The 104,098-nt window shown below is 48.3% G+C and overlaps 1 protein-coding gene across 1 annotated transcript; it reads left to right on the top strand.

Moving 5' to 3' along the window:
- Positions 1 to 8,321: 8,321 nt before the first annotated feature.
- Positions 8,322 to 98,035, top strand: KCNN3 (potassium calcium-activated channel subfamily N member 3). Its single transcript, XM_083167193.1, has 11 exons — positions 8,322 to 9,601; positions 48,324 to 48,419; positions 68,867 to 69,285; positions 80,501 to 80,642; positions 86,322 to 86,432; positions 89,979 to 90,106; positions 92,950 to 93,004; positions 93,416 to 93,605; positions 94,143 to 94,285; positions 96,516 to 97,428; positions 97,874 to 98,035. The coding sequence occupies exons 1-11, from the start codon at positions 8,849 to 8,851 to the stop codon at positions 97,879 to 97,881; spliced, it is 2,958 nt and encodes a 985-aa protein (XP_083023319.1). The 5' UTR covers positions 8,322 to 8,848; the 3' UTR covers positions 97,882 to 98,035.
- Positions 98,036 to 104,098: the final 6,063 nt, after the last annotated feature.

Raw genomic sequence — 104,098 nt, 5'->3', positions numbered from 1 at the left:
GCGCTGTACAGAGAATATTATTACCAGTTATTATATAGCGCACACATATTCCGCAGCACTGTACAGAGAATGTTACCAGTTATTATATAGCGCACACATATTCCGCAGCGCTGTACAGAGAATATTATTACCAGTTATTATATAGCGCACACATATTCCACAGCGCTGCACAGAGAATATTATTACCAGTTATTATATAGCGCACATATTCCCCAGTGCTGTACAGAGAATGATATCACCAGTTATTATATAGCGCACACATATTCCACAGTGCTGTACAGAGAATATTATTACCAGTTATTATATAGCGCACACATATTCCGCAGCGCTGTACAGAGACTATTATTACCAGTTATTATATAGCGCACACATATTCCGCAGCGCTGTACAGAGAATATTATTACCAGTTATTATATAGCGCACACATATTCCGCAGCGCTGTACAGAGAATATTATTACCAGTTATTATATAGCGCACACATATTCCGCAGCGCTGTACAGAGAATATTATTACCAGTTATTATATAGCGCACACATATTCCGCAGCGCTGTACAGAGAATATTATTACCAGTTATTATATAGCGCACACATATTCCGCAGCGCTGTACAGAGAATATTATTACCAGTTATTATATAGCGCACACTTATTCCGCAGCGCTGTACAGAGAATATTATTACCAGTTATTATATAGCGCACACTTATTCCGCAGCGCTGTACAGAGAATATTATTACCAGTTATTATATAGCGCGCACATATTCCACAGCACTGTACAGAGACTATTATTACCAGTTATTATATAGCGCACACATATTCTGCAGCGCTGTACAGAGAATATTATTACCAGTTATTATATAGCGCACACATATTCCGCAGTGCTGCACAGAGACTATTATTACCAGTTATTATATAGCGCACACATATTCTGCAGCGCTGTACAGAGAATATTATTACCAGTTATTATATAGCGCACACATATTCCGCAGCGCTGTACAGAGACTATTATTACCAGTTATTTATATAGCGCACACATATTCCGCAGCGCTGTACAGAGACTATTATTACCAGTTATTATATAGCGCACACATATTCCGCAGCGCTGTACAGAGAATATTACCAGTTATTTATATAGCGCACACATATTCTGCAGCGCTGTACAGAGACTATTATTACCAGTTATTATACAGCGCACACATATTCCGCAGCGCTGTACAGAGACTATTATTACCAGTTATTTATATAGCGCACACATATTCCGCAGCGCTGTACAGAGACTATTATTACCAGTTATTATATAGTGCACACATATTCCGCAGCGCTGTACAGAGAATATTATTACCAGTTATTATATAGCGCACACATATTCCGCAGCGCTGTACAGAGAGTATTATTACCAGTTATTATATAGCGCACACATATTCCGCAGCGCTGTACAGAGACTATTATTACCAGTTATTATATAGCGCACACATATTCCGCAGCGCTGTACAGAGACTATTATTACCAGTTATTATATAGTGCACACATATTCTGCAGCGCTGTACAGAGACTATTATTACCAGTTATTATATAGCGTACACATATTCCGCAGCGCTGTACAGAGACTATTATTACCAGTTATTATATAGCGCACACATATTCCACAGCACTGTACAGAGAATATTATTACCAGTTATTTATATAGCGCACACATATTCCACAGCGCTGTACATAGAATATTATTACCAGTTATTATATAGCGCACACATATTCCGCAGCGCTGTACAGAGACTATAATTACCAGTTATTATATAGCGCACACATATTCTGCAGCGCTGTACAGAGACTATTATTACCAGTTATTATATAGCGTACACATATTCCGCAGCGCTGTACAGAGACTATTATTACCAGTTATTATATAGCGCACACATATTCCGCAGCGCTGTACAGAGAATATTATTACCAGTTATTTATATAGCGCACACATATTCCGCAGCGCTGTACAGAGATTATTATTACCAGTTATTATATAGCACACACATATTCCGCAGCGCTGTACAGAGAATATTATTACCAGTTATTATATAGCGCACACATATTCCGCAGCGCTGTACAGAGAATATTATTACCAGTTATTATATAGCGCACACACATTCCGCAGCGCTGTACAGAGACTATTATTACCAGTTATTATATAGCGCACACATATTCCACAGCGCTGTACAGAGACTATTATTACCAGTTATTATATAGCACACACATATTCCGCAGCGCTGTACAGAGATTATTATTACCAGTTATTATATAGCGCACACATATTCCACAGCTCTGTACAGAGACTATTATTACCAGTTATTATATAGCACACACATATTCCGCAGCGCTGTACAGAGATTATTATTACCAGTTATTATATAGCGCACACATATTCCGCAGCTCTGTACAGAGACTATTATTACCAGTTATTATATAGCACACACATATTCCGCAGCGCTGTACAGAGATTATTATTACCAGTTATTATATAGCGCACACATATTCCGCAGCGCTGTACAGAGAATATTATTACCAGTTATTATATAGCGCACACATATTCTGCAGCGCTGTACAGAGAATATTATTACCAGTTATTTATATAGCACACACATATTGCGCAGCGCTGTACAGAGACTATTATTACCAGTTATTTATATAGCGCACACATATTCCACAGCACTGTACAGAGAATATTATTACCAGTTATTATATAGCGCACACATATTCTGCAGCGCTGTACAGAGACTATTATTACCAGTTATTATAAAGCGCACACATATTCTGCAGCGCTGTACAGAGACTATTATTACCAGTTATTTATATAGCGCACACATATTCCACAGCGCTGTACAGAGAATATTATTACCAGTTATTATATAGCGCACACATATTCCACAGCGCTGTACAGAGAATATTATTACCAGTTATTATATAGCGCACACATATTCTGCAGCGCTGTACAGAGACTATTATTACCAGTTATTATATAGCGCACACATATTCCGCAGCGCTGTACAGAGAATATTATTACCAGTTATTATATAGCGCACACCTATTCCGCAGAGCTATACAGAGAATATTATTACCAGTTATTTATATAGCGCACACATATTCCACAGCGCTGTACAGAGACTATTAATACCAGTTATTACTGTATATAGTGCACACATATTCCACAGCGCTGTACAGAGACTATTATTACCAGTTATTTATATAGCGCACACATATTCCACAGTGCTGTACAGAGACTATTATTACCAGTTATTATATAGCGCACACATATTCCGCAGCGCTGTACAGAGACTATTATTACCAGTTATTATATAGCGCACACATATTCTGCAGCACTGTACAGAGACTATTATTACCAGTTATTATATAGCACACACATATTCTGCAGCGCTTTACAGAGAATATTATTACCAGTTATTTATATAGCGCACACATATTCCACAGCGCTGTACAGAGACTATTATTACCAGTTATTTATATAGCGCACACATATTCCACAGTGCTGTACAGAGACTATTATTACCAGTTATTATATAGCGCACAAACATTCCACAGCGCTGTACAGAGACTATTATTACCAGTTATTATATAGCGCACACATATTCCGCAGAGCTGTACAGAGACTATTATTACCAGTTATTATATAGCGCACACATATTCCGCAGAGATGTAAAGAGCCTATTATTACCAGTTATTATATAGCGCACACATATTCCGCAGCGCTGTACAGAGACTATTATTACCAGTTATTATATAGCGCACAAACATTCCACAGCGCTGTACAGAGACTATTATTACCAGTTATTATATAGCGCACACATATTCCGCAGAGCTGTACAGAGACTATTATTACCAGTTATTATATAGCACACACATATTCCGCAGTACTGTACAGAGACTATTATTACCAGTTATTATATAGCGCACACATATTCCGCAGCGCTTTACAGACTATTATTACCAGTTATATATATAGCGCACACATATACTGCAGCGCTGTACAGAGAATATTATTACCCGTTATTATATAGTGCACACATATTCTGCAGCACTGTACAGAGAATATTATTACCAGTTATTATATAGCGCACACATATTCCGCAGCACTGTACAGAGATTATTATTACCAGTTATTATATAGCGCACACATATTACGCAGCACTGTACAGAGAATATTATTACCAGTTATTATGTAGTGCACACATATTCCGCAGCGCTGTACCGAGATTATTATTACCAGTTATTATATAGCGCACACATATTCCACAGCGCTGTACAGAGAATATTATTACCAGTTATTTATATAGCGCACACATATTCCACAGCGCTGTACAGAGACTATTATTAGCAGTTATTATATAGCGCACACATATTCTGCAGCGCTTTACAGAGAATATTATTACCAGTTATAATATAGAGCACACATATTCCACAGCGCTGTACAGAGACTATTATTACCAGTTATTATATAGCACACACATATTCTGCAGCGCTTTACAGAGAATATTATTACCAGTTATTTATATAGCGCACACATATTCCACAGCGCTGTACAGAGACTATTAATACCAGTTATTACTGTATATAGTGCACACATATTCCACAGCGCTGTACAGAGACTCTTATTACCAGTTATTATATAGCGCACACATATTCCGCAGCGCTGTACAGAGATTATTACCAATTATTATATAGCGCACACATATTCCGCAGCGCTGTACAGAGACTATTATTACCAGTTATTATATAGCGCACACATATTCCGCAGCGCTGTACAGAGAATATTATTACCAGTTATTATATAGCGCACACATATTCCGCAGCACTGTACAGAGAATATTATTACCAGTTATTTATGTCGACCCAATTGTTGTAGACGAAACGATCCACACCCATTCCCTACCACATGTACACGCACACACAGACATTCTAGGGATCATTTTTGTTGGAAGCCAATTAACCTACCAGTATATGTTTTGGATTGTGGAAGGAAACCCACGCAGGCACGGGGAGAATATACAAACTCCGCACAGTTAGGGCCATGGTGGGGATAGAACCCATGACCTCAGGGCTGGGAGACAGTAATTTAACCATTACACCGTCCGTACTGCCCCGTATATATAACACATGGTGGGGATAGAACCCATGACCTCAGGGCTGGGAGACAGTAATGTAACCATTACACCGTCCGTACTGCCCCGTATATATATAACACATGGTGGGGATAGAACCCATGACCTCAGTGCTGTGCGGCAGTAACACATGGTGGGGATAGCACCCATGACCTCAGTGCTGTGAGGCAGTAATACTAACCATTACACCGTCCGTACTGCCCCGTATATATATAACACATTGTGGGGATAGAACCCATGACCTCAGCGCTGTGAGGCAGCAATGCTAACCATTACACCATCCGTACTGCCCCATATATATAACACATGGTGGGGATAGAACCCATGACCTCAGTGCTGTAGGCAGTAATATAACCATTACACCATCCGTACTGCCCCGTATATATAACACATGGTGGGGATAGAACCCATGACCTCAGCGCTGTGAGGCAGTAATGCTATAACCATTACACCATCCATACTGCTCCATATATATAACACATGGTGGGGATAGAACCCATGACCTCAGTGCTGTGAGGCAGTAATGTAACCATTACACCATCTGTACTGCCCCGTATATATAACACATGGTGGGGATAGAACCCATGACCTCAGCACTATGAGGCAGTAATGTAACCATTACACCGTCCGTACTGCCCCGTATATATAACACATGGTGGGAATAGAACCCATGACCTCAGTGCTGTGAGGCAGTAATGCTAACCATTACACCATCCGTACTGCCCCGTATATATAACACATGGTGGGGATAGAACCCATGACCTCAGTGCTGTGAGGCAGTAATACTAAGCATTACGCCATCTGTATTGCCCTGTATATATAACACATGGTGGGGATAGAACCCATGACCTCAGTGCTGTGAGGCAGTAATGTAACCATTACACCGTCCGTACTGCCCCGTATATATAACACATGGTGCGGATAGAACCCATGACCTCAGGGCTGGGAGACAGTAATGCTAACCATTTCACCATCCGTACTGCCCTGTATATATAACACATGGTGGGGATAGAACCCATGACCTCAGTGCTGTGAAGCAGTAATGCTAACCATTACACCGTCCGTACTGCCCCGTATATATATAACACATGGTGGGGATAGAACCCATGACCTCAGTGCTTTGAGGCAGTAATACTAACCATTACACCGTCCGTACTGCCCCGTATATATAACTCATGGTGGGGATAGAACCCATGACCTCAGCACTGTGAGGCAGTAATGTAACCATTACACCGTCCGTACTGCCCCGTATATATAACACATGGTGGGTATAGACCCATGACCTCAGCACTGTGAGGCAGTAATGTAACCATTACACCGTCCGTACTGCCCCGTATATATAACACATGGTGGGTATAGACCCATGACCTCAGCGCTGTGAGGCAGTAATGCTAACCATTACACCGTCCGTACTGCCCCGTATATATAACACATGGTGGGGATAGAACCCATGACCTCAGTGCTGTGAGGCAGTAATGCTAACCATTACACCGTCCGTACTGCCCCGTATATATAACACATGGTGGGAATAGAACCCATGACCTTAGTGCTGTGAGGCAGTAATGTAACCATTACACCATCCGTACTGACCCGTATATATAACACATGGTGGGGATAGAACCCATGACCTCAGTGATGTGAGGCAGTAATGTAACCATTACACCATCCGTACTGCCCCGTATATATAACACATGGTGGGGATAGAACCCATGACCTCAGCGCTGTGAGGCAGTAATGTAACCATTACACCATCCGTACTGCCCCGTATATATAACACATGGTGGGAATAGAACCCATGACCTCAGCACTGTGAGGCAGTAATGTAACCATTACACCGTCCGTACTGCCCCGTATATATAACACATGTGGGGATAGAACCCATGACCTCAGTGATGTGAGGCAGTAATGTAACCATTACACCATCCGTACTGCCCCGTATATATAACACATGGTGGGAATAGAACCCATGACCTCAGTGCTGTGAGGCAGTAATGTAACCATTACACCGTCCGTACTGCCCCGTATATATAACACATGGTGGGGATAGACCCATGACCTCAGCGCTGTGAGGCAGTAATGCTAACCATTACACCGTCCGTACTGCCCCGTATATATAACACATGGTGGGGATAGAACCCATGACCTCAGTGCTGTGAGGCAGTAATACTAACCATTACACCATCCGTACTGCCCCGTATATATAACACATGGTGGGGATAGAACCCATGACCTCATTGCTGTGAGGCAGTAATGCTAACCATTACACCGTCCGTACTGCCATGTATATATAACACATGGTGGGGATAGAAGCCATGACCTCAGTGATGTGAGGCAGTAATGTAACCATTACACCGTCCGTGCTGCCCCGTATATATAACACATGGTGGGTATAGAACCCATGACCTCAGTGCTGTGAGGCAGTAATGCTATAACCATTACACCCTCCGTACTGCCCCGTATATATAACACATGGTGGGGATAGAACCCATGACCTCAGCGCTGTGAGGCAGTAATGCTAACCATTACACCGTCCGTACTGCCCTGTATATATAACACAAGGTAGGGATAGAACCCATGACCTCAGCACTGTGAGGCAGTAATGCTAACCATTACACCGTCCGTACTTCCCCGTATATATAACACATGGTGGGGATAGAACCCATGACCTCAGCACTGTGAGGCAGTAATGTTACCATTACACCATCCTTACTGCCCCGTATATATAACACATGGTTGGAATAGAACCCATGACCTCAGTGCTGTGAAGCAGTAATATAACCATTACACCATCCGACTGCCCCGTATATATAACACATGGTGGGAATAGAACCCATGACCTCAGGGCTGGGAGACAGTAATGTAACCATTACACCGTCCGTGATGACACCATTGTTATTGTTTTACACAGTGGGGAGCAGGACATCTCAGTGACCAACAACCGAGGAGAGGAGCTTACACTCTAGATAAGGACATGCACAGGGCAGCTTGTGTTCCTTCCCAGCATGACCCCCTCCTCCCCGCAGGGAAGATGTAAGCCCCCTTATTAGGATGGCTCAGTGACGATGAATGTGAAGTGCTGATGTGTGTGTGTGTGTGTGTGTGAGTGAGCGAGAGACAGGTTCTCATCCTCCTGCAGTCGTTCACAGGACCCCCTGGATGTTGTCGGCGGTGGCAGGAGGATCGGGAATAGCAGCTGGCAGGTGCAAATCCTTGTCAGGATAAATGAGAGGCTTCCCGGTACCGCCGGCCTGCAGCCACACAGTCCCTGCTTTCCTGCTTCACCTGTGGACGTCTTTTAGCTCCGGAGAGGTTAAAGCGACGATGTAGGGCTGGATCTGCTTGTCACAGCTGCCAGGCGAGCCAATGAGGGGGAGAGCTGCCAGAGAGGTGGGCTTGGCTTGGTAACTGGAGGGATAGAGCGAGCGATTGAGAGACGAGCCAGGCAAGCACACAGCTCCAAGCCACTAGCACCTCGCCACACAATGACACCTAGGAGCTGGCGACGGTCTGAAACGGGCTGAGGGTTCCAGCAGCACGGCACACCTGGGGGGGAGAAGCTGCTGCAACACCTACTGGGTTCCTTTATTATCCAACAACACCCCCCCCCCCCCATACTCTCTTTTAGGATATATACATAACAGAGAGTCAGAATTGGGGGGCTGAAGGTAACGCAACCTATCCAGACCATGGACACATCTGGTCACTTCCACGATTCAGGGGTTGGAGACATGGACGAGGAACCCAAGTGCCAATGCCCCTTATCTGGGGACTCCACGAACCAGCTGCAGAGCCAGAGCTTCCAGCACAGCCTGTTGCACTCCTCTCCGACAGCTTTCAGGGTACCTCCTTCCACCAACTCCACCGCTCTCCACCCTTCCTCCAGGCAGGGCAGCCAGCTCAATCTGAGTGACCACTTGGTTGGACACTCTCCAACTTCAGCGTCTACAAGCGGGGCTGGCGGAGGATGCAACAAGCACAGACAAGCCAGTCCTCTCGTCCACAGGAGGGACAGCAACCCGTTCACCGAAATAGCCATGAGCTCTTGTAAATACACAGGAGGGGTCATGAAGCCCCTCAGCCGACTAAGTGCCTCCAGAAGGAACCTGATCGAATCGGAGCCCGAGAGCCAACCGCTTCAGGTCTTCAACTCCACCAACGCGCCCGAGATAGTCATCTCGTCCAAGGATGAGCATCGCTCCAACCAGACGTTGCACCACCACCCCAACGCCACCCACAACCACCAACACTCAGGCAATAACAGCACCAACTACCCGAAAGCCACCAAGCGGAAGCATCAGAACATCGGGTACAAGCTGGGGCACAGGAGGGCGCTTTTCGAGAAGCGGAAGAGGCTGAGTGACTACGCTCTGATTTTCGGGATGTTTGGAATAGTTGTGATGGTCATTGAGACTGAACTGTCATGGGGTTTGTACGAAAAGGTAGGGATTGGCGCCTGTTCCCCCTCTCCCTGCGCACAGACGGAGGCAGCGATGTGGTGAGAAAAAGTGTGTGAGGAGGATACGGGAGTCTTCTGGCAGCGTATAAACAAATATGGCTCCTTCCTCCTGCCTGCTAGCCCAGAGAGGTTGGCGAGACCAGGGAGTCGTCCGCAGGGTCTGCCTGGCCGGCCCACGGCACCCAGGCATCCTTCACTCAGTGCCAGCTCACCCTGGTCCTGAAAGGGTTAACTGTCATGAATCACACACACACACATTATATATATACATATATATATATATATATATATCTATCAGAAAATGCATAATCCAGATATTTCCCAGAAGTGCCATAAATCACAACACCAGCGAAGAGAGATCAGGATGCAATCTGCAGACACACACACACATGTATATGTATTCATAATGCATACAGCATACATTGGGATTTGCTGGGTGCCTGGTGGATGCTGGGAGAAAAATGGCTACAGGTGTCAAGGAGCTAGAGAGGAATAGGTATCCTGTGCATGTGTCATTACTTGCAATCTCTGTTCTGTATGTCTCCAGTGCAGGGACGTGTCTTGCTAGCTGTGTTGGGTACATGCACACTGTGTGAGGAGGAGGAGGAGGGTGGGGGACAGATAAGTGGTCCCTCTGTATCATCCCCTACTTGCTGATGTTAGAAGCACTTGCCTTTCCCTGCAGCAGCCCCGGGTAACTGGTGGAATGTACAATGAGCTCTGCCTGGTTCTGCAGTCAGGAGATGCACCCTCCTTACCATTCAGTGCCGCCTGTCAGCAGTCCGGCTGCCCAGAGCTTCAGCCGCCTACAGAATATTCACAGTTCCACTTCCATCTTTATAAGAACGGTCAGGGAGAAGTTGCTGCAGAGAACAGGGAAAATGAGATTCCTCCTCATAGGTTTTGTGCTCCGTGAGTGCCATGTCTGCTAAATGCTGCTGTGCCAAGGCCTAATGGCTCGCCCCTGACTGTGACATGCTGCTGTGCAGTCAGGGCTGGTACCCTGGTGCTATAATGGTGGGTGGGTGGTTATACAAGCACCTAAAAATACAAGCTTTTCATTAATGGCGATAAGAGAATGTCACAGTAACATCTATGTATGTATGTGACTTTGGCAGGGCAGGGTGTAGGGGCACCAGGCCGGCAGCATCTGCAGCCAGGGTAGACTGACAGTCACCATGCAGGGACGGCACCGGTTGCACTGTAAGACAGCGAGAAGTGGCCTCCGTTGGACTGAATGACAGGCTGGTGCACAGAACTGGCAGGATGGGGGGGTGACAATTCAGCTGTTAAACGCTCGTACATGCATCTAATTTGAGACATCTGCAGCTGTCACACACCAGTGTGAAATGCAGACAGGGAAGAGATTCATATGGCTGGGAGGGACGAATAACACTACACACAGTGGGATCGCTCAGCAAAGGCGTACCGCTGACTGAGGACTCAGGTAGATCTCACATCTTCAGATTGTTATATATTCCTGGCCACCTCCGCTGTACGGCAGCCCTGTATTGAGGTAGTGAGCACCACAGGGGTACCAAGAGGCCTCGTCCCTGTAGGGAGGCGGCTGTGGACCCCCCTCACCCACCCCTGAGTGGATGTTAAAATCTTCATCCGTTTCAGAAGGAAAATCAATGATTTCCATTCTGTGAGTTTTGCAGCTCATTAAAAAGTTGACTCCCTGAAAAATGAGTTAATTCCCCCAACGTCTTATTACTCCCTGTGAGCCGGCAGCACAGAGGTACTCATAGAGTTACAGAAGATTAACCCCTACACTGCTGGATTCTCAATCATATACAGTGAGCATTACACAGAGCAGAGTACCAGTACTACAGTACTATGTACATAAATAGGAGTAATGAGTATTACACAGAGCAGAGTACAGGTACTACAGTACTATGTCCATAAATAGGACTAATGAGTATTACACAGAGCAGAGTACCAGGTACTACAGTACTATGTACATAAATAGGAGCAATGAGTATTACACAGAGCAGAGTAACAGGTACTACAGTATTATGTCCATAAATAGAAGTAATGAGTATTAAACAGAGCAGAGTACCAGTACTACAGTACTATGTACATAATAAGGAGACATGAGTATTACACAGAGCAGAGTACCAGTACTACAGTACTATGTCCATAAATAGGAGTAATGAGTATTACACAGAGCAGAGTACCAGTACTACAGTACTATGTCCATAAATAGGAGTAATGAGTATTACACAGAGCAGAGTACCAGTACAACAGTACTATGTACATAAATAGGAGTAATGAGTATTACACAGAGCAGAGTACCAGTACTACAGTACTATGTCCATAAATAGGACTAATGAGTATTACACAGAGCAGAGTACCAGGTACTACAGTACTATGTACATAAATAGGAGCAATGAGTATTACACAGAGCAGAGTAACAGGTACTACAGTATTATGTCCATAAATAGAAGTAATGAGTATTAAACAGAGCAGAGTACCAGTACTACAGTACTATGTACATAATAAGGAGACATGAGTATTACACAGAGCAGAGTACCAGTACTACAGTACTATGTCCATAAATAGGAGTAATGAGTATTACACAGAGCAGAGTACCAGTACTACAGTACTATGTCCATAAATAGGAGTAATGAGTATTACACAGAGCAGAGTACCAGTACAACAGTACTATGTACATAAATAGGAGTAATGAGTATTACACAGAGCAGAGTACCAGTACTACAGTACTATGTCCATAAATAGGAGTAATGAGTATTACACAGAGAAGAGTACCAGTACAACAGTACTATGTACATAAATAGGAGTAATGAGTATTACACAGAGCAGAGTAACAGGTACTACAGTACTATGTCCATAAATAGGAGTAATGAGTATTACACAGAGCAGAGTACCAGTACAACAGTACTATGTACATAAATAGGAGTAATGAGTATTACACAGAGCAGAGTACCAGTATTACAGTACTATGTACATAAATAGGAGTAATGAGTATTACACAGAGCAGAGTACCAGTACAACAGTACTATGTACATAAATAGGAGTAATGAGTATTACACAGAGCAGAGTACCAGTACTACAGTACTATGTACATAAATAGGAGTAATGAGTATTACACAGAGCAGAGTACCAGTACAACAGTACTATGTACATAAATAGGAGTAATGAGTATTACACAGAGCAGAGTACCAGATTACAGTACTATGTACATAAATAGGAGTAATGAGTATTACACAGAGCAGAGTAACAGGTACTACAGTACTATGTCCATAAATAGGAGTAATGAGTATTACACAGAGCAGAGTACAGGTACTACAGTACTATGTCCATAAATAGGAGTAATGAGTATTACACAGAGCAGAGTACCAGGTACTACAGTACTATGTACATAAATAGGAGTAATGAGTATTACACAGAGCAGAGTACCAGGTACTACATTACTATGTCCATAAATAGGAGCAATGAGTATTACACAGCGCAGCGTACCAGGTACTACATTACTATGTACATAAATAGGAGTAATGAACATTACACACAGCAGAGTACAGGTATTACAGTACAATGTGCATAAATATGAGTAATGAGTATTACACAGAGCAGAGTACAGGTACTACAGTACTATGTCCATAAATAGGAGTAATGAGTATTATACAGAGCAGAGTACCAGGTATTACAGTACTATGTACTGTACATAAATAGGAGTAATGAGTATTACACAGAGCAGAGTACCAGTACTACAGTACTATGTCCATAAATAGGAGTAATGAGTATTACACAGAGCAGAGTACCCGTAAAACAGTACTATGTACATAAATAGGAGTAATAAGTATTACACAGAGCAGAGTAACAGGTACTACAGTACTATGTCCATAAATAGGAGTAATGAGTATTACACAGAGCAGAGTACCAGTACAATAGTACTATGTACATAAATAGGAGTAATGAGTATTACACAGAGCAGAGTACCCATACAACAGTACTATGTACATAAATAGGAGTAATGAGTATTACACAGAGAAGAGTAACAGGTACTACAGTACTATGTCCATAAATAGGAGTAATGAGTATTACACAGAGCAGAGTACCAGTACAACAGTACTATGTACATAAATAGGAGTAATGAGTATTACACAGATCAGAGTACCAGTACTACAGTACTATGTACATAATAAGGAGACATGAGTATTACACAGAGCAGAGTACAGGTATTACACTACTATGTACATAAATAGGAGTAATGAGTATTGTACAGAGCAGAGTAACAGGTACTACAGTACTATGTACATAAATAGAAGTAATGAGTATTACACAGAGCAGAGTACCAGTACTACAGTATTATGACCATAAATAGGAGTAATGAGTATTACACAGAGCAGAGTACAGGTATTACAGTACTATGTACATAAATAGGAGTAATGAGTATTACACAGAGCAGAGTACCAGTACTACAGTACTATGTCCATAAATAGGAGTAATGAGTATTACACAGAGCAGAGTACCCGTACAACAGTACTATGTACATAAATAGGAGTAATGAGTATTACACAGAGCAGAGTAACAGGTACTACAGTACTATGTCCATAAATAGGAGTAAGGAGTATTACACAGAGCAAAGTACCAGTACAACAGTACTATGTACATAAATAGGAGTAATGAGTATTACACAGAGCAGAGAGTACAGGTACTACAAAACTATGTACATAAATAGGAGCAATGAGTATTACACAGAGCAGAGTAACAGGTATTACAGTACTATGTACATAAATAGGAGTAATGAGTATTACACAGAGCAGAGAGTACGGGATGCAGTTACAATCCCGGCGGTCGGGATCCCGGCGTTCAGAATCCCGACCGCCGAAATGCCGACACATTCTCCCTCCGTGGGTGTCCACGACACCCCTGGAGGGAGAATAAATTAGTGTGCCGAGCGTAGCGAGGCACCGGGCCCGCTGTGTGGCGAGCACAGCGAGCCCGCAAGGGGGGGCGATCCACGTCCCCCCATTGTCAGCATTTCGGCTGTCGGGATTCTGAACGCCGGGATCCCGACCGCCGGGATTCAATACTGAATCCATAGCACAGGTATTACAGTACTATGTACATAAATAGGAGCAATGAGTATTACACAGAGCAGAGTAGACGTACTACAGTACTATGTCCATAAATAGGAGTAATGAGTATTACACAGAGCAGAGTACCAGGTATTACAGTACTATGTACATAAATAGGAGTAATGAGTATTACACAGAGCAGAGTAACAGGTACTACAGTACTATGTCCATAAATAGGAGTAATGAGTATTACTCAATTATGTACTATGTACATTAATATGAGTAATGAGTATTACACAGAGCAGAGTACAGGTACTACAGTACTATGTCCATAAATAGGAGTAATGAGTATTATACAGAGCAGAGTACCAGGTATTACAGTACTATGTACATAAATAGGAGCAATGAGTATTACACAGAGCAGAGTACCCATACAACAGTACTATGTACATAAATAGGAGTAATGAGTATTACACAGAGCAGAGTAACAGGTACTACGGTACTATGTCCATAAATAGGAGTAATGAGTATTACACAGAGCAGAGTACCAGTACAACAGTACTATGTACATAAATAGGAGTAATGAGTATTACACAGAGCGGAGTACCAGGTATTACAGTACTATGTACATAAATAGGAGTAATGAGTATTACACAAAGCAGAGTACCAGTACTACAGTACTATGTACATAATAAGGAGACGTGAGTATTACACAGAGCAGAGTACAGGTATTACAGTACTATGTACATAAATAGGAGTAATGAGTATTACACAGAGCAGAGTACCAGTACTACAGTACTATGTCCATAAATAGGAGTAATGAGTATTACACAGAGCAGAGTACCCGTACAACAGTACTATGTACATAAATAGGAGTAATGAGTATTACACAGAGCAGAGTAACAGGTACTACAGTAATATGTCCATAAATAGGAGTAATGAGCATTACACAGAGCAGAGTACAGGTATTACAGTACTATGTACATAAATAGGAGTAATGAGTATTACGCAGAGCAGAGTACAGGTATTACAGTACTATGTACATAAATAGGAGTAATGAGTATTACACAGAGCAACAGTACCAGGTATTACAGTACTATGTACATAAATAGGAGCAGTGAGTATTACACAGAGCAGAGTACCAGGTATTACAGTACTATGTACATAAATAGGAGTAATGAGTATTACACAGAGCAGAGTACAGGTATTACAGTACTATGTACATAAATAGGAGTAATGAGTATTACACAGAGCAACAGTACCAGGTATTACAGTACTATGTACATAAATAGGAGCAATGAGTATTACACAGAGCAGAGTACCAGGTATTACAGTACTATGTACATAAATAGGAGTAATGAGTATTACACAGAGCAGAGTACAGGTATTACAGTACTATGTCCATAAATAGGAGCAATGAGTATTACACAGAGCAGAGTACAAGTATTACAGTACTATGTCCATAAATAGGAGCAATGAGTATTACACAGAGCAGAGTACCAGGTATTACAGTACTATGTCCATAAATAGGAGCAATGAGTATTACACAGAGCAGAGTACCAGGTATTACAGTACTATGTACATAAATAGGAGTAATGAGTATTACACAGAGCAGAGTACCAGTATTACAGTACTATGTACATAAATAGGAGTAATGAGTATTACACAGAGCAGAGTACAGGTATTACAGTACTATGTACATAAATAGGAGTAATGAGTATTACACAGAGCAGAGTACCAGATTACAGTACTATGTACATAAATAGGAGTAATGAGTATTACACAGAGCAGAGTACAGGTATTACAGTACTATGTACATAAATAGGAGTAATGAGTATTACACAGAGCAGAGTACCAGATTACAGTACTATGTACATAAATAGGAGTAATGAGTATTACACAGAGCAGAGTACCAGGTACTACAGTACTATGTACATAAATAGGAGTAATGAACATTACACAGAGCAGAGTACAGGTATTACAGTACTATGTACATAAATAGCAGTAATGAGTATTACACAGAGCAGAGTACCAGTATTACAGTACTATGTCCATAAATAGGAGTAATGAGTATTACACAGAGCAGAGTACCAGTACAACAGTACTATGTACATAAATAGGAGTAATGAGTATTACACAGAGCAGAGTACCAGATTACAGTACTATGTCCATAAATAGCAGTAATGAGTATTACACAGAGCAGAGTACAGGTATTTCAGTACTATGTCCATAAATAGGAGTAATGAGTATTACACAGAGCAGAGTACAGGTACTACAGTACTATGTACATAAATAGGAGTAATGAGTATTACACAGAGCAGAGTACCAGGTATTACAGTACTAAGTACATAAATAGGAGTAATGAGTATTACACAGAGCAGAGTACAGGTATTACAGTACTATGTACATAAATAGGAGTAATGAGTATTACACAGAGCAGAGTACCAGATTACAGTACTATGTACATAAATAGGAGTAATGAGTATTACACAGAGCAGAGTACCAGGTACTACAGTACTATGTACATAAATAGGAGTAATGAGTATTACACAGAGCAGAGTACCAGGTACTACAGTACTATGTACATAAATAGGAGTAATGAACATTACACAGAGCAGAGTACCAGTATTACAGTACTATGTCCATAAATAGGAGTAATGAGTATTACACAGAGCAGAGTACCAGTACAACAGTACTATGTACATAAATAGGAGTAATGAGTATTACACAGAGCAGAGTACCCGTACAACAGTACTATGTACATAAATAGGAGTAATGAGTATTACACAGAGCAGAGTACCAGTACAACAGTACTATGTACATAAATAGGAGTAATGAGTATTACACAGAGCAGAGTACCAGGTATTTCAGTACTATGTACATAAATAGGAGTAATGAGTATTACACAGAGCAGAGTACCAGGTATTTCAGTACTATGTACATAAATAGGAGTAATGAGTATTACACAGAGCAGAGTACCAGGTATTACAGTACTATGTACTAAATAGGAGTAATGAGTATTACACAGAACAACAGTACCAGTACTACAGTACTATGTACATAAGAGTTGGGATATTCGGTCTACAGTGACTAGGTCAACAAGCATTGGGTCAACACCACTAGGTGAACATGCAGCAAGGTCGACATGGGTCTAGGTCAACACAAACATTATGTTATTACCTGAATGTCGACACTGTCGACATGGACACAGTTTGAGGTGCACCGCATCCACTCGCATCACTCAGGATGCTTCGGGCACGGTGCCTAGCTGCGCTCGGCACACTGTTTTATTCTCCCACCCTAGTGGATGGTAGGACATGAAATACCACCTGTCGGCACATGTTGGCTCAAAAGACAGTGAAAAACCACGTCGACATTTTGATTGTCGATCTTGACCATGTCGACCTAATGACCGGTCGACCTACACCCATGTCGACCTAGACCTGTGTCGACCTTGACCCATGTCGACCCAATGCTTGTTGAACTAGTTGCTGTAGACCCAATGACTGTATCCCGTACATAAATAGGAGACATGAGTATTACAAAGAGCAGAGAGTACCAGGTATTACAGTACTATGTACATAAATAGGAGTAATTACCAGTAGTATGCACAGCTGCAGCACACAGTATCACTGATTACCAGCAGTATGCACAGCTGCAGCACACACTACCACTGATTACCAGCAGTATGCACAGCTGCAGCACACAGTATCACTGATTATTACCAGAGATGTGCACACCTGCAGCACACAGTATCACTGATTATTACCAGAGATGTGCACAGCTGCAGCACACAGTATCACTGATTACCAGCAGTATGCACAGCTGCAGCAGACAGTATCACTGATTACCAGCAGTATGCACAGCTGCAGCACACAGTACCACTGATTAACCTATCGCGCCGCTATAACAGTTCCTGCTTCGCCTCATTAGCGAGGCGAAGCAGGAGGGGACACCGACAAGATCTATTAAGATCTAACTCCCCCCTCCGGCGATGTCCCTCCTGGAGACAGCGCATCAGTTAATACTGATGCGCCGTCTCCTTTCCCCCCGGCCGGCTGGACTGCGATGCTGACCGTTCATAAATCTGGCAGGAGGCAGGGGCGCAGTGCAAAATATCGCCCCTGCGCTATGCCTCCTGCCCCACACCAGTAAACGCTCGGCGGGTGTGATAGATCAGGGGAAGCGCTATCCCCTGCTATAACGCACGGGGATAGCGCAGATTCCCCTGATCGTCTATTAATAAATCTACCCCAGTATCACTGATTACCAGCAGTATGCACAGCTGCAGCACACAGTATCACTGATTAACAGAGCCAAGCCCAGCTGTAGCACACAGTATCACTGATTATTACCAGAGCTATACACAGCTGTAGTGCAGTAGTACTATGTATTACCTGAGCCATGCAGTAGTACTATGTATTACCTGAGCCATGCAGTAGTACTATGTATTACCTGAGCCAAGCACAGCTGTAGTGCAGTAGTACTATGGTCCTTATTCTGGTTGGTGCGGTAATATCCGCGTGCGTTCGTGCCGCGGATGTTTTGTGTCTGCGCATGTGCAGAGGCGTCTCTGCGCATGTGCGAGCGGGACGCACGGCCACATTCCGCATGAAATGTGTACACTACGAACAGGGGGTGGAGAGGGGTGTGAAGGGCTGTTTGGGCTCATTACCATATGTTTACACCCCGCGTTTCATGGGCGTTCCCATGCAAACGCTGGGCGTACGTATGGTAATGCGGCTGTGACGCACGTGTAGGGGGCGGACATATGACATTGCCGTATGTCAGCTGCCCGCCCAGATCTCTGCTTTTGCACGGAGAAATGCCCATGTGGTCTGAGGTTGCGGGAGCTGGCTGGCCGCTCGTCCTGCGACCATCGAATGGTGGGGGAGGTTCCCTGAGATGGAGGAGGTGTATTCATGAGAAATACACGTGCGGTCCATTCGGCCAGCTTCTTACCGTGTACGGACGGAGTTGGCGATCCGTATGGAAGGCGGGGTTTAGGACGCACGGTGCTGGCCGCATAATCGGCTCCGGCCGCACCGATCAGAATAAGGGCCCATGTGTTACCTGAGCCATGCACAGCTGAAGTGCAGTAGTACTATGTGTTACCTGAGCCATGCACATCTGTAGTGCAGTAGTACTATGCGTTACCTGAGCCATGCACAGCTGTAGTGCAGTAGTACTATGCGTTACCTGAGCCATGCACAGCTGTAGTGCAGTAGTACTATGCATTACCTGAGCCATGCACAGCTGTAGTGCAGTAGTACTATGCGTTACCTGAGCCATGCACAGCTGTAGTGCAGTAGTACTATGTATTACCTGCCATGCACAGCTGTAGTGCAGTAGTACTATGTATTACCTGAGCCATGCACAGCTGTAGTGCAGTAGTACTATGCATTACCTGAGCCATGCACAGCTGTAGTGCAGTAGTACTATGTATTACCTGAGCCATGCACAGCTGTAGTGCAGTAGTACTATGTATTACCTGCCATGCACAGCTGTAGTGCAGTAGTACTATGCATTACCTGAGCCATGCACAGCTGTAGTGCAGTAGTACTATGTATTACCTGAGCCATGCACAGCTGTAGTGCAGTAGTACTATGTATTACCTGAGCCATGCACAGCTGTAGTGCAGTAGTACTATGTATTACCTGCCATGCACAGCTGTAGTGCAGTAGTACTATGCATTACCTGAGCCATGCACAGCTGTAGTGCAGTAGTACTATGTATTACCTGAGCCATGCACAGCTGTAGTGCAGTAGTACTATGTATTACCTGCCATGCACAGCTGTAGTGCAGTAGTACTATGCATTACCTGAGCCATGCACAGCTGTAGTGCAGTAGTACTATGTATTACCTGAGCCATGCACAGCTGTAGTGCAGTAGTACTATGTATTACCTGAGCCATGCACAGCTGTAGTGCAGTAGTACTATGTATTACCTGCCATGCACAGCTGTAGTGCAGTAGTACTATGCATTACCTGAGCCATGCACAGCTGTAGTGCAGTAGTACTATGTATTACCTGAGCCATGCACAGCTGTAGTGCAGTAGTACTATGTATTACCTGAGCCATGCACAGCTGTAGTGCAGTAGTACTATGCATTACCTGATCCATGCACAGCTGTAGTGCAGTAGTACTATGCATTACCTGAGCCATGCACAGCTGTAGTGCAGTAGTACTATGTATTACCTGCCATGCACAGCTGTAGTGCAGTAGTACTATGTATTACCTGCCATGCACAGCTGTAGTGCAGTAGTACTATGCATTACCTGAGCCATGCACAATTGCAGCACACATTTGAACTGGTAATTACCAGAGCTATGCACAACAAGACATTCAAAAGAATTGAGTATAACCAAAGCTGTGCACAACTGCAGTACGTAGTACTAAGCGTTGCCTGTACATATAAACTCACTACTGTACAGTGTTACCAATGCCTTATTCAACTGGAGCATAGAGTACTACAGAGCGTTACTTGTACATATAATGTTATCATTGTATGGAGTGTTGACTACACAGTGCAGAGGAAAAAACGGGGGTTGGGTCAATCGCACAAGATAAGAATTGAAATTAATCGGACCCCTGGAATGTACAATCTACGACTTGGTTGAAAGACAGGGGGGTGCTACCTAGGGACATGGGCATAGGAACAAGTATAAGGAATACTGTAAAACCTTATACTTGTTCCTACACAGTGCAGATCAAGGATCCATTTAGAGCAGTAAACATAACTTGCCCAAAGTTTGATGGCCAGATGAGTGCTATTACTTTGACTCAACCTATGGAAGGGGTCATTACTGCGTGGCACAGTTTGTATAAGAGGCACTACTGTGCGGCATATGGTGTATAATAGGAACTACTTTGGCATTATGTGAATAAGGGGCACAGCTGTGAGAATAACACGAATAAGGGGTACTACTGTGTGGTGCAATGTGAATATATTGCTGTGCATCATAGAGCAAATAAGGAGCACTACTTTGTGCTGTTACTGTATGTGAATAAGGAATACTACTGTGTGCTCTACCCTGTATAAGGGGCACTTATGTGACGTGTAAGATGAATAAGAGGCACTAGCATGTGGTGTAATGTGAATAATGGGCACTATTGTGTGGTCTAATGTAAATAAGGGAAACTTTTATAATGTGTAAAGTGAATAAGAGAAACTACTGTGTAGTATAATGTGAATAAGGGGGCCTATTATGCGTAAAGTGTATCAGGGACACTACTGTTTGGTATAATGTGAATAAGGGACCTGTTTTAAAGAATTGCATATGCAATGCATCCTGGGTCATACATATAGCAACCAGAATCATACTGCAACATATAATTATAATTGTGGGATGTTTTAAAGAGAACCCTCAGGGACAGAGCCTATGAAAGTACCCCATCCCTGTTATGTGCTCTAAGTGCTGCCAGGAATACTGTCGCATTTGCAGTGCAGCTGGCCACACATGCATGCTTGCCACTGGCAGTGATGGTCCTAGGGATCCATCCGCGACTAAGTATAGCCTTAGGCTACAACAGGTTACCACCACCTTTTGATGGCTGTAGCTGCGGAGGCTAATCTCCGGATTACTTCACATTTTGGAATTTGGCAAACCTGACAGCATCACATCGCCCATAGAAACCTATGGGGGTGCAGCTCGGGAATGGAGGGAAATATCTGCTGTGGTCCCTCAGTGATACATTGAGGGATACTAATGTTTGTCTTTATCCCTTGAAAATGCAATGATAAATGGGTGAACAAGGGGCAGCATGGTGCAGCAGCAGGATACACTGGCACGGCGCAGCGGAGGGATACAGCGGGACGGACAGCAGCAGGATAGAGCGGCACAGTGCAGTAAGGATAATGCAATAGGATCAGTGGATAGAGCTAAGCAGAAATCCCCACCCCTTCCCCCCGTGGCGCTGCGCTGATATCTCTTCTTTCACCTATATCGGGGTGAAGGTCGGGCGAAGCTGTGAAGTGGCTCCAGGGATTCTCTTTGTGTTTGAAGACTTGAGAAAGCGAAAATTGCTTCTATGGGGCCATTAATAGTCAGCAGTGTAAACAGCTCAGCAAGGACAATGAGAGGATTCCGGCTGCTGTGCCAGAGCGGGAGGCTGGCAAGGCTCATTACTAGGCCTGTTTACACTCTGGGTCCTTTGTACCCATTACCTGCGGGCACCTCGGAGAATAATGGGCACTGGGTGCTGTAATTCCCAGATCTGCACCTGTCACTTCATGCAAATGCCGCCACAGACGTGCGGGAATGTGCGACAACTGTCAGCGCCTGTATGCACAGTAATATCCATCAGTCGCACCACTTGCAGCAGCGGAGGTGTGCCTGGAAGCACAGCCACTGCCATTGGTGCAAGAGTGCCCCCTTCCTGTGGCCTGTGGGTGGGACTGTGGGATAGTCCGGTATGCACACCTGCCACCTATTAGGCTGGGTAGTGCCAATATGAGGACACAGGCTAGAAATCATTGATGGTTTATGGCCGATGTTGAAAAGTTTTGATGCGGGAGAACCAGGGGGCCGGAACACAGAGCATAGCTCCGCCCCTGAAGCCCTATTGCATAGTAATACACTATCGACAGCACTTGGCCCGTGTGGATAGATAACTGGTGCCGCTTTTAATGCTGTTCGCTCCAGATACAGGGTGTGCATGGCAATGAATGGGACGTTTCTAGGGATGGGTGTGAGTGCCTGTAAGAAATAAGCAGGTGGAGTGGAGGGAGGGGGGGGGGGGGGGGGGGTATTGAATGTCCTGGCAGGAGCCTGGGAAAAGTCCTGTGACATCATCAAATGCCAGGCAACCAATCAGATTCTACTTCAATTACCTTCTAGAAGAGAATAGATAGCATCCCATCTTAATAAATTGCACACGTCTGGTTGTGAGCGGACTACTTAGTGCTACAGCTGGATCAGCCAGCAGGTAAACTAGGCTCCTGCCTAGGGCCCAATGGAAAATAAGGGGTTAAGGGAACAACTGGCAGAGAGGGAGGACCAAGTCCAATATAGTTACTACCCCATTGTAGTTGGGGTAGTATGGTCAGGGACTATCCAGGGCAGGACATCGCATTACGTTTCCCAACCATCAATGTTTTTGAATCGGTGGCAGTGTTTTTACCAATTGATGACGGCATTCCGATGTTTGCCACCATCGAATGGAAAGATTTTATGGCGGAAGCCCAACCATCATTTGATGGTGGGCTTCCGATGTCCCTCCCTAGGAATACCTCCTGAGTCCCAACATTAACCCTGCAAACCCCACTCTCCATAGAAGCCCTGCCCATTTCTAAAGAGCTCCACCCCTTTCAAGTTCCCCAGATTGTGACTGGTCAGCCGAGTTTAGGGGGGTATGGCCAGGGATACGCTGTTCTCACTCATATCAGCAATGTTCCTGACAATGAGGACTACCTTCCCCGACCTTGTGGCCACCCATCAGATGTGACATCCTGCATTTACATTACGGAACAGTCAGTAACGAGATGTCATATTTTTATCTGACTCCCATGAATTGCTGAATAAACAGCAGATGCCAGAGATTTATAAATAATATTCAGGGAAGCGTTACTGCTGAGTAAGCGCATCTCAGACCGCGCCGTGGTCATCTGCTGGTTACAGAGCACATACCCTAATGCCCTGTATGAAATCCCAGCTTACAGGGAGCGTGGGACACTACTGTGCATAATAAACAGTAATATATATATTGCAGCCATACAATTACTACTCTTCCCCATGGATTACTGGCAGAATCTGTCCCACCATCCCAAACTACAGTCGATTAATACAGTATTGGTCCCATCTACATTTGATTTGGTGCCTCCCACGTAGGGCCACTTCTAGAGACTTTTCTAGTGCCACAATCCACCATGCTTCGCAAAACACCAATCCTGGTGGGTCCTAGTGGGTGCAGCCATGTCGGAGGTGCTGTGGGAAACTGTGAATTGCTGCTTTCTACATATAGAGTATGACGTAATACGAATCTGAACCCCCCCCCCAATTATTCCATGAGCTTTGGCCAGTACGAGACTTTACCTGCTCCCCAAGCCTGTGAGTCATAAGGGCTGCTTCTCATTTCCAGGCCTTAGCTGGAGGCTGTGGCATCCTGGATGTAAAACATTCATCCACATCTCCCGTGTCCCTATGTGACTATCCCATTGTGCGCCTGTCTGCAGCGACACCAGCCCTATCACACATTCATCAGCGCTGGTAAGTTGTTTATATGTAATTAATAGAACAAACCCTGAGGGCTTATCCAATGGAGGAGGAAAACGTGTCTGCATCAGTGCAGGACAAAGATAACGAATCAGAGGAGAAATCGATTCCAAACAATCAGTTCTTTTGCCGGGAAGAACCGAGGGGAATTTATCCAAGAGGACGGGCGGATGGAGGGAGGAGGGGTGCTAGGACCATGTCCCCACTTGTGGGACTGCCAGATGCCATCCAGCTTCTTCATATGGTCCATGTTTAGACCAGCCCTTTACCCTAATATAATAAACCTACAATCTGCCGGAGCCAGACAATGCACAGCCCTGTGGGAAATGATGCAAATGGCCATATTGCATACAGGCAGCTAAACAAAGCGAAAGGCAATTTACCGCTTATCTTAGAAAAGATGACATTTCTGTGGGCTTGGAATGGAACTAGTCCCCTGTGTCTATATCATTCCACGTACTGTATCCAGCCAGGCCCTGTCCTATCTAGGTGACCTCGCTGGGCCAGGTATAGCAGCAGCTGAGCCTTCTACAGAGTGCTGATTGGGAGGGGGTGGGGGGGCGGCGAGTTTGAAGGGATGTAAGGGCGGAAAGGACGCCAAAATAAAAATGTGCGGATCATTGTTACCCCATTACTAGAGAATGCGCCAAACACTGAACGCCCCTACTGTGTAGCAGATCATTATAATTTATCACAGCTATTTGTGGAACCATGGGTTGGAGAGGATAGACATCTTGGTGGGGGCTAAGGGGGCTTGGTGTGTGGTTAGACCACGCTCCACTCACACAGGTCCATAAGACCAAACACCTCCATGCAGCAGAGTAGCCACACCCCCTCCAATGGCCTATCCCCATGCAGCGGAGTAGCCACACCCCCTCCAATGGCCTATCCCCATACAGCTGAGTAGCTTCATCCCTGCCAATGGCCCATCCCAAGGGCTGTGCAAAGTGTACGGCGTCAGCACTGTGCAATGTGTGCGGCCAAAGCTGTGCAAAGTGTGTGGCGTCAGCACTGTGCAAAGTGTGCGGCCAGGGCTGTGCAAAGTGTGCAGCCAAAGCTGTGCAAAGTGTGCGGCCAGGGCTGTGCAAAGTGTGCGGCGTCAGCACTGTGCAAAGTGTGCGGCCAAAGCTGTGCAAAGTGTGTGGCGTCAGCACTGTGCAAAGTGTGCGGCCAGGGCTGTGCAAAGTGTGCAGCCAAAGCTGTGCAAAGTGTGCGGCCAGGGCTGTGCAAAGTGTACGGCGTCAGCACTGTGCAATGTGTGCGGCCAAAGCTGTGCAAAGTGTGTGGCGTCAGCACTGTGCAAAGTGTGCGGCCAGGGCTGTGCAAAGTGTGCAGCCAAAGCTGTGCAAAGTGTGCGGCCAGGGCTGTGCAAAGTGTGCGGCGTCAGCACTGTGCAAAGTGTGCGGCCAAAGCTGTGCAAAGTGTGTGGCGTCAGCACTGTGCAAAGTGTGCGGCCAGGGCTGTGCAAAGTGTGCGGCCAGAGTTGTGCAAAGTGTGCGGCGTCAGCACTGTGCAAAGTGTGCGGCCAGGGCTGTGCAAAGTGTGTGGCGTCAGCACTGTGCAAAGTGTGCGGCCAGGGCTGTGCAAAGTGTGCGGCGTCAGCACTGTGCAAAGTGTGCGGCCAGGGCTGTGCAAAGTGTGCGCCCAGAGTTGTGCAAAGTGTGCGGCCTCTGCTTATCTGCTTACTACATCTGCCTATAAGGTTTGCCCGCTTCTTCACATTATGCTGGAGAATCGGGACTCGATATTCGCCAAATGTTATAGGCAGATTAATACATCTGCCCCAATATGACAATGGTCAACATATCATGTGGCTGAGTTTTTTTTTTTAAGCTTTTACCATCCATGTAGACCACATTTGGAAAAGTTTACCTGCTAGAAGCAAGTCTACCTTTTCATGTGTCAACCATTTTCATGTTGACATTTTGCTTCTGCCGACATTTTTCCTTCATGTTGACCTTTTGGGGCTGAGCTAGACATTGTCAACCTAATGAACCAAACCCACAGAAAGAGGATAGGAACATACAGAACGCTTTCCCCGGCAGCTCCTGTATATGATGTTGGGTTGTGCAATCATTATTTTTAATACAGTCACCTATAGCCAAGCACAGCAATGTCACAGTAGCTGAAGATTGCACACAGGTAGCGGAGTCACAGTACCTAAAGATTGAACAATGGTAGCGGTGTCACAGTAGCTAAAGATTGCACACAGGTAGCGGAGTCACAGTAGCTGAAGATTGCACACTGGTAGCGGTGTCACAGTAGCTGAAGATTGCACACAGGTAGCGGTGTCACAGTAGCTAAAGATTGAACAATGGTAGCGGTGTCACAGTAGCTAAAGATTGCACACTGGTAGCTGAGTCACAGTAGCTGAAGATTGCACACTGGTAGCTGAGTCACAGTAGCTGAAGATTGCACACAGGTAGCGGAGTCACAGTAGCTAAAGATTGAACAATGGTAGCGGTGTCACAGTAGCTAAAGATTGCACACAGGTAGCTGAGTCACAGTAGCTGAAGATTGCACACTGGTAGCGGTGTCACAGTAGCTAAAGATTGCACACAGGTAGCGGAGTCACAGTAGCTGAAGATTGCACACTGGTAGCGGTGTCACAGTAGCTGAAGATTGCACACAGGTAGCTGAGTCACAGTAGCTGAAGATTGCACACTGGTAGCGGTGACACAGTAGCTAAAGATTGCACACAGGTAGCTGAGTCACAGTAGCTGAAGATTGCACACTGGTAGCGGTGTCACAGTAGCTAAAGATTGCACACAGGTAGCGGAGTCACAGTAGCTGAAGATTGCACACTGGTAGCGGTGTCACAGTAGCTGTAGATTGCACACAGGTAGCGGAGTCACAGTAGCTAAAGATTGAACAATGGTAGCGGTGTCACAGTAGCTAAAGATTGCACACAGGTAGCTGAGTCACAGTAGCTGAAGATTGCACACTGGTAGCAGTGTCACAGTAGCTAAAGATTGCACACAGGTAGCGGAGTCACAGTAGCTGAAGATTGCACACTGGTAGCAGTGTCACAGTAGCTGAAGATTACACACAGGTAGCGGAGTCACAGTAGATGAAGATTGCACACAGGTAGCAGTGTCACAGTAGCTGAAGATTGCACACAGGTAGCGGAGTCACAGTAGCTAAAAATTTCACACAGGTAGCGGAGTCACAGTAGCTGAAGATTGCACACTGGTAGCGGTGTCACAGTAGATAGTATTGTACACTGGTAGCAGCGTCACAGTAGCTGAAGATTGCACACTGGTAGCGGTGTCACAGTAGATAGTATTGTACACTGGTAGCAGCGTCACAGTAGCTGAAGATTGCACACTGGTAGCGGTGTCACAGTAGATAGTATTGTACACTGGTAGCAGTGTCACAGTAGATGAAGATTGCACACTGGTAGCAGCGTCACAGTAGATAGTATTGCACACTGGTAGCGGTGTCACAGTAGCTGAAGATTGCACACTGGTAGCGGTGTCACAGTAGATAGTATTGTACACTGGTAGCAGTGTCACAGTAGCTGAAGATTGCACACTGGTAGCAGCGTCACAGTAGATAGTATTGCACACTGGTAGCGGTGTCACAGTAGCTGAAGATTGCACACTGGTAGCGGTGTCACAGTAGATAGTATTGTACACTGGTAGCAGTGTCACAGTAGCTGAAGATTGCACACTGGTAGCGGCGTCACAGTAGATAGTATTGCACACTGGTAGCAGCGTCACAGTAGCTGAAGATTGCACACTGGTAGCGGTGTCACAGTAGATAGTATTGTACACTGGTAGCAGCGTCACAGTAGCTGAAGATTGCACACTGGTAGCGGTGTCACAGTAGATAGTATTGTACACTGGTAGCAGCGTCACAGTAGCTGAAGATTGCACACTGGTAGCGGTGTCACAGTAGATAGTATTGTACACTGGTAGCAGCGTCACAGTAGCTGAAGATTGCACACTGGTAGCGGTGTCACAGTAGATAGTATTGTACACTGGTAGCAGTGTCACAGTAGATGAAGATTGCACACTGGTAGCGGTGTCACAGTAGATAGTATTGCACACTGGTAGCGGTGTCACAGTAGCTGAAGATTGCACACTGGTAGCGGTGTCACAGTAGATAGTATTGTACACTGGTAGCAGCGTCACAGTAGCTGAAGATTGCACACTGGTAGCGGTGTCACAGTAGATAGTATTGTACACTGGTAGCAGCGTCACAGTAGCTGAAGATTGCACACTGGTAGCGGTTTCACAGTAGATAGTATTGTACACTGGTAGCAGCGTCACAGTAGCTGAAGATTGCACACTGGTAGCGGTGTCACAGTAGATAGTATTGTACACTGGTAGCAGCGTCACAGTAGCTGAAGATTGCACACTGGTAGCGGTGTCACAGTAGATAGTATTGTACACTGGTAGCGGTGTCACAGTAGATAGTATTGCACACTGGTAGCGGTGTCACAGTAGATAGTATTGTACACTGGTAGCAGCGTCACAGTAGCTGAAGATTGCACACTGGTAGCGGTGTCACAGTAGATAGTATTGTACACTGGTAGCAGCGTCACAGTAGCTGAAGATTGCACACTGGTAGCGGTGTCACAGTAGATAGTATTGTACACTGGTAGCAGTGTCACAGTAGATGAAGATTGCACACTGGTAGCGGTGTCACAGTAGATAGTATTGCACACTGGTAGCGGTGTCACAGTAGCTGAAGATTGCACACTGGTAGCGGTGTCACAGTAGATAGTATTGTACACTGGTAGCAGCGTCACAGTAGCTGAAGATTGCACACTGGTAGCGGTGTCACAGTAGATAGTATTGTACACTGGTAGCGGTGTCACAGTAGATAGTATTGCACACTGGTAGCGGTGCCACAGTAGATAGTATTGTACACTGGTAGCAGCGTCACAGTAGCTGAAGATTGCACACTGGTAGCGGTGTCACAGTAGATAGTATTGTACACTGGTAGCAGCGTCACAGTAGCTGAAGATTGCACACTGGTAGCGGTTTCACAGTAGATAGTATTGTACACTGGTAGCAGCGTCACAGTAGCTGAAGATTGCACACTGGTAGCGGTGTCACAGTAGATAGTATTGTACACTGGTAGCGGTGTCACAGTAGATAGTATTGCACACTGGTAGCGGTGTCACAGTAGATAGTATTGTACACTGGTAGCAGCGTCACAGTAGCTGAAGATTGCACACTGGTAGCGGTGTCACAGTAGATAGTATTGTACACTGGTAGCGGTGTCACAGTAGATAGTATTGCACACTGGTAGCAGTGTCACAGTAGCTGAAGATTGCACACTGGTAGCGGTGTCACAGTAGATAGTATTGTACACTGGTAGCGGTGTCACAGTAGATAGTATTGTACACTGGTAGCGGTGTCACAGTAGATAGTATTGTACACTGGTAGCGGTGTCACAGTAGATAGTATTGCACACTGGTAGCGGTGTCACAGTAGCTGAAGATTGCACACTGGTAGCGGTTTCACAGTAGATAGTATTGTACACTGGTAGCGGTTTCACAGTAGATAGTATTGTACACTGGTAGCGGTGTCACAGTAGATAGTATTGTACACTGGTAGCGGTTTCACAGTAGATAGTATTGCACACTGGTAGCGGTGTCACAGTAGATAGTATTGTACACTGGTAGCGGTGTCACAGTAGATAGTATTGCACACTGATAATGTCAGAGTAGATATTATACTGTAGCTGAGAGTTGCACACAGGTTGCAGTGTTCCGATCAGTGTACCGTAATTACAGAAAACTGCTGCTGTGAGACTGTACAAGCACACAGGTAATAGGGCTGCCGGATAACACAGGGTATTCCATTAGCAACGGGATTGCAAGTACAGAAACTCAGAACTGCAGCCCTTATGAAGAATGAGTGTAATAGCTGCTCTGACTCAAGTCAAATGTTGGAAAATAATCTGGTTTAAGTAATAATGCTAGAAAAATGTTATTTCCTCCTATCATTAGTGAATGGAGAGTTATTGCATTGTGTGTAAACAGTTCTATCATGTAACTTGCTGTATCCGTCTGCAGCAGAGTACAGATGTCCGTCTACAGCAGTGGTTCTCAACCTCAGACCCCCACATTTTTCAGGTCACCCGGCAGCTGCACAGGTGCACTCATTATTCACTGACACATTTTAAAAGATCAACAGGTGGAGCTTCTTATTTCCCTTGTGATTCTGTGTGGTATCATATCGTACACTTTCCATCACCCCTTTAGTTTGTTTAGTATATATGTAGCACCCTCCACATTTATTATTACCTCTTACCTAGGTAAGTCCTATATTTAGTGTGCACCTGCAAACTCCTCCTCCTGCTTGCTGCACTACAGGGCTCAGCAGGTAGTACCTCATATGTCCAGGGTGTGCAGTTTAGGGACCCTCCCCCTAGATTCTCTGTGGAGGCCTGGAAAACATGCACTGTGTGGGGTCCTGAGGACCGAGGTTGAGAATCACTGATCTACAGTATAACTGCTCAATGTCTTGGGAATTGTCAGTTCTTATGTGACCATCTGTACTGCATTCAAGGCTAGCAAGATTAGTTACAGTTGGGAGTCTTTCAGGCTGAAGAGGTAATGGAGCCTACACACGTGGTGGATCTCAATAGATCGCTTATTATATTAATCGGTCAGGTCTCACCGGAGAACACTGACCCTGACAAATCGCTCAGCACATTCTACCTTCACTCAGAACATGGGAAACTGTCATTGGGTCATCAGCATGTAGTAGTAGTTCGTTTATTTATAATATAGTATATAATATATTTGTATATTTATTTATAAGGCGCCACAAAGTGTCCGCAGCGCCGTACATACCAAACAAAAAACAAATGACAAGGTAACGTACAGGGTGTGTTGATAAAATACAGCATAAATAGCGGTATAGCTGGTAGAACTAAAATCAGCATCAGTTCTGAAGTAGGTGTCGAAATTGTTGAGCATGTTGGTCAACAGTCGACATGAGTCTAGGTCAACATGGGTTAGGCAAAAGGTTGACATGGGGTTTTTTACTTTTTTTGTTTGAGCCAACATGTGCCGACAGGGGTATTTCATGCCCTACCATGCACTAGGATGTGGTGGGAGAATAGAATAGTGTGTCTGAAGCATGGCGTGGGGATGCAGTGCTACGTTTCAGTGTCCATGTTGACTGTGTCGACATTCGGGACAAAAAACCCCATGTCGACATTTTGACTGTTGACCTACCCCCAAGTCGACCTAATGACCCTGTCGACCTAGACTCATGTCGACCTAATGGTGTTGACCTAATGACTGTTGACCTAATGATCCATACCCCAGAACATCTCCATGTGTCTAGGCCCCTTTACACCTGGTTTGCACACTGGTAACAAAGTGCAACAGATGTTTGGGATTGTACACTGATACTGAGAGTCCTAGGTGCTGAGGATCACTCACTGGCAGCAGTCCCAGGTGCTGAGGATCACTCACTGGCAGCAGTCCCAGGTGCTGAGGATCACTCACTGGCAGCAGTCCTAGGTGCTGAGGATCACTCACTGGCAGCAGTCCTAGGTGCTGAGGATCACTCACTGGCAGCTGTCCTAGGTGCCGAGGATCACTCACTGGCAGCAAAGAGTCCCAGGTACTGAGGATCACTCACTGGCAGCTGTCCTAGGTGCTGAGGATCACTCACTGGCAGCAGTCCTAGGTGCTGAGGATCACTCACTGGCAGCTGTCCTAGGTGCCGAGGATCACTCACTGGCAGCAAAGAGTCCCAGGTACTGAGGATCACTCACTGGCAGCTGTCCTAGGTGCTGATGATCACTCACTGGCAGCTGTCCTAGGTGCCGAGGATCACTCACTGGCAGCTGTCCTAGGTGCCGAGGATCACTCACTGGCAGCAAAGAGTCCCAGGTACTGAGGATCACTCACTGGCAGCTGTCCTAGGTGCTGATGATCACTCACTGGCAGCTGTCCTAGGTTCCTAGGTGCCAAGGATCACTCACTGGCAGCAAAGAGTTCTAGGTGCTGAGGATCACTTACTGGCAGCAGTCCTAGGTGCTGAGGATCACTCACTGGCAGCTGTCCTAGGTGCCGAGGATCACTCACTGGCAGCAAAGAGTCCCAGGTACTGAGGATCACTCACTGGCAGCTGTCCTAGGTGCTGATGATCACTCACTGGCAGCAAAGAGTCCCAGGTGCTGAGGATCACTCACTGGCAGCTGTCCTAGGTGCTGAGGATCACTCACTGGCAGCAGCCCTAGGTGCCGAGGATCACTCACTGGCAGCTGTCCTAGGTGCCGAGGATCACTCACTGGCAGCAGTCCTAGGTGCCGAGGATCACTCACTGGCAGCATTCCTAGGTGCTGAGAATCACTCACTGGCAGGATCCCTAGGTGCGGAGGCTAGCACAGTGTTATCAGACATTTATAGGAAGCTGAATGTTGCCCTTAGGACAGTAGTTCAGTCATGATAGATGGAATTTGTATACAGGTATCACAGAAAGATGAACATGGGTCATAGGGGACGCTGTGACCTCAGTTCTTCACAAGCATCCTCTTCCTTGTGTCTATTCTGCATGGTCTATTATGTCTCTTGCCTGCAGCATTTCCCCTGACTGGACTTACTGCCCATTGGTTGTGAACCACAGTAATATAGGGTATAATAACACCTGTACTCTGAGGGTAGCTCCCCGGTGCTCAGTTCACCAGGATGGGCATTTCTTGGAGATCAAACCCCAGCAGAACAGTAGATGGTGGCAGAAGGATACAGGTGGGTTAGTGGCACATCCCTTCTCCTAGCCCTCTACATATCTGGTACCAGGTGGCCCCCTGGGCAGCTATTTGCCCTTCGGCCTGATTCAGACAGACCTTTGCAAGCCTTCTCTTTCCTTAGCTACATGATCTGTCCATCTATGACTAGGCACCAGCTGGGCAGAGCAGGGCATACGGCTGTACCTTTGTATACTGCACAGCAGTATAGCCGCCATTCCAGCTTGAATTGAACTTGAGTCATGCAACCAGGATCCAATGGCTCTCTGCATCAGGAGACCTTGTACAGAAAGACATGTGACACCATGTAAAGTGGTGCAAACTCTGAGGAGCTTCAGAAGTATGTCTTTACTACCTGCAGTCATGCTGAACAATAGCCTTAGCAGTACTTCCTGTGTTATAAACACTTTTTGTATGACATGGGAACAGCACTGATCCAATCCACATACAGCATACATCTACACACCCGATTTGACCCGTGCCAATATTGGTGATCTCCTGCACCCCCCCCCCCCCCCCACACTTCATGATTACTGCTGCTTTAAGACCTGCTGTTTGTAGATTGCTGGGGACGATTCTGAGGCAAAGTGGCTGCTACGATGCCACGGAAGCCAGATTTACGGCCTTATGCTGATGCCAGTTCCCATTGAGCTCATGTGGAGATCTGTGCGGCTTCAAACTGTGTTTTTTTCTTTCCGTGTACAGCCGCAACCGCTATTGGTATGGGCACTTACACCAGCCACATGCTGGGCATAAGAGACTCGGCACACGGAGGCACAGATATCTAGCTAGTATACTTACCGGACCCCTGACGGGAGTCCATCTACGGGGATGCCGGTGTCGTTATTCTGACCGTCGGCATCCTGTCCACCAGTCACCCAACGTTTGCAATTGCTGGATGTAAGCATCAATATGAGTCTGAGCAGCTGGAATGTATTTCCATGTAACTCCGCATGTCTCTGTGCAATCACTGACGGCTGAAGCTATGATTAATCTCTTGTGCATTGTGTACGGCACAGCGGGTGAGTCACGACAGGTCACGGCCGCGGGAGACTGTGCCACGTCTCCTAAGCGGCTGCCGCACAATCAGGCAGACAGCACCCGTCTCAGCGCTAGATCACACTGTGTACTCCTGTGGCTCACCGGCCTGTCCTCATCATTATTCACATAGGGCCGGTTCTACATCGGCACTACACCCTTGGGTTCTACTTGTTGATCAGAACATAGACAATATCGGGGTACATGATTAGACATACTGCGCTATAGAGGTGAGCGACTCGCCCCAATCCGTGCGCTTGTTACCCATCACTGTCACACATTGGCACTATCCCTGCGGAAGTCAGAAGTAGTTACCCTGTGCCCATCTCCGCACAGCCGCGCTACTGACGTTATACACGTTAGCATATGCCACATTAAATATCTATGGGCCTTATTCTGGTTTACTTGCAAAGGCAAATTCCTTCTCAAATGGACAAAACCATGTGCACTGCAGGTGGGGCAGATGTAACTTGTGCAGAGAGAACTAGTTTTGTGTGGGGTTTTATTCAAAGTGAGATCTATATTGCAGTGTAAAAATAAAGCAGACAATATTTTCCCTGCACAGAAACAAAATACCTCGCTCAAATCTAACTCTCTCTGCACATGTTACATCTGCCCCCCCCCCCCCCCCCCTACAGTGCACATGGTTTTGTCCATTTGAGAACGAATTTGTCTTTGCGATTGAACCGGAATAAGACCATATAATCCCCTATCATTGCCACTATTCTTTTCCAGCCAAAGATGATCATCAAAGCTTTAGATGTAACTCTTTCCTGCCAGTACGGTGAGTACAGATGGGAATAAGAACCATACGTGCAACATAGACCATGTATAAATCACACATATGAGCTTTGCCTCCGACTGTCCCAACTGGCAGGGAAATAGCAACCATGCCGTGGTACATTGCGTCCTATTCCGTGGTATGTTGTATCGTATACCAGGAGGAAAGGGTGCGCGGGCTGCCAGGAGGAAAGGGTGCAGTGGCTGCCGGGAGGAAATGGTGCAGTGGCTGCTGGGAGGAAAGGGTGCGCGGTCTGCCAGGAAGAAAGGGTGCACAGGCTGCCAGGAGGAAAGGGTGCGCGGGCTGCCAGGAGGAAAGGGTGCAGTGGCTGCCGGGAGGAAATGGTGCAGTGGCTGCTGGGAGGAAAGGGTGCGCGGTCTGCCAGGAAGAAAGGGTGCACGGGCTGCCAGGAGGAAAGGGTGCGCGGGCTGCCGGAAGGAAAGGGAGCGCGGGCTGCCGGAGGACAGGGAGCGCGGTCTGCCAGGATGAAAGGGTGCGCGGGCTGCCAGGAGGAAAGGGTGCGCGGGCTGCCAGGAGGAAAGGGTGCAGTGGCTGCCGGGAGGAAATGGTGCAGTGGCTGCCGGGAGGAAAGGGTGCGCGGTCTGCCAGGAAGAAAGGGTGCGCGGTCTGCCAGGAAGAAAGGGTGCGCGGGCTGCCAGGAGGAAAGGGTGCGCGGGCTGCCGGAAGGAAAGGGAGCGCGGGCTGCCGGAGGACAGGGAGCGCGGTCTGCCAGGAAGAAAGGGTGCGCGGGCTGCCGGGAGGAAAGGGTGCGCGGGCTGCCGGGAGGAAAGGGTGCGCGGGCTGCCAGGAGGAAAGGGTGCGTGGGTTTGCCAGGAGGAAAGGGTGCACTGGCTGCCAGGAGGAAAGGGTGCGCCAGCTGCCGGGAGAAAAGGGTGCGTTGCGGTGGCTGCCGGGAGGAAAGGGTGTGTCGGCTGCCGGGAAGAAAGGGTGTGTGGGCTGCCGGGAGGAAAGGGTGCGCGGGCTGCTGGGAGGAAAGGGTGCGCCGGCTGCCGAGAGGAAAGGGTGCGTGGGCTGCCAGGAGGAAATGGTGCACTGGCTGCCAGGAGGAAAGGGTGCGCCGGCTGCCGAGAGGAAAGGGTGCGCTGCGGTGGCTGCCGGGAGGAAAGGGTGCAGTGGCTGTTGGGAGGAAAGAATTCACGGGCTGCCGGGAGGAAAGGGTGCGCTGGCTGCCGGGAGGAAAGGGTGCGTGGGCTGCCGGGAGGAAAGGGTGTGCGGGAGTGGGCTGATAGGAGAGCTGTACAGGGAAGGACGCAGTGCTCAATCTACTGTCCAGTACCTCAGCCTGCTGTGTACCATCTGCCTGCCCAGTACCTCAGCCTGCTGTGTACCATCTGCCTGCCCAGTACCTCAGCCTGCTCTGTACCATCTGCCTGCCCAGTACCTCAGCCTGCTGTGTACCATCTGCCTGCCCAGTACCTCAGCCTGCTGTGTACCATCTGCCTGCCCGGTACCTCAGTCTGCTGTATATCATCTGCCTGCCCGGTACATCAGCCTGCTGTGTACCATCTGCCTGCCCGGTACCTCAGTCTGCTGTATATCATCTGCCTGCCCGGTACATCAGCCTGCTGTGTACCATCTGCCTGCCCAGTACCTCAGCCTGCTGTGTACCATCTGCCTGCCCAGTATCTCAGTCTGCTGTGTATCATCTGTGCACCCGGTATCTCAGTCTGCTGTGTATCATCTGTGCACCCGGTATCTCAGCCTGCTGTGTACCATCTGCCTGCCCGGTACCTCAGCCTGCTGTGTACCATCTGCCTGCCCGGTACCTCAGCCTGCTGTGTATAATCTGTGCACCCGGTATATCAGTCTGCTGTGTATAATCTGCGCGCCCGGTACCTCAGCCTGCTGTGTACCATCTGCCTGCTGTGTACCATCTGCCTGCCCGGTACCTCAGTCTGCTGTATATCATCTGCCTGCCCGGTACCTCAGCCTGCTGTGTATCATCTGTGCACCCGGTACCTCAGCCTGCTGTGTATCATCTGTGCACCCGGTACATCAGCCTCCTGTGTATAATCTGCGTGCCCGGTACCTCAGCCTCCTGTGTATAATCTGCCTGCCCGGTACCTCAGCATGCTGTGTATAATCTGCGCACTCGGTACATCAGCCTCCTGTGTATAATCTGCGCGCCCGGTACCTCAGACAGCTGTGTATAATCTGTGCGCCCGGTACCTCAGTCTGCTGTGTATAATCTGTGCGCCCGGTACCACAGCCTCCTGTGTATAATCTGTGCGCCCGGTACCTCAGCCTGCTGTGTATAATCTGTGCGCCCGGTACCTCAGCATGCTGTGTATAATCTGCGGGCCCGGTACCTCAGCCAGCGGTGTATAATCTGTGCGCCCGGTACCTCAGTCTGCTGTGTATAATCTGTGCGCCCGGTACCTCAGTCTGCTGTGTATAATCTGCGCGCCCGGTAACTCAGCCTCCTGTGTATAATCTGTGCGCCCGGTACCTCAGACAGCTGTGTATAATCTGCGCGCCCGGTACCTCAGCATGCTGTGTATAATCTGCGCACCCGGTAACTCAGCCTCCTGTGTATAATCTGTGCGCCCGGTACCTCAGCCAGCTGTGTATAATCTGCGCACCCGGTAACTCAGCCTCCTGTGTATAATCTGTGCGCCCGGTACCTCAGACAGCTGTGTATAATCTGCGCGCCCGGTACCTCAGTCTGCTGTGTATAATCTGCGCGCCCGGTAACTCAGCCTCCTGTGTATAATCTGTGCGCCCGGTACCTCAGCCTGCTGTGTATAATCTGTGCGCCCGGTACCTCAGTCTGCTGTGTATAATCTGCGGGCCCGGTACCTCCGCCAGCGGTGTATAATCTGTGCGCCCGGTACCTCAGTCTGCTGTGTATAATCTGCGGGCCCGGTACCTCAGCCAGCGGTGTATAATCTGTGCGCCCGGTACCTCAGTCTGCTGTGTATAATCTGTGCGCCCGGTACCTCAGTCTGCTGTGTATAATCTGCGGGCCCGGTACCTCAGCCAGCGGTGTATAATCTGTGCGCCCGGTACCTCAGTCTGCTGTGTATAATCTGTGCGCCCGGTACCTCAGTCTGCTGTGTATAATCTGTGCGCCCGGTACCTCAGTCTGCTGTGTATAATCTGTGCGCCCGGTACCTTAGTCTGCTGTGTATAATCTGTGCGCCCGGTACCTCAGTCTGCTGTGTATAATCTGTGCGCCCGGTACCTCAGTCTGCTGTGTATAATCTGTGCGCCCGGTACCTCAGTCTGCTGTGTATAATCTGTGCGCCCGGTACCTCAGTCTGCTGTGTATAATCTGCGGGCCCGGTACCTCAGCCAGCGGTGTATAATCTGTGCGCCCGGTACCTCAGTCTGCTGTGTATAATCTGTGCGCCCGGTACCTCAGTCTGCTGTGTATAATCTGTGCGCCCGGTACCTCAGTCTGCTGTGTATAATCTGTGCGCCCGGTACCTCAACCAGCGGTGTATAATCTGTGCGCCCGGTACCTCAGCATGCTGTGTATAATCTGTGCGCCCGGTTCCTCAGCCAGCTGTGTATAATCTGTGCGCCCGGTACCTCAGCCAGCGGTGTATAATCTGTGCGCCCGGTACCTCAGTCTGCTGTGTATAATCTGTGCGCCCGGTATAAATCTCATGTTATAGATACTGCAGGTTTTAATTTATCATAAATTACTGGCCCCAATAATTCTGGTTACAAGCCCATTAGTGGCCGTCACATCCTCCTGGAGCATGTTGCTTAACTCACCAGGGATTCAGTATGAAATCCCGGCGGTCGGGATCCCGGCGTTCAAAATCCCGACTGCCGAAATCCCGACAAGGGGGGGACATGGATCGCCCCCCCTTGCGGGCTCGCTGCGCTCACCATGCAGCGGGCCCGGTGCCTCGCTACGCTCGGCACGCTAATTTATACTCCCTCCAGGGGTGTCGTGGACACCCACGGAGGGAGAAAGTGTCTGCATTTCGGCGGTCTGGATTCCGGCGTCGGGATTCTGAACGCCGGGATCCCGACCGCCGGGATTTTAACTGCATCCCCTCACCAGTGCCCATGTGGTAGTAAACCTCAGTTATAGCATACATCCCAACATCCAGCTACTGTGTGACTGCAGCCATCTGTGCAGACACATCCTTCAGATCAATTCACTAGGTGTGCAAAGGTGTCAGCAATCAGAGTAAGAGGGAAGCCCAGGAGCAGAGCACAGCATCTGCACAGGTGTCAGCAGTCATGCAGAGGGAAGTCCAGGAGCAGAGCACAGTCTGCACAGGTGTCAGCAGTCAGAGTAAGAGGGAAGCCCAGGAGCAGGGCACAGAGTCTGCACAGGAGTCAGCAATCATACAGAGGGAAGCCCAGTAGCAGAGCACAGAGTCTGCACAGGTGTCAGCAATCATACAGAGGGAAGCCCAGGAGCAGAGCACAGAGTCTGCACAGGTGTCAGCAATCATACAGAGGGAAGCCCAGGAGCAGAGCACAGAGTCTGCACAGGTGTCAGCAATCATACAGAGGGAAGCCCAGTAGCAGAGCACAGAGTCTGCACAGGTGTCAGCAATCATACAGAGGGAAGCCCAGGAGCAGAGCACAGAGTCTGCACATGTGTCAGCAATCATACAGAGGGAAGCCCAGGAGCAGAGCACAGAGTCTGCACAGGTGTCAGCAATCATACAGAGGGAAGCCCAGTAGCAGAGCACAGAGTCTGCACAGGTGTCAGCAATCATACAGAGGGAAGCCCAGGAGCAGAGCACAGAGTCTGCACAGGTGTCAGCAATCATACAGAGGGAAGCCCAGGAGCAGTGCACAGAGTCTGCACAGGTGTCAGAAATGATACAGAGGGAAGCCCAGGAGCAGAGCACAGAATCTGCACAGGTGTCATAAATGATACAGAGAGAAGCCCAGGAGCAGAGCACAGAATCTGCACAGGTGTCATAAATGATACAGAGAGAAGCCCAGGAGCAGAGCACAGAGTTGCTCCTGGAAGGGGTCATGTTGGGAGTTGTGAGTACATGCATATGTACCTAACCAGCCCCAGAGCCCTCACATGTCTCTTACATGAGTGAATCATATGAATTGACGTCTCTTACATGGGAAGGGCTATGTATATGTATACATATATCTAGGGTGACCAACTCCTCCCTTTAATCCAGGACACATATTAATTACACAGGTTCTGTGGCAGTTTAAAACCAGGTGAAAGCCAGCCACAGAACCTGTGTAATTAATATGTGTCCTGGATTAAAGGGATGAGTTGGTCACCCTAGATATATATATCTTACACAGGGTTGCCTACCTGACCCTCTCCATGAGGGAGAAAATGCTCTGCTCCTCGTCTGCCCTGGTAATGTAGGATTGCCAGCACCTGTGGTGACACCTTTCTTATCCATTACCTAGTTCCCCACAGGTGCTGGCAATCATACATTACCAGGAAAGCCCAGGAACAGAGCATTGTGTCCTCCTGGAGAGGGGCATGCTGGGAGGTTTGGATAATGTATGATTGCCAGCACCTGTGGTGATCTAGGTAACTGATAAGAAAGGTGTCACCACAGGTGCTGGCAATCCTACATTACCAGGGAAGCCCAGGAGCAGAGCATTGTGTCCTCCTGGAGAGGGGCATGCTGGGAGGTTTGGATAATGTATGATTGCCAGCACCTGTGGTGATCTAGGTAACTGATAAGAAAGGTGTCACCACAGGTGCTGGCAATCATACAGTACCAGGGAAGCCCAGGAACAGAGCATTTTCTCCCTGAAGGAGAGGGTCAGGTAGGCAAGCATGATCTTACGTGAAGTCACCCAATCAGCCAAGTGAGCACAAAGGTGTGTACTAAGCTTTAGGCTGTAAGTTTGCACAAGCAGGGCCTTCCATCCCCCTGTGCTTTTCTTTACCTCACTTATACCATCATGTCATACTTGCCTACCTGACCCTCTTCATGAGGGAGTGAATGCTCTGTTGCTGGACTTCACTGGTAGTGGTGACACCTTTCTTATTAATTACCTAGTTCCCCACAGGTGATGGCAATCATACATTACCAGGGAAGCCCAGGAGCAGAGCATTTTCTCCCTGAAGGAGAGGGGCAGGTAGGCAAGTATGCATCAGAGCCGGCCTAAAGCTGCCCATGCACGCTGCTATGAGTGCTGACCCGATGTGTGCTTTGAGGTGCACGCTCCCGCGGCACCTCATCGCACAGTACAAAAAGTATGTGCTGCACATACTTAGGTTTCATCACATTGCATGCACAACGGGACAGAGACAATGCAATGCAATGTGATCCGTGCTAGTACAGCACGGAAAGCACGCCCACAAAGCAGCGTGTATGGGCAGCTTTAGGCATAGGTAAACTAGGCAATTGCCTAGGGCAGTGGTTCCCAACCCTGGTCCTCAAGCCCCCCCAACAGTGCATGTTTTCCAGGTCACCCGGCAGGTGCACTCATTATTCAGGCGCATTTGAAAGGATCCACAGGTGGAGCTAATTGTAGCACTTGTGATTCTGTGTGGAGACCTGGAAAACGTGCATTGTTGGGGGTACTGAGGACCAGGGTTGGGAACCACTGCCCTAGGGCATTCTGTGTGTGAGTGAGGCTGTATCTGCATATGAACTAGTGTATTCATGGAAATCACTGTAACATAGCATTCTGTATGCAGGTACAGCCACAGTCACACACAGAATATAGGCATGCCACGGATTCGGTATGAAATCCCGACGGTCAAAATCCCGACAAGGACAAAATCCCGACATATAGAATGTACAGGTGAAACAGTCTACATGACTTTCCGTCGAAAGGTGCGAGGTCGACATGGGTTTTTTCACTGTTTTTTTCTTACCCGAATGTCGACACAGTCGACATGGACACTGCTAGAAGTGAACCGCAGCCCCTCGCTGCGCTCGGCACACTGTTTTATTCTCCCACCACGCCCTAGTGCATGGTAGGGCATGAAATACTGCTTGTTGGCACATGTCGGTTCAAAAAACAGTGGAAAAACCCATGTCGACCTCGCACCTGTCGACTGAAAGTCATGTAGACTGTTTCACCTGTACATTCTATATGTCGGGATTTTGACCCTGTCAGGATTTTAAATGTCGGGATATTGACCGTCGGGATTTTGACTGCATCCCCATGCCACATATCATTTTAATTTTGTTGTGTGTCCTGGTCACATAACAATGCAAATAAGATTAATTTTCCGCAAAAAAAGCACCCAACGTTAGCAGAACTGGCCAGGAGCTGTATGGCCTATTGAGGCAAGATGTATGAGGAAACATCTGTATCCAAGCAGAGGCAGAGGTCACAGTGTTAGCGGCTGTGCGAGTGCGGTCTGCGCGTGGGTTGGCTGTGCAATAGTGTTCGGCATATGTGTAAGGGGCATTATGTGTGTCATGTATAAATGCATTAATAATGTGCGACATATGTGTAATGGGCATTATGTGTGTCATGTGTATAAGGGCATTAATAATGTGCAATATATGTGTAATGGGCATTATGTGTGTCATGTGTAGAAGGGCATTACTAATGTGCAACATATGTGTAAGGGGCATTATTGTGTGTCATTATGTGTATGAAGGGCATTAATAAAGGTTGGCATAATGTGTAAGGGGCATTATGTTTATAAGGACATTAATAATGTGTGTCGTGTAAGGGGCATTACTGTGTGGTATTATCAGGGGTGCCGAGAGAAAGGGGTAGGGGGTACAAAGTCTGATGGAAGGGCCCCTGGCCCCCTCCCCTTAAGTGACAGCAGCAGCTGCAGCTGTTCTCCTCTGCCCAGCACACACTGCTTTGTGCTGGGTTGCAGTGTGGCCATGGAGGTGCTTAAAATACAATATTTTCTCAGGATTTTTTTCTAAGGGTATAATGTGAATAATGTGAGGCGTAATGTACATAAGGTAAAGTGGTACTACTGTGTGATGTACAGTAACGTGAATAAGGGACACCATCGCATGATATAATGTGAATAACGTGGCACTACTGTGTGGCATTATTTGAATTGGGGGTACTATTGTGTGGCCATGCCCCTTCCCAGCAAGAACACACCCTGTTTGGGCTGCGCACCGAATGTGTGCACTGTTTCTATTTAAAATATTGCGGGTAGGAGCACCAAAATGATGACTGCTATGATGAGGGTTGATGGTGCTGGGAAAGGGGAGCAGGGTCAGCGGCGGAACTAGTGGCGGTGCTAGGGGGCACCAGCCAAAATCTTGCCTAGGGCGTCATTTAGGCTAGGGCCGGCTCTGTATACATCATGTCATCATGTGGATGATGCATGATACAGTGCAAAGAAAACGTTCAGTCATGAGCGGCAGGGATGGGGAACCTTCGGCCCTCCGGCTGTTGATCTACACATCCCAGCATGCCCTGCAACAGTTTAAGCATGGCCAAATAGCAAAATTGTAGCAGGGCATGCTGGAGGGTCGAAGGATCCCCATCCCAGCCATACGAAGTGATGTAACTGGGCCACAATGCTGAGTATTGGGTACAGCAGAGTTTCTACACCTTGTCCATGTCCTGCAATGCTCTGTGCTGTAAGTCACTTTTCTCGGTTGCCGCACACATCGTCTCTTCAAAAGGCGCTGCAGACCCCTTGTGGCGCCATATAAAGGAAAATGTCTTCCATGTGGTGTCTCAGATACGTATGGATGTCTCTTACATGGAGTGTCTCATATATGTATGAATGTCTCTTACATGGAGTGTCTCAGATACGTATGGATGTCTCTTACATGGAGTGTCTCAGATACGTATGGATGTCTCTTACATGGAGTGTCTCAGATACGTATGGATGTCTCTTACATGGGGTGTCTCAGATACGTATGGCTGTCTCTTACATGGGGTGTCTCAGATACGTATGGATGTCTCTTACATGGGGTGTCTCAGATACGTATGGATGTCTCTTACATGGAGTGTCTCAGATACGTATGGATGTCTCTTACATGGAGTGTCTCAGATACGTATGGATGTCTCTTACATGGAGTGTCTCAGATACGTATGGATGTCTCTTACATGGAGTGTCTCAGATACGTATGGATGTCTCTTACATGGAGTGTCTCAGATACGTATGGATGTCTCTTACATGGAGTGTCTCAGATACGTATGGATGTCTCTTACATGGAGTGTCTCAGATACGTATGGATGTCTCTTACATGGAGTGTCTCAGATACGTATGGATGTCTCTTACATGGGGTGTCTCAGATACGTATGGATGTCTCTTACATGGGGTGTCTCAGATACGTATGGATGTCTCTTACATGGGGTGTCTCAGATACGTATGGATGTCTCTTACATGGGGTGTCTCAGATACGTATGGATGTCTCTTACATGGGGTGTCTCAGATACGTATGGATGTCTCTTACATGGAGTGTCTCAGATACGTATGGATGTCTCTTACATGGAGTGTCTCAGATACGTATGGATGTCTCTTACATGGAGTGTCTCAGATACGTATGGATGTCTCTTACATGGAGTGTCTCAGATACGTATGGATGTCTCTTACATGGAGTGTCTCAGATACGTATGGATGTCTCTTACATGGAGTGTCTCCGATACGTATGGATGTCTCTTACATGGAGTGTCTCCGATACGTATGGATGTCTCTTACATGGAGTGTCTCAGATACGTATGGATGTCTCTTACATGGAGTGTCTCAGATACGTATGGATGTCTCTTACATGGAGTGTCTCAGATACGTATGGATGTCTCTTACATGGAGTGTCTCAGATACGTATGGATGTCTCTTACATGGAGTGTCTCAGATACGTATGGATGTCTCTTACATGGAGTGTCTCAGATACGTATGGATGTCTCTTACATGGAGTGTCTCAGATACGTATGGATGTCTCTTACATGGAGTGTCTCAGATACGTATGGATGTCTCTTACATGGAGTGTCTCAGATACGTATGGATGTCTCTTACATGGAGTGTCTCAGATACGTATGGATGTCTCTTACATGGAGTGTCTCAGATACGTATGGATGTCTCTTACATGGAGTGTCTCAGATACGTATGGATGTCTCTTACATGGAGTGTCTCAGATACGTATGGATGTCTCTTACATGGAGTGTCTCAGATACGTATGGATGTCTCTTACATGGAGTGTCTCAGATACGTATGGATGTCTCTTACATGGAGTGTCTCAGATACGTATGGATGTCTCTTACATGGAGTGTCTCAGATACGTATGGATGTCTCTTACATGGAGTGTCTCAGATACGTATGGATGTCTCTTACATGGAGTGTCTCAGATACGTATGGATGTCTCTTACATGGAGTGTCTCAGATACGTATGGATGTCTCTTACATGGAGTGTCTCAGATACGTATGGATGTCTCTTACATGGAGTGTCTCAGATACGTATGGATGTCTCTTACATGGAGTGTCTCAGATACGTATGGATGTCTCTTACATGGAGTGTCTCAGATACGTATGGGTGTCTCTTACATGGAGTGTCTCAGATACGTATGGGTGTCTCTTACATGGAGTGTCTCAGATACGTATGGATGTCTCTTACATGGAGTGTCTCAGATACGTATGGATGTCTCTTACATGGAGTGTCTCAGATACGTATGGATGTCTCTTACATGGAGTGTCTCAGATACGTATGGATGTCTCTTACATGGAGTGTCTCAGATACGTATGGATGTCTCTTACATGGAGTGTCTCAGATACGTATGGATGTCTCTTACATGGAGTGTCTCAGATACGTATGGCTGTCTCTTACATGGAGTGTCTCAGATACGTATGGCTGTCTCTTACATGGAGTGTCTCAGATACGTATGGCTGTCTCTTACATGGAGTGTCTCAGATACGTATGGCTGTCTCTTACATGGAGTGTCTCAGATACGTATGGCTGTCTCTTACATGGGGTGTCTCAGATACGTATGGATGTCTCTTACATGGGGTGTCTCAGATACGTATGGATGTCTCTTACATGGGGTGTCTCAGATACGTATGGATGTCTCTTACATGGGGTGTCTCAGATACGTATGGATGTCTCTTACATGGGGTGTCTCAGATACGTATGGATGTCTCTTACATGGAGTGTCTCAGATACGTATGGATGTCTCTTACATGGAGTGTCTCAGATACGTATGGATGTCTCTTACATGGAGTGTCTCAGATACGTATGGATGTCTCTTACATGGAGTGTCTCAGATACGTATGGATGTCTCTTACATGGAGTGTCTCAGATACGTATGGATGTCTCTTACATGGAGTGTCTCAGATACGTATGGATGTCTCTTACATGGAGTGTCTCAGATACGTATGGATGTCTCTTACATGGAGTGTCTCAGATACGTATGGATGTCTCTTACATGGAGTGTCTCAGATACGTATGGATGTCTCTTACATGGAGTGTCTCAGATACGTATGGATGTCTCTTACATGGAGTGTCTCAGATACGTATGGATGTCTCTTACATGGAGTGTCTCAGATACGTATGGATGTCTCTTACATGGAGTGTCTCAGATACGTATGGATGTCTCTTACATGGAGTGTCTCAGATACGTATGGATGTCTCTTACATGGAGTGTCTCAGATACGTATGGATGTCTCTTACATGGAGTGTCTCAGATACGTATGGATGTCTCTTACATGGAGTGTCTCAGATACGTATGGCTGTCTCTTACATGGAGTGTCTCAGATACGTATGGATGTCTCTTACATGGAGTGTCTCAGATACGTATGGATGTCTCTTACATGGAGTGTCTCAGATACGTATGGATGTCTCTTACATGGAGTGTCTCAGATACGTATGGATGTCTCTTACATGGAGTGTCTCAGATACGTATGGATGTCTCTTACATGGAGTGTCTCAGATACGTATGGCTGTCTCTTACATGGAGTGTCTCAGATACTTTTGGATGTCTCTTACATGGAGTGTCTCAGATACGTATGGATGTCTCTTACATGGAGTGTCTCAGATACGTATGGATGTCTCTTACATGGAGTGTCTCAGATACGTATGGCTGTCTCTTACATGGAGTGTCTCAGATACGTATGGATGTCTCTTACATGGAGTGTCTCATATGGGGTTGGGATCGTTTGGTCTACAGCTTCTTGGTCAACAAGTATTAGGTTTACACCACTAGGTCGACATGGGGAAAGGTCGTCAGTCAAATAGCCGACATTGGGTTTTTCACTGTTTTTACCCGAATGTTGACACAGTCGACATGGACACCGTTTCCAGTGCACCGCATCCCCTCGCTGTGCTCGGCACACTGTTATATTCTCCCACCATGCCTTAGTGCAGTGATTTTCAACCATTTTTCCTTGCAGCACACTAAATAACATTTTATAATTCCAAGGCACACCATGAGATCCCCACAGGGCAAAACACATTGGCCCCCACAGGAAAAAAACAAACCTATTGGCCCCCACAAGCACACTGATCCCCACAGGTAACAATTGTCCCTTTACATGAGAAGAAGAGACCAGTAAATACCAGGTGAACTGCTGCTGGCTGGTAACTGGTTTGGGCATCTCCAGATCTGGGGGCACACATGAGAACAGCTCAAGGCACACTAGTGCCCTAGTGGATGGCAGGGCAGGAAATAACGCCTGTCAGCACATGTTGGCTCAAAAAACTGTGGAAAACCCCAATGTCGACCTTTTGACTGTCGACCTAATGACCTGTCGGCATACACTGTAGACCAAATGACTGTATCCCTTCATATGTATGGATGTCTCTTACAGGGCCCCAGGCCCAGAGCAGAATAATAAGAGCGGCAGTAGGGACACGGTGTCCTATCCCTAAATATAATATACAGTCAGCACAAAGCAATAACTGGGGCTCCCCCACCCCTGAGGTGCTGTAATTGGGGTGGGGGTTGCTAGAACGCCTCATCTCAGGAGGGGGGGAGGGGGGGGGGCGGGGGCGGGGGGGTCCATCATGTTACATGTATCCTCACTGTGCTTTTCCCTTTACAGGACTCAATGTTTTCTCTGGCCCTGAAATGCCTTATAAGCCTATCATCCATCATTCTGCTGGGACTGATCATCGCATATCACGCGCGGGAGGTGCAGGTAGGTGACACTATGTATACCCCAATATCACAATCAGCTTTATTGGCCAGGTATACTTGTGTATACTAGGAATGCCATTTGGATTGCTGTGCCTGTGTCCCCATCCTGCAGTCCCTGCTCCTCACTGTCCTGTAGTCCCCCCCGTCCTGTACCCATCCTGTAGTCCTCCCTGCTCCTTACTGTCCTGTAGTCCCCGCTGTCTTCTACCCATCCTGTAGTCCTCCCTGCTCCTTACTGTCCTGTAGTCCCCGCTGTCTTCTACCCATCCTGTAGTCCTTGCGTGTCCGTCCTGTTCCCGTCCTGTAGTCCCCCCTGTCCTGTACTCCCCCCTGTCCTGTACCCATCCTGTAGTCCCCCTGTCCTGTACCCATCCTGTAGTCCTCCCTATCCTGTACCCATCCTGTAGTCCCCCTGTCCTGTACCCATCCTGTAGTCCTCCCTATCCTGTACCCATCCTGTAGTCCCCCCTATCCTGTACCCATCCTGTACTCCCCCCTGTCCTGTACTCCCACTGTCCTGTACCCATCCTGTAGTCCCCCCTGTCCTGTACCCATCCTGTAGTCCTCCCTATCCTGTACCCATCCTGCATCCTGTAGTCCCCCTGTCCTGTACCCATCCTGTAGTCCCCCCTGTCCTGTACCCATCCTGTACTCCCCCCTGTCCTGTACTCCCACTGTCCTGTACCCATCCTGTAGTCCCCCCTGTCCTGTACCTATCCTGTAGTCCCCCCTATCCTGAACCCATCCTGTACCCATCATGTAGTCCCTGCTCCTCACTGTCCTGTACCCATCCTGTAGTCCTTGCGTGTCTGTCCTGTATCCGCCCGTAGTCCTCCCTATCCTGTACCCATCCTGTAGTCCCCCCCCCTGTCCTGTACTTATCCTGTAGTCCCCCCTATCCTGTACCCATCCTGTAGTCCCCCCTATCCTGTACCCATCCTGTAGTCCCCCCTGTCCTGTACCCATCCTGTAGTCCCCCCCCGTCCTGTACCCATCCTGTAGTCCCCCCCGTCCTGTACCCATCCTGTAGTCCCCCCTATCCTGTACCCATCCTGTAGTCCCCCGTAGTCCCCCCTGTCCTGTACCCATCCTGTAGTTCCCCCCCTGTCCTGTACCCATCCTGTAGTTCCCCCCCTGTCCTGTACCCGTCCTGTAGTCCCCCCTGTCCTGTACTTATCCTGTAGTCCTCCCTATCCTGTACCCATCCTGTAGTCCCCCCTGTCCTGTACCCATCCTGTAGTCCCCCAGTCCTGTACTCATCCTGTAGTCCCCCCTGTCCTGTACCCGTCCTGTAGTCGTCGTCCCCGTCCTGTAACCATCCTGTAGTCCCCCCTGTCCTGTACTTATCCTGTAGTCCCCCCTGTCCTGTACCCATCCTGTAGTCCCCCCTGTCCTGTACCCCCGTCCTGTACCCGTTCTGTAGTCCCCCCTGTCCTGCACTTATCCTGTAGTCCCCCCTGTCCTGCACTTATCCTGTAGTCCCCCCTGTCCTGTACTTATCCTGTAGTCCCCCCTGTCCTGTACCCATCCTGTAGTCCCCCCTGCCCTGTACCCATCCTGTAGTCCCCCCTATCCTGTACCCGTCCTGTAGTCCCCCCTGTCCTGTACCCATCCTGTAGTCCCCTCTGTCCTGTACCCGTCCTGTAAACCCCCCTGTCCTGTACTCATCCTGTAGTCCCCCCTGTCCTGTACCGTCCTGTAGTCCCCCCTGTCCTGTACCTGTCCTGTAGTCCCCCCTGTCCTGTACCCATCCTGTAGTCCCCCCTGTCCTGTACCCATCCTGTAGTCCCCCCAGTCCTGTACTCATCCTGTAGTCCCCCCTGTCCTGTACCCGTCCTGTAGTCGTCCCCCCCATCCTGTAACCATCCTGTAGTCCCCCCTGTCCTGTACTTATCCTGTAGTCCCCCCTGTCCTGTACCCATCCTGTAGTCCCCCCTGTCCTGTACCCGTTCTGTAGTCCCCCCTGTCCTGCACTTATCCTGTAGTCCCCCCTGTCCTGCACTTATCCTGTAGTCCCCCCTGTCCTGTACTTATCCTGTAGTCCCCCCTGTCCTGTACCCATCCTGTAGTCCCCCCTGCCCTGTACCCGTCCTGTAGTCCCCCCTATCCTGTACCCGTCCTGTAGTCCCCCCTGTCCTGTACCCATCCTGTAGTCCCCCCTGTCCTGTACCCATCCTGTAGTCCCCTCTGTCCTGTACCCGTCCTGTAAACCCCCCTGTCCTGTACTCATCCTGTAGTCCCCCCTGTCCTGTACCGTCCTGTAGTCCCCCCTGTCCTGTACCTGTCCTGTCCTGTAGTCCCCGCTCCTCACTGTACTGTGGTCCCCCGGTCCTGTACCCATCCTGTATTCCCCCCACCCCATCCTGTAGTCCCCCCTGTCCTGTACTTATCATGTAGTCCCCCCTGTCCTGTAGCTCCCCTTGTCCCGTACTTATCCTGTAATCCCCCTGTCCTGTAGTCCCCCCCATCCTGTAGTCCCCGCTGTCCTACAACTGCCGGTGATATACCATCAGCACTGAGTATTCCAGCTGCACATCCCCGCTGGTTAGATCAATGCTCACAGGAGGGTTGGGATTCCTGTCAGGGCAGCCCAGAGACCAGGCACCAGCAGCAGAGAGCTTGGAGAAGCCCTGGCGCTGTCAGTGTGAGGCTGGTTTCCCCAGGGCAGGGGGCCAGCAATGTATGGAATGCAGCCACGTGTGTGGTGTTATCACAGGAGGACCCTGCACTGGGGGTTTCCCTGCTATAATGTAACCGGCCTCGTCATAGTGCTGGTGGCACAGGGAATACCATGCGGTACCCCAACGTTTCTGCAGTCACCCCTGCAATGTATACACAGGCCATGGCATCCTTCCTCACAGCGTCACTAAGGGCCAGATGTGTCAAGATTCAAAAAGTGATCAAATGGAGAGTGATAACCAGCCAATCAGCTCCTAGCTGTCGTAACAGGCTGGGTTTGAAAAATGACAGGTAGGAGCTGATTGGCCGGTTGTTTATCACTCTCCACTTTATCACTTTTTGAAGCTTGACACATCTGGTCCTCAGTCTATCGCTCAGAGTATATCCCCAATTTCTCCGCCACCGGCCCTGCATGACCCGGACCCCTGAAGTATTCCCGTCCAGTTATTCCTATCCTGACTCTCCGTAGAAATCCCGAGCAGTGTTGCCTCTAAGCTGTGCGCGCGCACACAACCTGCCGAGCGTGCGCACAGACATTACAAATGAGCGCACAAAGCAGCAGTGGTCCCTTTTTGCAGTTGTGGACTCAATTAATGTGTTACACCAATTAACTACATTGTGTGTTGTGTTTCAAATGTTTAATATCATTTTAAAGTAAAGTTAACACAAATGCTGAACGTCATTTTCCAGTTATATATCTAAGTGACGCACAAAAAATTTAATTTCCTTCCAAAGTTGCACAGCCAATATCTTTTGCCGCAAACAGCCTTCGTAAAATTAGAGGGAACATTGATCCCGAGCCCTCAGCGAGACCCCCCACCCCCCCAGGGACACCACAGCCTCAGCATGTTCTCCATGCCCGGACAGGTGCCGGACACGTGACGTATGAGCACATAGCTCCGACCTATGACTAATCACACACAGCTGGCACTGATATATATAGCCAATTGTCTGCTGCCAGCCTGCTATCTCGCCCCCACCAGCCCCAGAGTACAGGGGCGGGCAGCTTCCCCTAATGCTGCCTGCCTCTGGTTACCGCTGATGGGGTTCCCCTAACGTCCCACGTGCTCTCCTGCTGGTTGTGCACAACCTTTATATAAAACAGTCCTCCCGCAGCAAGGGATGGGGCCGGTGCGCTGATCTGGGGTAAGGATCTGGGGTACCCGTCTGTGATATGCCCAGCATGGCTGTTGGCAAGATGAGAACTTTAGTAAATCCGACCTGGTGACTCTGGGGCTGATTCGTATACAAGTCGCTACGCACACAGATCTTGCAGATAGGAATCAGGTGTCCACACAGGGACGCAGATAGCTAGTGCCTGTATATCAATCTATACATCAGCTGCCCACACTAGCGGTGACACCGTGTGGGCACACAGATCTGTTTGGGACTCATTCGCAGCACTCAGCTATAAGGCCTGGTACCATTCTGTGGCCCCCAGCTGTAAGGCCTGGTACCAGCCTGTGGCCCCCAGCTGTAAGGCCTGGTACCAGCCTGTGGCACCCCAGCTGTAAGGCCTGGTACCAGCCTGTGGCCCCTAGCTGTAAGGCCTGGCACCAGCCTGTGGCCCCCAGCTGTAAGGCCTGGCACCAGCCTGTGGCCCCCAGCTGTAAGGCCTGGCACCAGCCTGTGGCCCCCAGCTGTAAGGCCTGGCACCAGCCTGTGGCCCCCAGCTGTAAGGCCTGGCACCAGCCTGTGGCCCCCAGCTGTAAGGCCTGGTACCAGTGTGCGGCCCCCAGCTGTAAGGCCTGTTACCAGTCTGTGTCCCCCAGCTGTAAGGCCTGGCACCAGCCTGTGGCCCCCAGCTGTAAGGCCTGCCACCAGCCTGTGGCCCCCAGCTGTAAGGCCTGGTACCAGTGTGCGGCCCCCAGCTGTAAGGCCTGGTACCAGTCTGTGGCCCCCAGCTGTAAGGCCTGGTACCAGCCTGTGGCACCCCAGCTGTAAGGCCTGGTACCAGCCTGTGGCACCCCAGCTGTAAGGCCTGGTACCAGCCTGTGGCCCCCAGCTGTAAGGCCTGGCACCAGCCTGTGGCCCCCAGCTGTAAGGCCTGGTACCAGCCTGTGGCCCCAGCTGTAAGGCCTGGCACCAGCCTGTGGCCCCCAGCTGTAAGGCCTGGTACCAGTGTGTGGCCCCCAGCTGTAAGGCCTGGTACCAGCCTGTGGCACCCCAGCTGTAAGGCCTGGTACCAGCCTGTGGCCCCCAGCTGTAAGGCCTGGCACCAGCCTGTGGCCCCCAGCTGTAAGGCCTGGTACCAGCCTGTGGCCCCAGCTGTAAGGCCTGGCACCAGCCTGTGGCACCCAGTTGTAAGGCCTGGTACCAGTGTGCGGCCCCCAGCTGTAAGGCCTGGTACCAGTCTGTGGCCCCCAGCTGTAAGGCCTGGTACCAGCCTGTGGCCCCCAGCTGTAAGGCCTGGTACCAGCCTGTGGCCCCCAGCTGTAAGGCCTGGCACCAGCCTGTGGCCCCCAGCTGTAAGGCCTGGTACCAGCCTGTGGCCCCAGCTGTAAGGCCTGGCACCAGCCTGTGGCCCCCAGCTGTAAGGCCTGGTACCAGTGTGCGGCCCCCAGCTGTAAGGCCTGTTACCAGTCTGTGTCCCCCAGCTGTAAGGCCTGGTACCAGTGTGCGGCCCCCAGCTGTAAGGCCTGGCACCAGCCTGTGGCCCCCAGCTGTAAGGCCTGCCACCAGCCTGTGGCCCCCAGTTGTAAGGCCTAGAACTGGTCTATACCAGCCATGGTGGAGCCGGTGTAAGTCCTCATACCGATGATATGGCTACAGCTGCCAATGTAAGAATGCCGATGGTTGTCACTATACAAAGGCAGATTCCCACATTACCATAATGTAGTATGCAGGCTGCCTCCACCAGGTGCAGAATCAGCCCCTCTGGGTGTGGGATGGACTTTCCTAAAAACATGGCATGATGCAGTGAACCAGGAATATTCTGCACATATAATGCTGTCCTGACACATCTATATTATCCCAACTGGAAATGAATCAAGGACCAATCAGCTACTCTCTGTCCTGTATCAACCACAGCCTGCAATATGGAAGTAAGAAGCTGATTGGGTGGCACTTTATCTCTCCCCTGTGATGCATCTTCCCCAAATGAGAAGATCTTATCCCCTCCATATGCTGCATGTTCGGTAACACCACGCACACGGTTACGGTCATGGGAAAACAAAGGCAGGTTGTTATAAGTGTTATAAATAGATCTGGTTTTAATAATCCCAGGTTGGAGCCAAGAACATCCATCAGATGAAGCTGCAGTGGTACAGGGCCTCTGGCAGAGTACGGAGAACACAGAGAACTGGCACACGCCTCCCCTGTAAATCAATATCCCCCTTATGAGCTGCTGGGGGGTCATATAAGCAGGGATGAGGCCTGGCCGAGAGGCTAGAGCGGTCTCCCCGCTGACCTGGGAATGAGGGTTCAGAGTGAGTAGTTAGAAAGAGAATCTGCTGCTCAGTGCAACCCTACACATTGGATATTAGCTCACAACGGGGCAGATGTATTAAGCCTGGCGAAGAGATAAACTGGAGATACAGTAGAAGGAGATAAAGCACCAGCCAATCAACTTTCAACTGTCATATTTCAAACACAGCTGATTGGCTGGTGCGTTATCTCCTTCCACTTCATCTCCAGTTTATCTCTTCACCAGGTTTACTACATCTGCCCCAATGAGCCTGATTCTGATTCACTCGCAAAAGGCAAACTCCTTCTTTAATGGACAAAAGCATGCTGCACTGCAGGTGGGGCAGATGTAATGGGATACGGTCATATGGTCGACAGTCATTAGGTTGACACCATTAGGTCGACATACTGAAAGGTCGACAGGGGTCTAAGCTGAAATGGAACAAGGTCGCCAGGTCATTAGGTCGACACAAGCATTAGATTGACATGGGTTTAAGGTCGACAGTCAAAAGGTCGACATGGGGTTTTTCACTGTTTTTTGAGCCGACATGTGACGACAGGCGGTATTTCATGCCCTAGGCCGCGGAGGGAGAATAAAATGGTGTGCCGGGCACAGCGAGGTACCGTGCCCGAAGCATGGCGAGCACCGCGAGGCACCATGCCCGAAACATGGCGAGCACCGCGCCCGAAGCATGGCGAGCACAGCGAGGCACCGCGCCCGAAGCATGGCGAGCACAGCGAGGCACCGCGCCCGAAGCACGCGAGGGTGCCGCGGTGCATTTGAACCAGTGTCGACCCCTGTTGACCTTTCAGTATGTCGACCTAGTGGTGTCGACCATCTTTAGGTCGACCATATGATCCATACAAGATGTACAGTGTGCAGAAAGAATTATATTTGGGTGGGGGGTGTACTTCAAACTGATATCTATATTGCAGTGTAAAAAATAATAAAGCAGCCAGTATTTACCCTGCATGGAAACAAAATAACCCACACAAATCTAACTCTCTCTGCAGTGCACATGGTTTTGCCCATTAAAGAAGGAGTTTGACTTTGCGAGTGAACCAGAATCAGGCCCAATGTCAGTTTCAGTTAGGTTCTGCTGGACTGAGCTGTGAGCTTCATTGTTCAAGAACTTAAAAAATGTGTGTGTGTGTCTGTGTGTGTGTGTGTCTGTGTGTGATGTAAGTGCCAGCAAGAGGCAAGCATCAGCGTGATTCCCAGGAATTTCCAGGGTTCTTTTAAAGCAGCAACAGTTGAACAAGCAAAAAAACAATAGTATGGGGAAGTTTTAACCAGCAAGAGCCCTATTGTCGCACTGTGGGAGATACCCATCACCCCCTTAATAGGACAATAAGAATCCTTATTGCCAAGGGGGAATAATGCCAGTGACTGCATTCACCGTGCGTAAAGATATAATAGGGCCGCTATACTTTGCTGGCCCTACAGAGATGGGCGATAGTACGACAGTGCAGGACTAAAAAACCTGTATAGCCCTGTATCGTGTTCTCTGTGCGGATCCAGCTGTTCCTCCAGCAAGCCCATTCTGCGGGCTAGAGGTGTTTGCAAATCTGTGTCCTTTCATCTGTACACAACAGAGCAGGCGTAGGCCCCAACCGGCTGCGCTCACCCACCACCCCGTACCATGCTGCCACTATAGAAAAGAATTTCTGTCTAATTCTAGTATTAGATTGTTCTGACACAGCTCCGAGCATAAAGCCATCCCGCCGAGACCAGATTCCTAATACCGTACAACTGGGGAACAGGATTTCCTTCTGTGCCGCACTATACCCTACATATTGTAGCGTAGGTGTGCAGCACTAAAAGGCAAATTATCCACTCGATCTGCCGATGCCGGCTTCTCTCCACTCCAACTGCAAACCTGGAGATTGCGGAGAGCACGGCAACCTGCGTAGGTGCTGGGAGACTGCAGGCCACACAGTCGGTTTACCAATAGCGAGCAGTGAATCGCGCACAATGGCGCGGCGGCCTGTGAAGGTCAGATTTATACTTAAAGTGACTTCCCATCCTTAGATCTGATCGGCAGGAGACAGAGCTGCTCATTGAGATAATCATTTGTAAGTTGCACACTGCATGTTGCCATACTTGTTCTAAAGATTAGCCATGAATCATGCATAGTATGTGAAAAGAGACCGAATACAGGGAAATGCCCTTCCAGAGGACAAGCAGACAGAGAAGTCCTGTGTGGATATAATAAGCTTGTTCTAATTAATTATTAACCTCTCATGGTGGTTTGCACCAATACCCAACCTCCAATCCTTCAAGGGAGAGTGGAGGCGACGTTTTAGAAGGTCCACAGATGCCACCTGCATTGAGTACAACAAGGTCTTCCTCGTAGACATCCTTCGTTCTGTGACAGGCAGACTTGGAGATGGCCATCCCTAGGCAGACTCTGTGGCGTCCCCCAGATCCCAGTGCCCTAGGCAGGTTCCTGATGGGAGAACCGGCCCTGACACATTATTGGTTCCTCCCTTTACCTCATGCGCCGCACTCCCCTCCCCGGTGTATAGATTTGGGATCACGGTCATCCCTGGAGAGACACATCCGGGTGCTGGGGAGCGTGACAGGCGGCTGAGGGAATCAGATCTTATTGCACTTAGAGAAGAAGACGACTCCATTGCCCGCTGTGCTCGACTATTTGGAAATGGTAAAGTTCTTGCTTTTTTTGCCAATTTTCTTTTAAATCCATTGTGCAGGGTTGCACTGAACGTGAGATTGTCACCAACAGCTTCTGCAGCCCAGGAGAGAGAGGCACTTGCCACAAGGCTCAGTAAAATGCTCTCTCTGGTAGCCGGTCATGTTCCCGCTGAACCCTGCTGTTATCTGTGCTGCTTCCCACGCAGAGCTCCACACTGCCAGCCATCACCAGGATGTAATTACAGTGCCCATGTACCCACTATGGTGATCATGCTGTGCCAATCTCTGCTGACTCAAACCAGCGCTGGCATACTTTCTGCGGACGCCCCTCTTAGCGTTGTAGTGTGTGTGAAAGGTGCATTATATGTGCTGCTCTCTCACACGCAGCAGTGCCCCGAATAGCCCACCGGACAAGCCTATTTATATGCCGGAGCCAGAACAAGGGGATCATCTGCAGAATGTGACTGTGCCTCTATACATGCCCGCGATGGAATGCTGACCAGGACACAGAGGGGCCTCCCAAAGTCACAAGCTGACCGCCGCCTGTACCGCTGGAGTCCAAAGTGCCGCCTGTCATTCACGTGTCAGGCTTGTGGATTCCCCTATGGCCTGCACAACAAGGGACGGACAATGCACCTGTTATAGGAGTCCCCCCGCCTCAGACGGGTCTGTGATTTACGCTCAGCCTGTGATTTATTAGGACAAACATAAGTACTTGGTGATTATGGAGTAGGTGTGGAAGGGATAGGAGTTAGGACTCTGGCGGTTTAAATAACATGGAGTAGACGGTATCATCACGGACCGCTATCTGTCACGTAAGGCGTCAGCGTTGAAGAAATGGTACTTGTTTCCTAGAACGGCCACAATCGTGAGTGATCGTGGCTCTTAATTAAGGGACACGATCCTCACGATGTGGCCGATTTTTTAAAATTTTTTCACTTTGATTGACAGAAATCGGGTCAATCGGTCGGTCGCGACCAATTAAAATCGGCCGCGATGCGACCGACCGATTGACCCGATTTTTCCATAGACTTCAATGTTAAAAAATCTTTTAACATTGAAATCGGTTGGTCTTGTGCCATTATAATGGCACAAGATGAGATGGACTTGATTAAGTCCATCTCACATAGGGAAAAATGATAAAAAAGGTGAAATGGGCCAATATGACCCATTTCACATTTTTTATGTGCCCGCCATGACCCCACGATAGACGTGAACCCGAAGCGTGGCGAGCGCAGCGAGCCCGCGAGGGGCGGCGGTGCGCGTCCTCCGACCTTTTCATTCCCCTACTATCCACTAGGGCGTGGAGTGAGAATATAATAGTGTGGCGAGCGCAGCGAGCCACCGAGCCCGAAGCGTGGCGAGCGCAGCGAGCCCCGCGAGGGGACGCGTATACCTGTGAAGTGAGACGCGTCCGCTCGCCACGCTTCGGGCTCGGTGGCTCGCTGCGCTCGCCACACTATTATATTCTCACTCCACGCCCTAGTGGATAGTAGGGGAATGAAAAGGTCGGAGGACGCGCACCGCCGCCCCTCGCGGGCTCGCTGCGCTCGCCACGCTTCGGGTTCACGTCTATCGTGGGGTCTAGCACACTTATTAACATTTGGGGGGGCAATTTAAACAAATCTGGTGTAAAAAAAAAAAAAATCGGGTGAAAAATCGGCAGATCGGATCGGTCGCATCGTATGCGACCAAATCGCATGCGATGCGACCGATCCGATTTTTTATCTTACGACCACAACGATCTAAATCGTTGTGGCCGTTCTAGGAAACAAGTACCGCAGAAATTCAAAAAGGCGGGTGGCATGTGCTTGTCGTACAGCACTGGCTGTGGATGGCCCCACAGTGACCATAATGCTGTATAATAACTATAGGAATCTGAGGACTGTCTGAGGACAGGGGTTATGCATCTGGAATCTGACTGCTCGCTGAGAGCTCGAGCAGTAGGTTACACCCGTTTCTGCCCACCTGTACAGGGCCACATGCAGGATAGCCAGTGGAGTCACCCGTCGCCGGGTCTCCCCTGCTGGCATATAAAAGTACCTCTGCGGTTAATGAACAGCGGCCAGGCCTCATTAATATCTTCTGAGTGCTATCATTCATCCGGAGAGCAGCTGCATATTTTATCTTCTGCAGAGTTATTTCCTTTGCAGGGCATTTCTAGAAGGATGCTTCCCTCACCCGCACTGGCTCGTCCTAGTCTCTATCCTACCGGGACAAGTGCAGAGCCGTTAGTAAACTAGATACATGCCCAAACTGGGATTTGCGGAGCAAGATGGCGGCGTTTGCGCAGTGGGAGAAATGTGCACAGGCCGTGGAAGGGAGATGTTGGGCACAGTATGGAGCGGGACACTTATGTGCCGGGATAATATGACCAATGGTTGTTTCAGGCATAGAAGACGACGTGAGGGAGGCTGAGATAAATGCGCAAGTGCACTTACTGAGACATTAGGCCGGAAATATTACCGGCCATCTGTGGGAGGAAATGTGCAGCCAACGTCTAGAAGTTCATTTGTACAGCTCTGCATCCTCCTGCTGCCATTCATCTAGATCTCATCTCTGCCTTTTGAAGGCATCCCCCAGGTTTTAAGACCACATCTCCATAACACTATCCCTATCTTCAGCGGAGGTGCCCAACATTAATCCCCCCCCCCCCCCCCCCCACCGCTGCACCAGCAAAAAAAAGTTAATCCATTTGATTCTTTTATTTACCGTAATCCAGGTACATTTGTTTTATGTTGTTCTGGCACAAATGTTGATTAGGTCGGGAAAAAAGTTGTAAATATTCATCGTCAGAGACACGGCTGGATAAGAGTAATTTCTTAAATGGATTCCTAAGTGCTGTGAGAGGAGATGAACACTGCTGCCCGTAGGGGCCGCCGCCAAGGGTGGAACCGCGCAGGGATCCTGCAGCAAAGGCACAATCTGGAGTGTGATACTACTGTGACAAGAGGGATTAAATCGTGTTGGAAAGCATGTATCAGAGAGGGGGGGGGGTATAGACGCTTGCCATGTTACACTGCGCTGTTACGCACAGAGGGACAGATTGTTACAGGCCTGTGTCAAGTGCTGCGCTCCAAGCTGCAGAAATGAGCTACTCTGCCTGATGATACAAAGACGTGGCTGAGAAGCATGCACACACTCACACACACTCACACACACACACACACACTCACACACTTGAAAAAGAAAAGGGGCGCATGATTGAGCAGCGGTCCCTTTCACATTAGTGTCGGTGGTCCCTGCCATTTGGCTGCATTGTCCGTGAACGGATGCTGTGTCCTAGGTCCTCGGGGGGATCCTAATTAGACAAGTGTTGGACTTTAAGGTAGTTCCCATGGTAACCCTGTTCGGCTGGATCTGTTGAATGAACTTTCTCTCTCTCTCAAGGAAGAATTTCAACAGCTACTTAGGTCTTAAAGGGACAATGAAGCCACAATACAGGCTCATTACTACCCTGTAATACCTGCAGATCTATATGTCCTGAAGGTGTTACCTGGTAATATCTGCAGCCTGTACATCCCCAGGGTGCTCCCTGCAGCCTGTACATCCTGAGGGTGCTGCCTGCAGCCTGTACATCCCGAGGGTGCTCCCTGCACCCTGTACATCCCGAGGGTGCTCCCTGCACCCTGTACATCCCGAGGGTGCTCCCTGCAGCCTGTACATCCCGAGGGTGCTCCCTGCACCCTGTACATCCCGAGGGTGCTCCCTGCAGCCTGTACATCCCGAGGGTGCTCCCTGCACCCTGTACATCCCGAGGGTGCTCCCTGCAGTCTGTACATCCCGAGGGTGCTCCCTGCAGCCTGTACATCCCCAGGGTGCTCCCTGCAGCCTCTACATCCCGAGGGTGCTCCCTGCAGCCTGTACATCCAGAGGGTGCACCCTGCAGCCTGTACATCCCGAGGGTGCACCCTGCAGCCTGTACATCCCGAGGGTGCTCCCTGCAGCCTGTACATCCCGAGGGTGCTCCCTGCAGCCTGTACATCCCGAGGGTGCTCCCTGCAGCTTGTACATCCAGAGGGTGCTCCCTGCAGCCTGTACATCCCGAGGGTGCTCCCTGCAGTCTGTACATCCCGAGGGTGCTCCCTGCAGCCTGTACATCCCCAGGGTGCTCCCTGCAGCCTCTACATCCCGAGGGTGCTCCCTGCAGCCTGTACATCCCGAGGGTGCTCCCTGCAGCCTGTACATCCCGAGGGTGCTCCCTGCAGCCTGTACATCCCGAGGGTGCTCCCTGCAGCCTGTACATCCCGAGGGTGCTCCCTGCAGCTTGTACATCCCGAGGGTGCTCCCTGCAGCCTGTACATCCCGAGGGTGCTCCCTGCAGCTTGTACATCCCGAGGGTGCACCCTGCAGCCTGTACATCCCGAGGGTGCTCCCTGCAGCTTGTACATCCCGAGGGTGCACCCTGCAGCCTGTACATCCCGAGGGTGCTCCCTGCAGCTTGTACATCCCCAGGGTGCTCCCTGCAGCCTGTACATCCCGAGGGTGCTCCCTGCAGCCTGTACATCCCCAGGGTGCTCCCTGCAGCCTGTACATCCCGAGGGTGCTCCCTGCAGCCTGTACATCCCGAGGGTGCTCCCTGCAGCCTGTACATCCCGAGGGTGCTCCCTGCAGCTTGTACATCCCGAGGGTGCTCCCTGCAGCCTGTACATCCCGAGGCTGCGGATTGTATATAGTGAGGGTGCCCCTGGCACACACCCTGCAGCTTGTATATAGTGAGGGCGCCCCTGGCACACACCCTGCAGCTTGTATATAGTGAGGGCGCCCCTGGCACACACCCTGCAGCTTGTATATAGTGAGTGTGCCCCTGGCACACACCCTGCAGCTTGTATATAGTGAGGGCGCCCCTGGCACACACCCTGCAGCTTGTATATAGTGAGGGTGCCCCTGGCACACACCCTGCAGCTTGTATATAGTGAGGGCGCCCCTGGCACACACCCTGCAGCTTGTATATAGTGAGGGCGCCCCTGGCACACACCCTGCAGCTTGTATATAGTGAGGGTGCCCCTGGCACACACCCTGCAGCTTGTATATAGTGAGGGTGCCCCTGGCACACACCCTGCAGCTTGTATATAGTGAGGGTGCCCCTGGCACACACCCTGCAGCTTGTATATAGTGAGGGTGCCCCTGGCACACACCCTGCAGCTTGTATATAGTGAGGGCGCCCCTGGCACACACCCTGCAGCTTGTTTATAGTGAGGGCGCCCCTGGCACACGCCCTGCAGCTTGTATATAGTGAGGGTGCCCCTGGCACACACCCTGCAGCTTGTATATAGTGAGGGTGCCCCTGGCACACACCCTGCAGCTTGTACACCTTCACATGGAGCTGGTAAATGCACAGGGACTACTGATGGATACACAGCGGGTAGGACGGTATTCCGCATGCAGGTGGGTGATGTTGGGCATACACACATTACTGTGCAGATGAGCCGCCCATGCGACCAACTCACAATCATCCCAATTCTGTGTAACTTTGCACTTCTGCAACTAGTCATCCAGAAGGCAGAAACTTGGGGAATAATGCATTAGTATATGACAGGAATTATTATTATTGCGGTATTAATGGTCTCTGTGAAAGGAAGATTTTGCATGGACAGCAGTAGTAAAATACACCGCTGCCAGCTATTCATTACAGACATTTGAAAGCTGCTCTCGGATATTTTGCATTTATCGTTATTAATTACAGTAAGTTCAAACATAGAAATCAATCCAAAGGCACAACAGCACCCCTGCTGGCTGTGCTCTGGTACTGCAGCCATCCCTTCCATCCCCAATGTACTCCTTAGGATTTCATTAAGTGCATGTGGTACCAGCGTCTTACTTTATTAGTAAGAAGACATGTTATATGGGGAATAAAGGCAGCAGAGCGGGCGCTTACAGGGGAGACGTACAACACAAACCCTTCATCACAAAAAGGTCTGAATAAAGGGGAATATGCAAAGTGTTCAGCCACTGCCAGGACTGCGGCATAAAAGGTGCATAAGGCTGTGAGGAAGAGGATAGTTATGTCACAGAGGAAGATTCACACTGAGACGCTAACTCTCCAGCTGCTGCGCTTCCTCCATATACAGTGCAACAAGCAAATATTTCCTGCTGGCAGTGTGACCCCAACAGACAGACACATAGAACATGATGGCAGATAAGAACCACTTGGCCCATCTAGTCTGCCCCTCTATTAAACATGTTACCTCAAACCATATTTCATCCTTATTGCTTTGTAAGGAAATCAATATGCTTATCCCAAGCATGTTTACATTGTACTACTGTATTTGCCTCTACCACCTCTGATGGGAGGCTATTCCACTTATCTACTACTCTTTCTGTGAAGTAATTCTTCCTCACATTTCCCCTGAATCTTCCTCCCCCTAGTGTCAGTGCATGTCCTCGTGTTCTGCTGCTCCTCTTCCTGTGACTAATGTCTCCCACCTGTACCTTCCTCCCCCTAGTGTCAGTGCCTGTCCTCGTGTTCTGCTGCTCCTCTTCCTGTGAAGAATGTCTCCAACCTGTATCTCCCCTCCCCCCCCTAGTGTCAGTGCATGTCCTCATGTTCTGCTGCTCCTCTTCCTGTGAAGAATGTCTCCCACCTGTACCTTCCTCCCCCTAGTGTTAGTGCATGTCCTCGTGTTCTGCTGCTCCTCTTCCTGTGAAGAATGTCTCCCACCTGTACCTTCCTCCCCCTAGTGTGAGTGCTTGTCCTCGTGTTCTGCTGCTCCTCTTCCTGTGAAGAATGTCTCCCACCTGTACGTTCCTCCCCCTAGTGTCAGTGCATGTCCTCGTGTTCTGCTGCTCCTCTTCCTGTGAAGAATGTCTCCCACCTGTACCTTCCTCCCTCTAGTGTCAGTGCATGTCCTCGTGTTCTGCTGCTCCTCTTCCTGTGAAGAATGTCTCCCACCTGTACGTTCCTCCCCCTAGTGTCAGTGCATGTCCTCGTGTTCTGCTGCTCCTCTTCCTGTGAAGAATGTCTCCCACCTGTACCTTCCTCCCTCTAGTGTCAGTGCGTGTCCTCGTGTTCTGCTGCTCCTCTTCCTGTGACTGTCTCCCACCTGTACCTTCCTCCCCCTAGTGTCAGTGCGTGTCCTCGTGTTCTGCTGCTCCTCTTCCTGTGAAGAATGTCTCCCACCTGTACCTTCCTCCCTCTAGTGTCAGTGCATGTCCTCGTGTTCTGCTGCTCCTCTTCCTGTGACTAATGTCTCCCACCTGTACCTTCCTCCCTCTAGTGTCAGTGCATGTCCTCGTGTTCTGTTGCTCCTCTTCCTGTGAAGAATGTCTCCCACCTGTACCTTCCTCCCTCTAGTGTCAGTGCATGTCCTCGTGTTCTGCTGCTCCTCTTCCTGTGAAGAATGTCTCCCACCTGTACCTTCCTCCCCCTAGTGTCAGTGCATGTCCTCGTGTTCTGTTGCTCCTCTTCCTGTGACTAATGTCTCCCACCTGTACCTTCCTCCCCCTAGTGTCAGTGCATGTCCTCGTGTTCTGCTGCTCCTCTTCCTGTGAAGAATGTCTCACACCTGTACCTTCCTCCCTCTAGTGTCAGTGCATGTCCTTGTGTTCTGCTGCTCCTCTTCCTGTGAAGAATGTCTCCCACCTGTACCTTCCTCCCCCTAGTGTCAGTGCATGTCCTCGTGTTCTGCTGCTCCTCTTCCTGTGAAGAATGTCTCCCACCTGTACCTTCCTCCCTCTAGTGTCAGTGCATGTCCTCGTGTTCTGCTGCTCCTCTTCCTGTGAAGAATGTCTCCCACCTGTACGTTCCTCCCCCTAGTGTCAGTGCATGTCCTCGTGTTCTGCTGCTCCTCTTCCTGTGAAGAATGTCTCCCACCTGTACCTTCCTCCCTCTAGTGTCAGTGCGTGTCCTCGTGTTCTGCTGCTCCTCTTCCTGTGACTGTCTCCCACCTGTACCTTCCTCCCCCTAGTGTCAGTGCATCTCCTCGTGTTCTGCTGCTCCTCTTCCTGTGAAGAATGTCTCCCACCTGTACCTTCCTCCCTCTAGTGTCAGTGCGTGTCCTCGTGTTCTGCTGCTCCTCTTCCTGTGACTAATGTCTCCCACCTGTACCTTCCTCCCTCTAGTGTCAGTGCATGTCCTCGTGTTCTGTTGCTCCTCTTCCTGTGAAGAATGTCTCCCACCTGTACCTTCCTCCCTCTAGTGTCAGTGCATGTCCTCGTGTTCTGCTGCTCCTCTTCCTGTGAAGAATGTCTCCCACCTGTACCTTCCTCCCCCTAGTGTCAGTGCATGTCCTCGTGTTCTGTTGCTCCTCTTCCTGTGACTAATGTCTCCCACCTGTACCTTCCTCCCCCTAGTGTCAGTGCATGTCCTCGTGTTCTGCTGCTCCTCTTCCTGTGAAGAATGTCTCCCACCTGTACCTTCCTCCCTCTAGTGTCAGTGCATGTCCTTGTGTTCTGCTGCTCCTCTTCCTGTGAAGAATGTCTCCCACCTGTACCTTCCTCCCCCTAGTGTCAGTGCATGTCCTCGTGTTCTGCTGCTCCTCTTCCTGTGAAGAATGTCTCCCACCTGTACCTTCCTCCCTCTAGTGTCAGTGCATGTCCTCGTGTTCTGCTGCTCCTCTTCCTGTGAGGAATGTCTCCCACCTGTACCTTCCTCCCTCTAGTGTCAGTGCATGTCCTCGTGTTCTGGTGCTCCTCTTCCAGTGACTAATGTCTCCCACCTGTACCTTGATAAAACCCTGGCATCTTGAAAAAGACCCTTAGTGGTAGAAATGCGTTGATGAGCAGCTGGAGACCGGAGCTTTTACAAAGGAAATAGCCACCAGACACAAGGGAGCAGTGCCGAAGTATATATCTACTACTCCGAGAGGATCACAGACATCAGTGAACCGTGGAAGGGTATCCTGACAACTTCTGAGCACCACGGCAATATAAGAGATCAGCGTTTCCATGACCCCACCAAGCTGCGAGCGCAGGCAGAAGTTGGCTGGGAGAGCAGCGAGTGCCGTGTCTTTGCTCTAGGGATCCCCTTCAAATTTCCTATACACCAGGGAACAGGTTTTCCAGACACAGGAAAAACCTGAAGGGTTACCACAGTGCCAGTGTGGTGCCCTAAGGGAAGAGTACCAGTGAAGGAGCAGTGGCTGTCCTGCTAAGTGGAAATCCCATTTAAACATCTAGAGTGGAGGAGATTCTGTCTCCCAGAGGTCCGGTGAGCCTATCTATTTCTTTCTGCAAGGAACTGTGTTTTTTTGTATTGTATATTTTTATATTTTTGGAATTTTTTTGCACTTATATCGTTTTTTTTAAATAAATGACTATGTTTTAAAAAGGAGGAATCCATGAAAGTCATTTTCTGTGGAACCTTGTGAACCCTATAAAAATTGAGTTACATATTGACCCAGCGCTGCAGACAATCCCTATTTACCAAAAATCTAAAACCCTGGATATGTTTGAAAGTTTCTATCATGTCCCCCCTTTCCCTTCTCTGCTCTATTACATATTAAGATCTTTTAGTCTTTCCTGGTATGTTTTGTGATGTAGTCCATGCACCATTTTAGTTGCCCTTCTTTGTACAGTCTCTAATGTATTTATATCCTTCTGGAGATATGGCCTCCAGAACTGGTCACAGTACTCTAGATGAGGTCGTACCAATGAAGTATACAGTGGCATTATTACTTCTTTCTTTCTACTGCTGATACCTCTCCCTATGCAACCAAGCATCTGACTTGCCTTCTTCATTGCTTTGTTACATTGCCTACCTGCCTTTAAGTCCCCTGAAATAGTGACACCTAGATCCCTCTCTTCCTCAGTAGTTTCCATTATAGTGCCATTTATACTATATTTAGTCTTTGGATTTTTGAGAGCCAAGAGCATGATTTAGCATTTTTTTGGCATTAAACTGTAGTTGCCATGCTCTTGACCATTCCTCTAATAATTTGTTTTACCCCTCCTAATGTGTCTATTGATATTAAAAAGCACTGGTCCAAGTACAGATCCCTGGGGTACTCCACTTGTAACCTTTCCCTCCTTTGACTGTACTCAGTTTACTACAACTCTGTTTTCTGTCCTGCAACCAAGATGTTATCCATTCAACCATCTTAGAATCAAATCCCAAGCTTTCAAGTTTATTTAACAGTCTGCGATGTGGGACAGTGTCAAAAGCTTTACTAAAGTCTAAATAAGCTACATCTACAGCCCCACCTTGATCTATTTATTTTAGTCACCCAATCAAATAAGATTTGTTTGACATGATCTTCCCCCAGTAAACCCATGCTGTTTTGGATCCTGCAAATTGCTGGATTTGAGATATTCTACAACTCTTTGTTTTAAGAGTGTTTCCATCAATTTCCCTACTACTGATGTGAGGATCACTGGTCGATAGTTGCTTACCTCTTCCTTGCTTTCACTTTTGTGCAGTGGGACTACATTCGCTGTTTTCCAGTCCTCTGGGATTACCCCAGTAGCTAGTGACTGGTTGAATAATTCTGTTATTGGTTTTACCAGCTCCCCTTTAAGCTCTTTTAGTATCCTTGGATGTATCCCATCTGGCCCCATTGATTTATCCACTTTCAGTTTTGAGAGTTCTGTGAGGACTTTCTCCTCTGTAAATGTACTTGTTTCGCCCTCATTTTTCTAACTACACTTGCAATTTAACTGTGGCCCCTTCCCCTCTCTTTCAGCAGACACACTCCCATACTCCTAGTTGACCCCCCCCCCCATTCTACTGCCCATCTCCCCTCTCCACTGGTCGTTTCCTTACCATTTTATAGAATGTGCTTGACTATTTAGAAGGTTTGCTACATCTTCCCCTAAGGTACATCTGTCCCATTTTCCCTATTGTTACCGCACCACACAGGAGCAGGGGACAGGCTGTGCACATTATGCACATAATTATGCTCATTTCTGTACACACGGCTTTGATGAGCATGTTAGATCGCTTCCACAGAAGAATGGCTTCAGGACTACTTACATCATGAACAGGTGAATTCATGATTTGGCTTTGATGAGGCAGCCATAACGAGGCACAATTAAAAAGAAAACCCCATACAAACTATCCTCACATGACATTCTAGTAGAATCACTGTATTCTTGCAACCAAATACTTATGTGGGGCGCAGAGGTTCTACTGCTGACTAGATGACTTTTTAATTGCACCAGAAAACTCAAAAAACAGAACTCCCATTGATATAAATTGGCTTGTCAGGCCAGGAGACTGCAAGACAGATCTAGGTAGCCACAGTGGTCTAGATTAATGTTCTTTGGTATGGAAGAGGGAGGGGTGAGCCTAAGACTACTGCGTTCAATAACTAGCAAGGTGCAAGGTCCAGGACAGTCAGACGAAGGCACCTTCACGACCAATATCTCCAGTTTCCTCGTATCCCAGTAAAGTATGCGGGAAAATGACAGAAAATTGCCACTGGGAAAGGCAAACAGAAACTTGCATCAATTGGCAAACCAATTAGGGGAAATGAATGAAAGAAAATGTGTGAGTTCCCTTTGAAAGTAGCTGACTGGGCGCCGCCGGCCTAACACGGACTCAGGAAGGGAATAGAAAGAATGAGCGGGAAAGCGTAGACATTGCAGCATCACAAAGGGTTTATGAAGAGCGGCCAAGATGCCTCGGCCATATATAGATCTGAAATAACAGGGAGGCTTTGATTTATACAGAGCAGCTTTATCTCATTTAATGTATGTTCTGGGCTTTGTCATTCTCTGAATTATGTCATTCCTGCATTAACAGTGATTTTTTCTCTGTCAATGTCCTCCAGCTATTTGTCATTGACAACGGCGCAGACGACTGGAGGATCGCCATGACCTACGAGCGAATATTCTACATCAGCCTGGAGCTGCTCATCTGCGCCATCCATCCCATCCCTGGCGAGTACAAGTTCTTCTGGAATGCCCGTCTGGCCTTCTCCTACACGCCCTCCCAGGCTGAGGCCGATGTGGACATTATACTCTCCATCCCCATGTTCCTACGCCTCTACTTGATAGCCCGGGTCATGCTCTTGCACAGTAAACTTTTCACAGACGCCTCGTCCCGCAGCATCGGGGCGCTCAACAAGATCAACTTTAACACCCGCTTCGTCATGAAGACTCTGATGACCATCTGCCCCGGCACAGTGCTTCTGGTGTTCAGCATCTCCTTGTGGATTATCGCAGCCTGGACTGTGCGTGTCTGCGAGAGGTGAGCAGGGGTGGGTACAGAGAACACAGAAATGTTCCTCCTTTATACCAACTGGTAGACGAACCTGGTTCACCAAGCTCATGGATTGGAGGTGTGGTCAGGAAGTGGGTGTAAAATGCTAAAATGGACACATATAAAAAACGTTATTTGGTCAATCGAGAGACCTTTATTTGGCCAAGTTACCCAAGTTATGCCATGCATGGTCTTGTCGGATCCAGTGAAGTAAATGTTGGATCTCATGGGTCATTGCCAGTAGAGAACTTGACTGACTACATGTAGCATTCCACCACCTGGTTGGATAGCCAAGAGCACTGAACCTCTGCTGGTTTTATGAGCAATAGACAGCGTAGCATCTACACCTCCACCTACCATGGGCTTGTGTAAATCCATTGTGTTTCCTACTGTATGACGCCTTTTGGAGCTCATTAATTAACTCAGCAGACCCAGACAAAATCATTTAGGTCTTAATTTGAGCTAGTGACTTTGTCAACTGTTGCAGTTCTCAGGGCAGGATGAGAAATTATATAAAATGTTCCATCACACAAAAATGCCCACATGCAATGTAATAAAGGTAGTCCTGCTGTCCTCTCATCAACATGATGCATGCAAGCCATAAATCATGAAAAACCCGGCCGTAATTTAGGAAGAATACGAATAAGTAGTTGGAGATGTTTTTGACTCTCCATACATCTTGGCACACCTTTAGGTTGCATAAGGGTCACCAAAGTGGACAGATAATCCTGGGGAATCAGTACAATAGCAAGACATATTCCTGGTAGCATTGGCCTTCTCTGCCATCTAGCAATGAGACATCCTCAATCACATACACACTCCGTGTTAGTCTTCTTATATAACCACCTGCTGAACTCTGTATTGTAAAATATAATATTAAAGGTTGAAGAGGGTTTTTTTTGTAGAGGCCCAAGGAACACTCCCGGAGGCAGGTGCCCAGCAAATAACCTGACATCTGACATTTATTACAGTTAAGGTTTGCTAACCTGGCTTTCTCAAAATATTATACATCTTTACCTATCTCACTTCTGTCCCTGGAGAGTGGAGACCCAGAAGTAACCAAGCCTCCGGTCACTAAACTGCTGAGAGGGAGCAAATCTCTCGCTCTACTCTACACTAATGGTCCAGGAGAAGTCCTTGCTGTCTCTCCGATGCTTTCATTGGCTGTGGAGTAGGAGTTCCTGAAAGCCCGTGTAGAGGGCTAGTGGGCATGGTGGCAATTTTTATTCATCTCTTATATATTTAGCCAGATCTGTCACTCATCCCCTGTGTAGCTAACGTTCCCGCCCAGCGGCATACACAAACCCGCCCCCCCCAAGGGAAAAGACCAGTGGTTTCTGTGTATAACGTTCCACCCCCTTGACATCACCTCCCCCCGCCCAGCCAGGGCTACAGTACACACCCACCATCCACCATTACTCCACAGCCACCATCCACCATTACTCCCACACCCCCCTATCTGCCAGCACCCCCCCCCCCTAGACCCCCATGACCCCCTCCCGCGATTCGAGGGACCCCTGCGACCCACCCTCCCGCAATTCGCGGTACCCCCGCTCCCCCTCCCGCGATTCGTGGGACTCCCGCGCCCCCCGCGATTCGCGCGCCCCCGCAACCCCCCCCCGATTCGCGGACCACCGCCCCCTCCCGCGATTCACGGCACCCCCCCCTACCGCAATTCTAGCCCACCCACCCCCCCCCCCCCCACGATTTGCGGACCCCCACCCCCTCTTGCAATTTGCGGACCCCCTCAGCACCTCCCGCGCCCCCTCCTGCAATTTGCAGACGCCCTCCCGCGATTCACGCCCCCCCTCACGCGATTCACAGCACCCCCTTCCTGCGATTCACAGCACCCCACAACCCCCCCATGCGCCAACACCTCCTGCGATGCACGGCACCCCCGCGCCCCTCCCGCGATTCACGGACCTCCACAACCCACCCCTCCCGCAATTCACTGACCCCGACAACCCCCCTCTTGCAATTTGCGGACCCCCCTTCCCGCTATTGAAGCCCCCCCGCCCACAATTTGCGGACCCCCGCCCCCTCCCACTAATCGCGGATCCCCGCACCCCCCCCTCCTGCAATTTGAAGCCCGCCCCCCCCCCCCGTGACAATGGGGGATCCTGTGGCGCCGCCCCTAGGTGGGAAATCCGGCCCTGGCTGCCGCGCTGCAGGTTCCCCCACTGCCAGAAGTGACCCCACGGTCCTCTGCACCAGCGCCACAACTTTTATCAATGTCTTGCCCACATACCACTATTATACAGCCTTCTGCTCTCATGCACGCTCACTCCCTCCCAGTGGGAGCAGACGCTCACCCACTGCCGGGAGCTGCATACTGTCCCCCACCCTCCTCCAGTTCTAGGGATGCCCATCGACCATTAATGATTTCAAATCATCGATGGTTTATGGCCAATGTTGAATACTTTTGCCATCAATGTGGGAGGACTAGATGGTTTCCCTACATCAATGGCAAAGGAGAACCGATCAAGTTTAATTTTTTTTTAAGGTGCCGGGACACGGAGCATAGCTCCGCCCCCCACACCCGTAAGTCCCGCCACCGAGTTCTAATTGACCCACGGCCTATTCAGTCAGATATAATGGATGATCATCGATAGCTACAACAATCGATGGTTATCCAAGTAATATGTTACTACTATCGATGGCAGGGTGCAAAATGGCCATAAATGCCAACCATCGATGGCATCTGCACCAATGCCTATTCCTACTCAGCAACAGCCAAAAACCTTTACTACCCCTCATGCCCACACACCTCTATCACTGCCCTGCCTCCTGTTCTCCTGCCCCGTAACTTCCGCCAGTGGGGACCCGCTCACCCTGTGTTGCCCACATTCCCCTATCATGCTTTACCACCCAGCCTCCTGCTCTCATGCACCCTAACTCCCACCCAGTAGGAGGAGACACTGACTCAGGGGCACCGTCCTGTACTTCCACGCTGGACTCTCACCCACTGGCAGAAGCTGCACAGTGTCCCCCACCCTCTTTAGTCCCCCGTATGCCCACACACCCCTATCACTACCCAGCTTCCTGCTTTCCTGAACTGTAACTTCCACCACTGGTGAGTCGCTGATGCTGTGTAGCCCACATACCCCTATCATGCCTCATAGCCCAGCCTCCTGCTCTCATGCACCCTAACTCCCACCCAGTAGGAGGAGACACTGACTCAGGGCCACCGTCCTGTACTCCTGTGCTGCCACGCTGGACCCTCGTCCACTGGCAGAAGCTGCACAGTGTCCCCCACCCTCCTCATTAGTCCCCCTTATGCCCACACACACCCCTATCACTACCCAGCTTCCTGTTTTCCGGTGTCGTGACCTCCGCCAGTGGGGAGCCGCTGACTCAAAAACACCCTACTATACTATTGCACACACACACACCTAAACAACACGCACCCACAGTCCCCCACACCCACAAATGTCACTGTACCATCCACACTATCAATGTACATCTTACTCTGTAACCGCTTTTTAATTAAACAAAACAATACACACCCCTTCCACATCATATGCTCTCTATTTAACACATTTCACCTATAACTCAAGTTGCAATACAGGCATCTTACATACAATTCTAACCATATTTCTCATATACAAACGTTCACAAATTAAGGGGGCGCAGCCCCTTACGCCGGTGTGAAGAGCGCCCGTAGGGCGCGATGAATCACCTAGTTGCCAATAAGCCTGTACCCCCCTGCATACCTCCCAACTTTTGTCCGTAAGAAATCGGGACACTCGCGCGAGCGCCCGAAAAGGGGGCGGGGCGTATGCAAATGAGGGCGCGGCTTATGCTAATTAGCCCCGACCTCATTTTCATACGAGAATAGACGCTGTGCGCATGCGCACAGCGTCTATTCTACTAGATTGGGGGTCTCCCAACTGTCACCCCCCCGCAGCGGGACAATGCCTGCCGCGGGTGGGACAGCGGGACAGGACCCGAAAATCGGGACTGTCCCTCTAAAATCGTGACAGTTGGGAGGTATGCCCCTGCTTTTATGTTAGGAGGGGGTAGTTTAAAGACCATATACATTCCCATTGGCAATATATCTTCCTACCTGATGTGTAAGAAACCGAACACCGTAACAAAAATGATGACAAAACAAAGACTTCATTGTCATCTTCTGCAGACCACCTCTCCTGAGGCAACCTGAGCAGAAATCAGCCGTAGAACAAAGTTAATGAGCGTGAAACGGCAGCATTCCAGCACCATAACATTTTTTCCAAAAATACTAGTCATTGTACACAGACAGTGGTGTTCTAACCTGGCCTCCTCTTCACACCTGTCCTGGCATTCATTTAGAGTTCTACGGCCTCCGGGGGAGCGAGCAGGAATACCAGAAAACCAGTTACTTCCACTATTTTTACCAGAGGGTCAATAAGTGCACTGTGATCACAGATGGCAAATGTTTCCTGTGCAAGCCTTTATCTCTACTATACAATCAATCCTCAAGTTCAACAAAGCCATACAACATACAAATTTGCCCGAAGTTCAAAAACATTTTTTCCAGCATTATAATTATAATTCCAAATAAGTGTATATAGGATTCAAAATTGCAGAGACAAACCTCTAAAGGTTCAGTGGACTCAAGAGCTCCATCATAAGAGGACATTGAAAGTTCCATCTTTGGTCAAAGGTTGACAGGGACAAAAGGTTGAAACAAGCACTAGGTCGGCATGAGACTTTTTCCCAGAAAAGGTGTTTTTTTCATACTTCACTAACCACGTGGACATACAGGGAGAATATAGTAGTGTGCCAAGCGTAGTCAGGCACCATGCCCGTAGCATGACGAGCCACGGGAGGAGACAAGGCACACTGATATGGTGTTTATGTCGGCGTAAGTTGAAATGCACCTAAAAATGTGAAAAAAACTTGTATCAACCTTTTTCATATCGACCTATAGTTGACCAATGGTGGTTGTCCTATTGATCCATACATTGATGAAAATGGGTATAAGAACACAATGAACCTCTGGTCACAAAGAGTCGAATAAATTGGTTCTTGCACCGTGCCATAAGGGTTTCTATTGCAAATGAAGAACATATTATAACCCTTTTGGGCACCTGAATTGGGCACCTGAAAGGTCAATGTTCCAGGTTTGATGTCTGTACCTCGTTTTAACTTCATCCAATGGGGACATTGATAGGTAGGAATGACTTTTGTCATATCTCTACAACAGCTTATTTCACAACTGGAAACTACAACATGACAAGACACAACGGGGGAAATTTACTAAAGGAAATTTGTAAAAAAATAGGTGTATTTGTATCCAGAAATACACTTATTTTTGACATTTACTATCCTGAAAATACGGCAATTCGTATACGTATTGATAGCACATCAATACGAATACGAATTGTCGTATTTTCGGGATAGTAAATGTCAAAAATAAGTGTATTCCTGGATACAAATACACCTATTTTTTTACAAATTTTCTTTAGTAAATTTCCCCCAACGTGTCAGCGGGGGTCCGGAAGCCACAGGCCTCAGACCCCAAGGCTACTCTACTCAGATGCTTGACATAGACCAGTGGTTGTGCTCCTGTGAATTCCTCATGCCCCATGGGTAAACGTTCTCCCTGACAGATATCCTTGAAGGAGACTTATTGAACTTGGATCATCCTAGATTCTCCACAGATGCCTGTCAACATGTGTTTTAGACAACCTGCCATCTTACACTCATCTGCAAGAAACCATTGCTGGTGACCACAGGACTCCAGAAACGGACAAGCCTATTTTACTGCAGCCATTTCTCTGGCTAGGATTCCCACAGAAGGGGTAGATGTATGAAGCAGTGATAAGGGAGGAGAAGTGATAAAGTGCCTGGTACTTTATCATCTACCACAAAGTGAGGAGTTTTTGTACCTCACTGCCAAAATCTGAGCTTATCTGATCTTCAGTTCATTAGGCGGTGGGCTAACACCGTAAAGAACTTGACCCTTATGGGAAGATTGTTCCACTTTACAGAGAACTCTAAACTCACAAACTGACCATGGCAAGTCCTAAAGCTAAAACACCAACTTGCATTTCCCTCCGGATATAGCCTCCCCCACCCCTACTGACAAGCTCTTAGCTCAGAATCAGAATCTACAAAAGAGATTTAATGGACTGAATGTGATGGGGATATAAGAGATACATTATAGATATCTGCCAGCATCGTGCCATTACCTATCCCATGATCGGAGAACGGGAACCCCAGATACCTTGATGTGGGATGAGCGGACTGTGCAGGCGGTTTTGCGTAGAGGCCAGGAACGCCTGGAGTGCACTCTGTAAATGAGCTCCTCTATAGTCAAACAGCAGAGCTCTTCAATCACTATCACAATGTTGAACTTGTAAGCGGCTGTGTATATTCTTCCTGCGGCTCTGCACTCACTGTAGTAAGATTATATATATCTGAATATTAGATAACCCAACATACAAGCCCTATAAATACCTAGAGGATTAGACTGTGCTACAAACTGATTATTCTTTCGCTGATAGACCACAGGTGCTACTAAAACCTCAAACTGACATTTTAGCCATGTTTGCTGTCTCGGGGAGACCAAGAAGTGGTCATATAGCTTCTGTCGTCTTTCAGCTGGCATTGCCACGTGACATTTCTTCCAAACCTGTAAGGATTCTGGGAGTATCCCCGGTACCCTAACTCCGTTGCCTCTGACTGGAATCGACGGACGTGTGCGGTGCTAGGCTTCACCTGGGCCCGTCTCGGCTGAAGGGCGAATTAGGTCCGCCCCACTCCGCTACAGGTAGGTCTTGGGAAATGACAACACGTCCGCCGAGGCCAGGAGAGAGCAAGGGGAAAAAGCTAACTAAATCCCTATACCGGGGAACTCCCAGAAGCCCAAAGAAGTAATAAGGCTGAGCAGGTGACACTGACTGGTAACAATGCAAGTGAGATGATATACAATGAAATGGCAACAATGCTAATGAGATGTTATATAATGAAATGGCAACAATGCTAATGAGATGTTATATAATGAAATGACTATAATGCCCAGTGACACCGTGTGTCAAAACTGCGTAAGGAGAAGGACAGGGTAACCCCTGACTTATCTGAGAAGCTGACGGAGTCCCAGACCACCACTTGCAGATCTCTTGGGCAGACAAGCTGAATCCCAGACACAGCAGGACCAAACCAGGCAGGGCAGGACAGGCGTGGAGCAATAGGAAGGCTCCCGACAGGAACCAGGACCAGGAACACACTCTGACAAAGGCTGACAGAATGCTGACTGAAGCTGGACAGAGTGGACTACAACGAACTGAACAATGCAACTGAATACTATAACTGGCACCGGAGTGTGTGAGCAGAGAGTCTTTATAGTGAGCACAATGTGGTGCTGATTACACATTGCCTAAAGGTGTGCACTGCAGGCTAGGAGCCTAATCAAGACACCTGAGTCCAGAACACACAGCACTGAAAGTAACCTGCAATGGCCCAGGCTGACCACTGGATTCCACCAGCGAGTAAACACACACACACACACAGGCTGGGATAAACCCAGGGAGCAGAATCCAGGGAGAACATGAAACTACACACAGAATATGTGAATCTGCGCATAACACAGATCCGCTGGAGGCGGATCCTAACACATGCATCGTCAAACTTGGTGCACTTGCTGGTTCTGTCCCAGGTGCAATATGGCTGCATGCTTCCTGCTGGTCCCCTAGTGCCTTTACTCTTGGCTTTAGAGCTACCTGCACATTGCGTGGAGCACACCACAGTGATGGGACACTTGGGTCAAGTTTGAAATATCCTTCCGCTGGGACAGTCTTAACTCACCTATGGATTTGTTCTTCCTAAGTGTTCAGTGGTCCAAGAGAACACTCGTCTGCCTTTCTGATTTCCGCACACAGCTCCCATCTTTGGAGAGTCAAACATCTCTCTGCCGCTCTGTAGCAGGTCTGAGGAGACCACGAGCAGTGGAGCTGTTATGGGGAAACAGGGAATGTCTCTACAGCAACAATGATGGGATCTGGGCCTGACCCCAGAGAGCGGATTCAGCCCCGGTGTGCCCATCGGCCCATTTGCCAGAAGTGCCAGCTTGGTTTCTGTGCGTTAGAGTCCATGTAATATGAACATGCACACGTTACCTACTCAGAGGTTTCCATAAACAATGCCATTTTGTTGTAGCCAACAAAACAGGAACTGGAGACATATTTCTGTCCTCAGGCAAAATGACTGCCATGTTTAACACCAAAGGTAACGGGTGCACACTGAGCCTGATTTAGAACTGCATGCAACGCCAATGACTGCGTAGTTCAGCGGCTATTTACAAGGGCGCAATCAATTCCGAAATCTCCTACACCAGCCGCGTTGCACAGAATCTGTCCCACTGCATTCAGCCAGTGGCATTTACAGAATATATAACGGAGAAAGTGCCATATTGGTTCCATTTCTGAGGGGAGTGCCTGGCAACAGAACACATGAAGGAAAGATCAGATGGATTAAATGATAATTCTTTCTGCTAAAAGCCATTAAGCTACAATAGTCACTGCAGCACGGTCACGTGGCCCCATTCAGTATCTGCAAGTCAGACTGTTAATGGAACTGATGCAGAGTGAGAGATAAGTGGAATTATGGCAATCCCTCAAGGTGTGTAGCGTGGCGAGAAAACAGCGCTACTTACTATACGTGACGTAATGGGCAAATGAGCGCTTACATGTCCTTGGGAGTAGATACAGAGATGCATTAACTGGTATTATCCGCCTCATCTTTCACTTTTACCATTATCAGCACATTACAAATGGGATTTATTCAGAACAGCTCCGGTCATAACATTACAATCTACTAACGCAGAGCAGACAACCCACTCACAAGACCCAATGTACTCTCAAAGCAATCAACTAGGAGTATGCTCCGTACACGGAGAGAAATGGAATTCACGCGGACAGATGCCTGGTCCATGTGACTAGGGGCCTGATTCAGAGATGGAGGAAAACGCATTTGTAGCTGCGGATATGCACGCAAATGGATATATATCAAGAGATATAGAGAGGGCGCTCCGCGGTGAGCTGGTGTGCCGAGTAGCTGCTGGGGGTAGTAACTCCCCCAGTGTAACAGCGCTGACCACCGGATTGAAATAGTTATTACGTATTAATATTAATAATGAAATTATGTGGATAAAAAACCAGGGAGGGTATATGACAGTCCCTCGTTTGGTGGAGGACTGGCAGTGTGGATGCAGTTCAGAACTCTGGCAATGAAATAGAGCAGTAATGGTGGATTCCAGGGGTAGCAGCCTTGACGCGTTTTGCTGCTTGTCTGCAGTTTTTTTCAAAACCTTTTCCAAACGAGGGACTGTCATATACCCTCCCGGGTATTCATCCTTTGAACCAGCCGCTTCCACAGCCAGAAATCCTCCATACAGGCGATATGGACGCAGCAGCTGTGCAAAAAATATGAAAATGTTTTTCGCCCAGATTTGCGTTGATCCGTCCGCCGGGGTCACAGCCTCAACATGCACAGAAAACATTCACTACGAGCCTTCGTTCTTCCCAGCACTCCCTGTTACATCCCCCAGACACTCCCTGGCTGCCAATAAATCCTCCCCTGCAGCCACCATCGCAGGATCATGCACAGTGCAGAGAAACGCCCCCCACCAAAAAAATATATATATATTAATGCAGGCTTTGTTCGGCACTCTGGACAAGTAGGTGATAACCAAGGTGCCTTACCCAGTATAGTATACCGGTGGTTTCTCATACAGACATGTATAAGGAAGAGGCGGCACTCACGTGGATTTCAAAGGTGTTTTTTAGAAGTTTTAGAAATTAAATGTACATGACAACGTTTCAAGACCTTTACGGTCTTTTCATCAGGTCATACAAAAGTTGCAATAAAAGCTTTTGCACCTTGCACATTTATTGCAACTTTTGTATGACCTGATGAAAAGACAGTAAAGGTCTTGAAACGTTGTCATGTATATTTAATTTCTAAAACTTCTAAAAAACACCTTTGAAATCCACGTGAGTGCCGCCTCTTCCTTATACATGTCTGTATGAGAAACCACCGGTATATATATATATATATATATATATATATATATATATATATATATGTGCTTTGCATCCAGCTCTGAAAAACAGGCCCTGCTATTGTGAATGAGCCCCGTTATATTCCTGCCTTTGGAGTAAAATAATAATAGGACGCGAGATCGGCCATAAATAGGATACAGATCACCTACGATAAAATGTAAGACCGTATATCCGACCCATCGCAGCAAGTATCGGTGCATGCAGCATCAGTCATGTCTCGTCATGCAGTAACCCTGCAGCCTATAACCATTTATCACGTGATACATGTTGACACATTTACCCAGTGTCAGACTGGGGAATAAAAGGGCCACTTGGGGAGTACAATAATAGGGGCCCATGATTAAAGGGAGTGGACAGTTATAAAAGTGGGTGTGGCCAGCCCCCATAAGAGGGGCCAGCCATTAGAGACCATGTAACTCACCAAATAATAGAGTAGCAATGTAAAATATAATATATGAGTGCACACTCTGAAAGCTGAGAGAGAAATGGGTGGGGCCATCTGGCAATGGGCCTACCGGGAAATCCGGGCCCCGTACAGCTCTACCTGTTCTGTAGCGGTCAGCAACGTGACCGCTTCCTCACCTGTGGGTGGCCACACATGTTAGGAAGAGGGGGTTAGGAGGGCAGACTACCACACTAAGGGCCCAGATTTAGAGGTGGGTGCAGTGTCAATGCTGGAAGTAAGCAGCCAATGTTCAAAATCTACACACGCATCCCGATGGTTTACTGATGGCGTTGGCAGGTCAAATTATAATTTTGGTGGATGTCCCTTGAAGGTAACACAGTGGTGGTTCATCAGCCTGTATCGTGGTCAGAGACTGTTGCAATGTGCATGGCAGCTAAGCTGTGACAGTCAGATGGTGTGATAGATGTTGCAGGTTTGTAGGCAAGCGGCGAATACAAGATAGTTGGTATTTCTATACAGATTCCAGTGGCTGCGCCATTAGCATAAATTTGTAAGAGTGGTGCGTACAAAGACACGATAGCGCCCCCCTCGGAATCAGGTGATGGAAAGATGATGCAGAAGAAGGTCTTAAACTTAAATATATTGTCCTAACATTTTAAGTAATAGTGCTATAATGAGTCAAGTTGACACGCGAAAACCACTGCAGAACAGTTAGCCGCCATCTTGAACTGTGGCCTTATTTTCCCCTTAGGTATCACGACCAGCAAGATGTCACCAGTAACTTCCTGGGTGCCATGTGGTTGATCTCCATCACTTTCCTCTCCATCGGTTACGGTGACATGGTGCCAAATACCTACTGCGGGAAGGGCGTGTGCCTGCTGACCGGCATCATGGTGAGTGACAGACCGCCTAGTTTGTTGAGGGGGTTGCAGGGAAAAGCCCTGTATCCTGGAGCAGAGAACTAGATCCGTGAGGTAGATTCCATCGGGGAAGAGTCTAGTTTGACTAGTCTGCGCATTGGGAGAATTACTTCCCAACCAGGATGTGCGCCATTTCAGTCTTCAACTACGAGGGACAGATCCCATCTGAAATAGATCAGCAGTGGCCTAATCAGCTGCTATTGTGTTCTTGGAGGATGGCAAGAAATCAGAAGACGGCAAATGGCGGGGGGATAGCGGGGTGGCCCGGCGCACCCGGCATTCTCTTGTGTTGGCACGTCTGCTGCTAAACTTACACCCAGCCTCGGCAATCGCTCTGCTATTACCAGCCTCAGCAGAGCTGGCAGTGTATAATCAGCCTCCCGTTGATTAAAAATATCTTGTTCTAATTCAGGGGCTCCAATTATCTTCTCTCCGGATTCCAGCAGTAATTATTTCTCCGGCTAATCTTTCGGAATTCATATTCTCCCCGTTGCTCTCTGTTTTCCGTTGCTCGCCCCCCCTCACACCGCTGATTCCAGGGCCTGGAAATGCCCCGTGTCTTTCTCTTTTTTATTGTATAATTAATGTCATTTTCTAGCTGAGTCATTTCATGCGAGGGCTTTCCCTTCCTTTCAGCCTTCTATTCTCTGGTGGCTTCCCTCTCCCGGTTTTATTATTATTATTGTTTGGCCGGTAATCAGCCCTTAGCGGTAGGCCTTACAGCTGTGTTTCCATGGAAACAGAGTAGGCCGCGGCACTGCCTATAGTCTCGGTCCCTGTATAAAGTGGAACATTTCTTTTTCTTGTCACATTTATTGTAAATGGGCTTAATCATTGTTTTTTTTTTTGCGGGCAATGTAATTAATGGGGCTGCGTAGCTGCGTATCTCATATTGGTGCTTGGTTCCTGTACAGGCATGCATGATTATATATCATCCACTTTAGCAGTTGCACCTATGCAGCCGTTCTTTATTGCAAATATCCAATGGGCCCAGCAAATCAATACATAAAGATATACAGATGTGATCAAGTGGTTCCGTTGTTGCCTAGACCAGTCTTGGGGAACCTTTGCCTCTCAGCTGTTGTTGAACTGCACATCCCAGCATGCCCTGCAAATGTATCTATTTTTCCTATTTGCCCATGCCAAAACTGTTGCAGGGCATGCTGGGATGTGTATTTAAAAAACAACTGGGAGCCAAAGGTTCCCCAAGCCTGGTCTAGACTGATCAACAGAATTGGGGGAAAAAATGTGATCACACGTAGAACTTTGCTAGAATTGCGATGCACCCAAGTGAAGTGCAAGGTCCTGTCCCCGTCACAAACCCATTGCGGAGAGAGTGGTGGACCAGTACCTGCGCCTTCCCCCATCTTACCCCTCATTTATATCATGTTAGGTTAGCTCAGCAAGTCTATAGGCTTCCTGCTGGAATAATGCCCATGGAAGACAGAGAAAACAGTGGGTAATATACAGTATGTAATGCGCATCCTGGGCCGTCCTGTTTTCAGAAACTTCCAGAGGTTTTTATTTTGTGGTTTTGTAGTGTCGGCTTAAATAAGAGCTGACAACATTCTGTGAGGTCAGTAACAGCGCACATATTGCACTGTGGGTGGGGCAGATGTACATGTGCACAGGGATTTAGGGGTTAATGTACTAAAGTTTCTAAAAGTGAGCCAATGAACCAATCAGTAACATAAAGGGGCATACACTGGAAACAACCTGCTGAGAGACAGGTCTCTTCTGGCTTAATAAAATGAGGCTACTCCCATGGGTGAGAATTACGCTACTCATCGCACCAAGAAGCCCCCCCCCCCATAGGTAGATAGGGGTGGTTTGGTGTTAGAGCCTCGCTGGTTTACAGTTTATGTAGCGGCTTCTCCATTTCTGTTGCGTGCTCATTTATTGCCCAATAAAGGCAGCAGTGGTGTTGGGCCTTGACCTCTATTACCATGCAGCCCTGCAGACCCCAGGAAACAGCATCCACCTGAGCTCATCACTGTATATCTAGTGTTTTTCAGTTACTGTAATGTTTAGTTGTGTGCTCCCTGTATTGTTCTAATGTGTGCCCTATGTACGGCGCTTCCAACCACTTGCGGCACCTAATAATATATATATCCATGGTCTATTCCTTCAGCCTTGTCCCTTCCTCAGTGTACAGGCTCTAGAATGCAATGCAGAACGTCCCCAGGACCCAGCCATTGTACGTACCTTGTATATGAAATGGAGGTACTGTAGTATAAATTTTGTATGAATTGTCACCCATCCGATTCCTGACCTACTTTATGGCTCTGCTGCAGAGCACAGACAGAGCTGAAGGGGACTCTGCAGAGACCTTAGATCTGTTGGGCCTGCCACAAGATGCTCTGCCACCAGCTCCAGAAAGCTCTCCACCCCACGAGCAAGACATGAGCACAGGACTTCGGCTCCATCACCCATTGCCATGCTGTAACATGGTCACGTTCAGCGCGATGCATACAAGTGCCCGCGGGCTTTACATTTCTACTGCTAAGTAGTTAATTAGCTGCAATCTGACTTCTTCCCTTCCTGGAAGCATTTCTTGTCATGCCTGTGGCTCCCGTGTTCCGATGCACAGCTACCAGCTTCCATGTGAGGCAGAGGCCTGATTGTTAGCCGGACTTACGCCCGCCTGTGGCTGTATGCTAATGTCCATGCAAAGCCCTTGTCTGGTGTGGATCCATGTGTCCAAGGACTGAGAAGCCCACAGGGCACGCTGGGATACCTAGGCGATAGCTCCCACGGTCACTGTAGTTCAGCAATTGGATATGTATATAAGCTTGCCCAAGGAGGGGAGTCCTCTGGGAATGCTGGCAGTATTGTGGGCCAGGGGAACGCTATATAATGGATGCAGGAGAAGGGAGTACAGTATACAGGATTATATATATTAGGGGTTACAGTATATTTTAGCAGTACAGTATGTCATGTAGGTACAGAATACACTAATGATACAGGTCGGGGAGGTGGAGTATACAGGAGTAATATATATATGGGGGTACAGTATACTGATGGTATACAGTATACAGATAGATTACAATCTGGGGTAGGAAGGGAGAGCGCGGAGACAGGATGAAATGACAAATTGGCGCTTGATGTTCCATTAATTAGGAACACACAAGAATGGAGCGTAATGAAGGGAGGAAGAGCAGACGGAAGCCTGTCAGTGGGGACATAGAACGCTTGGCAGGATCATAGGAGACATCAACCACCAGCCTGAATGTGTCTATTTAGGAGAACAGATTTTGGGGGGACGGCAATGAGCAGATGAACAGCTTTGTATCAGACAATTCAGCGGATGCCACCAAGTTACAAATCAGACATCACAAACGCCATTCACACACAGCCGGTCACTGCGCCAATGCACGCGTCAGGAGAAAGACGTACTAAGCAGCAAGAGGCGGACGTTCCACTGTGGCTGGCGTCTCGGTAAGCTAGCCTCGGCCCTGGATAGACAAAGGATTGTTACTGAGACTCCCATATAACAGACCACCCCCAGCTGGGTATTTCCCCCCACGTTATCTCTCTCTGATACATCGCCCTTTTTAGGATACTGGTTTTGTAGTCATGTGAGCATACACGCCATTGTTGGCCATCTTTGGCTTAGCATGACTTCCTGCAGTGCCAATCAGAATCTGATCCTGAATGAAAAGCTTCCCCCGTATTTTACCGCAGAATGACGATGCCGGTTCTCACCCGTTATGTGTGAATAGCACAAGTAGAGTCACTTGCATTCGAAACCTTTGCCATCTGGTGGACCACTATGCAATAGATATCACCTATCCTTGTGTATCAATGCCCATTTCCATATAGAGTGCAAATTTGTGAGCAGGGCCCTCCTACCATTTTGACTGTCTATAACTACCCAGTTTGTTTTATCCTTATTTCCAGTTGTCAAGTGTAACGGAACCTGCTGGGCTGTATAAGACACTGAATAAATACATATCTGGTTTCTTAGGTGAGCACAGATTTAGTCTATCGAATGACCAATCTGCTGCCTCATCCTACTTACTATTTTATTCTATGCTCAAATCCCCAACAGATTCCTTCTCGTGCTTAAAAAAGTTCCTTCTCTTCTCGGAGTTCCCTCCACCGAAACATAAACCGACAATGTAACCAACCAACATAGACAGGGCAGTCCAGTGTGTAGGATGTCTCCCACCTCATAAACCTCTTTGGGGGAAGACGGGAGAAGCTTGTTCAATCATGCTGACACCTCTGGTGGGGACAGCACTGATCACACCTTGATTAGAGCCTCATGGAGTTTAAAGGTTTCAGGTTTCCACCAGCAGTAAATGTTCTATTGGGTTCTCCTGGCTCGGAGATGAGGGGTATTGCTTCTGGAATGGCAATATTTATGGCGGAAGCCCTTGCTGGCAAGAGACGGTGAATCTCACCGCTGGCAGGATTAGCTAACCTTGGGCCGAGTAAAGAAAGAAAAAAAAAACACAGTAAAAACAAAACAAAAAAAAAATCTTTTTCTTCACCAAAAACACCAATGTACGACATAAATGGGCTTTTTGATAAATACTAGCCCAACAGCCAGGGCTGGCTCTACCATGCAGATTTAAGCAGCTGCCTAAGGCACATGGATCTGGAGGGGCACCACTGTGTCTACCATTCACAGAATGAAGGATGTCTAGGAGGAAGACATCCTTGTTGTACTTAATGCTGGTGGCAGCTTTGAAGACCCCCCCTCCCCCCCCCCCCACATACTTTTGGTTGAGGGGCTGGAAAATGGGTATTGGTGGCAGTGTGGATTGGGGGTAGTAGCTTGAAGTTTTACATCGGGTGCTGAGAAGCCTTACACCGACCCTGTTAACAGTACCACCATATGTTACCCTGATCACTTACTTCTTCTAACACTCCATAGAAAACCCCCCCCCCCCATGCTGGCACTTCCCTTGCCTCATCATTCAAAAGTCTAATTCCCATCTTCCGACACCCTATCAGATGGCGAGATCTTGCTGGAAATATCTTTCCCCAGGCCACGTGCTGAGCCACGAAAACGAAAAACCCAGTAGAACGTGGGTATGTGGTCTCCTGGGAAGTGGTCTGGCACACATCCATCAAAGCACCCGCCAATGATATTACCCTGTAGATCAGGGCTGGGCAACACCGGCCCTCCAGATGTTAGTGAACTACACATCCCAGGATGCTTTGCATTAGTTTTGCTATGTGGCCATGTTGAAACTGATGCAAGGCATGCTGGGATGTGTAGTTCACTAACATCTGGTCGACAGGTCATTAGGTCTACATGGAGATTTTCTTGAGCCGACATATGCCGACAGGCGGTAATTCATGCCCTACCATCCACTTGGGCGTGGTGGGAAAATAAAAGTGTCCCCGAAGGGGATGCAGTGCACTACAAACTGTGTCCATGTTGACAGTGTCAACATTCAGGTGAAAAAAACTGTGAAAAACCCCATGTCAACCTTTTGACTGTCGACCTTGCCCATGTCTGACCCTGTGGACCTAGTGGTGTCGACCTATTTGTTGTAGACCAAATGACCCACACCCTATGTTATTGCCAGTAGTATTACGTTCCGTATAAAGCTGAGTGGGAGTAGCGGAGTACCAGGAGGGTGGGCAGGGGGGAAATGCTTCATGTATGTCTCCCATCTGCTTGTCCCCCACATGCAGGGTGCTGGCTGTACTGCCTTAGTCGTGGCCGTGGTCGCACGGAAGCTGGAGCTCACCAAAGCAGAGAAGCATGTCCATAACTTCATGATGGACACGCAGCTGACCAAACGGGTAAGTGGGTAGTGCCAGGGAGACACCAAGAAGACTGGGGTTGCTTTCCTGATATAGCGCAGTGTCACGTTTGGCCGGAGTGACAGAATGTTACATTATCTCTTGCAAACCTATGAAGAAGATCTGGTAGAACCCGCATTCTGCATGCACAGACACCATTATCCTTGGTTCTGCAGAATCTCCAATGATTCCCTAGAAGACATAGTAGCAATTGACGAGGATCAATAGCCTACTACACAAAGGCTGTCACTGAAGTATCTCCAAACCATTGCATCCCTCAAAATGCCATTCCCACAGGATGCCTCATAGAAGTCATTTACAGATGTTTGTAGACTGCACTCCCTTGCTTATTTGTCTGGCTGTGACCACAGATAATCACTTCCAATGTAAAAGGGCATCTCCACAGTCCAAAAAGCACTGTGCGGCATAGTCTACTAACTGCACCTAGCTCACCCTTACCTACAGTCCCAGAACATCGGAGAGCATCATTACCAGCATGTCCAATATATCTGTACTATAGCAGCGCACTGTGTGGAAAGTTATGGTTTTAAAAGCTAAATTGGCTCCTGAAACAGCCAAAGGGATATGCATGCTTGACCACAGGTGACTTAGTACCTCAGTAATAAGGATTTAACCACCTGTGCTCAGCCACGGATAACCTTAGAACCTGCACTGTGAGGGTGCCTTGAGGACCGTGCTTTGGAACCTCTGCTTAATTTATAATTTCTTGTAAATGAAGTAACTGATGGTAAAGGAAGATTATGTGAAGCAATGCTCAGTGTTAGCTCCTATGTGTATAAGCAGAACTATACCACCATCTGCTGGTAGCCCCCGGTATAACATGACACATCTGATGCAGGGAAGGGGTGTGACTGTAGCTGCAGCTGTAATCCATGACATCAGTTCTTTACCAGCAGTCACAGGTCTGAATTACCATAGCCTATATGTGCTGGTGCAAGTCATATGATCATATGTGGAGACATGAGAAGGATAATATAGGAAGAGGACATTGGGATGAGGGCATGAGGTAGAAAAGTGCAAATAGGAAGAGGATGATCACATGGGGGAGATTGAAGGACGATGACAAGGGAAGGATGGTGGACATGGGATGGATGTGGGACATGGGGGACCTGGGATGGACGGCGATAAGGTTAATACAAGAAGGATGGTGACTTGGTGGAGAGGAGATGGGAAGGCTGGTGACCGACCTGGTGGAGAGGAGATGGGAAGGACTGTGACATGGTGGGGAGGAGAGGAGAAGGATGGTGACATGGTGGGGAGGAGAGGAGAAGGATGGTGACCTGGTGGAGAGGAGATGGGAAGGCTGGTGACCGACCTGGTGGAGAGGAGATGGGAAGGCTGGTGACTTGGTGGAGAGGAGATGGGAAGGATGGTGACCTGGTGGAGAAGAGATGGGAAGGCTGGTGACCGACCTGGTGGAGAGGAGATGGGAAGGATGGTGACCTGGTGGAGAGGAGATGGGAAGGCTGGTGACTTGGTGGAGAGGAGATGGGAAGGCTGGTGATCTAGTGGAGAGGAGATGGGAAGGATGGTGACCTGGTGGAGAGGAGATGGGAAGGCTGGTGACCGACCTGGTGGAGAGGAGATGGGAAGGACTGTGACATGGTGGAGAGGAGAGGAAATGGATGGTGACATGGTGGGGAGGAGAGGAGAACGATGGTGACATGATGGGGAGGAGAGGAGAAGGATGGTGACATGGTGGGGAGGAGAGGAGAAGGATGGTGACATGGTGGGGAGGAGAGAAGGATGGTGACATGGTGGGGAGGAAAGGAGAAGGACGGTGACATGGTGGGGAGGAGAAGAGAAGGATGGTGACATGGTGGGGAGGAGAGGAGAATGATGGTGACACGGTGGGGAGGAGAATGATGGTGACATGGTGGGGAGGAGAGGAGAAGGATGGTGACATGGTGCGGAGGAGAAGAGATGGAGGGTGACATGGTGGGGAGGAGAGGAGAAGGATGGTGACAAGGTTGGGTGGAGAGAAGATGATAGTGACATGGTGGGGAGGAGAGGAGAAGGATGGTGACATGGTGGGGAGGAGAGGAGAAGGATGGTGACATGGTGGGGAGGAGAGGAGAAGGATGGTGACATGGTGGGGAGGAGAAGGATGGTGACATGGTGGGGAGGAGAGGAGAAGGATAGTGACATGGTGGGGAGGAGAGGAGAAGGATGGTGACAAGGTTGGGTGGAGAGAAGATGATAGTGACATGGTGGGGAGGAGAGGAGAGGGATGGTGACATGGTGGGGAGGAGAGGAGAAGGATGGTGACATGGTGGGGAGGAGAGGAGAAGGATGGTGACATGGTGGGGAGGAGAGGAGAGGGATGGTGACATGGTGGGGAGGAGAGGAGAAGGATGGTGACATGGTGGGGAGGAGAGAAGATGATGGTGACATGGTGGGGAGGAGAGGAGAAGGATGGTGACATGGTGGGGAGGAGCGGAGAAGGATGGTGACATGGTGGGGAGGAGAGGAGAAGGATAGTGACATGGTGGGGAGGAGAGGAGAAGGATAGTGACAAGGTTTGGTGGAGAGAAGATGATGGTGACATGGTGGGGAGGAGAGAAGATGATGGTGACATGGTGGGGAGGAGAGGAGAAGGATGGTGACACGGTGGGGAGGAGCGGAGAAGGATGGTGACATGGTGGGGAGGAGAGGAGAAGGATAGTGACATGGTGGGGAGGAGAGGAGAAGGATGGTGACAAGGATGGGTGGAGAGAAGATGATGGTGACATGGTGGGGAGGAGAGGAGAAGGATGGTGACATGGTGGGGAGGAGAGGAGAAGGATGGTGACAAGGATGGGTGGAGAGAAGATGATGGTGACATGGTGGGGAGGAGAGGAGAAGGATGGTGACAAGGATGGGTGGAGAGAAGATGATGGTGACATGGTGGGGAGGAGAGGAGAATGATGGTGACACGGTGGGGAGGAGAATGATGGTGACATGGTGCGGAGGAGAGGAGAAGGATGGTGACATGGTGGGGAGGAGAGGAGAAGGATAGTGACATGGTGGGGAGGAGAGGAGAAGGATGGTGACAAGGATGGGTGGAGAGAAGGATGGTGACATGGTGGGGAGGAGAGGAGAAGGATAGTGACATGGTGGGGAGGAGAGGAGAAGGATGGTGACAAGGATGGGTGGAGAGAAGATGATGGTGACATGGTGGGGAGGAGAGGAGAAGGATGGTGACATGGTGGGGAGGAGAGGAGAAGGATGGTGACATGGTGGGGAGGAGAGGAGAAGGATGGTGACATGGTGGGGAGGAGCGGAGAAGGATGGTGACATGGTGGGGAGGAGCGGAGTAGGATGGTGACATGGTGGGGAGGAGAGGAGAAGGATAGTGACATGGTGGGGAGGAGAGGAGAAGGATGGTGACAAGGTGGGGTGGAGAGGGATGGTGACATGGTGGGGAGGAGAGGGATGGTGACATGGTGGGGAGGAGAGGAGAAGGATGGTGACATGGTGGGGAGGAGCGGAGAAGGATGGTGACATTGGTCCTGTATGAGGCTGATCTTTACATGCATATTTCAGATAAAGAATGCCGCTGCCAATGTCCTACGAGAAACATGGCTAATCTACAAGCACACCAAACTAATAAAGAAGATTGACCATGCCAAAGTCCGCAAGCACCAGAGGAAGTTTCTGCAGGCCATTCATCAGTAAGTTCTATTCTTACCTTTCCTATACCTCCATGTCTCCTTCCACTTACATTTTCCATGTCACCAGGTCTAAACATCCACTTCAATCAATGTAAAAATACTGCATTTCACAAATATAATACAAAGTAACTCACATATAGGCCCTTATTCTGATTGAGTCGGATGGCTCAGAGAGCGGTCGGACGGCCGATGTTTGGTGTTTGCGCATGTGCAGAGGCGTATCTGCGCATGTGCGAGCGCCTCGCACAAATGAACACGGCGTGAGCTCTGTGCAGAAAATGATCGTACGGACCATCCGAGCAGGGGGTGGAGAGTGGCGTGAAGGGCTGTTTGGGCACATTACCATATGGTATGCCCCACGTTTCATGGGCGTTCCCATGAAACCGCTGGGCGTACGTATGGTAATATGGCCGTGACACACGTGTGGGGGTGGACAGCTGACATACCTGGATGTCAGCTGCCCGCCCATATCCCTGCTTTCATTCGGAAACATATCCGAGTGGTCTGGATTACTCGGTGCTGTCTGACCGCTCGGTCCATCATTCGATGGTCGGCGACCATCGGAGGATGGGGGAGGTTCCCAAAGATGGGGGAGGTGTTCACATGAAACATCCACCCGCGGTCCGTTCGCTCGGCGTCTTACCACATTCGGACGGTGTGAGCGATCCGTACGGTAGGCGGGGCTAAGAGCACCCGGTGCTGTCTGACCGCTCGGTCCATCATTCGATGGTCGGCGACCATCGGAGGATGGGGGAGGTTCCCACAGATGGAGGAGGTGTTCACATGAAACATCCACCCACGGTCCGTTCGCTCGGCGTCTTACCACATTCGGACGGTGTGAGCGATCCGTACGGTAGGCGGGGCTAAGAACACTCGGTTCCTGTCTGAAATACGCATCCGTCCGAGTCAACTAGAATAAGGGCCATATAACTGCGAGTAGATAGCCGCCACCCAGACAGAAAACATCCAACCACAAATCTGCAAGTGAACTGCGAAAAATGTCACAATCCACCCGCAAATCCATACACAATTCTCTCGCCATCACATGATTTCCTCGGGATGTTTAAGTTTGACCCTTCCACAACTCTACGACAGACCAAGGCCGGCACTGATGTCACAGACCCTCTCTGAGAACGCCTGGGCACACTGGGACACTCCCATAAAACATCCAGTTACCACCCACAAACACTGACTTCCTGTCCGTCAAATTGTCAAGGTATTGCGATGAGATATTTTTGCTATTTGTCGCTATTTTGGCTCGCGTGCAACCATACGCAGTCATTAGAAAACCGATAGGATTGCGAATTCGCACAGTAGCGACCACGTCTGAATAACCCCCACAGGCCACAGTTGCTTTTACTTGTCAAGAATTTTTGAACTAGTGGAGTAAAAAAAATAGCTGGGGTGGAGCGGTCACGTTTATTTCTAAGGAGGTGGAAATGTGAATCAGGTATATCCTGTAAGTACAACATGGGAACGGGGACACCCTATAATTGCTACTCAAATGTCCCTGATAATTATCTGCACTCTCACTAAAGTCTCATCTTGCCCTACTACGGTACATATGCACTTGCAGTGCGCCCAAGATGGCCGACTCTCCTCGTTCTTTAGTTGGTAGGGTGACCAGGCGATGCTATAGGTTACTTGTATTTCATCTTTTCACCAATGTATAAATGGTTTCATACATCTCCACATATCCTGGACATTGTAACCTATTTAGTGCACTCAAGATGGCTGCCTTACCTGGGAATCCGCAGAACTGACGTCTCTGGGGGCGTTCTATAGCTTGTGCTTGAATTTCAAATTCACACGCTGCAACCGTTGCAGTTTGTCCAAGATGGCAGCCTCCTTTGTAGTGTGGTTCCTTCTACAATAAAAATTTAAATCACTTTGAGTCCTTTTGGAGAAAGGCATTTTACGAGAATAAACTATTATTTGCCTAGCAAGCCAATACAAGGTATTAAAGAACCAGACAGATCTGGCAAAAACGTACATTACTCCAGGAATACTTCTGAACATATTTTCTGTTTTGGGTAGACCTAGGGCGAAATGTAATAGGGGGTGATTTTTTCGCATGTCCCAAAATCGCACTTTTCAAAATCGCTTTTTTTTGCTGCGAATTCGCATATTTAATGAGATGCGAATTTGCGGCAAAAACGTGCGATATGGTGCGCTTTTTAGTCATGAAAATGTGCGACTTTTTTTTAAATGAAACAAAAAAAAATGGCGTGGGGTCCCCCCTCCTGAGCATAATCAGCCCTGGGCTCATTGAGCCTGACCTGGTTCCAAAAATATGGGTGACAAAAAGCGTAGGGGTCCCCTGTATTTCTGAAACCAGCCCCGGACTCTTGAACTGGTCCTGGTTCCATACATACGGGGGACAAAAACATATTTTGAAACCAGCACCGGGTTCCAACAGCCTGCGGTGTCATGCCACAGCCAGGGGACACTTTTTACATAAGGTCCCCTGGCCATACCATGAGCACCGTGGCTGGTCAGCCTTGGACGGGGTACTTGGGGGAATGTGCGATTTCGCGGCAAAAAGTGTAATTTTTTTCCCCCTGCAAATCGCACCCTATTACATGTGCGATTTTCAGATAACGTGCGATTTCGGCTGTTTTTTACACATGTCTACAAAATCGCCCCTATTACATTTCGCCCCTATTGTTTCAGAAAGTGACGGACACATGGCGAAGCCTTAAATAAGCACATCATTGTATCTGCCCACTTTCCAGGCACTCAAGCGAATGTGTGGCGTCTTAGAAGCTCCACAGCAGCCACCTGCATTGAGTACATAGATATACCAAGATATCAATAATTGCATCTCACTTGTTATACCTCAGGTTGAGGAGTGTGAAGATGGAGCAGCGAAAGCTCAGCGACCAAGCCAACACCTTGGTGGACTCTCAAAAGTGAGTACATGCAGAGTCCTGCCGAACTACAAATAGCTAGACAGATTTTTCTGTAGTATGGACAAGTCCTAAATGTGACATAACTAAAGTGTCCTCCCGTCTAACCAGATCTGAAGAGCCATCATAGTGCCTTTGGTGATCTTTGTTGCCATGCCACAGTGTGTGCCAACTTAATAAGTGGAACTGCCCCCCTCCGATGATAAGGATCTCACACCACGCACCAACTCCTTTCAGTCCTAACGCATGCTTATTGTGGTTAGAAGACTCTTAGATGGCTGTAGAGAGATAGAAGCACCTAGGCTGATGTTATTAATGGTCTTCTGCGAAGACTACAGAAGGGAATTCTAGGGCAGCACAAATGTTCTTCAGTTACATTCCTTCTCTAACTCTCTTGTAGATGCAGAGCGTCATGTATGATCTGATAACGGAGCTGAATGACCGCAGTGAGGACCTGGAGAAGCAGATTGGCAGCCTCGAAACCAAGCTGGACCAGATCTCCTCCACTTTTAACACCCTTCCTGCCCTTATTGTGGACACCCTGCGACAGCAGCAGCAGCAATTCCTTTCTGTGGTCTTAGAATCCCGGGGTTTGAGTGTAGCAGTTGGAACCCCGCAAACTCCTCTATCTGACAGCCCCATGGGAATCAGTTCGGCATCCTTTCCAACACCCCACACCAGCTCCAGTAGCTGCTGAGTGGGCACTCAAATGGAGATGGGGCGGTAGTCCCTTGAGTTGATTGATCTCGGTGGGAATATTGAGAAGTCGAGACTGCTGGCTCTCTAAACACCATGTAATCTCAGCTAGCCCTGGGTAGCCCTTACTTTAGGAAAGCCAGCTAGCCCTCAACATGGGCTGACAGACGAGGAGCGGAACCGCTAGAAGAATCAAACAATATGGCGCATCCATTCATTCACTGCCAAGTAACCTGCGATGCTTTGCGGGAAAAAAAAAAAGAAACGGGTTACAACTGCTGTTCCTCCTGCCAACAAATTCTCTGATCTTCCTAATGTCGCCCGTTTCGCTCTAACACTGCCCTCCAACGCCTGGGCACTTCCACGTTGGCCAACGCCAGCCCAAGCAAGCTCCACACTTCTGAAGTCTCGGCCTGATTCTCTTCCTCCAGATGATTTCTATATAATAAGTGCCTGTGCATTAAAGGCCGCTACTGTCACAAACAAGTGCGCCCCTAGTGGTAAGTTTTGTGCCGGTTCTGCTCTAGATGCGGACAAGGTCTTTGAAAACATGTTTTACGTCAGCGGGCTTGCCGTTAGGAGGCTGGTTGGCCCTTGTGCTTTTGAAATTCTGTGCTTGGCATCGGAAATGCTACACTTATATTCAATAAACTGCTGTTAAAGTCAATGGAGACGCAAAAAGGGGTACTAAACTGTACCCCATTAGCTTTGGGGTGGCAACAAATAAAGTCGCTCATGACGCAGCGGCTACCTACCTGCGCTACAAGTGGGCGTTCGCCACCTCTGTGTATTTTTGCACCGAGACACAACCAAAAAAAAAACAAGTTATACACAAACAGGTCCAGGCCATGAGCTTCTGGCAAGTGAGGTGATGTGGTATAGGAATCACTGTGTATCTACAGCCGGGTCCTCCCGCTCTGTAGTATAGGGACTATAGTTCACTTTGAAGCCTCGGTGCCGCAATTATTATTCTCCCCATCACACAAACAAAAAGATATTTGCTAATAACAATCAGAACCCGAGCACCCGCTCCTGTTTATTAACACATCCATACAACATGAACCATCACCGGCAGAGTTTAGCAAGGCGGGATCTCTATCCCAATTCCCAGTTACCATTCCACCTAATACACATTAATGCTGCTGTTGACTAAGAAGGAAGGCAGACATCCCCCCCCCCCCCCCCCCCTGGCCGCACCAGTACTCAGTCTATCGGTTCAGCAGCACCTGGAGGTATCACAAGGTGCCTCCTGCCTCAGTGATGAAAGTCTACAGATAGAATAGTGAATTAGAGGTAATGCTTCCACAATGCCACGGCTTGCTGGGGTACCAGGATAATAGGTCGACATTCACAAACGGTTGACACAAGCAACAAGTCAACATTCACAAACGGTCAACACGGCAATGGTCGACACAAAAAGGTTGTCATTTGTTTTTCACAACATATTTTTTTTTCTTGGGACTCTCACGCTTATGTGACCAGGGACTGGAGACGGTAAAGTGTGCAGAGGTCATTGATGATTCATGTCAACAGATGTTGACATTGACACAAAATGTGATAAACGCATGTCGCCCTTTTCATGCCTCAACATTTTCCTCAATGACCTATTACTTGTGTTGACCTTTGTGCCCATCGACCTTTCACCTATTGACTGTCGCCCTATGATCTACACCCATTTTCTGGTTCTAATACTTCTGTGCCAAAGCTTCGTCCTCTCCCCAGAGCGCGTCCTAATACTGACCGCCGGCAATGAGAATAGGAAAATGAAAGGATTTAAAAATGTCAAATCCGAGTACAGGGAACAATATAGATAAATAATAAGTGCTGAAATACCATATAGTTATATGTGCCCATGCACAAGGAGACTACCATTTTGTGGATGGGTGGAGCCAGTGCATCACTGAGAGTCAGTGACCCACAAAATGGCTGCCTACAGTGACAAAACTGACATTAATGTCCTGTCGTGCCAATTATGAAGATGTTGACCCATTGGGACAAATGTGCTGCCACAAATGCAGATAAAGCGTCAATTTAGCCATTTGTTTTACAGCAGTATTCTACCCCGGTTGGTTTTGCCTGTCATCTCAGAGATCACAACCCGCTCTACAGGCACATAGTGATATATCCTGCAGATTATTACATTACTGACCTGCAGAACATCGCTCTGTCCCATCCACCCCCTGACAGGTACACAGTGATATATCCTGCAGATTATTACATTACTGACCTCTCTAGTGACCTGCAGAACATCGCTCTGTCACATCTACCCCCTGACAGGTACATAGTGATATATCCTGCAGATTATTACATTACTGACCTCTCTAGTGATCTGCAGAACATCGCTCTGTCCCATCTACCCCCTGACAGGTACATAGTGATATATCCTGCAGATTATTACATTACTGACCTCTCTAGTGACCTGCAGAACATCGCTCTGCCCAATCTACCCCCTGACAGGTACATAGTGATATATCCTGCAGATTATTACATTACTGACCTGCAGAACATCGCTCTGTCACATCGACCCCTTGACAGGTACATAGTGATATATCCTGCAGATTATTACATTACTGACCTCCCTAGTGACCTGCAGAACATCGCTCTGCCCAATCTACCCCCTGACAGGTACATAGTGATATATCCTGCAGATTATTACATTACTGACCTGCAGAACATCGCTCTATCACATCGACCCCTTGACAGGTACATAGTGATATATCCTGCAGATTATTACATTACTGACCTGCAGAACATCGCTCTGTCCCATCGACCCCCTGACAGGTACATAGTGATATAGCCTGCAGATTATTACATTACTGACTAGTGACCTGCAGAACATTGCTCTGTCCCATCTACCCCCTGACAGGTACATAGTGATATATCCTGCAGATTATTACATTACTGACCTCTCTAGTGACCTGCAGAACATCGCTCTGTCCCATCTACCCCCTGACAGGTACATAGTGATATATCCTGCAGATTATTACATTACTGACCTCTCTAGTGACCTGCAGAACATCGCTCTGTCCCATCTACCCCCTGACAGGTACATAGTGATATATCCTGCAGATTATTACATTACTGACCTGCAGAACATCGCTCTGTCACATCGACCCCTTGACAGGTACATAGTGATATATCCTGCAGATTATTACATTACTGACCTCCCTAGTGACCTGCAGAACATCGCTCTGCCCAATCTACCCCCTGACAGGTACATAGTGATATATCCTGCAGATTATTACATTACTGACCTGCAGAACATCGCTCTGTCACATCGACCCCTTGACAGGTACATAGTGATATATCCTGCAGATTATTACATTACTGACCTGCAGAACATCGCTCTGTCCCATCGACCCCCTGACAGGTACATAGTGATATATCCTGCAGATTATTACATTACTGACCTGCAGAACATCGCTCTGTCCCATCGACCCCCTGACAGGTACATAGTGATATATCCTGCAGATTATTACATTACTGACCTCTCTAGTGACCTGCAGAACATCGCTCTGTCCCATCTACCCCCTGACAGGTACATAGTGATATATCCTGCAGATTATTACATTACTGACCTCTCTAGTGACCTGCAGAACATCGCTCTGTCCCATCTACCCCCTGACAGGTACATAGTGATATATCCTGCAGATTATTACATTACTGACCTCTCTAGTGACCTGCAGAACATCGCTCTGTCCCATCTACCCCCTGACAGTACATAGTGATATATCCTGCAGTCAGATTATTACATTACTGACCTCCCTAGTGATCTGCAGAACATCGCTCTGTCCCATCTACCCCCTGACAGGTACATAGTGATATATCCTGCAGATTATTACATTACTGACTAGTGACCTGCAGAACATTGCTCTGTCCCATCTACCCCCTGACAGGTACATAGTGATATATCCTGCAGATTATTACATTACTGACCTCCCTATTGATCTGCAGAACATCGCTCTGTCCCATCTACCCCCTGACAGGTACATAGTGATATATCACTCTGCTGTCAGATTATTACATTACTGACCTCTCTAGTGACCTGCAGAACATCGCTCTGTCCCATCTACCCCTGACAGGTACATAGTGATATATCCTGCAGATTATTACATTACTGACCCTAGTGACCTGCAGAACTCTGTCCATAACTACCTGACAGGTACATAGTGATATATCCTGCAGATTATTACATTACTGACCTCCCTAGTGATCTGCAGAACATCGCTCTGTCCCATCTACCCCCTGACAGGTACATAGTGATATATCCTGCAGATTATTACATTACTGACCTCCCTAGTGACCTGCAGAACATCGCTCTGTCCCATCTACCCCCTGACAGGTACATAGTGATATATCCTGCAGATTATTACATTACTGACCTCCCTAGTGATCTGCAGAACATCGCTCTGTCCCATCTACCCCCTGACAGGTACATAGTGATATATCCTGCAGATTATTACATTACTGACCTCCCTAGTGATCTGCAGAACATCGCTCTGTCCCATCTACCCCCTGACAGGTACATAGTGATATATCCTGCAGATTATTACATTACTGACCTCTCAAGTGATCTGCAGAACATCGCTCTGTCCCATCTACCCCCTGACAGGTACATAGTGATATATCCTGCAGATTATTACATTACTGACCTCCCTAGTGATCTGCAGAACATCGCTCTGTCCCATCTACCCCCTGACAGGTACATAGTGATATATCCTGCAGATTATTACATTACTGACCTCTCTACTGACCTGCAGAACATCGCTCTGTCCCATCTACCCCCTGACAGGTACACAGTGATATATCCTGCAGATTATTACATTACTGACCCCTCTAGTGATCTGCAGAACATCGCTCTGTCCCATCTACCCCCTGACAGGTACATAGTGATATATCCTGCAGATTATTACATTACTGACCTCTCTACTGACCTGCAGAACATCGCTCTGTCCCATCTACCCCCTGACAGGTACACAGTGATATATCCTGCAGATTATTACATTACTGACCCCTCTAGTGATCTGCAGAACATCGCTCTGTCCCATCTACCCCCTGACAGGTACATAGTGATATATCCTGCAGATTATTACATTACTGACCTCCCTAGTGACCTGCAGAACATCGCTCTGTCCCATCTACCCCCTGACAGGTACATAGCGATATATCCTGCAGTATATTACATTACTGACCTCTCTATTGATCTGCAGAACATCGCTCTGTCCCATCTACCCCCTGACAGGTACATAGTGATATATCCTGCAGATTATTACATTACTGACCTCCCTACTGACCTGCAGAACATCGCTCTGTCCCATCTACCCCCTGACAGGTACACAGTGATATATCCTGCAGATTATTACATTACTGACCTCCCTAGTGATCTGCAGAACATCGCTCTGTCCCATCTACCCCCTGACAGGTACATAGTGATATATCCTGCAGATTATTACATTACTGACCTCCGTAGTGACCTGCAGAACATCGCTCTGTCCTATCTACCCCCTGACAGGTACATAGTGATATATCCTGCAGATTATTACATTACTGACCTCTAGTGATCAGCAGAACATCGCTGCAGATTATTGTATTTTTGGCCTCCCTAGTGACCTGCAGAACATCGCTCTGTCCCATCTACTCCCTGGGTAACATCATGATGTAGTGCAGGTGGGGCAAATGTAACAGGTGCAGAGGGAGTGTTTGGGGGTTTTGCATGCAGAATCCCACGGTTTGTCCAGGCACAGAGTTACCTGCTGTATTTTGCTTTCCTCTGGCCCCAGCAATATATTCTGCAGGTTATTAGTTACAGACGGAGAGTTCTGCTGTACTGCCATGATATGCTAGAGCCACAGAGACTGACACAGGGACACAGCGCTTCTGTGAGAATACGCTAATGCAGCAGTAGTGGGTATTTGTACAGAGATGGTGTGGCCTCTGACCCGCCTCCTGCATAGAGACACACCACTGGTCACTGGGCAACCCTAGGACAGCTCACATGTCACCGGAGAACTGCGTATGATGGCGGCTCAGATACGCTCCGAATTGAATGGCGGATATATAATCTGCACTGTGAAAGACATCATTACTTGACAGATCTATCAGCACACTGTGCTGTGTACAGACGGTCAGCTAACCTCCCGAACCCTTGCTGCAGAGACAGCCGGTGACCAACATCACCCCTGGACGGGCATCATATGCCCATCTAGTTCTAACATCCGCACGCACACAGAGCCGACGATCACCAGATAAGTCGGCAGATCAGCCAATCCGTTGTCCTGGTGTGTACGCAGTATAAAGGGCTGGAAGTTCCATATTCGCTGAACATTCCTTCAACCTCGTCCCATCTTTCACCAGTATGGGCGGGAATTCAGTAATGCATTAGAGTACACTTAGATAACTCTGGGCTGCCAGATACATGGCTTCTGTAGGGGCAGGAGGTTGTGCAGTAGGTTTCCTAAACATCCTTTAAGCGCACCTGTCACCTGCACAAATGAGGGCAGCCATATTGTATGATGACAAGCCAAGATTCTTATACAATAATGGCTGCCATGAGTCAGTGATGTCATTGTCTCCTAGTAACCAGATAAGCTGGATCCTCAGTGATGTCACTGGTTCCTAGCGACTGTATGGGCCACACCCTCAGTGATGTCACTGGCTCCTAGCGACTGTATAGGCCACACCCTCAGTGATGTCACTGGCTCCTAGCGACTGTATAGGCCACACCCTCAGTGATGTCACGGTCTCCTAGTAACCAGATAAGCTGCACCCTCAGTGATGTCACTGTCTCGTAGTAACCAGATAAGCTGGATCCTCAGTGATGTCACTGGTTCCTAGCGACTGTATAGGCCACACCCTCAGTGATGTCACTGGCTCCTAGCGACTGTATAGGCCACACCCTCAGTGATGTCACGTCTCCTAGTAACCAGATAAGCTGCACCCTCAGTGATGTCACTGGTTCCTTTTGACTGTATAGGCAGCACCCTCAGTGATGTCACTGTCTCCTAGTAACCAGATAAGCTGCACCCTCAGTGATGTCACTGGTTCATAGTGACTGTATAGGCTGCACCCTTCATAATGTCACTGGCTCCTAGTAACCAGATAAGCTGTACCTCAGTGAAGTCACTGGCTCCTAGTGACTGGATAGGACCCTCTCAGTGATGTCACTGGCTTCTAGTGATTGGATAGGTGGTGGCCACACTCAGTGATGTCACTAGTTCTTCGTGAATATTATTGCGGCACAAGAAATGTCTAGGTGACAGGTGTACTTTATAGAATTGCCTTTAAATTGTAGACTATAGGAATCATGTGCACCTTTTCTATGATCTGTTGTAATAACTGATACAAAGGAGCATGGGTATTTACTGAATATACCACAAGACGTTGGACAGAATCCACCGCCATAATAAACGGCTTCAAATCTCCTCTGCAAAATGCAGAAAGAAAATATGCTAAATTGAAATAAATATGAATTAACCACTTTGGAGTTTACAAATGACCTGTGGACAACTGTTTTCTATACAAGTAGGTCTGTGTCTTAGCATTATTGTGTACACTGGGCTTTCTGGCTATAGCACCTTCCGAAGGTCACTGCTGCTGGGAACCACTGGGGAGAAGGCTTCTAGATATTAGTGAAAAATAGCATAGTTAGTCTGCAACAGGGAGCAGTCGGAGGCAGGAAGGTCCTATAACTGATGGTGGTAGCTGAACCTTGCGGAGATGGCAAATATATGCCTCCAATGGTTTATGTGCACCCCAAAGAGAGAATAAAGTGCACCGCAGACAACATCTGGTGAAACTTGTTCCCTGAAAGTTGTACCCAGAGGTGTCCAGTCTGCCACCATCCAGGAGAGCAGTGAATTCGCCATTGTGGGACCTTCAGGCTATTGTTGAACAGTGCTCAATGGCAACTGGTGGATTACTGAAGTGGTGACATCACGACCCACAGATTAGTAGTGATGACATCACAACTTCCTTTTTTTTGCATAAATTATAATCACTATATAGTGAAATTTGTGGGGGTCTTTAAAAAGGTTTCTCGTGTTAAAATGCCTTTAATTTCATTATTTGGAAGCTCTGTGCGGTACGATGCTGCTGCTCAGTTGCACCGGCTGTACTCCTGTAGCCATTTCTTTATATCAGGCAGCATAGTTGGATTACGGTGGCCAGGAAAATATCATCTTGAGACATCCCCAAATTGATGGAACCGTAATAGCCATAGTTAAAGTGGTCGTCAGATGACAGCACAATTGTTCTGGCGATCATTAAGCCTGGTGTTGCCTCCTGTGCTGCATACGACCCACCCCAACCCCCCCCCCCCACACACACACACACACACGCACGCCTCACAGAAAATCAGATTTGTTGCACTACGCACATATGTAGAATTCAGTGTATCTTGGCCCACTTAGGAATGAGAGGGGAGGGGGGGATTAACTACTCCAATTCTAACATTTTTGGAGCAAGATGGGATTTTACACTATGACAGACTCTCAGACATGACCAGTTCCATCAGGTACACACTGCTCTGCACCTGGGCGTCCCACCTCATGTATGACTGCAGCCCCTGTGGTGAATCATCTTGCACATCCATTACCCAGTTCAACACAGGCGCTGGCAATCATACCTTATAAGGGAAGTCCAGGTGTAGAGCATTATGTACCTGATAGACAGTCTGCCATTGTCATCTCGCGTAGGGAATTCTTTATACACCTCTGTAGTGAGCATTTGGGCATAGTAAGCTAGAAGCGTAGGTCATTTAGTTACTGGAAACTCTTTCAAAGATAACGTGCAGCATGTGTTTCTGCCGCGCAGTGTGGCAGGAGCAATGTGGCAATGGTCATTTCCAGGCTGGGACTAACACGCAGCACAGGATTCTTATCAGACCCCACAGGTAGCATTCAGGACGGTCGGGGGTCAGCAGGAAGGGTAGGTGTGTGCAGGAAGCCCATGTGTACCCCAACAGCAGCTGTAGGTTCTGCCTTTGCTTTATTTCTGCCTAAACCTCCATCTTCTCAGCACACGATTGTCAACCCTGAGGCGATAAGCAGCTTCACACTGATCCTACAGACTTTGCTGTGTAGAAATCCGCCATATTTGTCTTGCAGAATGTAGAACGTTTATCACCTGCCGCCATTACTTCCCGCGACCTATCCGTCGACGCCACTCATTCATCTCCTTTTACTTTACGAAATATGTATCTTCCTCCAACGTATTTTTTTATATTTTATAAAAGATCTCCTTACCCAAGCAAGCTATTTTATACTCTTTCTATATAGACAGAATGCTAGTGTGGTGCCCTGGGTCACCCAGGTGCCATCACTCTTACCCATGGTAAATAAAGTATAATTACATTTGCTAGGAAATACAATGCGACTTGGGGTCTTCTTGTTTTGCGTCAGTGTGTGTGTGCGCGTGTGTGTGCGTCGGTGGTATTCAATGCTGCTGGCACTTGGGTTTCTGCAGCGAGGGTGGCTGGTTTTCGGTGAGGATCGACGAAAGCCAGCCATCCTCGCCGACCGTTCCCCCTACTCTATGTTCCGTGGGACTTCCCCAAACGGCAAGGTTCACTACATATAGCAGCGACTCTCACCAAAACGGCAGCCACACTCGCCGTTTCCACCTCACTGAAAAAAACCACCAGCGCGGTGGAAACGGCGAGTGCAGGGGGGTCAGTTGAATATTGACCCGCGAGCTATGACGGCGAGCTATCGGCACTGCTCGCATAGGGCAATGAATACACCCCTGTGTGTGATATAAATGATCCAAGAACCAAACAAGGAATTATTCTATATGAAGCATGAAGGTAAGTACGCTGTAGGTGCGCTGTTCAGTGATACCCTGACATGCCACTGGAGGTCTAATATAAAGCAAGATATTAACACCCAACCCCCCGATTCTAGGCAGCTGGATCGTCTCCTACGTCTTTAAGTTCATCAAGCTACTGTAAGACTGCAGTCATTTGAGCTGCTGTGACATCACGTGCACAAATCCACCAACCTACACGGTGCTGTTTCTACATAGGGAGTTCAAAAGTATTTTATGTAGTATAAACTATGGACCCTTCTCATGCCCGGTATTGTGCGGAAAATCTCGCTGTGGTAATACGACGATATTTCACACAATAACGACCATCGTTAACAACACTATCATGCATAATGTCCAGTGTGTCAATAGGTCAACACTAAAATGTTGGTCTAGTGTAAAAGATCGACATGCACTATGTTGACATTGAAAACGGGATTTAATTACCGTTAAATCCTTTTCTCCGATTCCACAGGTGGCACTGGAGATACAGTGGGGAATAGAGGGCGACCACTAGGAGCATGGGCACTTTAAGACATTTACAAGTGTGGCTGACTCCTCCCCTCTACTTCCCCATCCCAGTATT

The sequence above is a fragment of the Crinia signifera genome, chromosome 12 (genome assembly GCF_055691185.1).
Source record: "Crinia signifera chromosome 12, ASM5569118v1, whole genome shotgun sequence".
NCBI classification, from domain to species: Eukaryota; Metazoa; Chordata; class Amphibia; order Anura; family Myobatrachidae; genus Crinia; species Crinia signifera.
The sequence above is the reverse complement of the archived record's forward strand: the minus strand, read 5'-3'. Positions and strand labels throughout refer to the sequence as shown.

What these genes read in the sequence shown, in the direction of transcription:
- KCNN3 (XM_083167193.1), top strand. Translation starts at nt 8,849, where the DNA reads ATGGACACATCTGGTCACTTCCACGATTCAGGGGTTGGAGACATGGAC. An exon ending in ACACGCAGCTGACCAAACGG is followed by an intron (nt 86,433 to 89,978) that starts GTAAGTGGGTAG and finishes TGCATATTTCAG; the next exon opens with ATAAAGAATGCCGCTGCCAA. An exon ending in TTTCTGCAGGCCATTCATCA is followed by an intron (nt 90,107 to 92,949) that starts GTAAGTTCTATT and finishes GTTATACCTCAG; the next exon opens with GTTGAGGAGTGTGAAGATGG.